The following is a 118,522-nucleotide window of genomic DNA, read 5'->3' as shown; positions in this document are numbered from 1 at the left end:
AACAGTTGAAACCGCCATTGAGTGGTCGGTTTTTATATCGATAACGAACCGACAGAAAAATTAAATGAATAAATTTAAAGATTTAGAGATATAGAATTTGCTTTGGCGGGCTTGCATGAACCATCTCCCTACTTTGGCTCAGTTGTGAACCAAGCATGTGGCTGTTAATTCTCTTTGCCCGTTGTGCCAAGAAGAGGATGAAACAATTTTGCACATCTTGGTGACATGCCAGGTTACAAGAAAATGTTGGGAAAGGGTGGGGATAGGCACGGTCACACCAACAGGGACCTGTTTTTTCGACTGGTGCAAGGCAGTCTTCAACATGGCAGCAGCTAATCTGTGCTGCAATGTTGCAGCGTTTAGTTGGCCTATATGGGGTAGGGGTGTTCATTGGATCACATCCAATGGATTTGGACCCATCCGATCCAATCCAATTATTTATTGGATATTGGATTTCGCCATCCGATCCGATCTGATCCAATGGATGTATTGGATTGGATCCATCCAATGGATGAATCCAATCCATTTTAGCCATGGTTTCATTCAAAAGAAAAAAAAAATATATGAAAAAACATAATTTAAAGCCTAATAATCTAATAATAAACAATAATTTAATCCAAATTCAACCTAATTTTCATAATCCCATAATAAAAATATAACAAAAATCTAACTTAATAAGCAAAAGTCTTAATAAACAAGTCCAATACATCAAATGCAAATATTATATAAAATATTAAATCAATGTGTGCAGGTGCACAGTAAAATCTATTTATAATTAATATATTTTTTTTAAAAAAAAATAATTAAATATATAAAATTATGAATATTAAATATGATTGGATGGACATTGGATGATATTGGATTGGATCGGTTCGGTTATTCATTGGATCGGATGTCTCATCCAACATCCGATCCGATCCGATCCAATTAGATTTTTAAAATTTGCATCCGATCTGATCCAATTATGATTGGATATCCGATTCTATTGGATCGATTGGGATTGGATTGGATGACTTTCTGCACACCCCATTATGGGGTGCAAGAAATGAGTTAGTTTGGAAAGGGAAAGGGTTAAATCTGGCTGATAATGTTGCTTTTTGCAAACCGTTATCTTGATCAATGGAGATGCGCTCAAAGTTTCGAATGTGAATCGTCATGGCCTTTGCTTCAGGCTAGAGACGTTGTTGAGCGTTGGACCGCTTCTCATGGAAATAGTGTCAAGATTAATGTAGATGCAGCGATATTCAACAATGGTGAGAAATATGGTATCGGGCTAGTTGTTCGGAATGGGTCAGGACTACTCGTTGAAGGTTGCACCAGATTGTTCTTTGGCCAAGTTGAACCCGTGCTTGCTGAAGCCATAGGCGTCCGTGAGGCCTTAAGCTGGATCAAAGACCGTAGATGGAGAGATGTGTATGTTGAAACAGACTGCCTTAATGTGGTGCAAGCCATTCATTGTTCAACAGAGATGATTTTGTTGTTTGGGCCTGGTTATTAAAGATTGTAAGAATTTGCTTGCTAAGTTAAACAATGTATCTATTTTTTTTATTAAGCGATCAACTAATGTAGTGGCTCATTCCTTTGTTAAGGCGACTATATTGTATCCTGATTGTTGTTTCAGTTTAGAGTCGGTTCCAACTGAGTTGCTACCAAGCTTGATAGCAGAAGTCGTTATTTAATAAAGATCAAATTTTCATTAAAAAAAAAAAAAAGAGATATATAATATTTATTTACTTATATATACATTCAGTTTAATATTAAATAACACTAAAAAATTACTCTATCTCTCTCCAAGCCCCAAGCCCCAAGCCCCCAATTCCTAAATCTCTGTCCTCCTCCATATTCATCTTTTTTTTATCTTATATATTCATCACACTCTCATTACATTCTCTTTACTTTTTTTTCAGAAGAAAATCACAACTTATTTTTTTTTTCCTACTTTGATTTTTTACATGTGTGTTGTGAGAAAATTGTTTTCTTTTCTACCTATAATTATATAATTTGTTATCAAAATCATAAAGCATATTCAATCTGCTTAAAAATATATACAATATATATTATTCATATTTATGTACAAAATTACACTTTAAATTGTATAACATACTAATCAATTATCTCTTCTCTATTTATAAGCTATAAACAGTGGTGTAACGTTGTTGATGGAGCCAAAATGTTAATTTTTGTTCGGTGTCTCAAAGCTTCGATTCTTCACATAAAAAATGATCCTTTGGGTCCCTTAAACTCAAATACAACCTTTGGTAAATCCAAAAATAACTCAAACACGTTCAAAATCGAGATTGCTCAAGAACGTGTATAAAAAGGGTAAATGTCGTTTTGGGTGTTTTCAGACTGTTTCAATGCACTCAAACCCTTTCTTAGAGCCTAGGAAACCCAATAAAAACTCTCAAAGCAACCCAGAACGTGCCTAACCGAAAAGGAAAAAAAATGGTCATTGCTTTTTTCCAACCCACTCTCTCTCTTTTGCAAAACTTTTGAACCTTAGGAGTCGATCTCCAACATGTTTAAACAAGAATAAAATGGATTGCTAGGAACCGAAAGTCTGGAACGATTCATCCTCACAAATTTAGCACATATCGTAACCGTACGTTTATGCTACTATCTAAATTAAATAATAATAATAATATAATAAAAAAAATAATAAAAATAATAAAAATGTGAGTGAAATATACCATATATATATCATATATATATTATATGATACAACTCTCTAATATTATTAATATTATTATTATACCTAAATAATAACAATAATTATTAAAATTAAATAAAATGACACAATCATTTAATATACTAAGCATTATACACATGCTAAAAAAATAAATAAATAAAAGTAATTTTATGGTCACTAAAAATAATCTCATCCTCTATTAAACTCATAAATATCCAAAATGACTAATTATCCTCAATGGCAAACAGGGTAAACTAAAGTTTTGAAAAAAATTTATAAAATTACCCTTAAAGAAAAACGGATATTACAATTATCCCCTTCCTAAAAAAGAATTTCGACCTGAAATTCTACTCGAACATTTCTAGATAGGGAAGACTCAATGTCTTACACCTCATCACTTGTGATCAGTCTGGCCTGCTTGGTTGATAGCGAAGACCTTGGTTGGAACATTTTTATCATCTTCATTTGGTTTATTCTCAGTTTGTGCCCATAATGGACAGTTGCATTTAATGACATTCTTTTCCTCATTTATAACACACATTTGCCCTACATTCACTTAGATGACGTTTGGTACATTTTGGGCATTTTGGAATGTTTCACCCACTGTTTTCATTAGATCGGTGGTCGTTACCAATTTTGTACCTCTTGTCTTGACCTGACTGCTTGGACTGATCTTGTCCCATTTTCTTGTGATCATTGGAATTGGTTGCCCCACTTTTCTTAGATTCTCTCCTGATGACATTTTCCTTAACATTAAGAATCATTTCAACAACTTGAGCATAATTGAATTGACCCAATGACACAATCTCCACATTTCGAGCAATCATGGGTTTCAAGCCTTCCACAAATCGATGTGCACACACCTTGTCCATGGGAACTAAATCTGGAGCAAATTTCACCAGTCGATCAAACTTTTGTGCATCTTCTGTAACAGTGAGACTCCATTGGACTGGTCTAGTAAATTCATCAACCTTTGCCACTAAAGTTGTTGAGTTGTAATACTTTTCATCAAAGACCCTTTTGAACTCATCCTGATTCATGGTATTCATATTCGTTGTCTATTCCACCTCTTCTCACCAAATACGAACATCTTTCCTCAGCATGTACAATGCACACTTCACTTGGTCATTCCCATTGACCATTAGCATCTTAAAAATGTTTTCTATGCGACTCATCCACTCTTCAGCTTTAGCTGGATCTATGCCTCTCTCAAACTCAGGTGGGTGTTGTTTTCAAAATCTCTCTGTTAATACCTCAAGTGTAGCCTATGCACTAGGATATACCACCACAACTTGGTGGGTCCCTGTATTTTTGGCTCTGGTGGCCTTATTTGAACTTGCAGTGCCGGTTGACGTCTCAGTTGATGAAGTTCTTCAGTCTGCTTATGAATGGTTTCTTCCATTGTGACAAAATGCTCCTTCCATCCCTGTAGTGCTGTCAGTGGTTCACCGATCCCTCCATCACCTTGGCCACTACTTCGGTCTTGGCGTAGACTTCCACCTCAGCCTCGACCGCGATCTAATCTGATTGACCTTCTAAGAGGCATTTTCAAACTCCTGAACCACACTGACCTAAACACATCAAGAAAGAATATTTTGACCATCACCTTTACATGAGAAGAATATTACACCACTATATGCACAATTAAAGGCAACTTAATTGTAAGTAATAACCACTTACAATACACTGAGCCAAGCTTGTCTCATGTAGAGGGACCCACCAGCTGTGGTGGTGCAGAGGCTAGACTTTAGGTATTAGCAGAGAGATTTCAAAAACAACACCCATCTAAGTTTGAGGGAGGCATAAATCCAGTTGTAGCTAAAGAGTGGATGAGTCGCATAAAAGCATTTTGAAGATGCTAAGGGTCAATGGGAATGATTGAGTAAAGTGTGCATCGTGCATGTTGAGGAAAGATGCTCGCATTTCGTGGGAGGTGGTGGAGCAAATAAAGGATGTGAATACTATGAACTGTGATGAGTTCAAAAGGGTTTTTAATGAAAATATTACAACTCAGTAGTTCTAACAACAAAGGTTGATGAATTTACTAGAGTAGTCCACGGGAGTCTCACTGTTACAGAATATGCACAGAAATTTGATTGACTGGCGAAATTTGCACCAAATTTAGTACATACGGACAAGATGCGTGCACATCAATTTGTGGAAGGTTTGAAACCCATAATTGCTCGAGATGTGGAAATAGTGTTAAGGGGTCAATTTAATTATGATCAAGTTGTTGAAATGACTCTTAATGCTAAATAAAAACCTAAAAATACATTTTTTTTATGACTCACTAAATTTGCTTGTGGTTTTAGAACACCAATCAATAACCAAAAACAAAACACAATTGTATGCTAAAAACACTGTTAAAACGTTAAATAAAGTTCCTGCACGAGAGATATCCATGGAAGTAACTACTTTGAGGATATACTTTATTGAGCTCAAATTATAAAACTATGATCACTAAGAATACTCAAACAAAAAACATAGGTAGCGTTTGGTAACACTTTTGTTTTTAATTTTAAAAACAAAAAAATGAAAATAGATTTTTTATTTTTAAAAAACAAAAATGTGTTCTATAACTACTTTTGTTTTTAAATTTTAAAAACAAAAAACAAAAGTGTGTTCTATAACCACTTTTGTTTTATAATTTTATAAACAGAAAGATAGCGAGAGTTCTTCAATAAATTTTTTTCTTTTTAAACACCACAAAATAGTTTGAAGACGTCCTTATCCATTATGAATAAATCATAACACCTACTATCGTGACCATGCAACACTTCCATTACATACTCATGTCCTGACAGGGCCGAATTTCTACACGGTTCCTTAGTTAGATATAATTGATTGTACTCCACGCAAGCAAACAAAATTAATAACTCTCCAAACTCATCGTCTGAATCGTCAAGAAGTAGAATATTTTTGTTGAATGGTGCCCCAATTGTAGACATTATCTTGGAGACATTTGGAGACAAAATATATAATAAAAAATAATAATAACATTGTAGATAAAAGGAGATAGCTAAAGTAAATTACTAACAAGTCATTCATACAAACAAAGTCATACTTACAAACAAAGTCATACAAACAAAGTCATGCTTACAAACAAAGTCATGTTTACAAACAAAGTCATACAAACTAAGTCATTCATAAATCCCAACAATTAAAAAGTTTAAAGGTTAAACAAAGTGAAAAAATCACTTCAAATAGTTCAACCAATCAATTCTTCTATGTTCTGGCATTTTTAGAAACAATGCTCTAGACACCTCGCTCTCAAATTTCTCAATAGCCTTTGCATATACTTCTCCGCTAATTCCATCAATTTGATTGAGAGCTTCGATACACTCATCCAATAAGTGATGTTTTGTCGATGTCATTGAATTCTCATACACTTCCATCTTTCGCTTTGCGATTTCATTATACACTGTTAATGTTTCTGCTAATGCGAGTGAGAACTTTGCTTTTTTTGCCGATCGAGAACTCGTAGTGGAAGTTGATTTACCTCTTCTTTTGCTACCATCCTCATCAAAACTACTTTCTTGATTCCTAATAGATGGACTCTTTGACATAGCATCATCATCATCATTATCAACATTTATGGAAGGACTCCGAGTTGAAGGATGAGCATTGGAACCAGTTGCAGTGGTATCACCAAAAATAACGCATAACTTTCCATAAAGTACACAACCCTTTTTTTCTAAATTTTTTAGCTGACTTGTTAACCTACATAAAATAAAATAATAATGATAAATATACCAACACTTCTTAAAAATCAAGCAATAAATTTTCATTTGAAAATATTTTTTACCCGAATAAGCCTATCCCACACTTCATCTGGCGCAGTAACTTGTCCAGTCACTACACTAAATCCTATGCCAGTCTCTTTCAGTAAAGACTTGAAATCCTTGTGCTTTTGTCTTAACAGATTGTATTTGTTCCTTAATTGTGTATCAGTGTAACTTCTCTTCGCTTGTGCATAAAGCTCCTCCATAAGTTCAATAAAAATTTCTTCATGTTTTTCAGGCCAAACAAAAGCTTCGCTATTATCAATAATAACCACCTCACTATCTATTCATGTCATCTATTCAATCTACATGTAATTATAAAACTAATCCTAAAACTTATGTAAAAAAAACAATAAAATTAATTTAAAAAGTTACAAACTAATGCAAACTAATGAAGCATAATCAAGTGTTGGATATCAATACATAAAGCTCACTAACACATTCAAGCATAAACTAATCCAATCCAATCCCATTCCAACAAAGTAAAAATAAAATTAAGAAAAAAAAAATTACAATCATTGTCTTGTCTCTAACAAAATAAAAATCTGCACAATGATTTTCTCAATATAAGAATCATTTATCAATAAAATAGGCATGTGCAATTTCAAGGAAGCAAAGAATGAGGACAAACTTAAGCACTAAAATAATACTGCTCATCTGTCTTCATGACCAAGTATGGTATGCTGAATTTAAGTAATGTAAGGAATAAGGATGTTGTACTATGATACTACTACAATTAATTAAGATTTATAATAAAACATAACCAATTAAATTTTAGTATGTTTTCTCTCAAAGTTTCAATGTGGCAATATAGGTAGGATCCCTTGCAAATAATTTTATTCACAGCAGAGAGCCTTTCTTCTAGTGAGTCTCTCCCACCAAATAATTTTTCAGAAAAAAAAAAAAAAAAACTTGATAAGAGCACTGTGTACATGATAAACATCAAACAAATATAAATAATCTCAGAACAGCTAGAATTTCAATTTCTCCCATATGCACTAAAGAAAATCAAGTTTTAAGAAAATTTTGCTTGTTTTCTACAAACACATACACACACAATCTAATTGTACACTTGGGCAATTAAAAACAAAAGGAGCAGAAATAACATAGGCTTAACCATGAAAATCGATAATGGTACACTCGGGCACAAAATGAAATAAAGTTAAAAGTACCAAAGGATAGATAGCAGGTCATTTCTAATTGTACTATTATCACCTTTCATGACCTGAATCTCTTTAATCAACCCAAGAGGTAATCCCTTTAATGAATTATAATCTTACTCCAATAGTGAAAACTATAGACCATTATTTGAATCTTACATTACTCTCAAACTCCCACACCCATGACCCAACCATTGGAGCTCAAATTCAAATATCATTTACACAAAACAAAAAAAAAAAACAAAAAACAGAGAAAAGTTCAAGTACACATACAATTTTTTGAGCTTGCTTGGAAGTTGCTTTATTCTTCTTTTTTAGTTGGTCATTTTAAGGCAAAGTATAAATAATGATAAAATTTTAAGCACTGGCAAAAAGTCTTGTATTGATCTCCCTAAGTTTTCAGGAAAAAAAAAACTTGGAAATTATATCAAGCATGGAGGTTTTACTATGGAGGAAGACAATGTCAGTTGGACTCTTTATAGTAACATTGGATAGCTTTTTATGTATATAACTATGGTAATCTTCGACTTAAATTTATTAGGTGGTCTGTTATAGCATCACAACTGCTAGGAAGAACAGATAATGATGTGATAACTACTGGAACACCTACTTGAAGAAATAACAATTGGCAAGAAACACTAATAGTAATGAGACTACTAATAACAGCACTACTACTACTGATAATCTCAACTTGACTCCTTTTCAGTTCACCTTTGATTAAATCAAAAATTGAAAACTCTGATCAGGGGAACTCTATCAAAAAAAATAACAAAAACAAATAGAGCACATTGTTTGTACCATATAATAGTACTACTATTTTCTATCTACATTTGCATGTTTAATGGGCTCCTTCATTAAAAACAGATTATGATATAATTATTAGTATCTAGGGACCATGGGATTAAACATACAAGCTTGATTAGTGCTTGTATGCATGTAGCCCACATATATACAAGCATATATTATATGCACATATATATAAAGCCATTATATATTATGATCAAACCTTTCAAACTTTGATATGTATAACACTATCCGAGAGAGACTAATGAGCATCTAAGGATATGTTAGCTAAATAATTTCTACCACAAAATCAATCGAATCAACCAAAGACAAAAATCACTCACATACTCAAATCCCACTAATTTTTTTTTTTTTTTTTTTTGGAAATTAAACAACAAAATCTCATATCAGATATTAAATCCAAAACCAATTTGAAAGATTAAATCCAAAGACCTAATAAAAGCTAAGAACAAATTTTCTCAAACAAAAACCCTAAAATAAAAAAAAAATGAAATAAAATAGAAGAGAAAATCATACCTGTAAAAGCAAAAAGTCTTTCTCTCTACGAAGCCATTCTCATTGTCATGCGATTCTCATTTTCAAATCTGAGAATGAAGGAATAACAAAAACAAAACTAAGAAATAAAAAGAGAGACAGGCGAAATATATATATAGAGAGAGGGGAACAGAGAGAACCATATAAATATACAGAGAGAGAGAGAGAGGATTTACCTGAAATGGTGAAGCTAAGCCATGGAAGAACTGTCTGAGCTAAGGAAGGTGACTAAACGAGAGAGAAAAGCGAAAATGCAAAAAGTGTTTTTAAAATTTTTTAAAATCATCACAAATCTGTTTTTAAAATTTACTTCATTTTGTTTTTTAATTTTAAAAACAAAAAATAAAATTGAGTTACCAAACACAATTTCTATTTGTATTATTAAATTTTTGATTAAAAAAACAAAAAACTATTTTTAAAATAGTTACCCAACATACCCATAGTTATTAAGTATCAAAGAGCTCGGTACCACTATAAAATGATTTATTAAAATAAAATAAATAAGAGTCCATATTAAATGAATTACATAAAGATATGAGATTTGATGAAAGTACAAGTTACCGTAAGTACAATTTAGCTTTTCTCTTCTCCAAAACAAAATGATCTCACATGCAGTTAGACACGTGCACAACTCTGCACAGTTTTCATCTAAATTCTCAACTGGATCGTCACCTAGAGAGATAACTAATTGTTATAAAGACTGACCGTTAAGTTAGTTAGGATTATCTTTATACACATTTTCGTTTTTCTACTCTATAAATACTTACACATACATATATCCATTTACATATAAAAAAAGGAAAAAACCCACAGTGAGAGAGAGATAAGCTTAAGTTAGCTACGTCTACGTTAATATTTCTCATCTCAAGAAAGAAATCATGGAAAGAAACCGCGGGGAAAGTAGTAGTAGGAGGGCAAGATTCGAAGAAGAAGAATCAGAAGAAAGAAACAATAACAGTAATGAGTTTGATGATCAGAGGGAGAACAACGTACTCTCTTCGGTGGAGGAGGCTTTCACGAACACAGAGGTTCCCTCATGGAACAACCAGATCACGTACAGAGCTATGGTCACAGCCTTCGTACTCAGCGTCCTCTTTAACTTTGTCGTCTGTAAACTCAACCTCACCACCGGAGTCATTCCCTCTCTCAACATCACCGCCGGATTGTTGGGTTTCGTCGTCGTTAAGGCCTACACCACTCTCCTTCAAAAATTCCGTCTCTTGAAACAACCCTTCACTCGCCAAGAAAATACTGTTATCCAAACTTGCGTTGTTGCCTCCTCTGGAATCGCTTTTAGTAGTAAGCAATCTTCTATACATGTCTATATATATATGATCTTTTGAATACCATTATCATCGTACATTGATCTTGAATAATTTATCAAACCCTATAAAACTTTTTCTTGAATAATTAATGTTTGTGAGTTCTTGTTTTCTTTAAGTTTAAAGGTATTATTATATTCAACCCTATAAGTATATAGGATTGGTTGTTGTGTTTCTTGATAATTCTTTGAGCTACATAATTAGACTCAATGTATATATGTATGTAAATATATTATTATATACATATGAAATTTCGCACGTGACAAACTGAGTCTTGATGGTACTGTTTCACGTTATTATATACGTAATTCTACACTATAGTTAGTCAATGTTTCATGTAAAATTATGCCATCAACTATAATTCCTATAGCTCTGGGACATATAATTACCGAGTTTTCAAGAAAGATTATACATATACTACTATTTTCTTTGTCAGAACTATAATTATGCGTATATATAAATATATGTATATACAGGTGGCACTGCTAGCTATCTACTGGCTATGAGTAAGAGCATAGCTGCCCAAGGAGATGAAGGTAACAGTACTCCAAATAATGTCAAGAATCTCTCACTTGGGTGGATGATTGGATTTCTTTTTGTTGTCAGCTTTATTGGTTTGTTCTCTATCGTGCCCCTCAGAAAGGTACCTATACCGTATATATACACATATATATACATACCTAATCTCACTGACTTAATAATTTGCTGAATCTATAATTAGAATTATAATTAATAATTATATATTAACAGGTGATGATTATGAAGTACAAGTTAACGTACCCAAGTGGAACTGCAACGGCGTATCTCATCAACAGCTTTCACACCCCCAAAGGAGCTAAGCTTGCAAAGTAAATAATAAATATTATTGTCATTATCAAACACATATATCTAAACAAACATATATGATTGAAATTAATGCATGTAATGCAATGCAGGAAGCAAGTTTGGGTTCTTTTTAAGCTGTTCGGTTGTAGCTTTGCATCTGCATTTTTCCAGTGGTTTTTTTCAGCTGGTGATGGCTGTGGATTTTCCAATTTTCCAACATTCGGCCTCCAAGCCTATGCTCAAAGGTATATAATTGTAATATCATACTAAATAATGACCTAATTATAATATAAATTATACTAATGATCTGTATGTATATCTTATGGAGTGTAGGTTCTACTTTGATTTTTCATTGACTTATGTTGGTGTTGGATTAATCTGCCCATACATGGTAAATGCATCTTTGCTTATTGGAGCTATAATTTCATGGGGAATCATGTGGCCTCTAATTGAGCTAAACAAAGGCATTTGGTATCGTTCTGATTTATCTCCTACAAGTCTCCACGGCATCCAAGGATACAGGGTACATTTATATACATACATACATATATATATATATATATTTGAATATGTAATATATCATATATGTATGTGTTGATTTTGAATACACATGTGATTTATGTGCAGGTTTTCATTGCCATAGCTATGATGCTTGGAGATGGTATATTTCACATCTGTTACATGTTATACAAAACAATAAACAGTCTAACCAAACAATACCAACACTCAAAAAAGAAAGAAGATGAAGATCATCATCATCATCAACAAGTAGATGGAGAAATAACTAACCTGTCACCGGAAAATTACGATGAACAGAGGCGAAATGAGTACTTCTTAAGAGACGAAATCCCCACATGGCAAGCATTCCTAGGTTACGACATCTTAGCCTTCATCTCAATCCTCGCCGTCCCCCTCATCTTTCCCCAGCTTAAATGGTATCATGTCCTCATGGCCTACATCATCGCACCACTCCTCGCTTTCTGCAACGCCTACGCCTGTGGCCTTACAGATTGGTCACTCGCTTCAAACTACGGCAAATTAGCCATTATTGTATTCAGCGCCTGGATCGGCCTTGAAAACGGCGGCGTAGTGGCTGGCTTAGCTTCATGTGGTGTGATGATGAGTATTGTCTCTACAGCTTCAGATCTGATGCAGGATTTCAAAACAGGGTACCTAACCCTAGCTTCACCTCGCTCGATGTTTTTCAGTCAAGCTTTGGGAACAGCCATGGGTTGCATAATCTCGCCCCTAATTTTCTGGTTCTTCTACAAGGCTTACGACATTGGCCAACCAGGGAGTTCGTACCCAGCCCCGTACGGAGTAATGTACCGAGGAATTGCTCTGATCGGAGTCGAAGGAATTTCGTCTTTCCCCAAACACTGTCTTGAGCTCTGTATCGGTTTCTTCTTCTTGGCTATTGCGATTAATGCAATTAGGGAGTTGTTGCAGAGGTTTGAGACTAAGTATGGGGCATATAGAGTAGTACCTAGTCCCATGTGTATGGCGATTCCGTTCTTCCTTGGTGGGTATTTTGCCATTGATATGTGTTTGGGAAGCTTGATTGTTTTTGTTTGGAGAAGGTTGAACAAGAGGAAGGCTGAGAATTTTGCTCCGTCGGTTGCGGCGGGATTGATCTGCGGTGAGTCATTGTGGGGTTTGCCGGCGGCTATTTTGGCTTTGGCTGGGATTAAACCACCCATTTGTATGAAGTTTTTATCAGCTTCGGTTAATTCTAAGGTTGATGCCTTCTTAGGTTAGGTTAGTTGGGTTTAAGAAGGGTTTATCATTTAACTAAAATACCTATTGTTTTGTTGAGCAACATATTTTGGATAATTCTTTTTTTCTAATAAATGAAGAAAGGTTGACTTGTGTTTTCTTTATTTCAAAATTATTTTCTTAGCAAAATATTCACATTTTCATTATTTTGCATTATTAATGAAAAGATAAATGTGAGTGAGGATTGAGGAATATTCAAAGTTTTTTGCGCCTGAAAGTAAGGAATATTCAAAGTTTTTGGCGCCTGCCTTAGTTATTTTCGCGCCTGAAAGTCAGAAATATTTTGTTGACTAAAGTTAATAAAAAAAAATGGTTAATTTAGCTAAGTTTTCTAACTTTTTAATCACAAAATAAAAATAAATTTTTGTTTTTAAAAATCTATTTTTAAAAAATAAAAATGCATTCTGTAAATACTTTTGTTTTTCAATTTTAAAAAACAAAAAACAAAAGTGTGTTCTATAAAATTTATTTTTATTTTTATTTTTTAATTTTATTTAAGTCGGGTCTAGATTCGGAGTCGGATTTAGTTCGGATCAGAGGCCAAATTCAGCACTAGAGTCGTGGAGGGGGATTTAAATTCGGGCCTAGTCGGAGGGGATTTGAGTCCGGACCTGGCCGGAATCCAAAATATTGATTAAGAAAAAAAACGATTTAAAAAAATATTGAATGTGATTTTTTTTAAAAAAAAAAAAAATTAATTCTCAATTAAAAAAATTAAAAAGTAAAAACAGTTTTATAAAACATAACAAGAACTTTTCGGAAGAAAATTCAAAATAAGTGATTGTGAGAGTGAGGCTCCATGAACCACACTAGACATAATAAAGAATCTAAATACAATTGGATTAAACTGGATGCTAAAAATTAAATTCTAATTGAATTAGATTGATTATGAGGTGTCAATCTCAAAATTTAAAAACCGATCAAATTCACTTACATTTATATATATTTATAGATATATATTAAAAAAATGTTTATATTTATCTATATATAATAAAAAATAAAAATAATATATAATATATATTTTAATAATATTTTTAGTGAATTTCTTTTGTTGAATTTATAATACTTAATTGTTTTGTGTATTTAATTTTATATATTTGATCTATTTTATAATTGGGTTATTTGCGGCAAAACCCCCTAAAGTAAAGAGGGTTTTACAACTAACCCCCAATTCTAAAATTTTTGCGGTAAAACTCCCTAAACTCAAGTTCTGTTAGCACTTAGCCATTTCCGTCCATTTTTCTCTGTTAAATGCCATGGTGGAATGTCCACGTGTACATAGTGTACACGTGGCACAATTTTATTGGTCCACGAAAATAAATATTTAAAAAAATAAAAAAAATTAATTATTTAAAAATAAAAAAATCAAAAAATATTTTTCTTTACAAATTAAAAAATTAAAAATTAAAAAAAACCCTAATAACCCTAACCCATTCCCACTCTTCTTCTCGTTCTCTCTCTCTGTCAAGCCTTCTTCTTCTTCTTCTTCTTCTTCTTCTTCTTCTTCTCGTTCTCTCTCTGTCAAGCCCTCGTTGACTCCCCATGAGGTCCATCACGCTCTGCTCCCACACAACATCAGGCTCAATATCATCCTCAATGACCGCCCCAATCCTCTCCTTCTTACTCCGAGCCACACTGCCATAGTTTCGAACATAGCAACCGAGGCCAGCTCCTCGCCATTTGGGCCACGGCTGGGCTTGTTAATGAGGCGCGAAGCCAATTTCAAGAAGAGCTCCCCAGTGGCGACAACAAGAGATTTTCTTACAGGTCGCGGCGGAGGCAATGGTGACGGAGAAGGCGATGACTCATCGGTGCCGAGGGTTGGGGATGGGGTTGGGGTTGGAAATAGAGCAGAAGGTTAGGGTACGTGGGGAGGTGTGAGAAGGGAGGGTGAGGGTGTGACTTAGGGTGTGACTGTGAGTGAATTTAGGGTTAGGAGTGTGGGAAGAGAAAAGAGAGTGAGAGTGAAACTGAAGGAGAGATGAGAGGGAAGAAGGAGCCATGAATGAAAATGATGGGGCTGATTTTGGGAGTCAGCTAGGGTTAGAAGGAAAGAGGCAGAGGATAGAAGAAGAAGAAGAAGAAGAAGAAGAAAGAAAGAAAGAAAAGAGAAAGAAAAAAAAAAAGAATATAAAATTTAATTTTTTTTTTTAATTTTTAAAGATATTTTTATTTTTTTTTTATTTTAAAATAATTAATTTTTTTATTTTAATTTTAAATATTTATAGCGTGGACCAATAAAATTGTGCCACGTGTACACTGTGTACACGTGGACATTCCACCATGGCATTTAACAGAGAAAAATGGACGGAAAGGGCTAAGTGCTAACAGAACTTGAGTTTAGGGAGTTTTACCGCAAAAATTTTAGAATTAGGGGTTAGTTGTAAAAACCTCTTTACTTTAGGGGGTTTTGCCGCAAATAACCCTTTATAATTAACAGTGTTGTTGATTAGTTATTTTAATTTTTTTTTTTTTTTTTGACAATGAGTCATTTTAAATTTTTAGTTGCATTAGTATTATATTAAATTTTGATATCTAATTAAATTGGATCGAAAAGAGACTACATCATCCACCACTAGAGTAATATTTTACTATATTTTATTATTTAAACATAAATAATGAATATAATAAAATAAGTTTGTTATATCCGGTTACGGGTCTAATGGGTTTTTAACTTCTTCTCTTTTTCTTTTTCAGATCACAGATAGGGTTAAGTTCTAATGCGTTCAAACTTCTAATCTTTCTACTCCTCTTCAGATACGGCTAGGATTAGAGATATTAGATTCTAGTTTTAAAAATTCAGTCATAAAATCTGAACCTTTCTTCCCCGACTAAAAAACCCACCACAAGTGATTAAATGACCTAAAGTATAAATTGTAAGTCATGGTGTCTTGTCTTCTGACATGCAAAGTTCGTATTGGGTTTGAGTGCTCTGTTTTTTTTTTCTTCTTTTAGTTCTTTGGCAGTGGTACTGGCACCAGACATGGTTGAAGCTTTAGCCATTAAAGAGGCGCTAAGTTCAATCAAGGATCATGAATGACATAATGTTGAACTCGAGTCCGATTGTCTCTCAATTGTTCAAGCTATTCGAAGTAACATCACTATGGTTTCGCCTCTTAGGAGAGTGGTGATGGACTGTCGAAAGCTTCTATCTATTTCAAACAATGTTTCTTTGCTTTTTATTAAACGATCTACTAATATGATTGCGCACAACTTTGTTAGAGCATCATATTCTTTTCCAGATCGAGTTTTCAATGGGAGAGATGTTCTTATTGAATTACAATCTTGTCTTTTGACTGATTTAGCAAATTAATAAAATTCCAATTTGCATTAGAAAAAAACATGAGTAGTAGGGATTAATTGCAGTACAAGGTGAGTGTGATGAGTCTTACGAGAGACAACAAATATAAATACAGCTTTTTAAACCCAGGAAAGCTTCTTTGGGAAAAAGCTGATCCTTGTATTGTGAACATTCAAAATTGATTTCCAAAACCAGTTACACATACAAACAACATATTGCAACAGTAATAAAATAATAGTTAATAATAATAATAATAACACTACACTGTAATTCATGAACATGGGTTTTACACACTTTGTAAACCAAATGATATCAATATCAATATCTACACTATAACTTTTATCTTTAATCAAATTTAACAATGGGTACTAAATTGCTAAAAGCAGATTTGAAAGAATATACAAGATCTATTACAGTCAGATCTAACCTAAGAATTAAGCAAACATCATATAGAAGAAAAAGATCACCAAAGCCAATAAATAGAACACAAAGGAACAGTGTGAGATAACAAAATTGTTGTTGGTGAAGCCTTGATCTTTCCATATATCCTTGAACTGGGCCTCCTTTGCAACTCAAAGACAGCAACAATAACATGTAACTTTTAGAGTTGCTATATTTAAGTTGCCAATAGTATAAGGTTAGAATTACTGGAAGAGCTTTTCCATGACTTATTCGAAACAAATGGCGGGGCCTCGGGCAATCTGAAGACACAAAATGCTTAAAAAATGTGGAACCAGATCATAATTCTGTGCAAATAAGGTCACATGACTCAACCAACATCAGAAGTTTTGCCATGCTCTCTCACCGCTCTTTATTTGCTTTCTTCTGCATTTTCATCGAGTTTTATTACCTCAGTATCTTCGAAACATCTCTTCCCTTTGTTGCCGGCCTTAATTAAATTCTCAGCAACCCCATTGTCATTAGACTTTTCGACACTATGTACTACATTATCTTCCTTAACTTTTTCATCAATCTCCATAATATCTTCCTCTTTAGCTTCTGCTATTACTTGAAGGAGCTCAAGGGGTGTAGCAGCTGGGTCCAGTTCACGACAACCTTTTGGAGCATTAGGAGCTTCATGACCAGTTAACAGGTACGATGGAACATGATGAGAGAAACGAAACATTTCGTGTCTTGGAATCCTCCTGACCTCCCCAGGATCCAAATGCTGATGAAAAACTGTGGTGAAACCAGCAACTTTGACAAGGGGAACAACGGTCACTCCTAGTTCCTCAATATAGTCTTCAAGGACCTCCACCATGTCGTATTTGTGTATTACATCATCTGCTGTCAATTCATTCCAATCAGGAGACCAATTTCTATAAAGGGCCCAAACTTCTCCCTTCCTGGGATATATAATGATGATTCCACTTGCGCTTTTAGACCAACGAAGCTTGTGAGAGAATGAATTGAGTGAGTCATTAGTTTCATGTTTACCTAAACGAAAATCGCCACAGGTTTTTGAGAAACCTGAGGCAACCCAATTTAAAGGACCCAATTCACTGTTAGTTTTTGAGTTGAGCCAACTGATGCGCATTTTGAATGGATTAGAACAGATGACGTTATGAATAAAGGCATAATATCGAGGCATCCCATCATCGTTATCATATGCAGCCCAAACCTGATTTTCTCCAAAAGACTTTTCAGTTCGTTCCCTGTCAAAATCATGAAAATCTGGATCCGGAACACTTATTGACATTATTTCCGAAGCTTCAGCCTTTATATTGACACTAGATGATGTCCCACGAAGCTCCTTATCAGTTTTACCAATATTAGTACTCACTGGCTCCTTTAAATTGGTTTGATCATGCTGTTGCATGTCACTGTTTCTCAAAGCTTTGCCTTCTTTCTCATGTGTCTTTCTGTCCTGAATCTCCTCTTCATTGGTCACAGGTTTACTTATGGTGGCTGAACTCCATTCCTTCAATTTCTTGCAAATTTCCTTCCTAGCTTTCTCCATTAATAAATTATGTAATTCAAGTTCGGGAACAGCCCTTCTGCTAGTTTCAGAATCAACCTGCTTAGACCCAGAAGACTTCACAGCTCCAGTTTTCCCACCCATCTGATTTATAGAGCTCCTTCCAGAGTTTCCTAAACCAGCATCCTCGGCACCTCTTCTCCTCTTTGCAGCATTAGGACCTGCAGAGGAAGAACCACTCATTTTCTTAGAGTGATTCTTCCTTCGCAAAGCTTCCTCTCTCTTGGTGGCTGCTTGTGCTTCCTCACGTTCTCTCTTCACTTTCTGGTAGGCCTGTTGTACCACAGTTGCTGCTTGAGTAGCAGTTGAAGGACCACCTGTTCTTGAGAATGGACCCCACTGAAAGTTGTTTTGGTTATGTGAGTCAGAATCATTGAGCCCTTCAGCTCCTGCTTTTGAAGAAGCAGCACTGCTTTTTCCCGGATTAGAAGCATTTTTATTTGATTTGTGATTCTTTGAATTATGTCGTTGCTGTGAAAAGTTCCATGCAGCTGACGACTTAGAGCCATTTGAAGGAGGTGGAGGTGTTTCAATTGCAAAAAAGGGCTCATGGCAATTGGGGCATAGAAGATTATGATTAAGATAAACTCTGAGATACTCATATTGCATCTTGCACCGATGGCACACTGTCCAAAAGGTATTGGGTTTTTGCTTGTGAGCTGAAGTGGGATTTGAGGAGTGACCTGCTCGACTGGTACTTTTCGGAGGCTTGCTAAATTTTGTGGATTTTGTGAAATTCACCCCTGGTGTTGCTGTTGAACCCCCACTTGTATTAGGAACTTTCTGGCTCATGTTCACCTTCCTCTTCTGGTCATAGGCTAGTCTCCTAGCTTTATCAGACAATAAAGTCCATGCTTGTGAAATAAGCTTAAATGCACCATCAGCTCCGATGGACTTGTTCTTATCAGGATGAAGCATAAGAGCAAGCTTCCTATATTGTTTTCTAACAGTTTCATCATCTGCTTGTTGATCCAGACCAAGTATCCCATACCAATCTGCCTCCCCACCTATTTTGTTCTCAGCAGAAATATATATATCAAGTGTTGATAGCATTTGAGGGATACCTTCAAGTCCAGGAAATAAATTTTGAGCCTTCAAAGCAAACTTTTTGGAACCCAACATGTCCTTTGCCAAGAACTTCTTTTCGGCAATCTCTTTTGCCCTAGTGGCCTCATCTTTATTACACTCCATTTACCGGTCAATCTTCTTATATGCTTATTATAAATTTATTGTTATCAGCCAGCAAGCAGCTGCTTGATCTAAATAAATACAGCTACCCCAGATTGCAACACTAGAAATTCCATGTTCTATCATTTTTCAATTGATTTCATTGGCAGCAAACCCTAATGAAAAAAGTGATACAAAATTAGTTGCTACTAGTCAAGAAATAAATAAAAGGAGGTGATGACTATTTCCCCAGATGATCGGAGCTGATTATATTGAGCGCACTATTTATCTCTTTTGAGAAAAAAAGAAATAAATAAATAACAAATAAAGTTTAAAAAATAAAAAACGAACATTTCAAATCAAACTTGACAAGAAAAGGCACAATAGAAGCACAAACACATTATGATTTGAAAACAGAGCAGCTCATTGAGATTAGAATTTCCTCCATACAACCATGGCATAAACAACAAACTTAAGGAATTCACTTAAAACATTATGACCAAAAAATTTACAGTATAGTCCTGAATGTCATGCTCAATCCTCCAAATGTAAACTTGAATGCTAAGCTGAAATTAAATAATGAAATTGCAAATAAAAATCAAATTGAAACAGGTATATCAACCATGGGTCTGTAATAATCAACTCAAATTGAACCTAAAATAAAATGTTGTGGAATTCAGAAGTCGAGCAGTGAAATCCTAAACCCTGAAAAGTAAATACATTTAAGTGAAACATAGAACAGAACTGTGCTACATTACCATAGTATATATGTTTTCTTGACTAAGAAATAAAAAACCAAAAGGAGAAGACCAGTGTCAGATCTCCATACATCCATTACTATTTCTTTTACCATCTTTTTCCCAACCTTTCCCACACAAATAGAAAAATCCCCAAAACTGAACCATCTGTGATAACTTCTTAGAACTTGAGAGAAGTTTCAAATTCACAATTAAGATGAATCACAAATTTAAAGTAAAGTTACACAGGCACCTCCTAAATTATGTCAATATACACTTCCTAGACAAATCTATTTACAATTACATCCCTAGAATCCAAAACAACTACAGAAACTCTCCTCATCTGTTACCGTTACCATCAATCAAACTCCATAGAAATGTTTATGTTGTCCACTACCACTACATTTTCATATCAAGATTTCAACTATCCCTATCATCAGTCAAAACATTCTGCTATGAACTATCAAGAACCTGACTGTAAATAACATTTTTACCCCACGTAGATAATATTACTTACAGCTTCTGTCCTGTGATGTCAAACGCCACTTTTAAAGTTCACTCATCTCCTCATATATTGGTCACAAAGTGAAAATACTTTCTTCATTAGTTTTCGGCAATTTATTAGATCATTTTTGTACAAATTGTAAGCATTTTAGTTTACTATAAAGTTTTTAACTCAATTTGCTTCAAAAGTTATTTGCACAGAAAAATTATAAAAAATATATATATTCACACAGAATATTAACAGCATCAAAGTCATAAATTCACATTCATCCTTCTCTTACATGAAAAATATATCAATGTTATTTGAATAAAAACAACAGCATGCCCAGAATACAAGATTAAAAAAGTGTCTTCGAACCAAAAAAAGAAAGAAAGTAAGCTTCCCTTTTTATTTCACGTACACACAAAAACTCTTGAACTGTTCATCAAAACATCGTGCATAAAAAAAAATCACATAAAAGGAGCATCTGGGCAATCCAGGAAAGTACATATTTACAATAAAATACCGAGAACTAATTCAATGAACTCCCAAATAAAGAAAAACACAATATATTAAACAGAGTGAAGAAATCAAAAATACACAAATAAACACTAGAATAGATGAGTTTCATTTTTCATCAAAGATTCCAAACGTTGAATATGCCGAAACTGGGGACACTTAAGACTTACCATGCTATGAGATGAGTGGTGGAGAATTGGGGATCTGGGCGGGGTGGCGGAGCAGTCGTGGCAGTGGTGACGGTGGCGGAGGCTGCTCCCGTCCGGCGGCAATGTCAAATTTGACGGAAGTGAGAAAGCACGAGTCTTGTTCCTCAAATTTATTTCTAGGGTTTCTCAATTTATTTCATTAAAGTTTAATTGAGAAGAAAGCATATTGGGCAATATTTTTGATGAAACATATCAGAAAAGGAATATACAGATGGATGGTATGGATTTTTTTAATTGTGGGTTTCTTTCCCCTTATAATTACCCTTTTGTGTACAAAAAGGAAAGTACATATAAAATATTTTTGAAATGCATCACATCTGTTTTTTTTTTTTTTATTTCAGCGTTTATATATTACAAATATGTTTTATTTGGAAATTGGAATTCGAACCCAGGACCTCCAACACACACCGACTTATAGACACAACAATAATACAAATTTATTATTTTAATTTATTTTTGAAAAGAATTTATTACTTTTCTCACATATTTATATTTAAATTTAATTTGTGATTCCATATTTATTTACACAAATATATTAGTCACTCTAATTACGAAAATGTCCCTTGATAACGTAATTCATATTTCATATTAGAATTTGGAACTTGAATATTTGTTATAGGGGTAAGTGTTGAGATGTGAGTGCACTTAAAATAAATCCTTTGTTTGGTGCTTTTTTTTAGGTAAGAATGTAGTGGGTCCCACAAATATTTAGTAGGTAATGTGAATAACTTTTTAATTTTTACACTTTTTTTTTTTTTGAAAGAAAATCCTGTGGAGAACAAACCAACACCACAGGACTACAAGGAAGGCAAAGAGCCGTTCCAGATGAACTCACTATTAAGCCCAAGACCTCATTTAGCTGTATTATGTGCGTGTACATTAAAGCTCCTACGAACATGGACCACTTTGAGGTTTGGGCAGGGAGATAACAAGTTCCTAATACAAACAACTAAGTCATCAACAATGTTACAACCCCGGTTACTAGAGTACAATTTATCTACTATAGACTTGCAATCTGTTTTTAGAATGTCCACTGGCAAGAAAATAGAGGAGGCCCACTGAAGAGCATGTATAATTGCTTTAGCCTCAGCAACCATCGGATCAACACAACCTGAAAAAGGAATGGCCAAACCAGCCACAACTCGGTTAGAATGGTTCAAAACCACAGCCCCTATACTGTACTTTTTCCTCTGAACATCAATGGCTGCATCTGTAAAGATCTGAAAAGCTCCCTGAGAAGGGGTAATTTGCAAATCTGCTTGATCCTGATTAGAAGCAGAGGGTAAAACAGAGACCTGCTGAGCATCCAAAAATTTGAAGAAAAAAGTAACAGCCCATTCATAAACATCAAAAGGTTGACCCACTTGTCTATGATGAAAAATATTATTCCTTTGGTTCCACAAAGCCCACAGAAAACAACAAAAAATGCAATAATAATCCTTGTCCAGCTCTTGAGAAATATTACAAAAGAAATCAAAAATATTTAAATACTTATATTTATTGTAAAGATTAACAAACCTTGAAGATTTCCATGCTTTCCTCGCCCTGGAACAATCTAGCAATGCATGCTTAACCGTTTCAGGATGTAATTTACACAGGGGACATAGGGGAGAATCAATAACACATCTTTTATGAAGGGAAAAAGAAACAGGAATAGCATTAGAAAGCATTCTCCAAATAAACACCTTAACTTTTGGAGGGATTTTCAAAGTCCAGAGTTTTGACCAGAATTTCTTAGAGTCAGCAAAAGAAGAAGAAGAAGGAAGATCATGAGAAGAGAAAGCAAGATGATAAGCTGACTTGACAGTACACTCCCCAGAACTATCCTGCCCCCAAACAAGCTCATCCTCTCCAAAATCACCCAGAAGAGGGACACTAAGAATATCATCAACCAGAGGATCAGAAAAACAGCTTGTAAGTTTAGAAACATCCCAATCCCCATTCTCAGAAACAAAATAGGACAAAAAAGGGGAAGGAGGCCTGTGATTGGAAGAGAAAAACTTAACTCTGTTATTAGGGATCCAATGGTCTTCAATCGTCCTAATATGACTACCATCTCCCACCTTCCATAAAAGACCCGACTGCAGCAAGTCCCTACCCCAGAGAATACTTCTCCAAGTAAAAGAAGGGTTGTGACCAGGTTTAGCCTCAAGAAACGCGTTACGAGGGAAATATCTAGCCTTAAGGACAGAAGCAAGGAGAGAAGAAGGGTTCTTAAAAATTCTCCAGGCTTGCTTAGCCAGCATAGCTTGGTTAAAATGGATAAGAGATCGAAAACCCAAGCCTCCTAAAAATTTAGATTTGCATAAAGACTTCCAAGACTTCCAATGGATTTTGTGAGAAGTCCCTGATGATCCCCACCAGAATCTGGCCATCACAGCTTCAATACCTTTACAAAGTTTGACAGGCAAGCGAAAACAAGACATAGCATAAGCCGGAATAGCCTGAATAACCGCCTTTAACAAAACCTCCTTACCAGCCCGAGAAAAACACTTAGAAGACCAACTCCTAAGAACAGAATTAACCCGATCTTTTAAAAAGGCAAAAGAGTGATACTTAGAACGAGTTAATCATTGAGGAAGGCCCAAATATTTACATATAAATGGTCTATCTTCAAGATTAAAAGAGGAGAAGAACACAGCACGAATATCAGGCTGGGTATTAGGGGAAAAGAGAATAGAAGACTTAGAAAAATTAATGACCTGACCTGAAGCCCTAGAATAGATATCAAAAACATTTTGGAGAGCAGCACAAGAAGAACGACTAGCTGTACAGAAGAGAAGACTATCATCAGCAAAAAACAAGTGTGATAAAGAGGGTGCATTCCTAGAAATAGCAATACCAGTAAGTAAGCCAGCAGCTTGGTTTGCCCTAAGAAGAGCAGAAAAGCCTTCAGCACAGAGAATAAACAGATAGGGAGAAAGAGGATCACCCTGTCTAAGACCCCTAGAAGGATGAATCAAGCCATGAACAGAACCATTAATCAGAAAAGAAAGAGAGGTAGTTGAGATGCATTTCATAATAAGAGAAACAAATCTAGAAGGAAAGTTAAAGTGAAACATGAGACTCTCTAAATAATGCCAGTTAACCCTATCAAAAGCCTTTGCCATATCTAACTTTAGAGCAGCCCAACCTAGTTTCCCCTTTTTTCTTGAACTAATGGCATGAACTATTTCTTGGGCAATAAGAATATTATCAAATATGACTCGACCAGAGACAAAAGCACTTTGAAATGGAGATATAATCTTATCTAAAACAACCTTTAATCGATTAGCTAAAACCTTAGATATAACTTTATAAAGAGTAGAACAAAGACTAATGGGCCTAAAATCCTTAAGAGTATGAGCATTCTGTTTCTTAGGAATAAGAGAGATAAGGGTAGTATTAACTGCCGAGAAATCAACCCCCTCATTAAGGCAAGACAGAACAGCCTTGGCAAAATCAACCCCTAAAGTTGACCAATTCTTTTGGTAAAAGTAGGCATTAAGGCCATCAAGACCAGGGGCCTTGTCCCCAGAGAGATGAAACAGGGCTTTCCTAACTTCCTTAAAGGTGAAAGGTTTATCCAAGAAAGCAAAATCCAAGTCATCCAAAGGAGGACCCAGGCAATCAAGAATAAGGCTAATGGCATCGGCATCACTACCATCAGAACTAAACAGATCAGAGAAATAAGAAACTACTAAATTTCCCATATCCCTATGATCAGAGAAAATATTTCCATGATCATCTTTGAGAAATTTGATAGTATTATTCCTCTTACGTTTAGAAGCAAAACGATGAAAGAACTTAGTATTTCTATCACCAGCCTTAAGCCACTGGGTTCGAGCCCTTTGCTTCCAATAAACTTCTTCTTTATAGAGAAGACTATCAAGCTCAGATTAAAGGCATTTAAGTCGAAAACGACACTCAGGATCAGCAAAAGGAGTATCCTGAATGCAGGCAATTTCCTTTTGAAGATCAGAGATGCGAGACTTAATGGAGAAACTGGACTCTTTATTCCAAGACTTAAGTGCTGAAATGCACAAGTCCTGAGTAGACAAAAACGAATGAAAAGAGGACAAAGCATTGTTATTGAAAGGACGGCTATCCCAAGCAGTCTTAACAACAGAGAAAAAATCAGGGTTCTCAAGCCAAATATTTTCAAAATGAAATCTCTTTCTATAATTAAGATGAGAATTAGGACCACTATCATTAAGAATCAACTTTAAAGCACGATGATCCGACCCAAAGAAAGAAATATGTTTCAAGGATGCATTTGGAAAGAGATCATTCCAAGTAGCCGAACTAATAGCCCAGTCAAGATGCTCTTTAACCAAATGATTATGCCAAGTAAATTTACTACCCTCAAACGTCGAAGGAGAAAGATTAAACTTATGAACAAAATTAGAAAAGTTATCCATATCCTTACTATCATAATAAGTGCTACCTAGCTTATCATCATAAGAAAGAAAACTATTAAAATCACCCATAATTAACCAAGGAAGATTAGGGGCATTGAAAAAAAGTTTATCAAGGAGAGCCCAAGTAAATGGTCTTTGAGAAGAGATAGGAGAGCCATAGAAGCAAGTAAAATGAAACAGTTCATTATCATTAATATTTATATTACAATCTATATGGTTACAAGAAAAGTTAATAATCTTCACAAAAAAACTGTCCTTCCACAAAAGTAAAAGTCCCCCTCCCCCCCAAAATATTTCCTAGGGACCTCTAACCCATGGTCAAAACCAAGACCAATCTTAAACCTATCAACAGAGCCAACAACCAAACGGGTTTCAATCAAAAAAAGAACATCAGGACAGTGAGTTTTGACAAGCAGGGAGAGCCTTCTGAATGCACGTGTACTCCCCAACCCACGTGCATTCCAACACATAAGACTCATTTTTCTGGGCGGGTGTGCAACGCACCACCCGCCTGTTCCATGTCCGTTGAAGCAGATGAAGATTCCTCCTCTCTATCCCCAGCTCGAGCTCTTTTCAATTGAGACCTGACAGAACCACCAACAACCACCTGCTGAGGATGGAAAGATGGGCGTTTAACTCCCGAAGCAGAAGCCAGCCCTTTTCCACGAACCAACGAGTCAGGTTGGCCAACTTCAGCATGAGTCCCAACAGTCTCAACTGGACTAGCCGAGACAACCTCAGCAGCAGGAGTAGTCGAGATACTCATATCACCAGAATGCATAACAGTAGTGCCAACAGTGGTAGCAACCACCAAAGAGTCAGTGGAATAAGAGGTGAATGCTGAAGGCCTCAAAGGGTGGCAGCCAAAAGGATTAAGACCAGTATGAAAAGCATGACCACTATTAGGATTAAGAGGAGTAGGCATCATGACAGTAGAAGAAGTATGAGGACTGAGAAAACCAGACCCAGAATTACCAGTAACAGCCAGAAAAGATGGAAAAGAGATAATGTTATCCAAAAAATTCCTAGTAGGAAGATTAAGGTTAACAGGAGCATGATCAACAACAGTAATAGCTGGAGGGTGAGGGTATTGAAAGGGCATAGCTTTGTCCACAATTTTTTCCTTACCACGCAGGAGGATAGTGTAAGGGCAGAGTGGCTCAGTTTGACTATCATCACACTTTTGAAGGTAAAAATGACAATACCTCTTGGTATGATCAAGTTTACCACAAAAGAAACAAAAGTCAGGGAGCCTCTCATATTTAAAGTCAATCCATTTGACAAACTCTCTACCCATACGTATGAATCTAATGTTCATACCCCTCCTAATAGGAAGATTGACATCAAGGAGAATTCTAAGCCTTAAATAAGGCCCAGTTCCCTCCTTGACAGTGTCCTTATCCACTTCTATAAGATCCCCAACCTCAGAGGCAATAAAACGGGCTAAATCAAAGGACTTACACATAAAAGGTATACCATAAACTTGTATCCAGAAAGGAACATAATGAAGAGTATCAGGGGTAATAGGGAAAGAACTTTCAGGAGCAGCAAAGATGGTGACACTTTGAGCAAAATGCCACGGCTGTCCTTCTAAAATTCTACCCTTATCACCCTCACATCCGAAAGTCACTAGGAAAAGACCATCAGCATGCTCAGTGACAGAAACAGGGAATCTACACTGTGATGACCAAATACCAGATAGGGTTTTCATCAAGGATGGCCTATTATAAGGTCTAATGGTATGGAGTTTCAGAAGAAGGCTAATGGTAGCAGGGGTGGAAGAGGAAGAGCTAGCATCATAGGTAAAAATAGTGTTTTCATCAGAAGGAAAGACTAAAGTATTAGAAACGGTATTGAGAAAATCATCCATAGAGAAATAGAAATCAAGGCAGACACACACAGAATAATAACAAGCAAACCAAGGAATTGAAAAGATGAAAGGGAAGTGCCATGATCCATACCTTAGTCTTACTATATATAGATAAAACCAGAAACCCCGTAGGTGCCTTCTCGAATCGCCCCTAGTCACATCCCTAGCCTTCACCTGAAGAGGTGTAATGATGATGAGGCTATTAAAATCTTCATAAACCCAGACCTCCGCCCCCATTTTCCAATCTTCAAGAGAGAAAAGATGGCTGGAGATATGCTCAGGCGATAATAAATGCCAAAGATCCCAACATAAACCCCCAGATATGAAGTAAAACAAAGAAATAGGAAGAGAATAGAGGTAAAATGATGGTTTGCAATTAATATGATGGGATTGTGTGAACAGGAGATAATACACAGAGCAATTAATGCTCTTAATGATGAAAGAAAATGAACTAAAACGACAAAAAGGAAGAAAAAATGAATGAAAACCACCACTTAACTGAGTAGGGTGGACGAGAAACACCATAATTGGGACCAGACCAACAGCCATGAAACGGTTTCGCATACCTCCTAGAAGACTCCAGAGAGAGAAAAGCTACATATTAGTTGATTTTTTAATTTTTACACTTTATATGCCTACATGTAATTCGTTATTTATTTACACAAATATATTGGTAACTTTAATTACGAAATACCCTTAGTTACGTAATTCATATTAGAATTTGGAACTCAAGTATTTGTTATGGGGATAAGTGTTGAAATGTGAGTGCACTTAAAATAAACTCTTTGTTTGGTGTTGTATTCTAAGTAGGAATGTAGTGAGTCTCACAAATATTTAGTAGGTAATATGAATGACTTTTTAATTTCTACACTTTATATACCCTACATGTGATTCCTTTGTTTAAAAAAATTCTTAATAGAAAAAAAAAGCCTTGTAAGATTAATTTTATATTGAGCTTGGCAAAAAAGGCAGTTGGTTTCTTCTGAAATTTTCAAATTTTACTCAATCTTAAAAGCTTTGAATTTCATTTACTTTCTATTTAATCAAATGAGGTTGTTTAATCACAAAGTTTGATTGAAAGAAATGTGGGTAACTTCCTCACTTTATACAGTAGAACTTCTATTTAAGAATACTCTATTCAAGAATAATCTCTAATTTGTTATAAAAAAATCAAGTCCCAATTTGGGCCAGTTATAAATAAGAATAACTTCTAAATTGTAATTAGTTATACATTTTTTAAGTCCCTCATTAACAAAGTATACCTCTGTATAAGAATAATTACATCGTAATAAAATATATACATATATTTTGTAAATTTATTTATATAAAATTAATAATTTTATTTCAAACTATAATGCACGTATAAACATTATATTTACTTCAAAATAATTCTATTATGATATAGTATTAATGATTGTTTATTGTTATTATTGTTACATTATATTTTTTTGGTAATTTAATTTTTTTTTTTGTAGTGTAACTCTATTTAGTTATAACCTCCCAATTAGAATATAATTTACTTGGTCCCAAGTGTATTCTTGAATAGAGATTCTACTGTATTCTTAACATGTGATCCTTCGTCCACATTCCCATAAAGCTAAAACTAACACCAAAAAATATGTATGAAGACAATTCATTAATTATTATGGGCCAAGCTATTTCAAAGGAGCAAAAATACTTTTATGGCGAGGCATCTTATTTAAGATAACACTATTATTGGCTTTGAAAATCTATGTTGTATGGAAAGGGGCGGTGGTTTGGCAATTACAAGAAGCTCACTCTCAAGCTTGATGTGTCCAAAGCTCTTAATCGCGTGGAGTGTAGTTTCATTGAAGTTATGATGCTAAGCCTTGAGTACAAGAGTGCTTGGATTGATAAAGTTATGTATTGTGTGCAAAATGTCTCATTGATCTTGATCAATGGTGAGCAATGTGGGTGGTTTGCTCCTTTGTTAGAATACAAGAAGAATAATTGGGCAGTTAGTTTGTTAATGTGTAATAAAATTTCAGTTAGTAGTTGTAAGCTTTTTTTCTTTTTTGCTAGCTATATCAGTTATGTTCTTGTGTTCAGTTGTATCAATCTTTTCTATAAATAAAGTTAGAGTCAATCACTAAGTGATTGAGCATTCTATTTATTCCACTTTCATTTCTCTTTGACTCCATCTTTGTCTCTAGTTTTCTTCTCACAAGAACTCTGCAAATCCAAAGTTTTGACATGGTATCAGAGCCATGTCTAACCAAAGATTCAACCGATTAGAGTAAGAACGAGCACAACATTAACAAAATAGTTGAGCTCACTAGCAACCGAATGATAAGCCAAATTTCCTTTCCCAACAACAATCTTCTACTTCTAAATCTTTGATTGAATCGAACAAATTACACAATTTAGATATCACTAGTGTTGGTTGTTGTTCGTGCATACAATCTTAATGGGTATGTTCTCAGATTACACCCAGCTCCACTGATCCTTCTTGCAGGTAATGTCCCTAGTCCAGGCCATCAATAGTGGATGAGATTCGATCAATTCTTGATGCATTGACTTATGAACTCTATTTTTAATAATATGATTGGACATGTTATCCATTATCGCACCTCTACTGAGATCTAGAATACCTTTGCTCAGCTTTTTACTACAAGATTGAGAGTAAGACTTCTACAGCTCAAAGAACAACTCTAATAAACCAAGAAAGGATCTCATTTGAATTAATATACTTACATTATCCTAAAATTCTTCCCCTAAACTTATACTTAACATAATTAGTTATATATGACACTTTTTGTGTTTTCCCCATAATACCCTCCCCAATTACATCTACTCACTCCAACCCTTTTTCTCATCAATTTCACATGAGAATTCCCCACCTGAAAGCCTATCTTCCACAACCACCAAATTTTTTTTTCTTCTCTTCACTCATCACTAGAAGCTACAACCTTCCACACTACAAGCCACCACACTAATCCACCACATTAGAAGCTAGAACACACTACAAGCTCCATCAATGGGTAAGTAATTAATTTTTTTTTTAAATCTTGTTTGTTGTTGTCATATTTAATTAAGAATGTTGTGTTTGATGATTGATCTGTGGATTGTTGCTGTTATTTTGCTATTTTTTCTGTTATAATGTTTGCTGCATGTGAAAACTGGAATTTTGCTGTTTTTCTGCATTTTTTTTCGTCGGGCCCGATGCTGGCCCGATGGGGGCCTGATGTGGGGAAAAATTTTGTTGGCAGGGGCGAAGGCCCGATGGTTCGATGGTCCATCAATGGGTCCGATGGTCGGACCCCCATCGGGTCCAATGGGTTTTTTTTATTTATTTATTTTATTTTTTATTTTTTTGGAACCCGGGTCCGATGGTCGGACCATCGGACCCCATCGGACCCGATTGGTTTTGGGAATTATTTTTTTTTTTTTTTAAATTTTTTAAAATAAGGTCTGATGTTCCGTGGTGGGGTCCGATGGAGGGGATTTTTTATTTTTTTAATTTATTATTATTATTTATTTATTATTGTATGATTAATTTATTTTATATTGATTTATTAATATTTGTGTTATTAATTATTTTTTTATTAATAATTATTAGTTATTAATTATTATTTTAGTTAATGTTTTAAGAATTAATTTATTTTTTTTAGTTATTTTATTAATTATCAATTATGAATTATTATTAATTATTGTTATATTTTTTATGGTTTGAGTAATAATTATTAATTATATTTTATTATCAATTAATAATTATTTTTTAATTATTAATTATTGTTTTATTATGAATTATTAATTATTGTTTTATTATGAATTATGAATTATTATTTTATTATCAATTAATTATTATTGTTTTGTTATTAATGATTAATTAAGATTTTTTTTCAGTGAGATTTTTGTTGTAAATTATAACTGTGTTTTTTTAAATGTATGTGCCAGGTTCAACTGTTAATGCGTGTGTTATGTATAATGGTGTTTGGGAGTTTGATGGTAGAGATTGGGTTTATAAACGGGACGACAATTTGACATTTGACATTGATCCAAACCTAAGCTACTCAGGTTTGGTTGATGTTTTGTACGAAGAACTGGATGTCGACAAAGTGGAGTACGACTTGAAATTGGAAGTACATTACAAGTACAAGAAAGGCTTTGAGTATCGCCCTGAAGTTATTAGAAATGATAAGTGTGCAAGGTACTTTTTATCTACACTTGCGAAGAAGTCAGATGAATTTACTCCTTTGTTTGTGACTTTGTTAAAGAAGAATGTTTGCGTCGATCCTAGTCCCACACCAAGTTCTGTTAAGGATAATCGTAGCGAGGTTGGGAGTTTTGTTCCAGAAATAAATCCAGAGGTGTTGGTTGCAGATGTATTACCTGAATTAAACAATATGATGCCGAGTGCTGATATTGTAGCACAAATGCCGTTCATCGATGGTTTTTTTAATGGTCCAGACCCTGAATGTTATGTTGAGGGCAATGATGACGTAAGAGACGACCAAGGTACAGAGGCCCCTGCTGCTGTACCTTTGAACTTGATTCCACTATCGTACCAAATACCACCGAAGCCACCGACACGGAAAAGAATGCCCCGTAGAGAAAATTGCCAAACACCTGGTACTAGTAGTAGTCGTCCAGGCGAAACCAGTCATGCTAGAGGAACTACTGACAGTACAGGTCCTAATAATGGTGGAGAGACCAATGATATTAGTGGTCCTACTGATGCTCGAGGGACCAATGTGACTGGATGGAGCGATCCATTTTCTTCTTCGACAAGTTACGGTAAATTCAAGGAGAAAATGTATACAAGAGAAGACATCGAGGATCATAGTCATTATATATCTACGGGTGGCACACCAGGCGGGGAGTTACATGTGGGAAAGTTTTTTAGAGACAAAGAGCATTTAAAGATGGTTGTTGGCCTGTATGCAATGAAGAAAGGGTTTGACTACTACGTTAGGAAGTCCGGTACTGATATTTGGTACGTCACATGTAGAATACAGATTGTGGGTGGAGATTAAGAGCGAAGAAGAACGTACTTTCTAACATGTTTGAGGTGAGTACATTTCATAATGTACATACATGTTTCCTTGATCTTCGAGGAAAAGATAACCGTCAAGCATCACCTGTAATAGTTGCCCATCTAATTAAGGATAAGTTCGCAACTGACGGCTCGGATCACTTGGCCTCTGATATAAGAAAAAGTATGCACAAGGATTACGGGATCCAAATGAGTTATGAAAAGGCATGGAGGTGCAGAGAGAAGGCACTACACCTAGCTCGGGGTACACCTGAAGATTTGTACTCGAAATTACCTAGTTACTTGCACATGCTACAGTTGCAGAATCCAGGTACCATCACGGATTTTGTGGTAGAAGATGGTCACTTCAAGTATTGTTTCTTCTCTCTGGGTCCTTCTATTCGGGGGTTTAGGTTTTGTCGACCTGTTGTGTAATACCCGGAATTAAGAAATGGATTAGCAAAACTGTAATTAGATAATTATGAATAATTGAGGAATTATATTATTATATAATTCAGTATATGTGAATTAATTTGATTAATTATATGTTAAGACCCCGTTGGTGAGCTAGGTGTATTTTAGTAATTATGACCCGAGAAGGGTAAAATGATGAAATTAATTTAATTACGTGCTTAATGGAACTATATTATTATGTAGTATGACTGTGTTGTCTTTTCAGGTGTGTTCTGACAGGTTGGCGCGGTATAGTCACAACGGTTCGGCCCGAAATATAAATTGGATTGATTTATTTGGCATTATTAGTTATGGGTGATAATCTGAATTTTTATTTGAAAATAATTGAGTATGAATTGACTAGAATGCACTTGTATGTGTGAATAGGTGAAAATTGGCCTTAGGGGCAAAATGGTCTTTTGACCTTATTTGATTTACTTTAATAAAAGCTGAATTTTGAGGAAATGAAATTAGAAATTCTGGGTCCTCTCTCTCTCCTTAACCCGACCCCCTCTTCCTCTCTCTTTATCATCTTCAATATTTTACAACTTTGAAATTAAGGCTTGGATTGGAGAAAAGTTAAGGAGTTTGGGTGATTTTGGTGCTTGGAGCTTAGAAATTTGTGGTAAAACTTCTTGATCCTTTTTGTTTATGATTAAATTCTGGTATGTGAATATTTTTTGAGTTTAGGTTTGATGTTCTTGATGTTCATTTGAGATTTGATGCATGTTGGTGAATTAGTGGTGATATTGGTAATTTTTAATGTGTTTGAGCTATTGAGACCATATGGATTGCAACTTGAATGTTGTGTGGGATTATTAGAGTTTGTTTTGGTGTTCCCATTATGTTATGCAGCTCTGAATTGTATGTTTTTCTTGAGCTTGTGTTTGAATTTAAAGATTCAAGGTTTGAGCTTGAATTAGTGGGAAATTTAGCTCAATGTTTGGAGGTTAATTTTTATATTGATTAAATCTGATTTTGGTTAAGGATTAATGCATGAATTTTGTATTTTTTTACCCTATGTTTGGTTGGGGTTCGAAATCTAGGAAAGGTTGGCATTTTAAGACCTTAAAAATGGAGTTTTTGGGTGTTCTAAACCCAGTCGTCGCGACGGGATTTTCGGCCGTCGCGACTGGATTTGGCAGTGAGAAATTCTGTTTTTCTCAATTTTGTTTTGGCCATAACTTTTGACTCGGGACTCCGTTTGGGACGTTCTTTATATCGTTGGAAAGCTCGTTCCGAGATCTATTTGATTATCTGTGTTTTGAATGCCATGTTTATATTTTGTGAAAGTGAAATTGGGGATTAACCCTATTTGTAAAATCCCAGATTGTGTGACTAGGATTACCGACACCTGATCAGAAGCACCCAGGGGTTTGGAATCTCTGTTATTGCGGGACAACAGGTAAGACAGTAGTTTGCACGTAGAGTATGCGCGGTGGCGCTTATGTTGAATAGGATATATGTGAGTAATTGCAACCAGGATTAGGGTTATTACCCTAACATGAGCGGTTTAATAGCCTAGGGTTATTACCCTAGTGATATATGTTGTGTAATACTATGCCATGTCAGATATATCTATATATTGGGATTATGAATTATGCGCTTAAGGCATAATTAAACTAGACTCGGTAAGCTAGTACCTTGAGTTTAATTTTAATGCGGTCTAGGGTTATTACCCTAGAATATTATGAGTCCAGTGAAAGCATGAGTCAGGGTTGACACTCTTAGTAAATGTCATATAAGTATATAGAAATGTATTATATGCGTGATTACATAGTATGCAAGTTAGGGTTGTTACCCTAAGATTATATATGTTGTAGTAAATATTGAATACACGCATGTATGTTAAAAGTTATATGTTTAAGACATAACTGGGTTAGACCTGGTATATATCACCCGGATAAACCACCGAAAGAACGTAATACATGGATTACGTATATACATGAATAGGGTTATGCGAGCAAGGCATAACCAGGTTAGGCTCGGTAATCAAAACCGAGGTAAACCCTACTGAGGCCTTATTGTATATAGACGTGTGAGAGCAACACGTAGGTCTACGCCGTGTAGACAGAAATAGACATGTGAGCGTAACATGCAGGTCTATAGCAAATAGACAAATAGTGCAGTGGCACTAATAATTATGTGTTACATATTGAGATTAAGGGTTATGTGTCAAGGCATAATCAGGTTGGACTCCTGTGACTCATAACCGAGATGAACCACTTCTAAGGCCTTAATGTATTTAGACGTGTGAGAGCAACACGTGGGTCTACGTCATGTAGATTTAAATAGATGTGTGAGCGCAACACATAGGTCTACGCCACGTAGACATAAATGGGCATGTTGGTATAATAATCAGGTCTGTGTCATACAGACGTATGTGAATGGCATATCTATTAAATAGTATGATGAGCATATTATATTTGTTGTGATTTATACTGTCTTGCTGGGCTTGGCTCACGAGTGCTCTACTGTGCAGGAAAGGGTAAGTCAGTGGCTGATCAACCATGAGTTTGAGGAGCAAGATGAAGAATGTACATGTTCAAGCCATATCAAACCAAGCAGGTTAAGGGTCTATTAGTGATGAACTTTTGAATTCTATTTTGCCGTTTAGGTCGGCTAGAAAGAAATGACTTGTAATAGCATTTGTAAATATTTTTGGGATCCCAACTATTTTAAAAGTTTAAATATATTACAAGTTTATTTTCATTCTGTTTAATATAAAAGTTTAAATTCTGCGCTATTTTGATTAGTAATCCCGATTAGGGGATTAGAGTTTCATAAGTATTTTGGGTAGCGTGCCTAATTACTTTGGGCGTTACATGTTGTATGCGTTGATGGGTCTTTCTTGAAGACTAGGTATGGTGGGCAAATGTTGTGTGCAGTGGCTTTGGATGCAGGGAGTCATATCTTTCCGATAGCTTTTGCTATAGTTGACAGTGAAAACCACAATTCCTGGACCTATTTTATGAGAAAATTGAAAGAACAATTGGTGATGTTGAGAACTTAGCTTTTGTTTCGGATAGGCATCAAAGCATTGTTCGTGCTTTGGATATCGTGTTCCCTGATGCACACCACGGTGCATGCTACCACCACATTATTATGAACGTCAACCACAAGTTCAAGACTGACGTCTTCACGAATCACATTTACACGTGTGCCTACACGTATTCAAGATCAGAGTTTCACAGAGAATTTGAGAACATTCGGGCCATGAATTCAGGGGTTGCACAATATCTTGAGGAAATTGGATTTGAAAAATGGGTCCGGTCGTACTTTCCAGGGGTACGTTACAATGTAATGACGAGCAACTGGGCTGAGAGCTTCAACAACACAACTAAGGATGCAAGAGGCTTCCCGATCACTGCTGCTGTAGCATTCCCGAGGTCCAAAGTCCAGAAGTGGTTTACTTCATGAAAAGAAAAAACTGACAAGTGGACGAAACCCCTAGCACCAGAAATGGAAGAGGACTTGACATTGCATTTTGAAAAATGTCGGTATTTGAACGTTGACTCATGCGGGCCTTACAAGTTGCAGGTTCACCCTGGAGGAACAGTTATGACCGGTGGCGTAGTGGACTTGCAGGAACATACTTGCACTTGCGGCTTGTTCCAGTGCATGAAGTTTCCTTGTCCTCATGCATGTGCTACATCTTAGGAGCGAAGTATTAGCGCATACACACTATGCTCGCCATATTACACGATTGAATATTGGAGGAGGACATATGAAGGAATAATTATGCCAGTTGGTGACGAGGATGATTGGGAATTGCCTGATGACATCAAGAACATGACAGTTGGAGTGCCTGTTGAGAAGCAATCAGTAGGGCGACCCAAGAAGCAAAAGGTTGGAAGAATTAAGAACAATCGAACTGCTTGTAACGGTGAAAGGATTATCAAATCACGAAATTGTAGCAAGTGCGGTGTCAAGGGGCACAACAGAAGCACTTGCAACTACCGAGGTTAAAAATGTTATTTTAGTTTATTTGTATCATGATGTGTTGGACTATTATGTATTGTTATTGAATTAATGTTGGACTATTTTAAACATTAGAATTTGTGATATTTTATGTTTACATAATTATTATAATTTGTTGCATGAAAGAAAGGCGTAAAATTTGTATGAACTCTTAAAAAAACATAAACATACCAATAAAATAAACCAGTTACATTGTTATCTTAATAAATACCAAATAAAAAAAAACACATTTGTTCATGCTAAATTTTGGTAAAACAAATCTACACACCACCGCTCTCTAAATTTCTTCATATTGTCATTGTGCACATTATCAAACGTAGTCTCCAGCATACTATGCTCGATGTGCTCTATCACATACATCCCGTAGTCACCGCTGTATGAGACAATAAAAAGTAAATAAATAAAAGTATGCAAATTAAATTCAAGTTAAATAACAAAAAAATAAATTGTAATTAAGTTACCTTGTCTTTGTCTGTCGAACAACGCCCCGGTCCATGACTTTTGAAGTGAAATTTCTGACCTGGCTCTCTGAGGCGGTAAGTTGAGGCACGAGGATCATGTCATGAGTCTCGAATAGGCCAGCCTGCAGCAGCAAATTTGGTAGTAATTTTTCCCACATTGCCAGGTGACTCTTCAATTCGTTTGGGGAAATCGATCCGAGGCTCGAGTCAAATATGTTCAACAACCAATGATCCAGATCTACCTCTAGCGTCACCCAATGCTTTGCTCTATCGAAGTAGAGGGTCATATATATTCTCTCCTTATTCTTCCAACTGGCCAAGAATTGACTTTCATCCCCTCGAATCAAATCTAATATGCCCTCATCCCACTGATAGTTAGCCTGGTCATCACCCGCAGCTTCCCACCGACCAATAACTCCTGCTGGGAAAATACACGGCATGATGACACATCTATTTGGGTAGATCTCTGGATAAAAGTGTTGTCGCCTCCTTATCAAATGGAATGCCGCATCCAAATGCTAAAACATGAAAATTAAATATGTCAGAGATTAAATAATAAAGAGTTAGATAAAGTCTTTAAAAGCAAAAGAAGTAAAAAAGTCTTAAAAACTTACATCGTTCCCAAGCCAAAACCTCGGAGTATGTAGTTCGAGGAACCAAGACGAATCGTATCGACCGGTGAAGCACTCTCTCGGGTACTTGTTCCCAATCTGGCCGAGTACCCAATTTTGAAAAGTCCTGAGCAGCTTCCGATCAACCACTCTAAGTGGGTCCGCATTCACGAGTGTCGAAGTAGCCCTAGCCTTCTTCTTCATTTCAGTGTACTCAGCGAACCACCTAGGCCGCCTTCTCTTCCTTCGGTTCTCCATGACTTCTGGAGCTGTCACTAACACCTGCACCTCAGAATCCTGAGTATCCCCGATGCTGGTGATATTCGTCTTCTCAGGTGTACAGAACATGTCATCATCATCCGGTTGGTAATCATTTGGGAGAATGAAGTCATCTTCCGGTGTCCGAGCCTCCTCTTCTGGTTGTGGCTGTGGCTGTGGCTGTGAATCTGCTGCCGGCCTTCCAGGATCTTGCAGGAGCGTCATTATGGTCTTCAACTGATCCATAATCGCTGTTTGTCCTCTTAGCAGAGCGGCCTGCCCTTCCCTCAAAGCAATCTGCCCCCTCTCCACAGTCTCCAACCTTGCCAAAATGGCAGGGTATACTAGATCGCGAGCCTCTGAGGTGCTGGGAATAGAAGCTGACGGGGGAACAGGAGGATCCTTTGATGCTGCAAGTGGGTCAACACCACATTGATCTGGAATTGAAGCTGCAGATGGGTCAACACCAGACCCATCAGGAACTGAAGCTGGAGATGGGTCAACACCAGACCCATCTGGAACTGCAGGCGGTGCACGTTGTGGAGACGGTGGAGGTGGTGTAGAGTCTTTAAATATTCGGGCTGCCTCCGCTCGTTCTTCCAATGTGGAGGCAAGCTTTTCGGCCTGGCTTCGCAAAGCATCCTGTGTTGGTTGCCCATCCTCACCCAACACAAGTTCCTCCAAGTCAACAAATAACGGAGGCTGACCCCCGGTTATGTAACTCACAAACTCAATCTCGTTCGGCCGAGGACATAACATGGAGTACACTGTCAACTGAAAAATATAACAAATATATTAATATAATATATGGAAATTAACATGAATTCAACATAAAGCGTAACAAACTTACATTTTTAGCAAATAATTTGGTCACTTCATCCTTCCCGAGTGTAGTGTTCGGCTTACTCTCCCAGTTGACCATTCTCGGAAAGCGATGCGACCTCCTCACTGCATACTCGTTGCCCAGCTGTAATATGGCCTCGTATGCCCAATACTGCAACGCTGCAGTATAGCCGTAGGCTGAGTATTTTGCCTCCTTCTGAGTGACTCCTCAATCTTTTTCAACATCTTATTCTTCACATCCAAGTAATCCTTGTTACAAGTTTCCATCAGCTTGGTGTAAGAAATCTTTCCCCAAGGGTAGTCGTAGAAGAATGGAAGGTTATCAACCATTCTTATCACAAAAGGAGGAACGACAGTCTTCTCCTCCTTACCAGTGAGGACGCCCATAACAAACAAGGCCATCCCCAACTTGTAGACATCATCAGCTTCTGTGTAGCTCTCAAAAACTCTGCGCAGTTGGTCGAAGCTGATCGAAGCACTACCGTTGAAATATTCCATAATCAACTGGTCAGAACTTCTTTTTTCTTTGATGTCTTCCTCAGTAGGGTCGGGCAACAAGTTTAACCCGGTGACCAAGCCGAACTCTACCCTCCCAAATCTACATCTCTTCCTTCCCACATAGAAATGCACCTCGTCCGGCTTGTCAGATTTTATTTTGTGAAGCATCAACTGATGAAAAAATGCTCCCGAAAATTGAATGGGCTCTCTCTCGAAAAACTGTTTGAAAGGGGATTCCCTCACCCTGTCCCATAGGTTGAATTCTTCAAATTTCGCCTTAATCTTCGGGTAGTAGTAACTACCCCCGCGCCATGTGACACGACCTATGTAATAGTCCGACACTGGAATTATTAGATGTGCAGTTCCATGAAAAAAAAAATCCAGAATTAAATCAACAATTAATAATAAAATAATAATTAATAAATCAATAAAACAATACAATAATAAACAATAATTAATAATTAATAATAAAATCATAACCAATAATTAATAAAACAATAATTCATAATTAATAATTAATAAAATAATAAAAAATAATACAATAATAAATAATAAAACAATAATTAATAAAATAAAAAAACAATAATTTATAATTAATAAACAAAACAATAATTAATAAAAAAATAAAAATAATACGGTAATTAATAATTAATAATAAAATAATTATTAATAAATAATAATAAAACAATTATTAATAAACAATAATAAAATAATAATTAATAAAAAAATAAAAAATAATACAATAATTAATAACTAATAATGAAACAATAATTAATAAATAATAATGAAATAATAATTAATAAATAATAAAAAACAATAATTTATAAATACTAATAATTAATAAATAATAAAAAACAATAATTAATAATTATTAATAAAACAATAATTAATAATAAAACAATAATTAATAAATAATAAAATATTCTATTTAATAATTAATAAAAAAACAATAATTAATAAAAAAATAAAAAAAATAATACAATAATTAATAATAATAATAACACAATAATTAACTCAAAAATACTTAATAAATCATTAAAAATAAAATAATACCTAAAACAATAACTAAATAATTAATAATTAAAAAAACCAAAAAAAAAGGGTCCGACGCCTACCCATCGGGCCTACAATCGGCCCATCGGGCCATCGGCCCTACACCTGCCCCATCGGACGCATAACCTACAAAATACCCAAATTGAACCCTTCACAGCAGACCGTCGGGCATACATATAATCGGCCAATCGGACTATCGGGGTCCCATCGGGCCATCGGACCCGATCCATTTTTGTAAAAAAATCAGATCCATACATCGGGCCATAGCATCGGACCCATCGGGGTCCATCGGACCATTGTCTTCCCAAACTGATTTCCCCAAATCCAAGATCTTAGCCTAAATCAACCCCTAAATCTAACAAATCCGTTCAAATCAAACCCTAAAATCAATACTCTAAGTCATAATCACTCAAAACAATAACAAAAATAAAAAAGGGGTCGGTCGAACTTACCTTGGCCATTTCGGTTTTGGTCGTACGCGGTGGAGGATGGTTGGACGCTCGTACGCGGTGGAGGGGGGCTGGAGCTTTGGTCGTGCGCGGTGGAGAGGGGGCTGGGGCTTCGGTCGTACGAGGTGGAGAGGGCTTTGCTCGGGTCTGCTCCTCCGTGCGTTTGGGCGAAAAAATGGGTTCGGTTTGAGAGAATAGGGGACGAAGAGAGAGAGAGAGAGAGTGATTTTTCAAATGAGGGGGGTAAAATTGGGTTTTAATAAAATGTATCCCACTTTACAAATTATGTCTACTATTGTATTAGGAGTCCAATTTTATTATTTATTAAGTATACAATTTCAAATTTCCCTTTTAAATATGAAATAGTATGTTGACACTCTTACAGCAACTGGGCAACCACTGTGACATGATGATCTCGTTCTCTACATCCTTGGAGGTTGGGAACTGAGTATGAATCTAACTTCTCGATTTGAGCATCTCACTCTACAAGAGGTTCAATTCATGTTACAATGTGAAGAAATGAAACTAAAATAGCTCACCACATATTATTAACAAATTCTTAAGCACACTTAGCTAATGTCAATCTGAACAATGGTGGAAGAGCACCTCAGTCCAACCGCGGACATCGCGGCTAAACTCAAGGTGGAAGAGGTTTTCATTGTTCGCGAACGTTGTGCTTGTGATTGTACTAGTACGCACATCTTCCCCTCATTGTCTAATTCCCTCAAATATCTTTTTTGAGAATTTCTCACCATTCATGCAATATGAGGTCCTCCTAAGATCGTGGCCACATGTACATCAACGGTGGCGAAGCTATACTTGTGGGATATGGGTTCCCTGGTCCTAGAGCTAGTATTGTCATCGCAGTTTGAGCTGGCAGAGTAGGTAAGGCTGAAGTTGTGTTCTAGGAGCTTGAAGGCGACTTACTCCTTGTAGAGATTTTACAGCTCCCTGTTATCCCGAAATGTGATTTTGCAGCAGTAGTAGAATCTTGTAGTAGCAACAAAAACAAGCACCAGCTACTATGCCAACCTGTGGTGATACAGGATATGTTCTTTATGCTACTATATCTTACCTCCAAGGGAAGTATTCAGTGTTGTTAAGACTTTAGACATTTTCAAAGTTATAGGTACTGAAGATAGACTTACTGCCCAGATTTTTTTGATTTAATCTGATAGCTTGATTGTTTTTTCTAACTTGAAGTAGCTTGGAGTGTGCCATAAAGACTGTGGGTTGCGATTTCTTCCATTAAGAATCATAGATTATTTGATTCTTGTATTCATATTCAATATGTCATGTGTTCCTTGTAATAATGTAGCTCATGTTTTATAATGCACAAAATTCTGCATAGCTAATTCTTGTATTGAATTACTGCATTTATTCAATTCCTAAATGTAGCTCATGTTTTATAGCTAATTCTGAATTTCACAAATTGAATTACACAAAATTCCAAACTAATGGTTCAGATCATCAAACACTGATTTTTATCAATAAAGAGTTTAATTTAAGAAAGAAAAAAAAAAACTAAATTTAATTTTTTAAAATATATACATATCAAAGTTTAATTTAATTTTAAGATAAAAGGGATATTTGCGGCATAAATACTATACGTTTTCAGTTTTATACACTTAAATACCACATGTTTTATTTCGATAGATTAAATAACTTAAGTTACATTTCCGTTACTTCCGTTACTACTTTTTAGTTAAGTCATATTCAAACATAGAGTATTTGCGACATAAATACTTGATGTTTTAAATTTCATACACTTATATATCACATGTTTTTTCTTTTAGCGGATTAAATACCTAAAGTTACGTTTACGCTACTTTTGTCATTATCAATTCGTTAAATTCTATTAAAATAGACTAAGTTGACACCTGTCCACTAATATATTCTCAATAAAAAATTATTTAATAATTTTAAAATTTGTTAAACTGTAAATAAAACATAAAAAATGTATTTTTTTTGCTAAGTATTATTCAATAAAAAAAAGTTATTAAATAATTTTATAGTAAAAAAAATAATTAAATAATATTTATTTAATTAATAAAAAAAATCAATTTTATAGTTATATCTTTCCTTATTTCTTCGTATTTATGTAAATAAATTTGTTAAAAATATTTTTGTAAATAAAATCAATTTTATATATAATATTGAAAAAATTTCTTATAATAGGATTTAAGAGACTTGTAGTGATGAAGGTAATGTAAATGTAACTTTAAGTATTTAATCCGTCAGAAGAAAAAACATGTGGTATATTAGTGTATGAAATTTAAAACATCAAGTATTTATGCCGCAAATATTCTATGTTTAAATAGGATTTAACAGAAAAGTAGTGACAGAAGTAACGGAAATGTAACTTAAGGTATTTAATCCGTCGAAAAAAAGCATGTGGTATTTAAGTGTATAAAACCGAAAACGTATGGTATTTATGCCGCAAATATCCCTAAGATAAATAACAATTTATTATTATTTTTTAAGTTGGGAGACAGAATGAAATGATATGTAGCAACTAGTAACTATAACTAATAACTAATAACAACTAATTTACTCATTCTAAAATAAAAAAATTATTAATTTTAATGAAAGAAACAATACAAAGAGGAGCAATTATATGAGCAACATTGCTTGAAAAATCAATCAAGACAGCAGCTTCTGTGCAAAAATTAAAATTAGTAAAACTTGCTCTATTTATATCAGTAGTCTAAATTTGCCCATATTTCAAGCTCTTCCTTTAACTAATGGCTAATGCCACCTAAGGTTACTAACCTCAACTTTATATAATGTATATGAACACATAATTTTTTAGTACATAACCATTAGCTAAAGAGGAAAATTAGGTTCAAGCTTGAAACGACTTTACACAGAAAAATAGAAAAGGAAACTTTAAACTACTAAGGCACTCACACTCCTACAGTAAGAATTTAGCATCATAATACTACCAGACCTAATTTCATCACTTTCTCTTTGGTTTTTTACAAGTTCTTTCGATGTTAGGACTCACTGAAGAAGCACCACTCATCTTCCTAGGAGAGCAACGATTCTTTCGCCACAAGTCCTCTCTTTCGGTTGCTGCTGCATGTACCTCCTCAAATCCTCTCTTCATAGTCTGATAGACTTGTTGTACCATAGTTGTGGCTTGAGCAGCAGCTGAAGCACCAGTTTTTGTGAATGTACCCCAATCAAACTTGTTTTGGTTTTGTGTATTGGGACCATTAAGCCCTCCTGTTCCTGCATTTTGAGGGGCGGTACTTTTCTTTCTCGGATTAGATGCCTTTTTGGTCGCTTTGCGTTTATTTGAGTTCTTTTGTTGCTTCAAAGATTTTGGTGATGCTGGTGACTTCAAGCCATTAGGAGGAGTTGTTTCTACTGCAAGAAATTGCTCATGACAATCAGAGCATTGGAGCTTATGATCAAGATAAATTCTGAGAAATTTGTATTGCTTCTTGCACCGATGGCATGCTGTCCAAAAAAAGTAGTTGGATTTTGGCATCTGACTTGAAGGTTTAAAGTGAACTGGTTGAACAGTACTTCTCAAAGGCTTTGTGCTAAATTCGGTACTTATTGTGGAATGACCAGCCGAAAGGGTACTTTTCGGGAGACTTGCCCCAGATTCTGTACTTTTTGTAGAATTCACCCCTGGTTCACAAGTTGAAGCGGGATTTGAGTGACCAGCTGAAGTGGTACTTTTGGGAGGACTTGCTTTAGATTCCATATTTGTTGTAGAATTTAACCCTGACTCAGTTGAAGCAGGAGTTGGGGAGGAGTCACCTTCTGCAGTGGCAGTTTTTGGAGGCTTTGCCCTAGAGCTTCTTCTAGTTGCTGAAGTGGTACACGTCGGAGGACTTGCACTAGAGTCTTTTTTTGTGGAATTTACCCCAGCCTTTTGAGTTGAAGCAGGAACTGAGTGACCTTCTGGAGGGGCAGTTTTAGCGGGCTTTGCCCTAGAGTTTCTAGGTTTTGCGGAATAAACCTCTGCCTTGTGAGTTGAGGAACCTGCACGAGTAGTACTTTTCGGTTTTGGAGGCTTCGCTTTAGATGTTGTAGTTTTTGTGAGATTCACCCCTGAAGCTGTTGCTGATGCATTCCCATTTGTATTAGAAATTTTTTGATTCATTATTGCATTCCTCTTTTGGTCAAAAGCTACTCTCTTGGCCTTATCAGACAACAAAGCCCATGCTTGTGAAATAAGCTTAAAAGCATCATCAGCTCCAATGGAATTGTTCTTATCAGGGTGAAGCATAAGAGCAAGCTTCCTATACTGTTTCCTAACAGTCTCATCATCTGCTTTTTGATCCACACCAAGTATGCCATACCAATCAACTTCTCCACTTATCTTGTTCTCAGCAGAAATATGTACATCGAGCGTTGATAACATTTTGGCGATACCATCAAGCCCAGGAAATAAAGTTTGAGCCTTCAAAGCAAACCTCTTTGCACCCATAATGTCCTTCGCCAAGAACTTCTTTTCTGCAATCTCTTTTGCCCTAGCAGCCTCATCTTTATTACACTCCATTTTCCCAGACAATCTTCTCGAATGCTTATTACAGATTTGTTGCTACAGCCAGCAAGCAGCTTCTTGATCTAAATAAATACAGCCATTCCAGAGTGCAACTCCAGAAATTCCATGTTCTATCATATTTCTATTGATTTAATTGTCAGCAAAACCTATTAAAAAGAAATAGATTAAAAAAAATGAAAAAACAAACAAACATTTTGAATCAAACTGACAAGACAAAGCATAATAAACAAACACATTACAGTTTGAAAACAGATCAGCTCTTTGATATTATAATTTCCTCCACACAACCATGGGATAAACAACAAATGTTTGGAGAAAACTGTGTCATCTAAGGCAAACATTTAGTAAGGAAGAAACTCTTGCTGCTGGTGGCCAGGGAAGATTTAGAGCTTCTCGGCTCTATAACAGTAAGTTGCAGCAAACTCAGGTTCACTACCAGCATGCTGTTTGGTGTAGGTTGAGTGTTCCTAAACACAGATTTGTGTTTTGGCAGGCTGTTAACATTCAACTTCTAACTAGAGATCTTCTCTCTCGGATTTGTATCCCAATTGAGTCTCTGTTATGCCCAGTTGGTGAGGTTTACAACAAGAGTCATGCTCATCTCTTTGTTGAGTGTCCGCTCTCTAAAAGGGAAGGGTGATCTCTCTAGTGTTCAGTTGGTTGGGTCACAAAGCTTGGCTGACTGAGTTTATTGGCTGGATAATTTGGCTTAAATTTTAAAAGGAAAGGGCTGAAGGAGACGATAGTTAATGCCACACTGCACCAGCCATGGTCTATAGCCTTTGGATTAATCGAAACAGATGTATTTTTGATGGAGTTTCTTATACTGATTTGCACATAGTCAAGGATACCAAGAGTGTTATTCAATACAGGTTATACAATTTAAAAATTTGTAATTCTAATATACAGGAACAACAATTGTATAGAAAAGTGATAAAGTGTATAGGTTTAAAGTTTTGTCTCGAGGTGGCTGGTTGTAGCTTCCATTGGGAGGTGTGTGACGTGTTTTGTAAGTTTGGTGGTTGATTAATGAAGTTCATTTTCTTCTTGATCAAGATAAATAAATAAAAAAAAATGTTAGGAATTCACTTGGAATATAATGACCAAAAGAATGCAATTTACAACATAGTTTTTAGGGGCCGTTTGGTATGTAGGTTTCATTTCATGGGAATAGGTTTAACATTGCTAGGAGAGTGATGAAGGGAATTATAAACCTAGGAAAACAACATTAATGTGTTTGGTTACGTGCAGTAATGTTATGATGATGCTTAGGAATATTGATTACTTTGTTTGGTTGACATAGGAATGGAATGTGACAACTTTTTTTTTTTTTTTTTTTACAATAATGATTATTTTTTTAAAAAAAAAAATACTAATGATTTAATTTTTTTTTTCTTTTTTAAATGTTAAAAATAATTTTTATTTATTATTTTTCATATAATTTTATAAAAAAAATTAACAATAATAAATAATTATAAAAAGTAAAATATACATATATAAACAATTCTTGAACCATTTCCACCTCTCATCAATTGAACCATCAAGAATTGGTTCAGGCTTTTTTAATAATAGCCCGTGAAGACGCAACAAAGCATTCAAAACAACATTAAATTGTCTACTCACTGTTTCACCCGAACGTGCAAATTGTTGTCTCACAATTCTATTCTTAATGTCATGAGATATAATATGTAAAAATACAGCAACCATTTCTTCAACATCCATATTCTTTGTTCCCTTCAAACCCCCGATAGTTCTAAGTTGGTGACACGAAATACCAAATGTTTTCCTATCCATACGAGTATTTTCTATACAAGCTAAGTCACTAGCATGTATCATTCTAAAAAGATTTAGTTGACGTAATTGGTGCCTACGGAAAGAACTTTCAAGAAACATATTTCTACTTATTTGTCTCTTACAACAAATAATAATTATTTGGAGTATGAAAAGAAGTGTCATCTTATTTAACATCTCCATATATTGAAGTAAAATTGCTACAAATCTTTTTTTCTTTGCAACCAATGGAAGATGAGTCATATCTGCATCAAGTTTTGAAATAGTAACTCACTTATATGCATTAGCAACTATGTAAAGTAAAAAAGAAAAATCACAAAAAAAAAAAATACATTCAAAGAAATTACACTCTTCAATAAAAATCTCATAAACAAACGATCAATTTTGTTTGCATACTTGAATAGGACCAAACATTTCTAATTATGTTGAAACTCAAAGTTACAGCAACTTCCTTAAAAGCTACAGTTTAGAGTAAACAACTTCATTAAAGAGAATGACGTTTTTCTTTTCTATCAATAAATGAGATAGGTTTCTTATTTATATCATAGTCAAGCAAAAAGATAATTAAAAGAATGAGTGATAAAGATGAGTAAAAGGGTGATGTACTTATTAAATAGAAGAACACAAGTGAAAAGAAAGAGTGCACTGAGTGAGCCAAGGAAACAACCGAAAAAGAGGGTGGTATAGATGTGTTAGGTTCCTTAAAGAGAATAGATAGAGAAAAAAAGAAAGTAAAGTCTGAAAAAAAGAGTCCAATGAAAATGAAGAGAATAGAGAAAACTATTAATTAAGCATGATGATAAGCCTAAGACTTATCTTATGTATCACAAAATGATTAAATGAAATGCTTAGTCTCTTATGTACACAAGCTGAGTTGTCTTAGTGTTTTAATTCTATTGGTCCAATTGTAATCCTAGGTGGCCTAAGTCTTTTTAAGACCAATGCTTATAAATACAGAGGGAGCAACCTCATTTAGCTTAGCTTGGAATTAGATAAGAGTAGACTTTTTGTGGAGAGACCAATCCTCTCGAAAGATTGGGAATTTGGAGAGACGAGCCTCTCGAAAGCTCGATATTGTAACTTCGTGACTGTTTTTCAGAATAAAAATCATTTGAGAAATTCATTATTGGTATTTATTTTGGGAAATAGTTGATATAATATTTTTGCTCTAAGATTATTCTATCACATGACAGATGGGGTTCATCGATCTGGTGTGGGGTCATGTTTCTTCGAAGGGGTAATCTGCTAAAAAATGAGTGTGGCACATATGGATGGGGTCAAACTAACCAAGTGATACAACATTATTCAAATATCCATGAACCATTTGTTAGATGGTTATTAACACCTCAAGAGCTATAAATGCAAAAAGAAAAAAAGAGTACTAACAAAGAAATAATACTAGTACATGCAAGAGATACACCATACACGATGGTCATCTTCCAAAACTGTAATAAAAGTTAAAAGAATGGACACATGAGCATCATCACTAACCAATCTAGAATAATGCTGGAAGATAATGTCAAAATGATCTCCTTATTACAAATGGCAATAATATATATCTAAAGACATGGAACTAAATGGTGAGTTTGGAAGATTTCAAGCCTAGATTCATAGGTCATTAGCCATATATTTAATGCTTCCTTACAGTTTTTTTTTTTCTGATAAACTTCTGGCTTAGGGGTTAATTGAAATTGAAATTGGTAACGAAATTGGTCCCCAAGCGAACCAGCACAGGAAGCACCACACTTCCTAGCCTAATTGACCAAGATATGAGCTAAACTATTGTCTTTTCTAGCAACAAACTTTAAAAAATTCACACAATCTCGTGTTAAGAGATGGAAAAAATGAAGTTTTGAATCTTAAGATTGGGAAAACATGCATCTTCAGTCAGTCCCATCAAAGTTTTCATAAATTAATCTCATAGCAGGGGAGATCTATATCACTTCTTCGAATATACGATGTTCCAGCTAAAGCATAACAATTCAATTCATGAAATTCACACAAACACAAATATATTCCACAAAACAAATCTTAGATTCAATTCAATAAACAATTATACCATCACAATTCAATGAAACAATCAACAAAAGCATCTCATCTAGAATCTTTCACTCCCAAAACCCTCGTCCCCAACCAGAGAGAGAGAGAGAGAGAGAGAGAGAGAGAGAGAGAAATACCTGATTTAGCAAGAATTGGTTGATGGAAGGAAGGAGATAAAGAGCAGAGGCGGCTAGGCTTGGTTGTTCTTCCAGTCGGGTGAGCTTTCCTGAGAAATGAAACTCTTGTGTTATCAAGAGGTGGATATTACCTCAATGTTGAGCCCATAGTAAAATGAATCCCCAGCTACAAAAATAAAAATGTAATACCAAACATGGGTTGGGCTTTAAATTCCCAATCCTGAGTAAGCAAACATGTATACCAAACAGCCCATGCCATGTTCTTACCTCCAAGTGTGAAACTGAATGCTAAGCTAAAATGAAATAATGAAATTGCAAAATAAAAAAGCAAAATTGAAACAGGATAGACCATGGGTTTGTGTTAATCAACTCAAACTGAACCTAAAATAAAATGTAGTGGAATTAAGAAGACGGGTCATGAATTCCTAATCGATAAATAGTAAATACAATTAAGTAAAACACAGAGCAGAACTGTGTTAGTACATTACACCATCTGTGTTACATAAAACCATAGTATATGTAATCTCTTGGCTAAGAAATTAGGAAGCAAACGGAGAAAAGCAGGGTCACATCTCCATAGATCCATTACTATTTTTTTAACCTCTTTTCCCCAACCTTTCCCACACAAATAAAAAAACTCCCCAAAACTGAACAACCTGTGATAACTTCTTAGAACTTGAGAGAAATTCCAATTCACAATTGAGATGAATCACAAATTTAAAGTAAAGTTACACAGGCACCTCCTAAATTATGTCAATATACACTTCCTAGACCAATCTATTTACAATTACATCCCTAGAATCCAAAACAACTACAGAAACTCTCCTCATCAGTTACCTTTACTGTCAATCAAACTCCGCAGAAATGTTGATGTTGTCCACTACCACTACATTTTCATTTCAAGATTTCAACTACCCTTATCATCAGTCAAAAGAATCTGCTAGACAATATTACAATTTTTATCCTGTGCTGTCAAACGCCACTTTCAAGGTTCACTCATCTCCTCATATTTTGGCCACTAAGGGCTCGTTTGGAATGCCGTATTAGGTCGTATTGTATTGTATTATATTGAATTGTATTTTATGCAATATTTTTATATAAAACTATAGGTAGTATTAACTTTTATGCACACCTAAATATATAATATTTTAGTATAAATTAAAATTTGACATACTATTATATAAAAATATGATATATAATCCAATTCAATATAATACAATACAATACGACCTAATACGGCGTTCCAAACGAGACCTAAGTGAAATACTTTCTTCATTAGTTTTCGGCAATTCTTTAGATCATTTTTGTACAAATTGTAAGCGTTTTAGTTTACTATTAAGTTTTTAACTCAATTTGCTTCAAAAATTACTAGCACAGGAAAATTAAATCATGTGCATTCACCCACAATATAAGTCAAAACTAATATATACACACACAGAAACATTAACAGCGTCAAACTCATGAACTTCACCTACATCCATTTTAGCTTACATGAAAAATACATAAAAATGTTATTTGAACAAAATAACAACAGCACCCCAAGAATACAACATTTAAAAAATAAAAAATAAAAAGCTTCCCTTTTTTCTGTGAACTGTTTATGTAAACATCATGTAGAAAAAAAATCACATACAAGGAGCATCTGGGCAATCAAGACAGCTACAAATTTACGATAAAATAATGCGCACTATTTCTATGAACTCTCAAGTCTCAACTAAAGAAAAAACGCATTATCCTGAACAGAGTGAAGAAAGAAATGAATCTCAAAAGGCACAATCTGAAACAAACAGTACAGAGGAATTTCGACATATTTTCAACCGAGATTCCAAAAGTTGAATATGCCAAAATGGGGGACACTTATGACTTACCATGTTATGGGATGAGTGGAGATCTGGACCGGGGGTGCGCTGGCGGTAGCGTAGACCTATGGGTATTCGTTGTAGCTCAGAGCTGGCAGTGGCGACCAGGGGACGCTGGCGGAGGCTGCTCCCGTCCGGCAGCAATGTCAAATTTGACAGAAGCAAAAGTGATTATTCTCTGTCAAGTTATTTCTAGGGTTTTCTCTTTACCTTCTTCATTACACTTTTGTATATACAAATTATGCACCCAAAAAAATTACACGTGTATGTAATTTTATATGCACCAAAACAAAATTGTTAGTATAATTAAATAGCGAGTTCTACATAGTTCTAGAGAATATCTTTAAGAGAAATGCTAAAGGGTACTGGTGCTTAGCACCTTCCTATGTGTCAATATCATAATTATTCTAATTAAGTATCGGGTCCCATATAATTTAATATAATAGCTTTTAAAGAGTATCGCTAACCAATCGCAACGCGACATGTCGCAAAAGTGCTAGACACCACTGGTGCCTAATAGCAATATCCTTAACTAATCATAACGTACACTAAGAAAAGGTGATAAATAATACTAGTGTCCATATAATATTTGAAAGTAAGTATAATATTTTGGTATTTTTTAGATTTTCCTTTCTCTTTATTATTTACCTTTTACTTGAAAAAAAAAATAACGCGAGGAAACCTCAATTATATCAGTTATATTTTGACTAAATTTACTCAAAATGATCCCTTTAATGACACTGACCAAAGGGTTGAAACTATCCTAAAATGATCGAGTTGTAGTTAAACCATCTCCGTGAGAGACTCAGTCAACCAAGTCGAAAAAGAAACACCTTGCCCATATTGATACCTCATTTAAAGTATTTCAATTGCAAATTGGTATTTATACTACTTCAATTTGATAGCTTCATAAGGAGCATCCCTTAGCCCCATATGAGGGAGAATTCAAAAAATTACATCTCATAAAAGAGTCCGTAAGACTACTACAATGAAACTAAAATTGATATATTTATTTATTTATTAGATATACACTTATTTTAGAACATAGCATATTAGAGTGACCATTTTTTAAATCAAATTTTCTCACTTAAGCTTCTTCCTTGCAATTAGAGTTTTCTTCAACCTAGTGCTGATGTGGAATTTTTGAACTCTTTTGATGAGGGTTGGTCAGTTTGGCCTTAGGCTCGTACATGACTTTAGTTGAAAGGGGAATTTTTCGGTTGGTGGTTAATTTGTGACCTCTCTATTTAAAGGTGCTCTCAAGTTTTTGTCTCTTTAGCTTTCCATAGTGTTATCTTAATGGTGCTCCTACTTTATATATTTATGATATTTTTAAGCAATATAAACATTGTATATGAGTGTGTATATGTATACTAGGTGATTGTTACGTGTCAAGCCACGTAGTGTTAGTTTTATTTAATATTTTAGTTTTTTATTTTCATTAATAATTAAAATAGTATAATTATTTGAATGATTTGTTTTATAAAAATAAAATATGTGTCAGTAGTAAGTAAAATATAGTTGTGTTATAATAATGTATGTTATTAATAGTAAAATGTACATTAATCTTCTAATTGAAAAAAGTTCTATTATCTCATTTTATATCTAATAATAGCTACACAACTATATATTTATAGACTTTCATATTCTTTGCAAATTACTAATAAGCACCAATAATATTTTCATACTCTAATATTTTTAAAATAAGTACAAACATATAAGGTAAATACTAATTACAGCCCATTTTATCTTCTTTTTATTTTCTTAAGCCATTTTATCTTTTCTAGGTAATTACAAAGGGGCAACCCATATACTGTCTCACATTTATATTATCTTTTTTTAAAAAATAAATAAAAAAATTATTTATATTCTTTTTTAAGATAGGTTTGTTAGAGAGATATGTGGCTAAGATGATTTTTTTTAAGTATATTCTGTTAAACCAAAAAATGCCGTTAAATCACTTTTAATATATAAAGATACGGGAAATTTTGGTTCACGGTTTTATTTGAAAAACTTTTTATTTTCAAATACATTAATACATTAATACATTAATGTATACTAAATTTATGTTAGTTTTTTCAAACTAACATAATACATTAAAGTTTTTATTTGAAAAACTTTTGGTTCACGGTTTTATTTTCAAACTTTTTAAGTATGTGTTTTTCGAATCTCTTTGCATTAATACATTTATATAATGCTATAGATTTATTTTGTTCATGAACGATAAGATGATTCATAAAATTTTAAAAAAATTCTGGAAAAAATCCCTTTGGACCCAAGAATACTCTTTGAAATTAAAGTTAATTTTTAAATTGTTTTCGACGCACGAAGCCTACATAGATCTTTTAACCTCTTCAATTAGTTTGTTTTGGGATCAATTTCTTAATTTTGTAATTAATTTTTGTATGCATTTTAAATTTTATATTATTCTATTTTTATTCTTATTTTCATTCCTCTCCACTCATCTGTTGAACTTTCAACAAATCTAGTAGACTTTTCTTCCTAGATTGATCCATGTTTGCAGAGAAAAGAATACTTGATTTCGCTTTACTGCATAATTGGCCAGACTACCGTTCATAGAGATTGATACAATTTCACCAACTCAGAAACTTGTGCATCATTAGCATATAAAATTCAATATTTATTAGATTGGATTCATCCAATAAAAAAAATATAATTTTAATTTTAATTTTCATATAAAATATATATTTTTATATAACAAACATAAAATTCTAATTAGTTCCATTACATATGTTTTAAATTTTTAAATACCCCATCTGATTTAATTTGATATTAAAAAATATAACAATTAAATATTTAATGTTTGTCTGTCGATTATAATTGAATCGATCGATTATTATTAGATTGGATCAATTTAATTATATGTGAGTTTACTTGAAGAATTTTATGCAAAAATTCCCACTCCATGCGATTATATGATTTATGCATATCAAGTTTGATTGCTTGAAGAACTCTATGCAAAACATACATTGGTTGATAGCTTTGTAAGAGAATCAAAAAAACTTCATCTAAAAATCAATATTCGAGACTATTATTCTAGTCCTGTCTGTACTAAATATAAATTCAGTCACTTCTTGTTGCATACCCAAAAATTAGTAACCACCAAATTAAAAAACATATGTAAAACATAGTACTATTAGAGTTGTTACATATGGCCAACGATTTCAACTGCAAGAAATTGCTTAAGACAATTAAAGCATAACATATTACAATCAACATAACATCTAAAATACTCAATTTCCATCTTACACCAATGGCACACTGTCCAAAACGTGTATGGATTTGATGATGAGTGACTATGATGATGATGATCTTCATGACCTGCTCCACTGGTACTGTTTTCAGGTGGCTTTGGCTTTGTAGTTGTTCCGGCCGCCGCTTCTGCCGGTTTTGATGATGAAGCCTCATGATTTTTTTTACTATGAACATTTTGATCATCATGACTACTCATTTTTGCCTTATTTCTCTCTTTGTCATAAGCATCTCTCTGTTCTTTATTAGACAACAAATTCCATGCTTCTAAAATAAGCTTGAAAGCATCATCAGCACCTATGGAATTGTTCTTATCTGGATGAAGCATTAGAGCAAGCTTCCTATATTGTTTTCTAATAGTGTCATCATCTGCTTTGGGATCCACACCAAGTATTCCATACCAATCTGTGACTACTCCATTTATTTTGTTCTCAGCACAAATGTAAACCTCAATTGTTAATATCAATTTAGAGATACCTTCAAGATTGGGATATAAAGTTTGAGCCTTTAATGCAAATTTCTTTGCACCCATTATGTCATTTGCTATCAACTTCTTTTCTGCTATCTCTTTAGCTTTAATACCCTCTTCTCTATTCCACTCCATTTATATATACTTCTCTTCTCACTTTTTGGCCTGTATAAATTTTTTTTTTATATATTGAATTCAAAGAAGAGAAATTTTGAGATCGATATTTCAAATTAAATGTATAATTTCTAAAACATAAAATCGTATATATAAACACACTATGTCTTCTATATCAAAAGAACTGCATGAATCTGAAAACATAATATGATATGTTATGTATATATATATATATAGAGAGAGAGAGAGAGAGAGAGAGCTTTACCTTGTTTGTTATGTATGGAGTACTTAGCACAAGCATAGGCTGCAATATAGTAAATTTGTAACAAAATGAGAGGTTGAAATATTTTTAGAGGCAGTAATATGTAAATGTTTAAAAGTTACTAGTGGATCTCTTCATATTCCCTAATCCTGCAGCTAGCTTGAATTTCCAACTTTTAGTATTCTCCTCACCAAAAATATATATAAATATATATACATATAGACCGTTCGTATTCCGTTAATTATGATTGTACAATCTTTTAGTGTGTAAACCAAGAAAAATGAATATAAGGTAAGAGTAGTGCTACTCTCAATTTTTTGTTACAATTTTTTAGTTAATTTTTACGTTCGAAAATACATGTCGAAATATTTTTTTTTAAATTTTTTTCACGACAGTGTTTGTTATGCTTACAACATCATCCCTGTAAATTTTTAAAAAATTTCGAATAATTTACAGTGCCGAAACACATTTGAAGTTTTTTAAACACGTGTGGTAAACTGGAATATCAGGAATTCTGTTTTGGTATTGTAAATTATTTGGAATGTTTCAAAAATATACATGGATAATATTATAATTATAACGAATACCGCTATTAAAAAAAATTAAAAACAAGTATTCAATAACTTAAAAGGTATTGAATGGGCTCAACAAATATTATTTATTAACTTTTGGATAGTGGGGTGAGTATGCATAGACACCCCCACACAAAAAAAAAAAAAAATAAAATAAAGGAAAATTACAAAAGCAGCCGAGAGAAATAATAAACAGAAAAAATCAATTACATAAATATATATATATATGCTAGTAGAATACTACGTGCGAGACATGTATATATACTAAGTTTTATGTTAGATGTTTTACTTTATTTAAAAATAATACAATAAATAATTAAAGAAAAAATATTATTAATTATTGTTTGAGATTATTAATATGTATATTCAATTAATGTAAATAATATTGTTAATAATTAAAAGTAAATACTGAATACAATATATGAACGTTTAAGAAATCTTGATAATCTAACTGCAATTTGTTCTTAAATTAATCCAAAAATAAATTAAAAATCAATGTTCGAAAAATAAAGCATACACAATTTAAATTTTGAGTTAAATAAAAAAAATATTAAAATTTAATCTCTAAATTGTTGATAGGTAAAGATAACACATGTCTAAAAGTTGTAAAAAAAAAAAATAAGGATATATACTCTTAATGGTTGAGTTTTGTTGCCCCTGATTTTTCCCAATATATGTGGACCAACCGAATAAGGACACGCGGATCAAGCAATGTACAATCCAAAATATTTGCTAAGTCTTTATGCTGAAAGGTAGCTTCCAGGACATAGCTCCCGGAGAAGGCATATGGAACCCCATATGCTCCCGGAAGCTCGAAGTAACGTTAAGGCGTCTCCGTGACGTGTCAGGTTTCTCCTGAGCAATCAAGTCGCATTTAATGCCGCATGGGAGGAAGCGTGTTGGGACTGCTACACGCAATAAAGTTTGACGGCACAACCTCCAACCAGCAGCTACAAAGTAATGATCATTTAAGTCTAGCGACGGCTACACTGTGAAGAGTCACATCAGTCAAAAGACAATAAAGACATTCCACATAAAAACCATACAGCACCTAGGGATTTGACCATGCATTACCCATGGTATATTCAGGGCCGGCCCAAGCATTGAGCAGCTTGGGCCACTGCACAAGGCCCCAAAATTAAAAAGGCCCATTTTTTTATATCCCTTTATATAATATACTAGGTGAATGTACGTGTCGAGCCACGTATTGCTAGTTTCATTTAAGATTTTGGTCTTTTTAAGATTTTGAATGTATTTTATTTTTAAAGATTACAAATTTTTTGTTTGAAAAAATTAAATATTTATATTTGAAATATTATTTAATAATGTATTAAAAATAATATTAGTGTAATTATAAAATTGTAAATAAATTTATTATTGGAGTAGTAGATTATTCTATTTAGTTCTTTTTTTAACATAGCATTGTAATATAAGTTTATACCTATAAATATTCTGTAAAGTATTAATATTATATGAACATCTCCATTTATAAAGCTAAAAAGTGGGTCAATGACAGATTGGTATATGTGCAATCACACAAAGATAGAAGTGGTATTTCTGCTTCCTATGCTTATCCAGAGAAAACATTAGATAACGTGAGGTTAACTTTAATATGTAAAGATTTTTCTTTTTTAAAAAATAAATAAAAAAAATTATTAATATTCTCCCAAGATATGTTTGTTAGAGAGATATGTGGCTAAGATGATTTTTTTAATTTAAAAAGAGATTATTAATATTTAAAAGATTATTTAATTTTTTGGGTTTAATTATTGGGTTTATTTGTTAACGGGAGATCAAACCTAATCGTTAAATTTAACAGAATATTCTTTTAAAAATTTAAGTATATTCTGTTAAACCAAAAAATGCCATTAGATAGACACTTTTAATATATAAAGATATAATATAAATATAATAAATATAATAAAAGTTACCACATACCACTAACGTACGGAAGAAAAAAAAAAAAAGAAAAAGTCAATACAGTACACTATACAATACACTATACACACTTATCCAATGCTTGCTAAATTAAAAACTAAACTAACACAATTATTTATGGTTAGTTTTAGCCTAATTTTATGGGGTTTTTTTTTTGAAAATTTTAATTTGTTCGACTTTTAAATTTTCAACCGTTACTTACACTACACATCATTTATCTTTTTTTTTTTTTTTTTTTTTTTTGAATTGGGAATATGAAACTATTATATATAGTTGTAGAGATTGTTTTACTTTTACACACTTTTTATATATTTTATTATTTTTGCTCATGATATATTTGCTCTCATATTTCATTACTCTTTCTCCTTCAAATTATCAATTGGTTTGCAATTTGCATAGAACTTAGAAGAGGCCAAGAAGAAATATATATAACAGGTACACATATATATTTTTTTTTTAATTATTATTTTGATTAATTGTTGTTAATTTCTATATATATTTATATGCAATAGTTTAGGTTTTTATTTTATTTTTTCCATTGCAATTATTGTGGATTTTTTTAAGTTTATTTTTCCTACCTAAAATAAGTATGGCTAGTAGAAAATATCCATCAGGTAATGAAAAATTTAAAAAGAAAAGAAGAATAGAAAGTTTAATTAACTCTCAGAAAGGAGCTTTAGAAAAATTTGTTGTGACTAATAAAAAAGATGAAAGTAATTCAAATGAAAAAATTAATGAACAATTAAATAGAGAAAATTTGGAGGTTAATAATGAAATGTGTGATGATGTGATGGATGATGGAGAATGTCAAGAAAATATTGAAGAGAGCATGGAAATTAGAAATCTTAAAAATGATTTAGATTATATTTATGATCCAAGAAATTGGGAAAATCTTGATAATAAATTAATAGAATTATTAGTAGAAAATGGTCCAATAAAAGTAAGTGACATCGAATTCCCGAAAGATGAAAATGGTAGACATTTTTCTACTTCTTATTATATACGAAAGTTGTCAAATGGAGAAAAATATGATAGAAAATGGTTAGTGTATTCAAAAAAATTTAATAAGGTTTATTGTTTTTGTTGCAAAATTTTTGGTACAAAATCTAGTGCGAATCATACGTTTCAATTAGTCAACAGTGGAACTAAGGATTGGAGGCATCTAAGTGCTATGTTGAAGAGTCATGAAATAAATAATGAGCATATAGTTAACATGAGTATTTGGTTTGATTTAGAATTGAGATTATCAAAAAATAGAACAATTGATAAAGATGCTCAAGAAAGATTTAACAAGGAGAAAGAACATTGGAGGAATGTTTTAGTAAGAATAATTGCTATTGTCAAAAATCTAGCAAAAAATAATTTGGCCTTTTCGGGGAAGTAATGAAAAAATTTACCAAGAGAACAATGGAAATTTTTTGAGTTTAATTGAAATGATTGCTGAATTTGATCCAATAATGCAAGAACATGTTCGACGTATTCAAAATAGTGATATTCGTAATCATTATTTGGGACATAGAATTCAAAATGAGTTGATACAATTGTTAGCAAGTGAAGTGAAAAATACAATTTTGAAAAAAATCAAAGAAGCAAAATATTTTTCAGTTATACTTGATTGTACTCCTGATTTAAGTCATCAAGAACAAATGTCTCTTATACTAAGATTTGTAGATACTTCAGTTAGTCCCATAAGAGTGGAAGAATATTTTTTGGGATTTTTGAAAGTAGATGATACTTCAGGAAAAGGTCTATTTACCGAACTTATAAGAGAAATTAAAAGTTTGAAACTTGACATTAATGACATAAAAGGGCAAGAATATGATAATGGGTCCAACATGAAAGGAAAACACCAAGGTGTACAAAAAAGATTATTAGAGATAAATCCTAGAGCATTATATACACCTTGTGGTTGTCATAGTCTTAATTTAGTGATTTGTGATGTTGCTAATTCTTGTGTTAAAGCTGTAACATTTTATGGTGTTTTACAACGTATATATTCATTATTCTCTTCTTCACCTAAGAGATGGACAATATTGAAAAATAATATATCTACGTTAACTGTGAAATCATTGTCTCAAACCCGTTGGGAAAGTCGTATTGAAAGTGTTAAGGCAATTAGATTTCAAGCTCCAAAAATAAGAGATGCTTTGCTTGAACTAGCAGAATCAAGTGACGATCCTAAAGTAAAGAGTGAAGCTAAGTGTCTAGCAACTTTTGAATTAGAGAATTTTGAATTTTTATTGGGCATGACTATTTGGTTTGATATTTTATTTGCTGTCAATTCAATTAGTAAAAATTTACAAAGTCAAAATATAGAAATTGACAATGCTATAAATCAGCTAAATGGTCTAGTTTCTTATTTTGAAAATTATAGGAAAGAAGGATTTGTTTCAGCTATGATTACAACTAAAGAAATTTCAAATGAGATGGGAATTGAGCCTAAATTTTGTGAAAAGCGTGTGGTTCGTAGAAAAAAACAATGTGGTGAAAATATTGGTGATGGTGAGATAGTAAAGTCTGCCGAAGAATCATTTCGGATTGATTATTTTATTTTCATGGTTGACCAAATTATTTGTTCACTTAAAAATAGATTTGAACAGTTTCAAGAGTATGCAAATATTTTTGGATTTTTATTCAATTTGAAAAACCTAAAATCACTTGATGAAAATGATTTAAAATATCAATCTTTAAATCTTGAAAATATTTTAAAATACAATGGAATTTCTGATATTGATGGTTGTGATTTATTTTCAGAATTAAAAGTGTTGAGAGAAATTTTTCCAAATAAAAGTGGTAGTTCAATCGAGATACTTGATTACATAAAAAAAATTGATTCATTTCCAAATGCATTCATTGCCTATAGAATATTACTAACAATTCCAGTTATAGTTGCATCGGCAGAGAGAAGTTTTTCAAAATTAAAATTAATCAAGTCTTATTTAAGAACGACTATGTTGCAAGAGAGATTGAGTGGATTAGCTATGTTGTCAATTGAAAATAATTTGCTAGATAAACTTGAATACAATGATTTGATTAACAAATTTGCATCCCAAAAAGCAAGAAAGATAAATTTTTAGATGAATCAATCTGTGTTATTTTTTTCTAATAATTTTGATAAACTAATGTTGTTATTAAGTTTTATAGATTGGAGATTGTTCGATATGACAAACTTGAAAAAGGAAGACATACTTTTGGGATAGATCGATCAACAAATTTGAATAATATTTTTATTGTACTTTTATTTAGAATATTTAAATTTACTAAATAAATGTAAACGAATTTATGAGGTATTGGTTTTTTTAAGTTAAATTTATGAAGTATTGATTAATGATTTTATTTTTAATAAAAGGCCCAATTTTAATTTTTCGCCCAAGGCCCCCAAATTGGTTGAGCCGGCCCTGGGTATATTCATTGGGAATGCCCAACTTTATGGATACTTACAGATACACTTGTAAGGATAATTCTGGGGATCACCCCACCAAAAACACTATAAATACCCCCTCAAAGCTCATGAAATGGGATCGAGAATCTTGGGCTGCATATGAGCAAGTAGAGTAAATACTCACCAAGAACATTCTCTGTATTTATAAGAGTGAAACACTCCCCAAATACATTCTCTGTATTAAAGACATCCATAAATAACAAAGACTCGTGGACTAAGGCTCATTAACGCCCCAACCACGTAAAAATCATTCTCTAATTTTCTTACAGCTCTCTAACTTTATAATATTCTATTAGTTGTCGAAAACCTCAGTCAACATTTTGGTGCTTTCATTGAGAGCTGAAGAAAGCTACTGTAAACGAACACTTGACTTCACAAACATGGTGGAGACTAGAAGTACTCGTCAGCCTCGCCCTCTAGAAGATGCTCAAGACCCAAATGAGGAAGATGTAGCCTCAAGAGCAGCTGAGGGTTTCGAGGAAGAAGAAGGAATTCCAGATGATGACTACGAGGGAAACCTCGATGAGTATGCCTACGACGAAGGTAGTTACTCGGAGTTGGTGCTTCTCAGACAAAAAGCTATCGATCACGAAGCCGAGATCGAAGCTCAGAAAGCACAAAACCAGAAAATGCAAGAAGTGATGCTGGCCATGCAAAAAGCCATGGAGGCGGCTGGCATTCACGTGCACCCCAAGGCAATGACTGCTGGACTGGGCAAGGAACCAGAGACGTCCTCGCCTAGTTCCCAACAGCAGAAGTCTAGGGAGCCTAGCCCTGTAAGGTACCCTGCTGAAGGGAACCAAATAAAAAACCCTACCTCTACCCCGGGGCGAAAGAAAAAGGCGCAGGATCCGCGAAAGGTCCGCTCAGATTTCCCTAAAGGGAAAGGTCCGCAGAGGGGCAAGCCCCAAAAAGGGAGCTTTGGCCCTCAGGATCGAGAGGACCGAAAAAGCGTTTCCGTGCACCAAGAGCCCGGGGGTAGAGGAAGAAGAGGACAGAGGTGTCCTCCCGTTGATCTGAGAAATCAAATCAATGGGAACCAAGGTGATCTACGGGATCACCTTGACCAAAAAAGATACGGACCCGCGGTCTCCACGGGTACGTTAAATGAAGGAATTATGGCGGAACTCGCCATACTTCGAAAAGACATTGCCCGAGTCTCCCGGAGACAGAAAGGGGATGACTCCGACTCAGACAGCAAGGACCGGGAGCCATGTGCTAAGCACATCCTAGAGGCGGAACTCCCTAAGAACTTCAAGATGCCCGAAATGGCAGCTTATACTGGGAACTCCGATCCTAGCGACCACTTATCACGGTTCAACCGTGTCATGACGGTCATGAGAGTCAGCAATGACGCCAAATGTCTGTGCTTCCCACTTACTCTAAGTGGGTCCGCGGAGGAATGGTTCAAGAAGCTGGAACCAGGATCCGTGGGCTGTTGGAACAAGCTACAGTCCAACTTCCGGAGACAGTTTGTCGCCGCAAGAAAGGTCAACCTGGAGGTCAGTGCCTTGACTAATATCAAGCAACTGCCCACCGAGACCTTGAAGAATTATATAAAGAGGTTCCGAGAGGAAGCCTTGAAAACCAAGAAAGTTGACGACGGACAACAGCTTGCGCTTCTCCAAGCAGGCATCCGTACGGGGACTCCTTTCTGGAATGAACTACGAGAAGGAGCCGCCACCTTCGGGATTTTAAAAGAGTCCAAAAATATATCAACCTCGAAGAAGCCTAAATAGTGGCTTATGGAGGATACTATCCCACCGGGATAGCAGGGTACATGCCCGGAGTATCGCTCTCGGGTACTGCCCCAACCGCAACTCCACAAACAAGTGGCATACAATTCTCTGCTACCCCCAGATATAGTCAGGGCCAGGCCTTGGCACCGGCATCATCCCATTTCGGCAACCCGTCCAGAATGAATGGACAAACTCCTTCGCACTCTGCTCCGGCTGCTAGCCTGGCAGGCCCTTCCCAGGGCTCGAGGAGTAAAAGGTCCTCCAAGGGCAGCACCTGGACGGGGGAGAAGCCCCAGAAAAGGGGGTACACTCCCCAGTACACTCAATACACGGAGTTGTCGGACTCCCAAGAGCGTGTATACTTTGCCACTAGGGAAAATACACACTACCGGAGACCACAACCGTTCTACAAGGATAGCTCCCGGAGAGATCCGAACAAAAGATGCGAGTACCACAACGACATTGGTCATAGCACCAATGAATGCAAGAATCTCAAGGACGAGATTGAAAACCTAATCTGGTTGGGCGACCTCTATGAGTGGATCAAAAATAGGTTGCCTCACCTTAATCCGGGCCAGGCGACTGTGGGTGTGCCTCAGGGAACACCGGGGAGTACAGCAGGAGCGTTAGCTCCAACTGCTCCCGCGGGCGACGCCCAGCACATCCCTGGTCTGTCGCCCAGACCTAACGGGAGGGTAGCCATGATCTCCGGAGGCCCCCATATCGGAGGAACTACTCGCAAGGAGCTCAAACGATACACAGGGGCCGTGAAACACAATGAGGTTTGGGAGGTTACTCAACTCCCAGCTCAAAGGCCCCGGCTGATGGACCGACCCATCACGTTCACGGAAGAAGATGCCAAGACAGTGCACTTCCCTCATCATGACCCATTGGTCATAGAGACCCCCATCGCAAATAAAGTGGTGGACAGAGTCTTAATTGACAATGGAAGTTTCGTGAACCTACTCTTCAAGGAGGCCTTCACCGCAATAGGCTTGACGGACCGAGACCTCTCGCCCAGTGGGTCCCAACTCACAGGGTTTAATGGGACAACACTTATCCCAATGGGAAAAGTAAGGCTCCTAGTCACCTTGTGCCCGGACACCTCCCAGAGCACATTTAAATACTGCACTTTCGTGGTGGTGGACTGTCCGACCGCTTACAACGCGATCCTCGGCCGACCGGCCTTGGTAGATTTTGACGCAGTCACATCGATTCGGCACCTGTGCCTGAAGTTCCCTACCCAGGAAGCCGTGATCGGGACGGTGAGGGGAAACTAGGGGGAAGCAAGACAATGTTACAATGTCGCAACCCACCTGCCCGTACTAATGGTCCGGGAATCAGTTGAGCCAGAAGTGGCTGAAGAAGATGAGTTAGACCCCCGTGTGGGGTCCGAAAGAATTGTGGAACCGATGGAGGATGTCGAGGAATTATCAGTGTGCGACCTCGACTACACCAAAGTACTCCGGCTGGGGAAGAACCTAGATCCAGAGGAAAAAGAGAAAATAATAAAAACACTGAAGGGCGCCATCGACATCTTTGCATGGCGCCAAGAAGACATGACTGGCATAAGCCCTCATGTCATCACCCACGTACTCAACGTCAATCCGGACATGCCCCCCGTCCAGCAAAAGCGACGCCCGCTCGACTCGGTGAAAGCCGAGGCTCTGGAGAAAGAGGTGGACAAACTTTTGACTAACGGCATGATCCGCGACGTATACTATCCGGAGTGGCTAGCCAATCCGGTCCTGGTGCCCAAGCTGAACGGAACTTGGCGAGTTTGTATAGATTTCACTGATCTAAACAAAGCTTGTCTGAAGGACTGCTTCCCGCTGCCCAGGATCGACCAGATGGTAGACGCCACTTCTGGATTCAAACTACTATCCTTCATGGACGCATATGCTGGGTACAATCAAATAAAGATGCATACGGCAGACCAGAAGTGCACTAGCTTCAGGATCGATAAGGGGGTATACTGTTACCTAGTCATGCCCTTCGGACTGAAAAACGCCGGAGCAACCTACCAGAGAATGGTCAACTGGATGTTCAAAGGCCTCCTGGGACGAAATATGGAGGTTTATGTAGATGACATGCTCGTCAAGTCCAAAGCATGCAACAACCATGCAAGCGACTTAGAGGAATGCTTCGAAGTGGTCCGGAGATACGGCATGAAGCTCAACCCAAAGAAATGCACCTTTGGGGTCAAGTCAGGAAAGTTTCTGGGCTTCATCGTCAGTCAAAGGGGGATTGAGGCAAATTCGAAAAAAATCCAGGCTCTCCTGAGCATGCCATCCCCCAGAAAGCATAAAGATGTGCAGAGCCTGACCGGAAAGGTAGCTGCCCTAAGCCGCTTCATCTCACGGTCCACGGACAAGTGCATACCCTTCTTCAACATATTGAAGAAGTGTCAAAAGTTTGAATGGTCGGACGAGTGCGAGGAGGCATTCCAAAAACTAAAAGAGCACATGGCCAAACCTTCTATCCTATCAAAACCCGTTCTCGGAGAAGACCTATTTCTATATTTGGCTGTCTCCGAACACGCGGTCAGCGCTGCCCTAGTCCGGGAAGAAGAGAAAACTCAGCATCCTGTGTACTATGTCAGTAAGCGCATGATAGGAGCCGAAGCGAGGTACCCAATCATTGAAAAGCTGGTTTTTTGCCTCCTGATGGCATCAAGGAAATTGAGGCCATACTTCCAAGCACATCCGATCAAGATACTGACCAACCACCCGCTCCGTCAGGTCCTCCGAAAACCTGAAGCATCCGGAAGGCTCCTCAAGTGGGAAATGGAGCTAAGTCAATTTGACTTGCACTACATGCCCTGAATTTCTATAAAAGGCCAAGCCTTGGCGGACTTCATTACTGAATGCAACGAAGCCGAGGCAACCGCGAATATGCCGGTACCGCCAATCCCCACATGGAGAGTATTTGTGGACGGAGCCTCCAATGAAAATGGTTCCGGAGCCGGAGTGGCGATGATATCACCAACCGGACTGCGGCTCCAGGCGGCCCTACGGTTCAACTTCGCAGCTTCAAACAATGAGGCCGAATATGAAGCCCTAATAGCAGGGCTGAAATTAGCAAAAGTTGTAGGAGCCAAAAGAGTGGAAGTCTATAGTGATTCCCAACTGGTCGTAAACCAGATATCAGGAGAATACCAAACACGCGGCGAGCGAATGGCCGCGTACGTAACAATAGTCCGGGAGCTACTCCACGAGTTCACGGACTACAAAATAGAAAGAATCCCCCGGGAGAAGAATGCTCACGCGGACTGTCTGGCTAAGTTAGCCTCAGATAGTGAAATCGAAGAGTTGGGGGTAGTACCAGTGGAACGCTTGGCAGAGCCAAGCATCAAAATAAAAGAGACCACAATAACGGTTGGGCAAGAACCCAGCTGGATGGTCCCCATCGTAAAATACATAACAAAAGGTGAGTTGCCCCAAGAAAGGGCACTGTCTCGAAATATTCAGTATCAGGCTCATCGTTATGTAATGATGGATCAAATTCTCTACTGAAGAGGACTCAGCATGCCTTATTTAAGGTGTGTATCGGACCCTGAAGCTAGACAAATCATGCTAGAGGTCCACGAAGGGTTCTGTGGAGATCATACGGGAGGACCCAGTCTCTCAAAGAAAATATTGAGACAGGGGTACTTCTGGCCAACAATGAAAAAAGATTGTATAGACTACGTCCAAAAGTGTGATTCGTGTCAAAGGTTCGCGAACATACCGAGAGCTCCTCCAAATGAAATCACCCTGATGACTAGTCCCTAGCCCTATGCGGTATGGGGAATAGATCTTATTGGGTCCCTGCCAACAGGAAAAGGAGGAGTAAAGTATGCAATAGTAGCAGTAGACTACTTCACCAAATGGACGGAGGCTGAGCCCATGAAGACCATAACTGCTAAAAAAGCACTAGACTTTGTTATCAAAAGCATAGTGTGTCGATATGGTTTGCCTCACAAAATAGTCTCTGACAATGAAAAGCAATTCGATTGCGAGGAATTTACTGACTTATGCAACCAACACGGAGTAGTGAAAAGCTTCTCCGCGGTGGCCAGACCTCAAACAAACGGTCAAGCGGAAGCAGTCAACAAAATCCTAAAGGTCACCTTAAAGAAAAAGCTGCTGGCCTGCAAAAACAACTGGCCTGAAGAGTTGCCAAGAGTGTTATGCGCCTACCGGACGACCCCCAGAACCACGACCGGTCACTCGCCTTTTTCAATGGCGTACGGTTGTGAAGCGATGGTCTCGGTAGAAACGTTATTCCCGTCCCACAGGAGAACGACTTACGATCCAGCCACGAATCAGGCTTTGCTTCAAGAAGCCTTGGATCAAGTTGAAGAACTCCGGGACGAGTCTCAAATACGGATGGCAGCTTATCAAAAGAAGGTGACCAAGTATTTTAACTCTAAAGTTAAAAACAGAAAATTTGCTATTGGGGATATGGTCTTAAGAAGAGTCTTCCCAGCTACCCAAGAACCCGGAGTGGGGGTACTTGGGCCAAATTGGGAAGGACCATATGAAATCGAGGACGAAATCGGCTCAGGCACTTACAAGCTAAAAAGAATGGATGGAACCATTGTGCCAAGGGCCTGGAATGCCGATCACCTCAGAAAATAATACCAATAGCCAAGAAAGTAACTTAGACTTTGTTTAAAGAGTTTGTACCGTCTAAATGTATACATCCTCCACATGTTGAATAAAACTGAGTGCCTTAAAAACAAAGTTTCTATGCCACTCAGGGGGTACTAGGGTATACCACACGGACAGACAGAAAACAAACTAAGTAAAATATCCTGACCCAAAGGGCAGGTCAAAAAGTATGCAGAAAAATAAAAAAGCATAAGTATAAACATCCTGATCCAAAGGACAGGTCCAAAAAGAGAAATATGTGCATAAAAAAAGATCACGTATAAATATCTTAGCCCTAAAGGGCAGATCAAAATATATACAAATGGCCCGGGGACAGGCCTTAGAAATTGTCTCCCCTTTAAATAAAAAACAGCTTTATAAATATTATCTTAAATTAGCTGTATATAAACAAATATATATAAAGAAAAAAAAAAGAGAAGTGGGTGAAATCCTGGTTGTACTGGGTTAGTCTTGGAACGGCCTAATCGATGCGCGGAGGGAGACGAGGTCCGATGCGTGCCTTGTTGGGTTTTATGCCCTAAATAAAATTCATTTCAATATAATCAGATTTACTTATTAATATAGATCAGAAATAACATTTAATGTGGCATGGTTCACATGATTTATTTCATGATTATATGTACATAATGTATAAATTCATCTGAAACCCTTTTCACATACTTGATCCTGTTTATTGTGCCGTCAACACATTGGAAAGTAAACATGACTATGTGAATAAAGTTTCCTAGATTTATCAGACATAGGGTTTTACTGATATGATAATCTACAACAGAGTTTACTTGCATTTGGAGAAGTGCTATGTTCTTTCTAGAATATTGGTTAAAGTAAAGCTCAGGTTGGATGCATGGAGTATGCATCGGACGGGACCGATATTGAACTTTGACTTAGATTTATTAAACTTACCGTAAAATCTATTCAAGTCAATATCGCCAAGTTGATCCTAGATCAAATGTTCTTAATCCTGTTATGATTAGCCTCAATCTTGAAAGGCTATTCGTGTTCTTTGATTTGTTAGTTAAGCCTACTTTTAGGTCAGGGTGATACGTACATTTTGGGAACACGGTAGTGCAATTGAGTGGGAGCGCTAACATAAACATGGAATCTATAGCTTCTATCTGGCGAATAGTAAGCAAAGGATGATCTCCTTCGAGCTTGACCAAACGAACATAAATGGTGGAGTACTCATTTCACATAAGCTGAAATATCATTTATACGGGGTCAAGTGTTTTAAGGAATAAATACATTGTAGGGTGTAACTGTTGGAATTTATTTTACCAGGATCTTAGATCTACTCACAAGTATGTTTATTAACACCCTAAATATGAACTTTCTAAAACGATGAAATAAACACATATAATGTTTAGGAAACCTTACATTGGGTGCAGCGGAATTAAATAACACCTTCCGTTCAGATATCTAGCCCTTAATTCCTTTCTGTAGCAGAGCATTATCTATATTTGAACCTGGATCTCTTTCTCTGAATCTTTGATGCTGAATCTCCTTTGCTGATGATCTTTCTTCACGATCTTCCTCACTATGATTGAGGTATCACTTGATGTGTGTGGGCACTACTCATACACTAAGGATTTCGAAATTCTAAGGAAGAAGAGAGAGAGTGGTCAGCTAAAGATAGGGAGAGAGAAGGCTCAGTTTTTTTTTTGATTCAGAAAGTCTGAAGAAAAGTGTAATTTTCCTGAAGCCTTCACTATCTATTTATAGCATTCCACTAGGGTTAGGTTTGAATTATATGGCATTAAAATAATGAAAAAATTAACTTAAAAAAGCTACAATAGGTGGCCGGCCAAGCATTAGTGGATTGGGCCTTGGGCTTTGCAATTTTGCAATTTTAACACCTTCTGTATCTGATTTTCTCAAAAATGCCAATTTCCTAATTCAACCATTTAAATGCCAATTCTAACTATTTAATAACTATAAATAATTATTAAATAATATTGTCATTTATCATATTTATTAATTGAACCATACAAAGTATCATAATTAACAAATATGCCCCTATAAACTCTTTCTTTACAATTTCGCCCTTACTTAGTGAAAAATTCACAAATAGACATAGTCTAATTTGAGAATTATAATTGATTAATCAAAATCAATTACATGAGTCTTACAAGCAATATTATCTCAACTAGTGGGGGGACCATGGGTCTATATAACCGAGCTTCCAATAAGTAGATCAAGAATTTAGCACTAAAATTCACTAACTTATTAATTCTTCGTTGAATCCACGCATAGAACTTAGAATTGCACTCTCAGTATATAGAATGCTCTATATGTTCCACCATATAGACACATCATTAGTTATCCATTGTTATTATCCTAATGTGATCAATGATCTTCTATATGAATGATCTACACTGTAAAGGGATTAAATTACCGTTACACCCTACAATGTATTTTATCCTTAAAACACTTGACCCCGTATAAATGATATTTCAGCTTATGTGAAATGAGTACTCCACCATTTATGTTCGTTTGGTCAAGCTCGAAGGAGATCATCCTTTGCTTACTATTCGCCAGATAGAAGCTATAGATTCCATGTTTATGATAGCGCTCCCACTCAATTGCACTACCGTGTTCCCAAAATGTACGTATCACCCTGACCTAAAAGTAGGCTTAACTAACAAATCAAAGAACACGAATAGCCTCTCGAGATTGAGCCTAATCATATCAGGATTAAGATCATTTGATCTAGGATCAACTAGACGATATTGACTTGAATAGATATTACGGTAAGTTTAATAAATCTAAGTCAAAGTTCAATATCGGTCCCTTCCGATGCATACTCCATGCATCCAACCTGAGCTTTACTTTAACCAATGCTCTGGAAAGAACATAGCACTTCTCCAAATGCAAGCAAACTCTGTTGTAGATTATCATATCAGTAAAACCCTATGTCTGATAAATCTAGGAAACTTTATTCACATAGTCATGTTTACTTTCCAATGTGTTGACGGCACAATAAACAGGATCAAGTATGTAAAAAGGGTTTCAGATGAATTTATACATTATGTACATATAATCATGAAATAAATCATGTGAACCATGCAACATTAAATGTTATTTCTGATCTATATTAATAAGTAAATTTGATTATATTGAAATGAGTTTTATTTAGGGCATAAAACCCAACAAACTCCCACTTGCACTAATATAAAACAAAAGTGCGTTTCAAATAATCTCAAAACCTTGATATACAAATCAAGTGTAGTAGTAGTAAACTCCTCGTAATAGGATCTGAAAGGTTGAATTAAACAGAACTTTTTCTCCACCATTACTCTTCCTTTAATCACAAAATCATTAATAATGTGAAATTCCTCTCTATATGTCTACTCTCTTGGCATACTAGATTCTATACCTTTGGCAACTACTTTTGGTTAATCAGGAAATTAACACTAGTAGTTTAAGGCAATTTGGGATGGTGCCAAAGATGTATAGAACTTTCCTTAGACTGAATAAGTACCTTTCCTGCAACTTTAACATTCAGTCCCTCTCTGGTAGACCTAGAGACTTCAGATAGGTTTTTACACTTCTCCAAAATCACTATTCCACCCCCAGAGTAACCACCATCTTATCAGAAAGATTTACTAGCACAAAGGCAAATTTCGAAATCTGATATGGTGTAGTCTAAGAGTTTTAAACACACCCTTATAGACTAACATATAGTTCCTCTTCTTAATCTTAGGATTTACTTGATTGTCTTCCAATGTTCTTCTCCTGGATTAATCTGATACCTACTCATTACTCCCACTCAACAGCAGGTGTCTGGTCTAAGGCATACAAAAGCATATCTAAGACCTCTCACTGTTGATATAAGAAATTCTTTCATGGCTTTATCTTTTCTGGAATAGTTGAGACTTTTCCTTAGATAAATAAAATCTATGTCTAAGAAGTTGTGAAGCTTCTATAGATTTCTATTAGAAAGAAAATGCTCCAGCATCTTACTAAAGTAAGTTGCTTGCATTAGAGTAAGTAATTACCAGGTATACCATAAGCCATAGGTTTAGATAAACTCAAACCTATAATACTAGGAACAGGAAGTTTTGTTAAGTCCATTGAATAGACTTATAAACGAAAATTTCCTTTTATGTCCTTGTAATAGAAAAATTAGGTTATTCCATGTGAATGGATTAAACCATAGTTCTATTGGCTTTTCTTCTTAGTTTCTTATCTTGACAATCCATTACTTGTTTAAACTCACAATGGATTTTAATCACTAGTGTCTCCCAAGTCATAAGAAGGTGAGTTCCTAGACACTCTGTTATATTATTTTATAATATAATAAGTGTAGATTAAAATGTAGTAATATATATTATTATGTGAATAATATGTATTAGGTATTTGGTAAATAAATTGTGTAACATATAATTTATTTAACCTAAAATTGTAACTTACACTTTATAACATGGAGAAGAGTTACAAAGTTAATTGTTTTTGTAACTTCTTTTGGTTGATCATAATATTGTGTAATAAAAGAGATGTTACACAATTTGATGATAGGATTCAAATGGTTTGAAATATAGTTGTTACAAACTATATTAATGCTCATTATATGAGAGAAATGAGATGGTGAGTTTGAATTCTAAGTGTGATCACCTAAACACTATATAAAGGAGTCTAATGTGCTCATTTGTAAGACATGAAGTTTTCTATCAAGAAAGCACTTTGCTAGAAAACCCTAAAAGGCTTGATAATTCCCAAAGCTATTTCCTAGAGAGTTCCCTTAGTGCTTAGAGATAGGGGGAAATAAGCTTTTGGACAAAGGTGTAATACCTTGTTCAAGTCATGGTGATCCCCACTAATCTACACTCAAGGTTGTGAGTGAGTGTTTATATATATATATATATATATATATATTATTCTCTTATTATATATACATATTTTATATTGCATGTGTTCTTATTTTCTTCCACCTTTCTTATATATAACATATATAGTGTATATATTGTATATTATATTGTTGTAACATTTATTTAATCTCTTTGTTGGTCTTTGTATTGTATTACAATAGAGTTGTAATATCTTGATTTTCTTCCATTGTAATAAAATCTCTAACAATCAAAAGCTTATTCCTTTTCAATGGAAGAGGAGATAAATCAAGATTGTGAGAATGCAAGGATAAGAGATTTTATGTGAAAACCATTCATGGGTGAGCATGGTGGTGTATATTATGTGATTTACTATTTCATATGATAGTAATATATATAACATATATATGAGTTATATATATGTGACGATTATGAGTTTATATCATATAATATATAGTGATATATAATATGATATTTGAATTTATTACATGTTTGTATGTGTATATATATGAGATATATAATATATAACATGTATATGAGTTATGTGTATTACATATATGATGAGATATGACATAATATATATTGTGAGATTAAATATGTAGAAATACTTATTTTCTATGTATTTATATGAAATATGTGTATATAATATATATCATGTATATTAATGTGTATATATATTATATATGTGTGAGGTATGTAATATATATAGTTGTCTAATTAATGTATATATTATGTGTATATGATATATATATTATAGTATACATGATATATATGAGATATGTAACATTAATATTGTGAATTTAATATTGATATTATGTGTATGTTACATATAAGATGTTGATTAGTAACATACATATTATATTAATATATGAGTTACATAGCATGATAATAATGTTGATAGTAGTAAAATAGTGTTTATTATTATTGTGAGAATTATTATCATCTATTTTATGAATAAAGAATATTTTAAATTTTTTTTCAATTTGGTGGTGAACATCTCACTTTATGAGATAATAAAAGATGGCTTTTGAGAAGTTACATCTTTTATTGGATTATAAGAGATAATCATCTCATATTATGAGATAAGAAAAGTGAACTATATGATAGTTACACTTATGAGAATTGTCTTGTCATAGCAAGAACAAATGGATTAAAAGTGGATCCAAACTTGTGAAATGAGCCATAAATTGGAAGAGCAATTTTGGACTCAAAATAAAGTGAATCAATGTGGATTCAAAAATAGTGAAAAGATAATAAAATTGGAGAAGCAATTTTGAATCTTAAATGATCAAAGTTGTGAACAAAATTGTTGAGAATTTTGTTAACTTTGGTATAATTTTGGGCTAATCTCAATGAGGAGATAACCTTAAAATTATGAGTAAAAATAATCACATTATTTTATGAGTAGTAATGTGAATTTGATATTTTAGTTTTGTTGAGAAAACTAAAAATGTCAAATAGTATTTTCAAAGTGACCTTAAAAAGTCATTTCAAGAGGAAAATACAAAAAGGTGATATTTAATATACACTTTATGGTAGAAATGTGGGGGTGTACCACAAATTTAATCAAAATGTGATGAGACATTGTTGATATTTTTGATTTTGAATTCAAATTCTAAATCAAGTTTGGCTATGTGCATATGTGAAAATATTGACATATTTAGTGTCAAATTTTGGTGAAAATAATTTCAAGAAGGAAATTAAATTTAAGAAAAATTATAGAGACAAAGTGGTCTTCTATATTTTAAAATCAAGATATTGTCTTGATAATGAAATGTGAAAGTGTGGGGGTGTATACTCTAATATGAGAAAGTTTAGACATACTTCGTGTCTAAAAATAAAATATGAGAATTTAGACATATTTGGTGTCTAAATTGGTGTATTTTTGATATGTTTGGTATCAAAATTATTGAGAATTTGAGTTGTGTGAAAATTAATCATTTATGATTAAATTTTCAAAGCTTAAGTACTTAAGGAGAAAAGTGGTCACAAAGTGAACACTATATTTTGGCATGCATGATTCACATGGAATCAATAGTGAGAGGTTATAACAAATCGCTTAATCTCCGTACAAGATTAAAGCAAGAATTTTCGAGGGATGGGACCTAAACTCCCTTAGTGTTTTGCTCATTGATGGTAACCTATCTTAACACTAGTAAACATCTAATCTTAAGTTCAATAGGTAATAACAAGTCAATAGAGTGAATATGGTACTCAATTGTCCCATCTATGGATGAGTACATGTTGTGAAAATTGAGGGTTAAAACCAAAAGGTTTTTTAATGGAGCTTAAGCTTAAGAAAACTCACTTAAGCTTAAGAAGTGTCTAAAGAGTGGTGAGACACTAAAACTCCACCTATATGGACTAGAGGTGGTGCCGCCTCTTATGAGAATTGGGAGTTATTCTCTAGAGAGTCCATGAATTGGAATTTTGCACATGGCCATTAACGGTGCAAGAGCGAGACATGCTGTCTCAAGTGAGCATTAGCGAGGGTGTGTGTGTTATCACCGGTTTGTACTAAAGAAATAGTGGTTCAATGCTACGGCAACCAAAATTTCATCAAACTTTGTGGTAACTACACTAAGGTAAAATTCAAGTCGAAAGACATTTTACCTAATGCACCTAAGCAAGACTTCTTTGAAAGTGTGTATTTATTCAATCAAAGTGGGGGAATGTTATATTTTGATATAATATTTTGATTGATTAAATAAATGTTACAAGTGTGTTACACATTTTAATCTAGTGGGGGATTGTTATATTATTTTATAATATAATAAGTGTAGATTAAAATGTAGTAATATATATTATTATGTGAATAATATGTATTAGGTATTTGGTAAATAAATTGTGTAACATATAATTTATTTAACCTAAAATTGTAACTTACACTTTATAACATGGAGAAGAGTTACAAAGTTAATTGTTTTTGTAACTTCTTTTGGTTGATCATAATATTGTGTAATAAAAGAGATGTTACACAATTTGATGATAGGATTCAAATGGTTTGAAATATAGTTGTTACAAACTATATTAATGCTCATTATATGAGAGAAATGAGATGGTGAGTTTGAATTCTAAGTGTGATCACCTAAACACTATATAAAGGAGTCTAATGTGCTCATTTGTAAGACATGAAGTTTTCTATCAAGAAAGCACTTTGCTAGAAAACCCTAAAAGGCTTGATAATTCCCAAAGCTATTTCCTAGAGAGTTCCCTTAGTGCTTAGAGATAGGGGGAAATAAGCTTTTGGACAAAGGTGTAATACCTTGTTCAAGTCATGGTGATCCCCACTAATCTACACTCAAGGTTGTGAGTGAGTGTTTATATATATATATATATTATTCTCTTATTATATATACATATTTTATATTGCATGTGTTCTTATTTTCTTCCACCTTTCTTATATATAACATATATAGTGTATATATTGTATATTATATTGTTGTAACATTTATTTAATCTCTTTGTTGGTCTTTGTATTGTATTACAATAGAGTTGTAATATCTTGATTTTCTTCCATTGTAATAAAATCTCTAACACACTCTCCCACTACGACAAGGTACCGTGAATTATGTCGAAGAAAACTAAATGGTATTAATCTCTTTGGTTGTGACAAGACAACAGAGGCAGTGGGATCATCATATGTAAGATGATAGAACACTTTTGGAATCAAGAATTAAATATCTCCTTTATTTGCTACTTATTTTTCAGACTTAGTCATTTTCTTAGAAAAGTAGTATTTGTTTGATCAAACACTTTCTTAACTATTGACTATGGGATGGTCCACCCCTAATCACTTAGAATAGCTAACAAACCATGGTTAACAGTTCTAGCTTTTCTTAAGATTTTGATTAGGTCATCCATGAATCTAGTAATGATTTACATTAAGTATACAACCATTACATCATTCTGAAATTGTATTACCATAGAAGGAATTAGGCAACGACTAGTAACTAATCATCAATATGCAACTCGAAATTTCTGGGGAGGTAAGTTTGGATATAATTCAAAAATCAATTTAATGATCTTTGAACTGCATATCTACTAACTATTTCTCCACCCCTATCAGTTCGCAAGATCTTTAACCACTTACCTTAATGGTTTTAACCATTGCTAGAAATTAATGAAATTTTTCAAACATTTCAAATTTCTTTGCTTAAGGTATAATCTAGAGTTATCGTTTTAAGAATACAACAAAAAACTCATATCCACCCCTGAATGTACATCCATCTGCGAATGAGATGAATTACTTTCAGTGGATATAGGCATATTAACTCTTTGCAGAGATTGATCTTGTCAAATCCACTATGAACAAGATACAAATGCCATAGATTAAAAAAAAATGTGGTAGTGTCTTTTGATGACATAGGTTTAGTTGCATCAAAGAGTTCTTAGAATACTGCAAGTGGATCCTGGTCACAGAATACCTAACTCATATTCCATACAGTTTGAATCCATTAATAAAAGATGGATATTAAACACTTGAGAAAGTGTAACTGTATTGTATCTGGAATTAGAAATATAAGAAAATTTCTGTTTGGAATCTAAAATTAAAGTCAAAGACTTAAATTTATACCAAATATAATGAGTAATTCTATCTTGGACCACTACTAATAATTTAACTCTAAGTCTGATTTGCCCATACAAGCAGGAGATTTCTAAGATTGAGGATTTATATCAATTGGGAATAGAATTTCGGGATTATAATCATATGCGTCATTTAATTTTCTTAAGAGAAAATATAGAATGACATGAAATGATTTATAGACCATTCATCCAATGATATGTTATTGAGCTAATTCGAAATGAATAAGCTAAGAGGAATTAGGATAATTTCGTTTAAAATAAGAATCCAACGATGCTTCGATTAGCGAAAGACAAAGTAATCTTATTTATGTAATCTTCTTGTTTCATATTGTAAAAATACTAGTCTAAGGTGTCATCAATTGATGAACAGCTAGATGTTGCATATACAATATTTATCTTTCGAGATCTTACACTATTATGTATGTCTAATGGTGAAAATCCATTAGGGATTTATCTCATTAGAAAAACAAACATGCTAGACCAACAATGAAGATTCGAAATTAAACTACAACTTAATAACAGAAAATAACATGGTTCAATATAAATTCATACATAATTCAGAAATTATAAGCATATAGCAAGTAGGAATGACAAGTGAAAATACTAAAACATACAATCCTAAATAATTTCCAAGGTTTTTAACAAACTGATACAGTGTCCCGGTAGGCGAGAGTCAAAGTATCATTTATTGAATAGAGTTGTCAGCTCATTTAAAATAGAAACCATTCTAGCAACCTTTTATTCGATCAAAATAAGAATCCAACGTTGTCCCGTTAGGCGAGAGTCAAGGTTATTCTTATTTTATGAGCTTCCACCATTGTTTCATGTTTTATGAGTTTATCTCTAAGTAGTCACCGTAGGGGAGAGTCTAAATAGAGACGAAAACTCACAAAACACTTATCAAATGAAATCTTACGGTGTTAAATGCGTTCAACGAATAACCATCCATAGGGGGACGAAGTCTAGCGTCTCGAGGTTATATTGAAAACATATAACTTTTGTAAGACCAACAATGGAGATCGAATATCTTAATAATAATCAAGCTCATTATTTAAAGTGAGTTGTATTTTCTTTGATTCTCTTTATTTAATTTTATTATTTTAAATATATATTTATTTAAAATTTCCAATTTAGAATGAAAAATTCTAAATATAAATTTTAATTTAATATTTATAAATTTTACTTAGATGGATATGAAAATAACATGTATTTCTTCCATCTTAGTAATAATTTCCAATAAATATTTAGAAAAATATTCAATTTAAGTTGTTACAAAATTAATATAAATTAATTTACAACTCAAATTTAATTTTCTATAAATATATATTGCATTTCAAAAATTTAAAGTATTCAAGGATACAATTTTCAAAAATGCAAGTTAAAATAAAAAATTAATCCTGGAAAAATTATTCTAATTTAATGTTGGCCCAAAATTAATTAATAAAATTAATTTACAACAAAAAAAAAATATAATTTTCCTATTTAATTAAATATATAAGAAAAATTTCAAATATTTAAGTATGATGATGAAAATCAACTTAAATATTAATTTTCTATTTAATTAAATACACTAGAAAAATACTTCAAGCAAAAATATCATCTATTTAGATTTTCCTTTGACTAATTAATTCAATTTCCAATAATATACTTTAATTCAATTTATTTTAAATTAATCAATAAATAAAAAAATCATTGATTTAAGTTGGTCCAAAATTAAAATAAATAATTTACAACTTTAATCTATTTTTCAAATAAAATTCGAAATTCCAGCATTTAAGAAATGCAATTTCGAAATTTGATTAATAAAATAAAGAAAAAATATATTTTGAAAATTATTTAAATTTAGTTGAAAAAATAAATTTCAACTAAAAATAATTTTCTATTTAATTAAATGTCATGAAAAAGAAATATTTAAGTATCATGATGAAAATCAACTTAGATATTTAATTTTTTAAATTAATTAAATGTATTAAATTCAAGAAATAAATAATTAAGTGTAGAGAAGGCTTAATTATTAATCTCTAGTTTAATACTAGGAAAAATATACTTAAAATAAATTGTACCAAAATTAATTATTTAAATAATTAATTTCACAATGTATAATATTTTCCTATTTAATATTAGAAATAATAAGTAGTCTAGAAATAACTATCTAGAAAATATCTTATTTGACTAAGTATCTTTTCCACAAAATTTGAAAAAATATCTAATTTAAGTTGTATTAGAAAAAATCTAAAACTTAAATATTTTTCAAATTTAACCTTAATAAGAACAACTGTTATTAATTGAATAGGCCCAAAAACTAAATGGGCCTAAATAAATTCTATCAATAACTATGATAATTTATTTTAGCAACATTAACCTATATGCATCTATAATAAAATTAAACACATAGGCTCACACAGGCACACTTTGGATGGGTCCTATCATGTTGCTAGGTCATACACAGATGAAAGAAGATTGTAAATATACCTGTTACAAATTATTATCTTGACCAAGGGAGCCATCAGATCATTAGATCTGGCAAAAAGTAACCATGGCTATTTGCAATCAAGTAATAATAGGTTTTGAAAACTTACACATAAGCTAAAACACATACTCCTGCAACAAGGTTAGCTGGATAGTTGGATGTAGGATTTATTTAATTTTAAATTAAATTTTTTTAATTTCGAAAATAATTAATTAAATAATAAAAAAAATTCGAAATTTTTTTAAAAAAAAATTTGAAAAATTCGAAATTTTAAAAAAAATTTAAATTTAAAATTAAACCTACAATTTTTGAAAAATTAGGTTTCAACCAACCTAAATATCATTTCAAAAATTTGCTAACTACTTTTAAATTTTAAATGTTATTTTAAAAATAAAAATTAAATAAAAATTAGAAAAGATAAATGAAATATTTTTTCAGATTTTAAATTTAATTTAAATAAATAAAATAACAAAATTTAAAAGTTAGCAAAATATCTTACATCTATTTAAATTATAAATATCTTATTTTAAATTTAAATAAGGTCAAAATATCTCAAAAGATTTAATTTTTAAAAAAAATATCTTAAAAGATAAGATATAATTAAAAATATCTTAAAAGATAAGATATCTTAAAAATATCTTAAAAGATTTTATAAATATCTTATAAAATCTGACCTTAAATTTTAAAAAAAATAAGATATAATCAAATTTTAAAATAAGATAGATTTTTAAGCAAGAAGATAGATACTAATTCTATTCAAATTCAAATTACACTAATATCTTGAATTAAATTTAAAAAATATTAAATTAATTCAAAATGATAATTAGAATTGAATTAGGAATAGTAATAGTATTAATACAAAACTATACAAAAAATTGGAAGTTAATTCCATGAAAAAGAATGAAAAATCAAAAAAATTCGAAACTGTACGGACAGATTTGCGATCGCAGGAAAATATCAGCACAGCCCCGATTTTTTTTCAAATCTTCAAAAAATCATAACTAATTCAAATAAAATCTAAATTAAGTTCTGTAAAAGGCTAACTTGCTTAATTTTTTCCATACTATCCAATAAAAATAGTTCCAGAGATAAAATTGCAATTATTTTTCACGAAAATTTCACAAACATCAATCAATCATCAAATAACACTCAATACAACATGATACCATCCAAAGAACATACAAACAATCGTTTTAAAGTCCAAATTTCTTGCAAGTAAATCGATTACCATGGCTTTGATACCAGTTGTTGGAATTTATTTTACCAGGATCTTAGATCTACTCACAAGTATGTTTATTAACACCCTAAATATGAACTTTCTAAAACGATGAAATAAACACATATAAAGTTTAGGAAACCTTACATTGGGTGCAGCAGAATTAAATGAATCCTTCCGTTCAGATATCTAGCCCTTAATTCCTTTCTGTAGCAGAGCATTATCAATATCTGAACCTGGATCTCTTTCTCTGAATCTCCTTTGCTGATGATCTTTCTTCACGATCTTCCTCACTATGATTGAGGTATCACTTGATGTGTGTGGGCACTACTCATACACTAAGGATTTCGAAATTCTAAGGAAGAAGAGAGAGAGTGGTCAGCTAAAGATAGGGAGAGAGAAGGCTCAGTTTTTTTTTTTGATTCAGAAAGTCTGAAGAAAAGTGTAATTTTCCTGAAGCCTTCACTATCTATTTATAGCATTCCACTAGGGTTAGGTTTGAATTATATGGCATTAAAATAATGAAAAATTAACTTAAAAAAGCTACAATAGGTGGCCGGCCAAGCATTAGTGGATTGGGTTTTGGGCTTTGCAATTTTGCAATTTTAACACCTTCTGTATCTGATTTTCTCAAAAATGTCAATTTCCTAATTCAACCATTTAAATGCCAATTCTAACTATTTAATAACTATAAATAATTATTAAATACTATTGTCATTTATCATATTTATTAATTGAACCATACAAAGTATCATAATTAACAAATATGCCCCTATAAACTCTTTCTTTACAATTTCGCCCTTACTTAGTGAAAAATTCACAAATAGACATAGTCTAATTTGAGAATTATAATTGATTAATCAAAATCAATTACATGAGTCTTACAAGCAATATTATCTCAACTAGTGGGGGGACCATGGGTCTATATAACCGAGCTTCCAATAAGTAGATCAAGAATTTAGCACTAAAATTCACTAACTTATTAATTCTTCGTTGAATCCACGCATAGAACTTAGAATTGCACTCTCAGTATATAGAATGCTCTATATGTTCCACCATATAGACACATCATTAGTTATCCATTGTTATAATCCTAATGTGATCAATGATCCTCTATATGAATGATCTACACTGTAAAGGGATTAAATTACCGTTACACCCTACAATGTATTTTATCCTTAAAACACTTGACCCCGTATAAATGATATTTCAGCTTATGTGAAATGAGTACTCCACCATTTATGTTCGTTTGGTCAAGCTCGAAGGAGATCATCCTTTGCTTACTATTCGCCAGATAGAAGCTATAGATTCCATATTTATGATAGCGCTCCCACTCAATTGCACTACCGTGTTCCCAAAATGTACGTATCACCCTGACCTAAAAGTAGGCTTAACTAACAAATCAAAGAACACGAATAGCCTCTCGAGATTGAGCCTAATCATATCAGGATTAAGATCATTTGATCTAGGATCAACTAGGCGATATTGACTTGAATAGATATTACGGTAAGTTTAATAAATCTAAGTCAAAGTTCAATATCGGTCCCTTCCGATGCATACTCCATGCATCCAACCTGAGCTTTACTTTAACCAATGCTCTGGAAAGAACATAGCACTTTCCAATGTGTTGACGGCACAATAAACAGGATCAAGTATGTAAAAAGGGTTTCAGATGAATTTATACATTATGTACATATAATCATGAAATAAATCATGTGTACCATGCAACATTAAATGTTATTTCTGATCTATATTAATAAGTAAATTTGATTATATTGAAATGAGTTTTATTTAGGGCATAAAACCCAACAGTAACGGTAATTTAATCCCTTTACAGTGTAGATCATTCATATAGAGGATCATTGATCACATTAGGATTATAACAATGGATAACTAATGATGTGTCTATATGGTGGAACATATAGAGCATTCTATATACTGAGAGTGCAATTCTAAGTTCTATGCGTGGATTCAACGAATAATTAATAAGTTAGTGAATTTTAGTGCTAAATTCTTGATCTACTTATTGGAAGCTCGGTTATATAGACTCATGGTCCCCCCACTACTTGAGATAATATTGCTTGTAAGACTCATGTAATTGATTTTGATTAATCAATTATAATTCTCAAATTAGACTATGTCTATTTGTGAATTTTTCACTAAGTAAGGGCGAAATTGTAAAGAAAGAGTTTTAGGGGCATATTTGTTAATTATGATACTTTGTATGGTTCAATTAATAAATATGATAAATGACAATATTATTTAATAATTATTTATAGTTATTAAATAGTTAGAATTGGCATTTAAATGGTTGAATTAGAAAATTGGCGTTTTTGAGAAAATCAGATGCAGAAAAGGTAAAACTGCAAAATTGCAAAAAGTGAGGCCCAAATCCACTAGTATAGGGCCAGCCACTTTTGTAGGAAATTTAAACTGATATTTTCATTATTTTAATGCCAAATAATTCAAACCTAACCCTAGTGGAATGCTATAAATAGATAGTGAAGGCTTCAGGAAAATTACACCTTTTTTCCTGACACTTTCTGAATCAGAAATACCTGAGCCTTCTCCCTCCCTATCTGGCTGACCACTCCTTCTCTTATTTTCTTCTTCAATATTTCGAAATTCTTAGTGTAAGAGTAGTGCCCACACACAGCAAGTGATACCTCAATCATAGTGAGGAAGATCGTGAAGAAAGACTTTCAGCAAGAAGGAGGTTTCAGCATCAAAGATTCAGAGAAAGAGATCCAGGTTCAGATATTGATAATGCTCTGCTACAGAAAGGAATCAAGGGCTAGATATCTGAACGGAAGGAGTCATTATATTCTGCTGCACCCAATGTAAGGTTTCCTAAACTTTATATGTGTTTATTTCATCGTTTTAGAAAGTTCATATTTAGGGTGTTAATAAACATACTTGTGAGTAGATCTAAGATCCTGGCTAAATAAATTTACAACAACTGGCCTCAGAGCCATGGTAATTGATTTACTTGCAAGAAATTTGGACTTTAAAATGATTGTTTGTATGTTCTTTGGATGGTATCATGTTGTATTGAGTGTTATTTGATGATTGATTGATGTTTGTAAAATTTTTCGTGAAAAATAGTTGCGATTTTATCTCTAGAATTATTTTTATTGGATAGTATGGAAAAAATTAAGCAAGTTAGCCTTTTACAGAACTTAATTTGGATTTTATTTGAATTAGTTATGATTTTTTTAAGATTTGAAAAAATCGGAGCTGTGCTGAAATTTTCCTGCGATCGCGAAAACTGTCCGTACAGTTCACAATTTTTTCGTTTTTCTTCGATTTTTCATGCTTTTTCATGGAACTAACTTCCGATTTTTTGTATAGTTTTGTATTTATACTATTACTATTCCTAATTCAATTCTAATTATCATTTTGAATTAATTTAATATTTTTTAAATTTAATTCAAGATATTAGTGTAATTTGAATTTGAATAGAATTAGTATCTATCTTCTTGCTTAAAAATCTATCTTATTTTTAAATTTGATTATATCTTATCTTATTTTTTTTAAATTTAAGGTCAGATTTTATATATGTTTTTTTTTAAATTAAATCTTTTTTAGATATTTTGACCTTATTTAAATTTAAAATAAGATAATTATAATCATGTAATTTTAAATAGATGTAAGATATTTTGCTAACTTTTAAATTTTGTTATTTTATTTATTTAAATTAAATTTAAAATCTGAAAAAGATATTTAACTTATCTTTTCTAATTTTTATTTAATTTTTATTTATAAAATAACATTTAAATTTTAAAAGTAGTTAGCAAATTTTGAAATGATATTTAGGTTGGTTGAAACCTAATTTTTCAAAATTGTAGGTTTAATTTTAAATTTTAAATTTTTTTAAACTTTCGAATTTTTGAAATATTTTTTTTTTTAAATTTTCGAAAATTATTATTTATTTAATTAATTATTTCGAAATTAAATATTTAATTTAAAATTAAATAAATCCTACATCCAACTATCCAACTAACCTTGTTGCAGGAGTATGTGTTTTGGCTTGTGTGTAAGTTTTCAAAACCTATTATTACTTGATTGCAAATAGCCATGGTTACCTTTTGCTAGATCTAATGATCTGATGGCTCCCTTGGTCAAGATAATAATTTGTAACAAGTAAATTTACAATCTTCTTTCATCTGTGTATGACCTAGCAACATGATAGAACCCATCCAAAGTGTTCCTGTGTGAGCCTATATGTTTAATTTCATTATAGATGCATATAGGTTGTTGTTGCTAAATAAATTATCATAGTTCTTGATAGAATTTATTTAGGCCCATTTAGTTTTTGGGCCTATTCAATTAATAACAGTTGTTCATTTTAAGGTTAAATTCCTCTCTTTTGGGCCTTGTGTGAGAGTTGGGAGCCATAGAAGTGGGTACGACATACTGAACCCAGCACCCCCTCACATGAACCACCCCAATTGTGAAGGCCCATTTGCCTGATTTGAACAACTGTACTAGGTTAATTAAACTAGTTTAACCTAATAAAATTGATTAGCAACATAATTAATTTCATTTATTTTGAAATTAATTTAAGAAAATTATAGTTTAAAGAATTTTTTATTCTAAGCTAAACTATATGTATTTTCTTGTATTTAATTAAATATAGAATTATAACCATCTAGATTCTTTCTGGAGCTTAATTTAAATTTTTCATTAAATATTCCTATTTAAGTTGATATTTAGTTATCTACGACTAACCAACTTAAATCTGAATATCTTTTGGATTTAAAATTTCAAAATTAAGTTGAGGAATTTTAGGCATTGGTTATTAAGATTCTTTAGATATTTTTTAAGTTAATATCTTTTCGAATATTAACTTAAAATGGAATATTTTTGAATTAAGTGGTTACAACTAAATTTTTGATATTTAATTAAATTTAAATTTGAAAATATTTAAGTTCTAGATTTTTTCTAATACAACTTAATTAGATATTTTTTCAAATTTTGTGGAAAAGATACTTAGTCAAATAAGATATTTTCTAGATAGTTATTTCTAATATTAAATAGGAAAATATTATACATTGTGAAATTAATTATTTAAATAATTAATTTTGGTACAATTTATTTTAAGTATATTTTTTCCTAGTATTAAACTAGAGATTAATAATTAAGCCTTCTCTACACTTAATTATTTATTTCTTGAATTTAATACATTTAATTAATTTGAAAATTAAATATCTAAGTTCATTTTCATCACGATACTTAAATATTTATTTTTCATGACACTTAATTAAATAGAAAATTATTTTTAGTTGAAATTTAATTTTTTCAACTAAATTTAAATAATTTTCAAAATATATTTTTCTTTATTTTATTAATCAATTTTCGAAATTGCATTTCTTAAATGCTGGAATTTCGAATTTTATCTTGAAAAATAGATTAAGTTGTAAATTAATTATTAATTTTAATTAATTTTTGGACCAACTTAAATCAATGATTTTTTCATTTATTGATTAATTTAAAATAAATTGAATTAAAGTATATTATTAGAAATTGAATTAATTAGTCAAAGGAAAATCTAGATAGGTGATATTTTTTGCTTGAAGTATTTTTCTAGTGTATTTAATTAAATAGAAAATTAATATTTAAGTTGATTTTCATCATCATACTTAAATATTTTAAATTTTTCTTATATATTTAATTAAATAGGAAAATTATTTTTTTGTTGTAAATTAATTTTATTAATTAATTTTGGGCCAACATTAAATTAGAATAATTTTTCCACGATTTATTTTTTATTTTAATATGCATTTTTCAAAAATTGTATTCTTATATACTTTAATTTTTCGAAATGCAATATATATTTATAGAAAATTAAATTTGAGTTGCAAATTAATTTAAATTAATTTTGTAACAACTTAAATTGAATATTTTTCTAAATATTTATTGGAAATTATTACTAAGATGGAAATAATTCATGTTATTTTCATATCCATCTAAGTAAAATTTATAAATATTAAATTAAAATTTATATTTGGAATTTTTCATTCTAAATTGGAAATTTTAATTAAATAAATATATATTTAAAATAAATAGAATAAATAAAGAGAATCAAAGAAAATACAACTCTCTTTAAATAATGAGCTTTATTATTAAGACATTCGATCTCCATTGTGGGTTTTACACCGCGTTTGTTTTAGTGAGTAATCCTCCCTAATGGAGGAACGTTCATTAGCAATTTCGCACCGTTTAACCTCGCATGATAAGTAGTTTGTAAGTGTTTTGTATGGTATGGATCACCCTAATGGTGGCGACCATACTTGACTTGCAAATTATGAAACAATGGTGGAAGCTCATAAGATAGAATTGCCTTGACTCTCGCCTAAACGGGACAACGCTGAATTCCAATCTTGATCGAATAAAAGGTTGCTAGAATGGTTATCATTTTAGATGAGCTGACAACTCTATTCAATGGATGATGCTTTGACTCTCGCCTAAACGGGACACTGTATCAGTTTGTTGAAAACCTTGGAAATTATCTAGGATTGTAAGTTTTAGTATTTTCACTTGTCATTCCTACTTGCTATATGTTTATAATTTCTGAATTGTGTATGAATTTATATTGAACCATGTTATTTTCTGTTATTAAGTTGTAGTTTAATTTCGAATCTTCATTGTTGGTCTAACTTGGCTTGTTTATCTAATGAGATAAATCCCTAGTGGATTTTTACCATTAGACATACATAATAGTGTTAGATCTCGAAAGATAAATATTGTATATGCGACATCTAGCTGTTCATCAATTGATGACACCTTAGACTAGTATTTTTACGATATGAAACAAGAAGATTGTATAAATAAGATTACTTTGACTTTCGCTAATCGAAGCATCGTTGGATTCTTATTTTAAACGAAATTATCCTAATTCCTCTTAGCTTATTCATTTCGAATTAGCTTTAAAAACATATCATTGGATGAATGGTCTATAAATCATTTCATGTCATTTTATATGACGCATATGATTATAATCCCGAAATTCTATTCCCAATTGATATAAATCCTCAATCTTAGAAATCTCCTACTTGTATGGGCAAATCTGACTTAGAGTTTGTATTAGTAGTGGTGGTCCAAGAAAGAATTACTCATTATATTTGGTTGAATTTAAGTCTTTGACTTTAATTTTAGAATCCAAACAAATTTTCTTATATTTCTAATTCCGTATACAATACAGTTACACTTTCTCAAGTGTTTAATATCCATCTTTTATTAATGGATTCAAACTGTATGGAATATGAGTTAGGTATTCTGTGACCAGGATCCACTTGCACTATTCTAAGAATTCTTTTATAAACCTATGTCATCAAAAGACACTACCACATTTTTTTTAATCTATGGCATTTGTATCTTGTTCATAGTGGATTTGACAAGATCAATCTCTGCAAAGAGTTAATATGCCTATATCCACTGAAAGTAGTTCATCTCATTCGCAGATGGATGTACATTCATGGATGGATATGAGTTTTTCGTTGTATTCTTAAAACGATAACTCTAGATTATACCTTATGCAAAGAAATTTGAAATGTTTGAAAAATTTCATTAATTTCTAGCAATGGTTAAACACCATTAAGGTATGTGGTTAAAGATCTTGCGAACTGATAGGGGTGGAGAAATAGTTAGTAGATATGCAGTTCAAAGATCATTAAATTGATTTTTGAATTATATCCAAACTTACCTCCCCAGAAATTTCGAGTTGCATATTGATGATTAGTTACTAGTCGTTGCCTAATTCCTTCTATGGTAATACAATTTCAGAATGATGTAATGGTTGGGTACTTAATGTAAATCATTACTAGATTCATGGATGACCTAATCAAAATCTTAAGAAAAGCTAGAACTGTTAACCATGGTTTGTTAGCTATTCTAAGTGATTAGGGGTGGACCATCCCATAGTCAATAGTTAAGAAAGTGTTTGATCAAACAAATACTACTTTTCTAAGAAAATGACTAAGTCTGAAAAATAAGTAGCAAATAAAGGAGATATTTAATTCTTGATTCCAAAAGTGTTCTATCATCTTATATAACATATGATGATCCCACTGCCTCTGTTGTCTTGTCACAACCGAAGAGATCAATACCATTTAGTTTTCTTAGACATAATTCACGGTACCTCGTCGTAGTGGGAGAGTTTCTAGGAACTCACCTTCTTATGACTTGGGAGACACTAGTGATTAAAATCCATTGTGAGTTTAAACAAGTAATGGATTGTCAAGATAAGAAACTAAGAAGAAAAGCCAATAGAACTATGGTTTAATCCATTCACATGGAATAACCTAAAGTTTTCTATTACAAGGACATAAAAGGAAAATTTCGTTTATAAGTCCATTCAATAGACTTAACAAAACTTCCTGTTCCTAGTATTATAGGTTTGAGTTTATCTAAACCTATGGCTTGTGGTATACCTGGTAATTACCTACTCTAATGCAAGCAACTTACTTTAGTAAGATGCTGAAGCATTTTCTTTCTAATGGCAATCTATAGAAGCTTCACAACGTCTTAGGTATAGATTTTATTTATCTAAGGAAAAGTCTCAACTATTCCAGAAAAGATAAAGCCATGAAAGAATTTCTTAAATCAACAGTGAGAGGTCTTAGATATACTTTTGTATGCCTTAGACCAGACACCTGCTGTTGAGTGGGAGTAATGAGTAGGTATCAGATTAATCCAGGAGAAGAACATTGGAAGACAATCAAGTAAATTTTAAGATTAAGAAGAGCAACTATATGTTAGTCTATAAGGGTGTGTTTAAAACTCTTAGACTACACCATATCAGATTTCGAAATTTGCCTTTGTGCTAGAAAATCTTTCTGATAAGATGGTGATTACTCTGAGGGTGGAATAGTGATTTTGGAGAAGTGTAAAAACCTATCTGAAGTCTCTAGGTCAACCAGAGAGAGACTGAATGTTAAAGCTGCAGGAAAGGTACTTATTCAGTCTAAGGAAAGTTCTATACATCTTTGGCACCATTCCAAATTGCCTTAAACTACTAGTGTTAATTTCCTGATTAACCAAAAGTAGTTGCCAAAGGTATAGAATCCAAACATCCCAAGAGAGTAGACATATAGAGAGGAATTTCACATTATCAATGATTTTGTGATTAAAGGAAGAGTAATGGTGGAGAAAAGGTTGTGTTTAATTAGACCTTTCAGATCTTATTACGAGGAGTTTACTACTACTACACTTGATTTGTATAGCGAGGTGTTGAGATTATTTGAAACGCACTTTTTGTTTTATATTAGTGCAAGTGGGAGTTTGTTGGGTTTTATGCCCTAAATAAAACTCATTTCAATATAATCAGATTTACTTATTAATATAGATCAGAAATAACATTTAATGTGGCATGGTTCACATGATTTATTTCATGATTATATGTACATAATGTATAAATTCATCTGAAACCCTTTTCACATACTTGATCCTGTTTATTGTGTCGTCAACACATTGGAAAGTAAACATGACTATGTGAATAAAGTTTCCTAGATTTATCAGACATAGGGTTTTACTGATATGATAATCTACAACAGAGTTTACTTGCTTTTGGAGAAGTGCTATGTTCTTTCCAGAATATTGGTTAAAGTAAAGCTCAGGTTGGATGCATGGAGTATGCATCGGAAGGGACCGATATTGAACTTTGACTTAGATTTATTAAACTTACCGTAAAATCTATTCAAGTCAATATCGCCAAGTTGATCCTAGATCAAATGTTCTTAATCATGTTATGATTAGGCTTAATCTTGAAAGGCTATTCGTGTTCTTTGATTTGTTAGTTAAGCCTACTTTTAGGTCAGGGTGATACGTACATTTTGGGAACACGGTAGTGCAATTGAGTGGGAGCGCTAACATAAACATGGAATCTATAGCTTCTATCTGGCGAATAGTAAGCAAAGGATGATCTCCTTCGAGCTTGACCAAACGAACATAAATGGTGGAGTACTCATTTCACATAAGCTGAAATATCATTTATACGGGCTCAAGTGTTTTAAGGAATAAATACATTGTAGGGTGTAACGGTAATTTAATCCCTTTACAGTGTAGATCATTCATATAGAGGATCATTGATCACATTAGGATTATAACAATGGATAACTAATGATGTGTCTATATGGTGGAACATATAGAGCATTCTATATACTGAGAGTGCAATTCTAAGTTCTATGCGTGGATTCAACGAAGAATTAATAAGTTAGTGAATTTTAGTGCTAAATTCTTGCTCTACTTATTGAAAGCTCGGTTATATAGACCCATGGTCCCCCCACTAGTTGAGATAATATTGCTTGTAAGACTCATGTAATTGGTTTTGATTAATCAATTATAATTCTCAAATTAGACTATGTCTATTTGTGAATTTTTCACTAAGTAAGGGCGAAATTGTAAAGAAAGAGTTTTAGGGGCATATTTGTTAATTATGATACTTTGTATGGTTCAATTAATAAATATGATAAATGACAATATTATTTAATAATTATTTATAGTTATTAAATAGTTAGAATTGGCATTTAAATGGTTGAATTAGAAAATTGGCGTTTTTGAGAAAATCAGATGCAGAAAAGGTAAAACTGCAAAATTGCAAAAAGTGAGGCCCAAATCCACTAGTATAGGGCCTGCCACTTTTGTAGGAAATTTAAACTGATATTTTCATTATTTTAATGCCAAATAATTCAAACCTAACCCTAGTGGAATGCTATAAATAGATAGTGAAGGCTTCAGGAAAATTACACCTTTTTTCCTGACACTTTCTGAATCAGAAATACCTGAGCCTTCTCCCTCCCTATCTGGCTGACCACTCCTTCTCTTCTTTTCTTCTTCAATATTTCGAAATTCTTAGTGTAAGAGTAGTGCCCACACACAGCAAGTGATACCTCAATCATAGTGAGGAAGATCGTGAAGAAAGACTTTCAGCAAGAAGGAGGTTTCAGCATCAAAGATTCAGAGAAAGAGATCCAGGTTCAGATATTGATAATGCTCTGCTACAGAAAGGAATCAAGGGCTAGATATCTGAACGGAAGGAGTCATTATATTCCGCTGCACCCAATGTAAGGTTTCCTAAACTTTATATGTGTTTATTTCATCGTTTTAGAAAGTTCATATTTAGGTGTTAATAAACATACTTGTGAGTAGATCTAAGATCATGGTGAAATAAATTTCCAACATGCCTCCACCATGGCATCAAGCTTTTTCTTCTTCTTCCGGAATTTGGCGATCATCTCCTCAGGTTTGGGGTAGAAGGTAAGCTTGATGTTCTGGTCGTTGGTAGACCAAGCCATGAAGACGCCATCGTCAAATCGCTTGGTGCACCGGCTGCAGGAAACGGGAGAAAGAAGTTCAGCTCTTTTTGCCTTCTTTAAGGCTTGTTCCTTGAAGTCCCTGAGCTCCTTCAGCTCCGCGGCCAGACTGGCCCTAGATTCTAAGTTTTCCTGGTGAGTTTCCTCTAAGGACCTCACCTTGGCAGCCATCTCATCCAAGGCTTCCCTGGCCTCCCGAAGCTCCCGCCTGGCCTTTGCAGTGGCCTCGCCTTCCGCCCTCAGCTCCTCCTGGTGCCTGGACTCCAGCCTGTCTCTCCGCAGGGCCTCCTCCCGGATCATCGCCTCCGCCTGGGCTTCCCTCCGCTTAGCCTCTTCTTCATTAGCTTTGGCAGCGGCCTCCCGACGCTCAGCAACCTCTTGGTAAAGCCGCCTCTCAGCAGTAAGATCCTGAAGAATCTTCCTGACTTCGTCCATGTCCCCAAAATCAGACAGGACGAAGCCATGGTTGATTATGTTCTTGGAGAGACGATCGGCCTCAGCAGCAAGCTAAAAAATAATGCAAGTATAAGAAAGAATCTCTAAAAAAGAAAACAATAAGGGGAAAAGCAAACTACAAAACACTTACCACAGTGAGGGAGTGGCTGAGATCCTGGACTTGGTAGATGGAGTTCAAGGATGCACAAGCAGCGAACCACTTAGGTGCACACCGGGTAAGCTGAGACGCAAACTCGCCAGTCATCTCCGCAACAAAGGGAGCTAAGGTGGGCCCAAGGAAGCGACCGAACCAGTCCGACAGGGGGTCCAAATTTAGGTCCCACGGATTCTGGTATTCCGGGTTGTTGATGGTGTTTTGCATCTCAACCCGCAAGACCCTCCTAAGGGCTTCCACCTCAGCATACCCTCGGGAGTATTCGTCCATGGCGTAGTTGTGTTTAGCTATCCGGAGCTCCTGTCTCGCCTCATCTCCAGGAACTGGAGTCAGCACAATATTGGGAGGGGCAGTATGTTCTTCCATGGGAGAGACCCCACCATCGAGACCGTGGGCCGGAGTATCAGCTCTCCGAGGCCGCTTGGGCTCCTCCTGGGCAATCATTTTGCCTTTACGTTTGCAAATCAGAGCAATTTCTTGCTCTTCTTCACCTTCTTCAGCTTCCTCAGGAAGAGCCCGGAGCCCTCCTGCACCTTCTTCAACTTCCTCAGAAAAGCCCCATTGCTTTTCTTGACCTTCTCCCGGCAGCACCTCCTCGTCATCCACTAAGTCAATAGTGTCTGGAGGAGCACTGGAAGAAATCTTTAGAGGGGGGGGGCATCGGGGAAGAAGTAAAGGGAGGAGGAGCCTCAGGAGTGTGAACCCCGGCAAGTTCGGCCAAAATGGCGTCCATAGGAGCACGTGCTACAACAAAAGAAAGCAAGTGTTAGAACACCCGTGGGAAACCACCAACACAAGATATGACAAGCAAGCTAGTCCTACCCTGACTCTCTAATTTGGCCCTAGCAAAGTTTCGAATTTTGATGCTGGCAGCATCATCTCCGAGATAGCTGTCCGAAGGCCGGAACCAGCTGGATGTAATATAAGCTGAAGGGCCTAAAGGAACGGGCTCCGGAGGACCGGAACCCATCCGGGATCGACTTAGGAAATCTCCTAAGTTGGAAAAATAAAACTCCTTCAAATGGCCTTCCCACCGGGTCGACGGCATCCTAAACCTATAAAGACGCTCGTCGAACCCTACGGGCCTAAGACTGGCATACTCGCCAACAGAAGGGACATAATGAACTGCTAAAGGAGACTTACCACCGGAGCCGGAAGTACTGGCACCAGGAGCCCCAGTGTTCGGTTCCTGAGCTGAAGGCTGTGGCCTGAGAGCCCTTCTCTCCGCTGAGTCCCCAATGTGAAGGGACTTCCCAGCGATCGCCTGGCTCCTCCTCTCAACCGGGCTCCCCACGCGAAGTGACCTCCCGGAAGCCGCCTGGGCCTTAGAGTATGCCTTTTCCTGAGCCTTCCGGTAGAGATACTCCTGGTACTTCTTCTTGGCAGTGGTGATGATCTCATCCCGGAAGGTTTTCTCCGCAACCGGCGCCCTCACGTTGGGACAGATAACCCGGGAAAGGTTAGAGTCCTCCACAGATTGGTGCGGAAGGATGAGTTTTGCCTTCCTGCAGTTCTCCGTAGTAACCAGGCCCCCGACGTCAAGATCAGCCAGGTCATAAGAGGCAAAGGCTTTGGCTCTCCGAAGAAAAACCTGAGTAGGTGCAGTCCGTTCATAAGGAGGAATCCTGACCCACTCAGTGAGGAGCTCCGGATGGTCCACTGCCCGGAACCCGGAGGAGAAGAAAAAACGATGGCGATACTCCTTAACATGAGTTTGCCTATTATACGGGACCACCCCTTCATTAGCAGGGTGGGCCCGGAACCCGTAAAAACCGTCCTTAAGTTTGTCCCCCTTTTTGGGGACGGAAACTAGTTCATAAAAATACAATATTTCCGCCGGGCGGGGAGAGTCCCATCCCCGGGCGGAATAAAAAATAAATAAGCCTGACAGCAGGCGGTATGCTTGGGGAATGAGTTGGTATGGCGCAAGGCCAACAAAAACTAAGAAATTAACAAAATAATCTTGAAGAGGAAGCATGGCCCCAACCATCAAATGCGTCTGGCTCCAGGCCCCAAAGCCGCCGTAATTGTGATTGGGCGTCTCCGCGTCGCGAGGTGGCCGATGGTAGGTCCCTGATGTGGAAGGCTTGATTCCAGCTACCTCCACAATGTTCTCCAACTGATGGGGACAGGTTAGAGTGGAGTGAAGCTCGGCTGCCTCCCATCCGGTCGCCCGAGACTTGTACCCCTCCTGGGCAACAGGACCCAGGGAGACCTCCTCGAGGGTAGCCAGGTGCTTATTGCTCTTCTTAGATGATTTTGAGCCAGAAGCAGACATGTTTCGATTCTGTAAAAAGAGTTAAGATTCCAGCAGTTAGGCCCCATACCAAACCCTAAACCAAGAAAAAGGGAATGGGGGTCCCCTAACCGCTGGAAAGAGGCCCCCTCCGGACACCTGTCATACAGGAAACCCTAGGAGGATTCCCTGGACAAAAGTCGGGTGCAATAAATTCACAGAAGACGGCAGTGCGCACTAAAGAAAAAGAAAAGGCAGAAAATGGAAAGAAAACCGTCTATCCTATGCCCTAAGCGACCACTATACGACGAACGTATGGTCTTCTACAAAAAATAACAACAAATGTGTGATAACAGTAATCCTATCACTAGAGCAGTAAACTCAAACCGATTATATGAAGGATTTAAACACTTGCATTCCCAGAAACTTCGAATGCAAACCCAGAAAAGAACAAACAGATAAGTAACAGCATGCCATTTAATAATGAAGCAAAGGGTGCAAAGAACTTACAATGAAGTGTTGAGACTGGGGGTCCTGCTGTGAGTCGAATGAAGACAAGAAGGACTAACAGTAACAAACGAAGGAGAACTGGAGAAAACTGCAAAGTACTTAAAGGTGTTTTTCTGGGTCTGAGAATTTTTCTCTCTGGGAAATTTGAGCAAAGTTGGCAAGAAATGGGAAGTAACCGAAATGAAGGAAAGATGGTGGCTTTTATAGGCAAAGCTGCATGCGGAATAGGCGTCATCACCTACCAATTGAACGGTGGGGGAAGCGCACGATTTGAATTCTCAGAAATCAACGAACAAGATTGATTTGCGATTAAGGCGGTGGAAACGTTTGAGTATCCGTCTAACACCATTAATGCGCCGTATCAAGCAATGGGCGTGAAACGAATCGACCTCTGCAAAAAGTGAATCGCTGCATTAAAGGCCATAATTAAATACACCCTCACGCGCTCAAAGCTCGTGTCAGGAAACCGAGGAGTCAACCGGAAGCACTTGAGCAAGCCTTGTCTTATTTTTTCAAATAAGCAAGGCTTGGGGGGTAAATGTTGCCCCTGATTTTTCCCAATATACGTGGACCAACCGAATAAGGACACGCGGATCAAGCAATGTACAATCCAAAATATTTGCTAAGTCTTTATGCTGAAAGGTAGCTTCCAGGACATAGCTCCCGGAGAAGGCATATGGAACCCCATATGTGTTGGGTTTTATGCCCTAAATAAAACTCATTTCAATATAATCAGATTTACTTATTAATATAGATCAGAAATAACATTTAATGTTGCATGGTTCACATGATTTATTTCATGATTATATGTACATAATGTATAAATTCATCTGAAACCCTTTTCACATACTTGATCCTGTTTATTGTGCCGTCAACACATTGGAAAGTAAACATAACTATGTGAATAAAGTTTCCTAGATTTATCAGACACAGGGTTTTACTGATATGATAATCTACAATAGAGTTTACTTGCATTTGGAGAAGTGCTATGTTCTTTCCAGAGCATTGGTTAAAGTAAAGCTCAGGTTGGATGCATGGAGTATGCATCGGAAGGGACCGATATTGAACTTTGACTTAGATTTATTAAACTTACCGTAATATCTATTCAAGTCAATATCGCCAAGTTGATCCTAGATCAAATGATCTTAATCCTGATATGATTAGGCTCAATCTTGAAAGGCTATTCGTGTTCTTTGATTTGTTAGTTAAGCCTACTTTTAGGTCAGGGTGATACGTACATTTTGGGAACACGGTAGTGCAATTGAGTGGGAGCGCTATCATAAACATGGAATCTATAGCTTCTATCTGGCGAATAGTAAGCAAAGGATGATCTCCTTCGAGCTTGACCAAACGAACATAAATGGTGGAGTACTCATTTCACATTAGCTGAAATATCATTTATACGGGGTCAAGTGTTTTAAGGAATAAATACATTGTAGGGTGTAACGGTAATTTAATCCCTTTACAGTGTAGATCATTCATATAGAGGATCATTGATCACATTAGGATTATAACAATGGATAACTAATGATGTGTCTATATGGTGGAACATATAGAGCATTCTATATACTGAGAGTGCAATTCTAAGTTCTATGCGTGGATTCAACGAAGAATTAATAAGTTAGTGAATTTTAGTGCTAAATTCTTGATCTACTTATTGGAAGCTCGGTTATATAGACCCATGGTCCCCCCACTAGTTGAGATAATATTGCTTGTAAGACTCATGTAATTGGTTTTGATTAATCAATTATAATTCTCAAATTAGACTATGTCTATTTGTGAAATTTTCACTAAGTAAGGGCGAAATTGTAAAGAAAGAGTTTATAAGGGCATATTTGTTAATTATGATACTTTGTATGGTTCAATTAATAAATATGATAAATGACAATATTATTTAATAATTATTTATAGTTATTAAATAGTTAGAATTGGCATTTAAATGGTTGAATTAGAAAATTGGCGTTTTTGAGAAAATCAGATGCAGAAAAGGTAAAACTGCAAAATTGCAAAAAGTGAGGCCCAAATCCACTAGTATAGGGCCAGCCACTTTTGTAGGAAATTTAAACTGATATTTTCATTATTTTAATGCCAAATAATTCAAACCTAACCCTAGTGGAATGCTATAAATAGATAGTGAAGGCTTCAGGAAAATTACACTTAAATTTTCTATTTTTCCTTCAGAGAAAAACCTGAGCCTTTCTCTCTCCCTATCTTTAGCTGCCACTTCTTCTTTCTCTTCCCTCTTGAATTTCGAAATCCTTAGTGTATGAGTAGTGCCCACACACAGCAAGTAATACCTCAATCATAGTGAGGAAGATCGTGAAGAAAGACTTTCAGCAAGAAGGAGTTTCAGCATCAAGGATTCAGAGAAAGAGATCCAGGTTCAGATATTGATAATGCTCTGCTACAGAAAGGAATCAAGGGCTAGATATCTGAACGGAAGGAGTCATATTATTCCGCTGCACCCAATGTAAGGTTTCTTAAACTTTATATGTGTTTATTTCATCGTTTTAGAAAGTTCATATTTAGGATGTTAATAAACATACTTGTGAGTAGATCTAAGATCCTGGTAAAATAAATTCCAACAACTGGCCTCAGAGCCATGGTAATTGATTTACTTACATGTAATTTGGACTTTAAAACGATTGTTTGTATGTTCTTTGGATGGTATCATGTTGTATTGAGTGTTATTTGATGATTGATTGATGATTGTGAAATTTTCGTGAAAAATAATTGTTATTTCGGTTCTGGCATTATTTTTATTGGATAGTATGGAAAAAATTAAGCAAGTTAGCCTTTTACAGAACTCAATTTGGATTTTATTTGAATTAGTTATGATTTTTTGAAGATTTGACAAAATCGGGGCTGTGCTGATAGTTTCCTGCGATCGCAGAACTGTCCGTACAGTTTCGAATTTTTTCAATTTTCTTCAATTTTTCATACTTTTTCATGGAATTAACTTCCAATTTTTTGTATGGTTTTGTATATATACTATTACTATTCCTAATTCAATTCTAATTATCATTTTGAATTAATTTAAATTTTTTTAATTTAATTCAAGATATTAGTGTAATTTGAATTTGAATAGAATTAGTATTTATCTTTTTGCTTAAAAATCTATCTTATTTTTAAATTTGATTATATTTTTTTTTAAATTTAAGGTCAGATATTTTAAGATATTTATAATATCTTTTAAGATATTTATAATATCTTTTAAGATATTTTAAAAATATCTTATCTTTTAAGATTTTTTAATTAAATCTTTTTAGATATTTTGACCATATTTAAATTTAAAATAAGATATTTATAATCATGTAATTTTTAAATGATATAAGATATTTTGCTAACTTTTAAATTTTGTTATTTTATTTATTTAAATTACATTTAAAATTTGAAAAAGATATTTATTTATCTTTTCTAATTTTTTATTTAATTTTTATTTATAAAATAACATTTAAAATTTAAAAGTAGTTAGCAAATTTTTTTTTGAAATGATATTTAGGTTGGTTGAAACCTAATTTTTCAAAAATTGTAGGTTTAATTTTAAATTTAAATTTTTTAAAAAATTTCGAATTTTTCAAATTTTTTTTAAATTTTTCGAAATTTTTTTTTTATTTAATTAATTATTTTCGAAATTAAATATTTAATTTAAAATTAAATAAATCCTACATCCAACTATCCAACTAACCTTGTTGCAGGAGTATGTGTTTTAGCTTATGTGTAAGTTTTTAAAACCTATTATTACTTGATTGCAAATAGCCATGGTTACTTTTTGCCGTATCTAATGATCCGATGGCTCCCTTGGTCAAGATAATAATTTGTAACAGGTATATTTACAATCTTCTTTCATCTGTGTATAACCTAGCAACATGATAGGACCCATCCAAAGTGTGCCTGTGTGAGCCTATGTGTTTAATTTCATTATAGATGCATATAGGTTGTTGTTGCTAAAATAAATTATCATAGTTCTTGATAGAATTTATTTAGGCCCATTTAGTTATTGGGCTTATTCAATTAATAACAGTTGTTCTTATTAAGGTTAAATTCCTCTCTTTTGGGCCTTGTGTGAGAGTTGGGAGCCATAGAAGTGGGTACGACATACCGAACTCCAAGACTCCCTCACACAAACCACCCCAATTGTGAAGGCCCATTTGCCTGATTTGAATGACTGTACTAGGTTAATTACACTAGTTTAACCTAATTAAAATTGATTAGCAACATAATTAATTTCATTTATTTTGAAATTAATTTAAGAAAAATATAGTTTAAAGAATTATTTTTTATTCTAAGCTAAACTATATGTATTTTCTTGTATTTAATTAAATATAGAATTATAACCATCTAGATTCTTTCTCGAACTTAATTTAAATTTTTCATTAAATATTCCTATTTAAGTTGATATTTAGTTATCTTCAACTAACCAACTTAAATCTGAATATCTTTTGAATTCAAAATTTCAAAATTAAGTTGAGGAATTTTAGGCATTGGTTATTAATATTCTTTAGATATTTTTTAAGTTAATATCTTTTCGAATATTAACTTAAAATGGAATATTTTCAAATTAAGTGGTTACAACTTAATTTTTGATATTTAATTAAATTTAAATTTGAAAAATATTTAAGTTCTAGATTTTTTCTAGTCAACTTAAATTAGATATTTTTTCAAATTTTGTGGAAAAGATACTTAGTCAAATAAGATATTTTCTAGATAGTTATTTCTAGACTACTTATTATTTCTAATATTAAATAGGAAATAATATACATTGTGAAATTAATTATTTATTAATTAATTTTGGTACAATTTACTTTAAGTATATTTTTCCTAGTATTAAACTAGAGATTAATAATTAAGTCTTCTCTACACTTAATTATTTATTTCTTGAATTTAATACATTTAATTAATTTGAAAATTAAATATCTAAGTTGATTTTTATCATCATACTTAAATATTTCTTTTTCATGACATTTAATTAAAAAGAAAATTATTTTTAGTTGAAATTTAATTTTTCAACTAAATTTAAATAATTTTCAAAATATATTTATTTTTTATTTTATTAATCAATTTTCGAAATTGCATTTCTTAAATGCTAGAATTTCGAATTTTATCTTGAAAAATAGATTAAGTTGTAAATTAATTATTTATTTTAATTAATTCTTGGATCAACTTAAATCAATGATTTTTTCATTTATTGATTAATTTAAAATAAATTAAATTAAAGTATATTATTAGAAATTGAATTAATTAGTCAAAGAAAAATCTAGATAGATTATATTTTTGCTTGAAGTATTTTTCTAGTGTATTTAATTAAATAGAAAATTAATATTTAAGTTGATTTTCATCATCATACTTAAATATTTGAAATTTTTCTTATATATTTAATTAAATAGGAAAATTATATTTTTTGTTGTAAATTAATTTTATTAATTAATTTTGGGCCAACATTAAATTAGAATAATTTTTCCAGATTTATTTTTTATTTTAATATGCATTTTTCGAAAATTGTATTCTTATATACTTTAATTTTTCGAAATGCAATATATATTTATAGAAAATTAAATTTGAGTTGTAAATTAATTTAAATTAATTTTGTAACAACTTAAATTGAATATTTTTCTAAATATTTATTGGAAATTATTACTAAGATGGAAATAATTCATATTATTTCATATCCATCTAAGTAAAATTTATAAATATTAAATTAAAATTTATATTTAGAATTTTTCATTCTAAATTGGAAATTTTAATTAAATAAATATATATTTAAAATAAATAGAATAAATAAAGAGAATCAAAGAAAATACAACTCACTTTAAATAATGAGCTTGATTATTATTAAGATATTCGATCTCCATTGTTGGTCTTACAAAAGTTAAATGTTTTCAATATAACCTCGAGACGCTAGACTTCGTCCCCCTATGGATGGTTATTCGTTGAACGCATTTAACACCGTAAGATTTCATTTGATAAGTGTTTTGTAAGTTTTCGTCTCTATTAGACTCTCCCCTACGGTGACTACTTAGAGATAAACTTATGAAACATGAAACAATGGTAGAAGCTCATAAAATGAGAATAACCTTGACTCTCGCCTACCGGGACAACGTTGGATTCTTATTTTGATCGAATAAAAGGTTGCTAGAATGGTTTCTATTTTAGATGAGCTGACAACTCTATTCAATAAATGATGCTTTGACTCTCGCCTACCGGACACTGTATCGGTTGTTGAAAACCTTGGAAATTATTTAGGATTGTAAGTTTTAGTATTTTCACTTGTCATTCCTACTTGCTATATGCTTATAATTTCTGAATTGTGTATGAATTTATATTGAACCATGTTATTTTCTGTTATTAAGTTGTAGTTTAATTTCGAATCTTCATTGTTGGTCTAACTTGGCTTGTTTATCTAATGAGATAAATCCCTAGTGGATTTTCACCATTAGACATACATAATAGTGTTAGATTTCGAAAGATAAATATTGTACATGCGACATCTAGCTGTTCATCAATTGATGACACCTTAAACTAGTATTTTTACGATATGAAACAAGAAGATTATATAAATAAGATTACTTTGACTTTCGCTAATCGAAGCATCGTTGGATTTTTATTTTAAACGAAATTATCCTAATTCCTCTTAGCTTATTCATTTCGAATTAGCTTTCAAAACATATCATTGGATGAATGGTCTATAAATCATTTCATGTCATTTTATATGACGCATATGATTATAATCCCGAAATTCTATTCCCAATTGATATAAATCCTCAATCTTAGAAATCTCCTAGTTGTATGGGCAAATCTGACTTAGAGTTTGTATTAGTAGTGCTGGTCCAAGATAGAATTACTCATTATATTTGGTATAAATTTAAGTCTTTGACTTTAATTTTAGATTCCAAATAGAAATTTTCTTAAATTTCTAATTCCAGAATACAATACAGTTACACTTTCTCAAGTGTTTTATATCCATCTTTTATTAATGGATTAAAACTGTATGGAATGTGAGTTAGGTATTCTGTGACCAGGATCCACTTGAAGTATTCTAAGAACTCTTTGATGTAACTAAACCTATGTCATCATAGACACTACCACATTTTCTTAATCTATGGCATTTGTATCTTGTTCATAGTGGATTTGACAAGATCAATCTCTGCAAAGAGTTAATATGCCTATATCCACTGAAAGTAGTTCATTTCATTCGTAGATGGATGTACATTCAGGGGTGGATATGAGTTTTTCGTTGTATTCTTAAAACGATAACTCTAGATTATACCTTTTAGCAAGAAATTTGAAATGTTTGAAAATTTCATTAATTTCTAGCAATGGTTAAGGTAAGTGGTTAAAGATCTTGCGAACTGATAGGGGTGGAGAAATAGTTAGTAGATATGCAGTTCAAAGATCATTAAATTGATTTTTGAATTATATCCAAACTTACCTCCCCAGAAATATCGAGTTGCATATTGATGATTAGTTACTAGTCGTTGCCTAAATCCTTCTATGGTAATACAATTTCAGAATGATGTAATGGTTGGGTACTTAATGTAAATCTTTACTAGATTCATGGATGACCTAATCAAAATCTTAAGAAAAGCTAGAACTGTTAACCATGGTTTGTTAGCTATTCTAAGTGATTAGGGGTGGACCATCCCATTGTCAATAGATAAGAAAGTGTTTGTTCAAACAAATACTACTTTTCTAAGAAAATGACTAAGTCTGAAAACAAGTAGCAAATAAAGGAGATATTTAATTCTTGATTCCAAAAGTGTTCTATCATCTTATATAACATATGATGATCCCACTGCCTCTGTTGTCTTGTCACAACCGAAGAGATCAATACCATTTAGTTTTCTTAGACATAATTCACGGTACCTCGTCGTAGTGGGAGAGTTTCTAGGAACTCACCTTCTTATGACTTGGGAGACACTAGTGATTAAAATCCATTGTGAGTTTAAACAAGTAATGGATTGTCAAGATAAGAAACTAAGAAGAAAAGCCAATAGAACTATGGTTTAATCCATTCACATGGAATAACCTAAAGTTTTCTATTACAAGGACATAAAAGGAAAATTTCGTTTATAAGTCCATTCAATAGACTTAACAAAACTTCCTGTTCCTAGTATTATAGGTTTGAGTTTATCTAAACCTATGGCTTGTGGTATACCTGGTAATTACCTACTCTAATGCAAGCAACTTACTTTAGTAAGATGCTGAAGCATTTTCTTTCTAATGGCAATCTATAGAAGCTTCACAACGTCTTAGGTATAGATTTTATTTATCTAAGGAAAAGTCTCAACTATTCCAGAAAAGATAAAGCCATGAAAGAATTTCTTAAATCAACAGTGAGAGGTCTTAGATATGCTTTTGTATGCCTTAGACCAGACACCTGCTGTTGAGTGGGAGTAATGAGTAGGTATCAGATTAATCCAGGAGAAGAACATTGGAAGACAATCAAGTAAATTTTAAGATTAAGAAGAGGAACTATATGTTAGTCTATAAGGGTGTGTTTAAAACTCTTAGACTACACCATATCAGATTTCGAAATTTGCCTATGTGCTAGTAAATCTTTCTGATAAGATGGTGGTTACTCTGGGGGTGGAATAGTGATTTTGGAGAAGTGTAAAAACCTATCTGAATTCTCTAAGTCTACCAGAGAGAGACTGAATGTTAAAGCTGCAGGAAAGTTACTTATTCAGTCTAAGGAAAGTTCTATAAATCTTTGGCACCATTCCAAATTGCCTTAAACTACTAGTGTTAATTTCCTGATTAACCAAAAGTAGTTGCCAAAGGTATAGAATCCAGTATCCCAAGAGAGTAGACATATAAAGAGGAATTTCACATTATCAATGATTTTGTGATTAAAGGAAGAGTAATGGTGGAGAAAAGGTTGTGGTTAATTCAACCTTTCAGATCCTATTACAAGGAGTTTACTACTACTACACTTGATTTGTATATCAAGGTGTTGAGATTATTTGAAACGCACTTTTTGTTTTATATTAGTGCAAGTGGGAGTTTGTTGGGTTTTATGCCCTAAATAAAACTCATTTCAATATAATCAGATTTACTTATTAATATAGATCAGAAATAACATTTAATGTTGCATGGTTCACATGATTTATTTCATGATTATATGTACATAATGTATAAATTCATCTGAAACCCTTTTCACATACTTGATCCTGTTTATTGTGCCGTCAACACATTGGAAAGTAAACATAACTATGTGAATAAAGTTTCCTAGATTTATCAGACACAGGGTTTTACTGATATGATAATCTACAATAGAGTTTACTTGCATTTGGAGAAGTGCTATGTTCTTTCCAGAGCATTGGTTAAAGTAAAGCTCAGGTTGGATGCATGGAGTATGCATCGGAAGGGACCGATATTGAACTTTGACTTAGATTTATTAAACTTACCGTAATATCTATTCAAGTCAATATCGCCAAGTTGATCCTAGATCAAATGATCTTAATCCTGATATGATTAGGCTCAATCTTGAAAGGCTATTCGTGTTCTTTGATTTGTTAGTTAAGCCTACTTTTAGGTCAGGGTGATACGTACATTTTGGGAACACGGTAGTGCAATTGAGTGGGAGCGCTATCATAAACATGGAATCTATAACTTCTATCTGGCGAATAGTAAGCAAAGGATGATCTCCTTCGAGCTTGACCAAACGAACATAAATGGTGGAGTACTCATTTCACATTAGCTGAAATATCATTTATACGGGGTCAAGTGTTTTAAGGAATAAATACATTGTAGGGTGTAACGGTAATTTAATCCCTTTACAGTGTAGATCATTCATATAGAGGATCATTGATCACATTAGGATTATAACAATGGATAACTAATGATGTGTCTATATGGTGGAACATATAGAGCATTCTATATACTGAGAGTGCAATTCTAAGTTCTATGCGTGGATTCAACGAAGAATTAATAAGTTAGTGAATTTTAGTGCTAAATTCTTGATCTACTTATTGGAAGCTCGGTTATATAGACCCATGGTCCCCCCACTAGTTGAGATAATATTGCTTGTAAGACTCATGTAATTGGTTTTGATTAATCAATTATAATTCTCAAATTAGACTATGTCTATTTGTGAAATTTTCACTAAGTAAGGGCGAAATTGTAAAGAAAGAGTTTATAAGGGCATATTTGTTAATTATGATACTTTGTATGGTTCAATTAATAAATATGATAAATGACAATATTATTTAATAATTATTTATAGTTATTAAATAGTTAGAATTGGCATTTAAATGGTTGAATTAGAAAATTGGCGTTTTTGAGAAAATTAGATGCAGAAAAGGTAAAACTGCAAAATTGCAAAAAGTGAGGCCCAAATCCACTAGTATAGGGCCAGCCACTTTTGTAGGAAATTTAAACTGATATTTTCATTATTTTAATGCCAAATAATTCAAACCTAACCCTAGTGGAATGCTATAAATAGATAGTGAAGGCTTCAGGAAAATTACACTTAAATTTTCTATTTTTCCTTCAGAGAAAAACCTGAGCCTTTCTCTCTCCCTATCTTTAGCTGCCACTTCTTCTTTCTCTTCCCTCTTGAATTTCGAAATCCTTAGTGTATGAGTAGTGCCCACACACAGCAAGTAATACCTCAATCATAGTGAGGAAGATCGTGAAGAAAGACTTTCAGCAAGAAGGAGTTTCAGCATCAAGGATTCAGAGAAAGAGATCCAGTTCGTATATTGATAATGCTCGCTACGTAAAGGAATCAAGGGCTAGATATCTGAACGGAAGGAGTCATATTATTCCGCTGCACCCAATGTAAGGTTTCTTAAACTTTATATGTGTTTATTTCATCGTTTTAGAAAGTTCATATTTAGGATGTTAATAAACATACTTGTGAGTAGATCTAAGATCCTGGTAAAATAAATTCCAACAATATGCTCCCGGAAGCTCGAAGTAACGTTAAGGCGTCTCCGTGACGTGTCAGGTTTCTCCTGAGCAATCAAGTCGCATTTAATGCCGCATGGGAGGAAGCGTGTTGGGACTGCTACACCCAATAAAGTCTGACGGCACAACCTCCAACCAGCAGCTACAAAGTAATGATCATTTAAGTCTAGTGACGGCTACACTGTGAAGAGTCACATCAGTCAAAAGACAATAAGGACATTCCACATAAAAACCCTACAACACCTAGGGATTTGACCATGCATTACCCATGGTATATTCATTGGGAATGCCCAACTTTATGGATACTTACAGATACACTTGTAAGGATAATTCTGGGGATCACCCCACCAAAAACACTATAAATACCCCCTCAAAGCTCATTCAATGGGATCGAGAATCTTGGACTGCATATGAGCAAGTAGAGTAAATACTCACCAAGAACATTCTCTGTATTTATAAGAGTGAAACACTCCCCAAATACATTCTCTGTATTAAAGACCTCCATAAATAACAAAGACTCGTGGACTAAGGCTCATTAACGCCCCAACCACGTAAAAATCCTTCTATAATTTTCTTACAGCTCTCTAACTTTATAATATTCTATTAGTTGCCGAAAACCTCGGTCAAAAAGTTTCAATTTTCTTTTGCGAGACAACAGTGTAATATTTGTATTTTGCACTTTTCATTCTATCTGGATCTGCATATAATTGAATTATTCATTTTTTTTGGATAATTTGTATATGATAGTGTCGACAAAATTATTATTTTTCATGTAAGATGGTAAGATATAGTGTAAATAATTAATTTAATAAATAAAATTTACTTATGATAATTAAGTACATTTATTTGATTTATTTAAAACTATATTTGTGCAGTAAAATGTATTATTTGGGCAGCTTTACATGACAGTATTTTTTTTTTCATAATATCTACAAACTGTTAAAAATATACAAAAAAAAAATATTGTGTACATTTTTAAAAAATTAAGGAAAACAAAAACATTCTGGTAACCTCAGCCAAAAAAAAAAAATATTTTACCTGATTATTTAGAAAAATATGGGTTTAGTTCAACCACTTGGCCAACATTTTTATTTATTTATTATTTTAAAATTTTTGAAAGTTATTGTTTAATGTTAAATTTAAAAGAAAAAAATAAAATCTGTTAAATCAAGAAATATAATTAGATAAACACTTTTAATATATAAATATAGGAAAATTCTTAGGTGAGAGCATTACTTTTGCTCTCATATGTAAGAGCATTTTTTTTAAACTTTTCATTGGTTGAATGGGATAGTTGTATGGTATTAAGTTAGATAGTGTTTGGTACACATTTTTTTCTTAAAAAAAAAATTATATTGTGATTTTTTTAGTTTTTCTTTTATAGTATACTCATGAAAAGTATGAGACTTCGTTTTTTTTTTCTTTTTTTTCATTGTTTAATTTCTGTATTTCTTTTTGTTGCAAAAATAATAATAATAAATAATAAATAAATAAAAATAAAAAAATTACATATTCTTTATCTAGTTATAACAATAAAATAAAATCAAAGAAAATTTCTACCTTTTCCAAACGAAATTGAGACAAAATTTGATTTATTTATTCTACTTTCTTTTTCAGTAAATTTATCTCTGGATTATATTTGACTTCATTTGATTACTCGTATTTTTAGTATTGTATATTTGAAAGTGGATTATTATGATGTATATTACTAACACTACTACAATATGGGCCTTTACCTTCCCTTTTTTTAACCCATTTTATAAAAAGGGAAGCTAAAGGGTGTGAGAACACCCACCAGATTCGAAATTGACATTTAGAGGCGGTTTTTTGGTAAAAACCGTAGGTATATATATTAGTAAACCCTATCCCGTCGGTTGGAAATTGGGATTTTTTAAGGGTTGTGGGAGACCCTATGCCGTCGGTTCCTAGCAAAGAACCGACGGCATAGGTGCACACTTTATTGACACGTGTGCACCTATGCCGTCGGTTCTTTGCTAGGAACCGACGCATAGTGGTCTCCCGCAGTATAACCTCTCGCATCGTCTTCTTCTTCCTCACTTCTTCTTCTCCAAGCATATACCCGGGCCCACTTCTACAGCAGAGAAAACCCACGAAAACCCTCGCCAACCACCTCTAAAAACCCACATATCTCACTCATTTCTTCACCATTTCACCTCATTTTTGTCTTAAAAGTTTCTATTTTCAATATCTAATCCCATACACTAAAAAAGTTTTGTTTTTTCACCCATTTACACTGTACCCGAACCTATTTTAAAAAAAAGTGGTGGTTTAACTCCGACCACCGCTTTTAGCGGAGAAATCGTTCAATCTCAACGTTCATTAAGGTATAAATATGATTTCTGTTCATTTTATTAATGTACATTGGTATTATTTCATTTTTGTAAATTTTTTTTAGGATTTTTTCATTTTATTGATATTATATTGTGTGTGCTATAGGTGGCCGGATTTTTGGTCGCAATTTGTCGCCGGATTGCGTTTATAAGGTAAATATTTATTTACTTGATATATAATATATATGTGTATATTTTGTATTTTATTATTGAATATGTGTTTATATATATGTTGTGTGTATATATATTGTGTATATACTATTTGTGTATTTTGTGTATTTGTATTGTATATATATTTGTTGTGAATGAGAATGAGAGGTAGTAGGAATTTAATTAGTTTAGAGTTAAAGTTTTTAAAATAATGGTAGTGTGATATTTAGTTGATTATACATGTATATATATGTATATGTTATTTTTAAAAAAAATTATGGAAATTAGTAACTAGTAACTTGCTACTTTGTTTAATAACTAGTAAGTAATTTAATAATTAAAATTTTAATTTGGTTGTATATTGCATTATGTTATAGGTTGTGTGCTAATATTTGAGAGTCGATCGACATATTTCGGTGTTGATCGGATTTGCAATAGGTATATCCATCCGCTAACCTTTTGTTAGTATAATTAATTATCAATGTATGCTTAGTTGAGTTTGAATATCTTAAATATTCATCCGTAGTGAAGTAGGTTCAGCGAATACATGTACTGCGGTCGGATTGGTGGATAAATTTTGTATTGTTTATGTTAGTTTCTTTGTTCTGTATTGTTATATTTGTTCTGTTTGTTACTTTAGGCACTTTTAAAAATTTTGGGAACGTCCAATTACAGCCGTTATGCTGCCAAAATTTCGGTAGAATTTGGATCAAATTTCGGTAGAATTTAGTGTTATTAGTAGCATGATATTCAATTTTGTTTGTTAATGGTGTAGATATGGCCAACTCGAGTTCGGGATCCGATTCGACCCGGAGGCGCAGTGTCCAACCACAATACCTACACGAGGGCCGACGCAAATGAATGAAATATCCAAACTAATGGATCAGGGCAAAAGAGTGGCCCTCGAAGTTAATGATAAAGGTCAATACTGTGGAAAAAGCTATGCGAAGCTCGTATCCACTCTAGGAGTCAGATGTCGGCAGACAATAGGGTTGGCTTATAAAAACTGGAAAGAAGTCAACCCGACTCTGAAAAATAATGTTTGGAAAGACATTCAGGTAAGCTATTATTTGTTAGAATTTTGATTTGTTTTTCTATTACTCAAAATGTTGATTCTAACCGTGTTTGTTTTCCTTCAAAATAGACGGGGTTCATTGTGCCGGACACCTTCAAACATGATTGTCTCATCCTAGCTGGGAAGTTAATGAAAGACTTCAAGAATAGGATGACAAAAGACATCATAATGCCCGCGTTGAAAGAGAATGATCTGGGACGACTGGCACAAGTCCCTGAAAAGCACCCGGAGATCGACGCTGCTGATTGGTGCAAATTTGTTGAAAGTCGACTAACTCCTGAATTTCTGGTACTCATTTTATATTAACACTAAGATAAACTCTTAAATACAAGTACATGTATCTAATGTATTTTTTTGGCATTGTAGGAATTGAGTAAGGTGCAACGTGAACGTTCCTCAAAAATTCAATCCAGACATCGAAGTGGTCGGAGTGGAATGGTGAACGTACGGGAAGCTGTGGTAAGTAATACTAAAAATTTAATGTGCTATAATGTGCTATACAATTTAATTGGTACTCATTTCATTGTTATAACGTTATGTAGAAAAAGGACCTCGAAGTTGCAGATCCTCCCCGCCACCGTGTTTGGATTAAATCTCGCACCAAGAGTAGAAAACTTGTCACTGATTACGACAAGGAAATTGCCGAGAAGATAGTAAGTATATATTAATCCTTAATTGAGTTCTACTCATGAGTTAGTGTATATAATTCATATACTAATTGCTTGAATATATGCGTGCATTAGGCTCAATTAGAGGAGAAGCTTAGTCAGGGACAAATTCAGGTCCAGGGCCAAAACGATATCCTCACGCAGGCGCTCGGGACACCGCAGCATCCCGGACGTGTCGTGGCCGCCGGGTATGCTATTACTTCATATGTTATTTATTTAGTTACACAAATGAAATCGTTGCTAATTTGCATTTTATGATTTGTAGGTTCCCGACTGTGGCATCTCAACTGTTCGGCAGGAAGAAAAGGGAAGTGTCTGATGTTGTGGCTCGGCAAGCGAAGGAGATTGAACAATTAAAAGTTGAAGTCCAATCCCTTAAGCAACAGAGGAACGCTGCCGAACAAGAGGAAGAAGGAGAGGTGGCTGGTGAGGCGTATGTTCCACAACCATACGCTCCTCAGGATGAGGTACAACCACAAATTTATGCTGAGGAGTTCATTTCCCTCAACGACCAAGGTATCCTATACAATTTTGATGACCATGCGGCCCTTAATCAGCAAGTACATCTCTGCTCTGACAACATCGACAATATTGTGGCCCGAGGGTATTTGTACGAGCATGTGGGTGTGATCAAAGTTCACTGCCAGGATTACGATGATTCACATGCTCGGATCATGGTTTCGGAAATCCTGCAAGAGGACGCTGAAATCCCAGTCCCACTTGAAGAGTTCAGATATGTTAGGGACGTGTACCAGATGTTCCTTCCTTGGCCTAAACACTTAATTTTAACAACCGAGGTAACTTCTCAACTGAAATTAATTATTAATGATTAGTGGAGTTTGAATATCTTCAATATTCATCCGTAGTGAAGTAGGTTCTGCGAATATATGTGCTGCGGTGGGATGGATGAACAAACTACTGTTATATATGTGTTATTTGTCGTTATACCACCATGTTCAAAATTTTTGGGATCATTCAATTACAACCGTTATGCTGCCGAAATTTCGGTAGAAATTAGATAAAATTTGATATATATATATATATTATGTTCTGTTTTGTTTAGGGTCCACTCGCTCAACCGCCCTCAAGACGTGATGCGTCAAAGGGGAAAGCTCCGATGCTTTCTCCACAAAGCCGTGGTGCACGGGAAGATGAGTTGTTCACGGAAGAGAAGATGGCGTTGATCCCTAATTCGCTGAAATGGATGATTCATGAATTCCTAAGGCTCAAAGATAAACGTGATATAATCACAATTTCTGTCCCCCGAGGATTCATTGCACCGCGTACCCGCATCATTTTATCCGGAGAGGATTTGCAAGCAGTTGCTACGTGTAACTACATCGGCAACCATGGAATGCTGTTTGGAATGATGTATACTCTTCTTTAATCTAATTAACCTTATATCAAATTATAGTTAAATTATTATAAGGCACTAACACTTTTTTTTGGCAGGCACATATGGGAGAGCATCAACGGTCTGAGAAAAATTTTCAAGTTTTACGACCCGTAGCTTCTCACAAAGGTGCATGGGATCAGCGATGAAGAACAGAGTCAGTCTTTTGACGATGCGGCAAGACGATTGGCTAATTGGTTATCATTAATGAACAGCAACCACCAAATGTTCTTTATTCCTTGGAATATCGGGTAAACTTTATTAAATTCTTTAGTGCTAATTGTTCATTTCTATATTATGTCTTCAAATTATTTTTATACTATCTTACTTATATTCCAATATAATTTTCTAGGATGCATTGGACGCTAGTGGTGGTTGCGCCAAGGAAAATTATCCATTTAAACCCTCTAAAAGGCCGCCCAATTCCCGAAGAAATAGAACAAATGATCGGAAGGTAATTATTTAATGACTTCTTATGTAACGAATTTAAATTAACTAACGAATTGAAATGCTAATATAATTTTTCCAAACAGGGCATTCATGTATATAGGGGACGCACATCAGTATCTTGGCCCGTGGCAAGGAATTGCACAAGCAAACTGTCCAAGACAACCTAAAAGCCAAGAATGCGGTTTTTATGTTTTGAAATATATGACTGACATCGTCGCACGTGCCAACCCCAACCGTTACATAGAAGATCAAAAAGCTGTAAGTTTTAATTATTGATCATAGTATATAAATTTTATAATAACAAATATATAATATACATATACATAAACTAATATAAATTTTTAATTTTTTTAACAGTTTGGGGGTAAGAAGCAATACGATCCAAAAACAGAAATTTTACCACTACAGCGAAAGTGGATCGAACAATTGATGGCGGTGATTCACGGTGACGATTGAGGTTCAAAGGTCGAAGAATTTTTCTTCATTATGTAATTTTTATAGATTAACTTGTAATTAGATTTATTAACTTATTAATATTTTTAACTAATTTTACATGTTTGTGTAATATTTAATTATTTTTATGAAATCAAATTATGTTTTTACCCAAATTTAATTACTATTTAATTTAAAATGTAATTAATATGTAATTAAATTAAATAAATATGTAATTTAAAATTTAAATAAATATGTAATTTAAATTAAATAAATATGTATATAAATTAATAAATATAAAATTAAAATAATATAATTAAATTAAAAAAAAAATCGAAAAACTGAAATTCGCGAGACCCTTTACCGTCGGTTCCTACAACCCCTATGGCGTCGGTTATTGGCTAGGAACCGACGCCATATATACCCCTATGGCGTCGGTTCCTAGCTAAGAACCGACGCCATAGGGGTATATATGGCGTCGGTTCAAATAAACCCTTTAGCGTCGCCCTGATAGGCGTCGGTAGCGAATTTCGCGAAAACCGACGCCTAAAGGGCTTTAAAACCGCCTCTAAAGGGTGTTTTTGTAGTAGTGTAATATGTAACTTTGATAAACATACATAGTTTTAATATTTTGTTTAATTGAAATAAAAAGCCAAAAATCACACAGTGGCTATAGACCTCTACACAAATAAAAGCTTGAAATTCATCAAGCATAAAAAAAAATGGGTGCTAGAATAAAGCTCCAAAAATAACCAATATAGTTATATAAGTTTAATAACTGCATGCCCACGTTTTTTTAAAAATAAAATATATTAAAATATCAACAATTATATTCCCATGTGAGATGATCTATCTTAGTCAATGTAACTACCACCACTTGAATAAAAATGAAGGGCTTAAAAAATGCTCTCACATGTGAAAACAAAAGTAGTGCCCTCACTTAAGGAGTACCCTATAAATATATATATATATATATCTATATTTATATTAGATTAAAGTCACGTACAATTAGTTTTATGTTTAATATCATTAAATAATATTATAATTTTTGTTTGTTATAATAAATATTCACAATATTATATATAATTTAATTAAATAAATAATATTATTTTTTTTGAAAATAAATATAAATAATATTATTTAAAAGAAAACTAAATATAACTTAAAAAAAATAAACTAAACTTAACATAAAATCTGAAATCTGAAATCTGAGAAGTTAAACATAATAATAATTTACAAAAATTAAATGCTTAATATGAAATATGAAGTATATTCAATTATTTATTTATTTTTTTTCTATAAATATATATACTATTTTTTTTAATAATATATATACTGTTTTTAGATAATATTACGCGATGAGTTTAGTATTGTTAGTTTTATGGCAATTTAAATAAATGAAGTTGAGAAATAAATCTACATTTATTGGAATGCATTAATTCATTATACATTTTCTCTACTGTATTGGAATGCACTAATAAAGTAAGAAAATTTAAAGTTTAATTAAACAATTCAATATAATCTTATACATTCAATAATTATTCACTCTAATAAACTAATTCATTCGTAACAACATTAAGATTATAAATCAAACACACTTTTGCTGGCACCAATGAGGAAGAACTCATTGGGCGTGATGGGACACAAGTAGGAAAATACAAGTTATTTAGAGAAATTTAAGAAAGCAAACACTGTTAATTAAAATATACCAAAACAAGTGAGATATATCCTAATTAAAAGACAATGTATTATTTTATTATATATTAGACCGGAATTTACAGCGTCCCCTTCATATTGATTAAATGTGCCTGATTTATATTATACATAATCTTCTAATATATAATAATACATATTTAGATATAATATTTTTTAAAAAACGCTACTTAAATTTTAAACTTACAGTAAATATCTTATACATTAAATGTGATTATATCATATAAAATATATACTTTTCAAACCCGCCTGCTATATTGAAATATTAGTAATTCTCTTTTGGCATTTTATTTTATATTATATTATATCATTTTATTTTTCAAATAGTGTTTGGTGCTTATATTAATATCTGCTATTATTAATATTATTTATTAGTATTAATTATTTAATTGGAAGAATTCAATTCATAATTTAAATGAATAACTTAAAATAATATAAATAAATTAATTAGGTTTAAAAAAAAAATACCTAATAATTTTTCATAAACTAAAAATTCTGTTATATAGCCACATTTTATATAGAATAAATATAGTAGATAGATATTTCGTGCCAAGTCACGTATGTTAATTTTATTTTAGTTATTAATTTTTTTTTTTAATATCATAATTTTAAAATTAATAATATTCAATATAGTGATAATCATTGAAATTTGAAAGCAAAAAAGTAAATTAAATAAAAATAAAAATTACTATTATACTTTGTAATAGTAATTAAAAAAAATTATTATTTGTCCTAAATTTATCTTCGCAATTAATGAAAATATCAAAATTTGAAAATAATTTTTAATAAATAAAATAAACAATATGAACAAATTTATTATTAATTGCAAGACTTAGGTGGATTAATTATATTTAGGTTTAACTAACTACATGGATGCTGACTCTTTACGTGGCAACATCTAATAATTTGTTATTTTTTTTATTTAAAGAAAAAGTCACCCAATAATTTCTCATAAACTAAGAATTCTGTTATATAGCCACAATTTATATAGAATAGATATATATTAAAAGAAATTATAACATTGTTAAATAATATTTCAATCTGGTTCATTTAGAATGTTGTATTAGGTCGTATTGTATTATATTGAATTGGATTATATATCATATTTTTATATAATACTATGTTAATTTTATTATAAAATATTATATATTTAGGTGTCCATAAAAGTTAATACCACATATAATTTTACATAAAAATAATACATAAAATACAATTCAATATAATATAATATAATATAATATAATATAATATAATACGACTTACATTCCAAACGAGTCCTAAAATTATTAATTTGTGCTATCGCATAATAATTAAATAAAACAATTATAAATTCACAGCATTCCAATTTCAGAAGTTCATTGAAAAATATCTCCTGACCATTAATTGTGTAATATAGTCAAATCAATTAAAGTACAAATAGTAATCTTACCAAAGTTGTAATAATATATAACAACAACATTAATCTTTGGAGATTATTAATAGTATAATTTGAGATGAAAAACTATATATAGCCTGCTGTTAAATTAACACTACGTCTTTATTTATATATGGTTATTACATCAGCCTCATCAACAGTTTCAAGATCCACAATCTCTTACGTACCTACGTAAGCCATCAACTAATTTTAATTATACTACAAAAAAAATTTATATATATATATATATATTATTTTCTCTTTAAACAAAGATTAAATTAAGTTAATGGGTGTTTTAAGGTGAGAAGAGAAGAGAATTTGATCTTAATCTGACCCACCAAACTTTAAACAAGGGTGTAGCTAAGCAAGAAAATGGACCCCATTATTTTTATATGAGACTTGATGAGTTAACAAGAGAACCACACACATTAATATTAGAATCCAATTATAATTATATTTTTTGATTCAACCCAAGGAATTGGTGGACCACAATGCTAGCTTCAACAATCATTTTGGTTTAGGAAAATAATGATAAGTAGAAAACTGTGTGTGTTGCGTAGGAAAAAAAATTAATCTCAAACTAAAGACAAAGTTAATGACTAGCTATTATACTAAAATATACACTAATTAAACCTAATTAAGCTTAGTTTAATAAAATCACAATTATTATATAACAAAGAGACGAATGACATGAAAGCACGCGCACTTATTCATTATTTCTCATACAAAAAACAAACCGCATTGCATATTTTTTAATCTTTTATATATCGAATGAGAGTTATTAAATCATTTTAAAAAATGTTTTATACTTTATTATTATTGATGTAATTTAGTATGGAGTTTTGTATATTTTAATTAAGGGGAATTATTTTAAATATTATTTTTTAACTTTTTTTTTTAATTTATAGTTTGAGTTATTTCGGTGATTTTTGTGTGGGCCGGTTAAATGTGTCAGACACGATAATACGACTCGAAACCTGCACGAGAATTAGCGAGTTTGAATTTGTATTAAATGGGTTTAAGTTGTGTTCGAATTGACTCGTCTAACCCGTTTAATAAATGGATCATGTTCAGATTGACACAGCTAACACGAAATTGACTTTGTTAATAACCTATTTAAAGTTATTTTAGTATACTTTAATTACCATATATCATAAATAGGTTATAAACGTACGTGTTGAATATTTCATAAACGTGTTATTAGTTGACATATATGTTTAAACAAAATATGTTTATAAACGGATTATACGGATCGTGTTAAGTCATGTCACCCGTTTATAAAATGGGTCGTGTTTGGGTTTCATTTTTTGACACAATTATTAAATAGGTCGTGTTTGAGTCGAGCATAAACCTGATATATATATAGGTCTCAACATATGATACAAACACGTACGATCCACAATCACGAATTGCCACCCCTACTATGTGGGTTGCTACGCAGATTTTAATAGTAATTTAAATTTTTCGTTGATTGTATTGTGAATTTCTGTAGAAATGCAAGAAAAAAAAAACTATTTTGAAGTATAATAATTAAAAATCTCTTTAATTAATCATAAGTGTTATAAAAAATAATAGTTAACTAATCGCAAGGCATGGTTAATTAGGACTTTGGCCCCTCTCAAATTTTTGATTTATAATGAAATTATATATAGTGTGATTTTTATAATTTTCATGGGTTTTCTTTCAAAATTTGTAATTAAAATTACTCCTATTTTTTTTTTTTTTTTATTTTGTACTTTGGCCCCCAAATAGTAGGTGTGCCTATAATAATTGTATAATCATGGGTTTTCATAGATTTTAATTAGTAAATTATTATAGAAAACAACTAATTAGTACTAATACTATTGCCGCCTTATTATTATGGTGTTGGACTGGTAGTAATACACTGATTTATAGCAAATAACAAATTCTCTACCTAATGGCATGCATATATTATAAAAGAAACAGAAGAATCTGATTATTAATTATTAAAATGAAAACGTCATAGCTACATAGCTAGGCTTGTGCATAGTAATTAATAGATATAATTGTTTTATATAGATGGAGAGGTTGAATCAAGTAGCCACATCCACTCAAAAACTCAAAAACTCAAAACTCAAAAATCAAAAAATAGCTTCCCCATATAACGAAGGGTTGCCCTTTTGGTACTCATAAACCAACGTTTCCTAGCTTCACCTACCTTTACCCATTTATATAAAAGGGAATAAGTTTGACACATAAACTTT

General features: G+C 33.5%; 8 protein-coding genes and 1 non-coding gene across 14 annotated transcripts; 4 read left to right on the top strand and 5 right to left on the bottom strand.

The window, feature by feature from the left end:
- The first annotated feature begins 1,087 nt into the window (after positions 1-1,087).
- On the top strand, positions 1,088-1,498 carry LOC133030423 (uncharacterized). Its single transcript, XM_061103161.1, has one exon. The coding sequence runs from the start codon at positions 1,088-1,090 to the stop codon at positions 1,496-1,498; it is 411 nt and encodes a 136-aa protein (XP_060959144.1).
- A 4,207-nt stretch (positions 1,499-5,705) lies between these two features.
- Positions 5,706-12,046, bottom strand: LOC115701463 (uncharacterized). Of its 4 annotated transcripts, XR_009684020.1 has the most exons (5): positions 11,906-12,046; positions 9,146-11,126; positions 8,952-9,019; positions 6,495-6,726; positions 5,706-6,409 (listed from the first exon to the last, which is right to left on the bottom strand). XR_009684020.1 is itself a non-coding variant. In XM_061102428.1 (3 exons), the coding sequence occupies exons 2-3, from the start codon at positions 6,518-6,520 to the stop codon at positions 5,884-5,886; spliced, it is 552 nt and encodes a 183-aa protein (XP_060958411.1). In that variant the 5' UTR covers positions 6,521-6,726; positions 8,952-9,107; the 3' UTR covers positions 5,706-5,883. The 4 variants fall into 4 exon arrangements, 1 of the variants encoding a protein (XP_060958411.1); XM_061102428.1 differs by lacking the exons at positions 9,146-11,126; positions 11,906-12,046 and having other exon boundaries at positions 8,952-9,107; XR_004008558.2 differs by lacking the exons at positions 5,706-6,409; positions 6,495-6,726; positions 8,952-9,019 and having other exon boundaries at positions 10,552-10,938; positions 11,072-11,126.
- Positions 9,755-13,004, top strand: LOC115701462 (probable metal-nicotianamine transporter YSL7). Its single transcript, XM_061102427.1, has 6 exons — positions 9,755-10,268; positions 10,768-10,934; positions 11,042-11,139; positions 11,227-11,361; positions 11,450-11,639; positions 11,744-13,004. Exons 1-6 carry the CDS (start codon positions 9,848-9,850, stop codon positions 12,872-12,874), a joined length of 2,142 nt encoding a protein of 713 aa, XP_060958410.1. The 5' UTR covers positions 9,755-9,847; the 3' UTR covers positions 12,875-13,004.
- Positions 13,005-16,408: 3,404 nt separating this feature from the next.
- Positions 16,409-21,556, bottom strand: LOC115699685 (meiotically up-regulated gene 184 protein). Its single transcript, XM_030627209.2, has 2 exons — positions 21,249-21,556; positions 16,409-19,514 (listed from the first exon to the last, which is right to left on the bottom strand). Exon 2 carries the CDS (start codon positions 19,360-19,362, stop codon positions 17,005-17,007), a length of 2,358 nt encoding a protein of 785 aa, XP_030483069.1. The 5' UTR covers positions 19,363-19,514; positions 21,249-21,556; the 3' UTR covers positions 16,409-17,004.
- On the top strand, positions 19,567-19,633 carry LOC115701674 (small nucleolar RNA Z103). Its single transcript, XR_004008664.1, has one exon. It is a non-coding gene; the product is annotated as a small nucleolar RNA Z103 (small nucleolar RNA).
- Positions 21,557-37,140: 15,584 nt separating the features above from the next.
- LOC115699688 (uncharacterized) lies at positions 37,141-39,376 on the bottom strand. The gene is made up of 4 exons (XM_061102425.1): positions 39,168-39,376; positions 38,063-39,091; positions 37,449-37,966; positions 37,141-37,360 (listed from the first exon to the last, which is right to left on the bottom strand). The coding sequence occupies exons 1-4, from the start codon at positions 39,237-39,239 to the stop codon at positions 37,222-37,224; spliced, it is 1,758 nt and encodes a 585-aa protein (XP_060958408.1). The 5' UTR covers positions 39,240-39,376; the 3' UTR covers positions 37,141-37,221.
- A 4,453-nt stretch (positions 39,377-43,829) lies between these two features.
- LOC115699686 (meiotically up-regulated gene 184 protein) lies at positions 43,830-51,787 on the bottom strand. 3 transcript variants are annotated; one of them, XM_030627210.2, is made up of 3 exons: positions 51,522-51,787; positions 49,654-49,742; positions 43,830-45,831 (listed from the first exon to the last, which is right to left on the bottom strand). In XM_030627210.2, exon 3 carries the CDS (start codon positions 45,677-45,679, stop codon positions 44,120-44,122), a length of 1,560 nt encoding a protein of 519 aa, XP_030483070.1. In that variant the 5' UTR covers positions 45,680-45,831; positions 49,654-49,742; positions 51,522-51,787; the 3' UTR covers positions 43,830-44,119. The 3 variants fall into 3 exon arrangements, 2 of the variants coding, with proteins under 2 accessions (XP_030483070.1, XP_060958409.1); XM_061102426.1 differs by having other exon boundaries at positions 49,654-50,671; positions 50,908-51,764; XR_009684019.1 differs by lacking the exon at positions 43,830-45,831 and adding an exon at positions 45,832-47,721 and having other exon boundaries at positions 51,522-51,771.
- Positions 51,788-54,678: 2,891 nt separating this feature from the next.
- LOC115699888 (uncharacterized) lies at positions 54,679-55,389 on the bottom strand. The gene has a single exon (XM_030627430.1). The coding sequence runs from the start codon at positions 55,387-55,389 to the stop codon at positions 54,679-54,681; it is 711 nt and encodes a 236-aa protein (XP_030483290.1).
- Positions 55,390-109,977: 54,588 nt separating this feature from the next.
- LOC133030422 (uncharacterized) lies at positions 109,978-113,533 on the top strand. Its single transcript, XM_061103160.1, has 11 exons — positions 109,978-110,210; positions 110,297-110,515; positions 110,594-110,686; positions 110,770-110,880; positions 110,971-111,102; positions 111,282-111,692; positions 111,959-112,216; positions 112,418-112,539; positions 112,641-112,742; positions 112,822-112,996; positions 113,096-113,533. Exons 1-11 carry the CDS (start codon positions 110,010-110,012, stop codon positions 113,192-113,194), a joined length of 1,923 nt encoding a protein of 640 aa, XP_060959143.1. The 5' UTR covers positions 109,978-110,009; the 3' UTR covers positions 113,195-113,533.
- Positions 113,534-118,522: the final 4,989 nt, after the last annotated feature.

The sequence above is a fragment of the Cannabis sativa genome, chromosome 8 (genome assembly GCF_029168945.1).
Source record: "Cannabis sativa cultivar Pink pepper isolate KNU-18-1 chromosome 8, ASM2916894v1, whole genome shotgun sequence".
In the NCBI taxonomy this organism is placed as follows: Eukaryota; Viridiplantae; Streptophyta; class Magnoliopsida; order Rosales; family Cannabaceae; genus Cannabis; species Cannabis sativa.
The sequence above is the reverse complement of the archived record's forward strand: the minus strand, read 5'-3'. Positions and strand labels throughout refer to the sequence as shown.

What these genes read in the sequence shown, in the direction of transcription:
- LOC133030423 (XM_061103161.1), top strand. Translation starts at nt 1,088, where the DNA reads ATGTTGCTTTTTGCAAACCGTTATCTTGATCAATGGAGATGCGCTCAA.
- LOC115701463 (XM_061102428.1), bottom strand. Translation starts at nt 6,520, where the DNA reads ATGAAGTGTGGGATAGGCTTATTCGG. An exon ending in TGTGGGATAGGCTTATTCGG is followed by an intron (nt 6,410 to 6,494) that starts GTAAAAAATATT and finishes TATTTTATGTAG; the next exon opens with GTTAACAAGTCAGCTAAAAA.
- LOC115701462 (XM_061102427.1), top strand. Translation starts at nt 9,848, where the DNA reads ATGGAAAGAAACCGCGGGGAAAGTAGTAGTAGGAGGGCAAGATTCGAA. An exon ending in CTATCGTGCCCCTCAGAAAG is followed by an intron (nt 10,935 to 11,041) that starts GTACCTATACCG and finishes ATATATTAACAG; the next exon opens with GTGATGATTATGAAGTACAA. An exon ending in CTCCAAGCCTATGCTCAAAG is followed by an intron (nt 11,362 to 11,449) that starts GTATATAATTGT and finishes TATGGAGTGTAG; the next exon opens with GTTCTACTTTGATTTTTCAT.
- LOC115699685 (XM_030627209.2), bottom strand. Translation starts at nt 19,362, where the DNA reads ATGGAGTGTAATAAAGATGAGGCCACTAGGGCAAAAGAGATTGCCGAA.
- LOC115699688 (XM_061102425.1), bottom strand. Translation starts at nt 39,239, where the DNA reads ATGGTCAACTGGGAGAGTAAGCCGAACACTACACTCGGGAAGGATGAA. An exon ending in CCAAATTATTTGCTAAAAAT is followed by an intron (nt 39,092 to 39,167) that starts GTAAGTTTGTTA and finishes TATATTTTTCAG; the next exon opens with TTGACAGTGTACTCCATGTT. An exon ending in GGTTTTGGCTTGGGAACGAT is followed by an intron (nt 37,967 to 38,062) that starts GTAAGTTTTTAA and finishes TTCATGTTTTAG; the next exon opens with CATTTGGATGCGGCATTCCA.
- LOC115699686 (XM_030627210.2), bottom strand. Translation starts at nt 45,679, where the DNA reads ATGGAGTGTAATAAAGATGAGGCTGCTAGGGCAAAAGAGATTGCAGAA.
- LOC115699888 (XM_030627430.1), bottom strand. Translation starts at nt 55,389, where the DNA reads ATGGAGTGGAATAGAGAAGAGGGTATTAAAGCTAAAGAGATAGCAGAA.
- LOC133030422 (XM_061103160.1), top strand. Translation starts at nt 110,010, where the DNA reads ATGAATGAAATATCCAAACTAATGGATCAGGGCAAAAGAGTGGCCCTC. An exon ending in ACTTAATTTTAACAACCGAG is followed by an intron (nt 111,693 to 111,958) that starts GTAACTTCTCAA and finishes TGTTTTGTTTAG; the next exon opens with GGTCCACTCGCTCAACCGCC. An exon ending in TTTATTCCTTGGAATATCGG is followed by an intron (nt 112,540 to 112,640) that starts GTAAACTTTATT and finishes ATAATTTTCTAG; the next exon opens with GATGCATTGGACGCTAGTGG.